A 144,179-nucleotide genomic window follows, 5' to 3' on the forward strand; every position below is an offset into this window, starting at 1 on the left:
CTCGGGGCCTCAGATTGTTCCTCTGTGAAATGGGACCATGAGAAGCAACCTAGTGTGCTGGATAAAGGCCCAGCCTCTCAGCCAGGAAAACTGAAGTTCTTAATTTGGGAACTTGTTTGTTTGGGGGGGTTTCCTCTCTCTCTCTCTCTCTCTCTCTCTCTCTCTCTCTCTCTCTCTCTTTCTCTGTAGAGAGAGAGATAGATAGATAGATGTGTGTATATGTATGTATGTATACACACACACATATAGATATAGATATACAGATATATACATTTTTTTTGCAGGGCAATGAGGGTTAAGTGACTTGCCCAGGGTCATATAGCTAGTAAGTGTCCAGTGTCTGAGGTTGGATTTGAACTCAGGTCCTCCTGAATCCAAGGCTGGTGCTTTATCCACTGTACCACCTAGCTGCACCCCCTCCCCATATATTTTCTTCTTTTTTTTTTTTTTTAGTGAGGCAATTAGGGTTAAGTGACTTGCCCAGGGTCACACAACTAGTAAGTGTTAAGTGTCTGAGGCCGGATTTGAACTCAGGTATTCCTGACTCCAGGGCCAGTGCTCTATCCACTGTGCCACCTAGCTGCCCCAACGTCACTTTCAAACACCTTGGGATGTCCCAGGTAGTAAGTAAGCTGCTCCATCTCCTCTTATCTCCTAATGCTTAGCTCTGGGTTCAATTTCTGGCTTACCAACAAATTGCTGTGTGACCTTAAGTGAGTGGCTTCCCTTCTCTGAGCCTCATTTTTCTCTTTTGTAAAAAGTGAAGGCATTGGTTTAGTTGATCATTAAGGCCCTCTCAGCTCTGATATTCCCTGTTCTAAAAACCATCCCAGTTCTGACATTCCCTGTTCTAAAAACCATCCCAGCTCTGACATTCCTTGTTCTAAGTTCCCTCCCTACTCTGACATTCTGCAGTCCATCAAGTGAGCTGTGAGGCAAGATCGCCCTCTGCTGGTATTAGTTGTGTACAATTATTCCCCACACACCTGAGAAGCTTCCAGCTTTCCTTGAAAAACCCATCACAGCTTTGAAGCCGTGTCCTCCCTTCTCCCCTTCTCCCTCCTTCCCTTTCTCTATCTCCTATCATATTTCTTTCTCTCTCTTGCTCCATCCCCAATTCCCCCTGCAACCAGGAAGTTAGTTTGAGTCATTTGACCATCTTCCCTTCCACCTGGACCACAGCCCTACCTTGTACAGGGCTGCCCCACATTGTGATCACCTGGTGTGTCCAGTATCTAGAGGGAGGGAAGGCCTGGCCTCAGGAAATAAGTCCACAATAAGTGCTCCAGGCACTGTAGCTGGACTAGACAGAAACCAGAAGCCCTAAGGTCTCAGCCCCAGTGCTCATGCACAAATGAGCAAGTTGGACTGAGTGATCTCTGATGGCTTTTTTCCCCTCTAAATCCTGTGATCTAGTGACCCAAGGGCAAATAATAGTGACCCTTCAGCTTGATGCCTCTGTGATTACAGCCTCACTGATTCTCTGATTATAGCATCACCAAATCTCAGAAGTGGAAAAGACCTCCGAGGTCATCTGTTACAAGAGCAGCAATTGCTTCTGAGACATTCCTGAAAGGCAGAAATCCAGCTTCTGCCAGAGACCTCCAGGGGGCGGGGGGGGGGGGGATTGCTTCTTCCTAAGGAAACATGTTCTAATATGGGACAGCTCTATCTTTTATTAAGCCAAACTCTAGCTCCCTGAATCTTGTACCCCTTGGTTTTCTCTCTGCCCTCTGGGGTCAAACAGAAAACCAGCTCTCTCTGCCACATTATAGACCTTAAAAATATCTGCAGAGAATATATTATGCTTCAGCTGAAGTAAAAAAATCAGGGATAGCAATCCTTATCCCGGACAAAGCAAAAGCAAAAATAGATCTAATTAAAAGAGAAAAGGAGGGGCAGCTAGGTGGCACAGTGGATAAAGCACTGGCCCTGGATTCAGGAGGATATGAGTTCAAATCCAACCTCAGACAATTGACACTTACTAGCTGTGTGACCCTGGGCAAGTCACTTAATCCTCATTGCCCTGAAAAAATAAATTTTTATAAAAGAAATAAAAGAGATAAGGAAGGAAACTACATCTTGCTAAAAAGTACCATAGACAATGAAGTAATATAAATACTTAACATTATGCACTAAGTGGTATAGCATCCAAATTCTTGGAGGAGAAGTTAAATGAATTACAAGAGAAAACAGGCAGCAAAACTATAGCAGTGGGGTATCTTAACCTTCTCCTCAGATCTAACCACAGATTAAATAAGAAAGAAGTTAAAGAGGTAAATGGAATTTTAGAAAAGTTAGATATGATAGAGCTCTGGAGAAAATTGAATGGGGATAGAAAGGAATATACCTTTTTCTCAGTGGTACATGGCACATACACAAAAACTGACCATGTATTAGGGCACAAAAACCTCACAGTCAAATGTAGAAAGGCAGAAATTGTAAATACATCCTTCTCAGATAATGATGCAATAAAAATTACATGTAGTAAAGAACCATGGAAAATAGACTGAAAATTAACTGGAAACTAAATAATCTCATCCTAAACAATGAGTGGGTCAAACAACAAATCACAGAAACAATCAATGACTTAAAAAATATCTGCAGATAGAGCAGTACAGTTAATAGAGCCCTAGAACAGAGCCAAGGGGAGGGGGTGATGTGGATGTCATAGGGTCCATGAACTCATATGGGGGAAAATTACACCTCTATTTAAATATAATTCATTTCCTTTGTAACATTATGAATTTTCTTTTATACATATAAAAACATGACTCTGAGAAGAGAGGTTGTACCAGATTGATCACCCAAAGGGTTCATGACATAAAATCTCAATCTTTCTATAGGTTCTATACTGGGCTTTCCATCAGCAGGTTCCTGGCTCTCCTGACATGACTGATCCACTTTCTACTCTGAGCTCAAATTTCTTGAATTCTGTCTCTTAAGCTGCTCCTTACAGAAAAGTTATGGTTAGAAACTAGTTGCTGTCGATTTAGCACCCATCCATCTCCAATCTTTCTATCCATTGCCTTTGCAGGGATTGAGCATGGCTTTGCCTCTTTAGAGATTATGCTAGTCCAAGGTTTGTAACACAAGACTATTAACAGGAGCACAGTGACATTAAATAAATGGGAATTTGTGTCAGAAAGCTGCTTGAGAGGGTTAAACACATACACATAACACAAACACTGTGTAATTCCTCAAACATAATCTAGACCACTCTTTTCCTCCTATTCTGGGTCCAACTAATCCATCTTTGATGCCTGTACCTTGCCATCTGATTCTATCACCCAATGAGGGGGATTTGTTTCATAGCATAAGACTTGAAGGAGGCTCAGACAGATAGTGCACTGGATAGAACAACGACCCTGGAGTCAGAAGGACCTGAGTTCAAATCTGACCTCAGACACTTACTAGCTGTATGACCCTGGGCAAGCTACTTAACTCTGATTGCCTCCAGAAAAAAAGACTTGAGAGGATCTCAGAGGCCATTTTACCAACACTTTCATCTTGCAAATGAGGAAACTGAGGCCCAAAGCAACATCCAAAGTTATGCAGCACTAAAGAGCAAAGCCATGCTTTGAACCCAGTTCCTCTAACTCTTATAAGGCTCCATATTATGATATAGATATATAGATATAGATATATATGTTATGACATAATGTATTGCATTTCCAACCATGATCAGTTTTATGATGGGGTCGATTTTATTATTTATTACATAAAATATTATTTATTTATTATTGTCTATACAGAGAAAACATCAGGATAGGGAAGGATAAGAGTCATGGTGGACAGATGGAAACGACATGGAAAGAAGGGGAAAAAATTGGGTTGTATTTCTTCACTTCAAATCTTTCTCCTTACTGCCCTAATCCCTAATGGTTAGCATTTTCATCTCCTCAGACATTCCTAGAACATTGTGTCTTATCTTCCCCTTACTCTCATCACTACCTAGCTTGTATCTGCAAGTTTCCTCACAATAGAATGGAAACTCCACCAGGGCAATCACTGTCTCATTTTGGTCTTTGTACTCTCGGTTCCGAGCATAGCACCTCACATGTAATGGCTGCTTTTGTAATATAACATTTATACTGCACTGGGCACTTTGCAATTATTATCTCCCTTGATCCTCACAACAATCCTAGGAGGTAGGTACAACTATGATGCCCATTTCACAGATAAGAAAACTGAGGCAAACTGAGGTTAAATGGCTTGTCCAGGGTGACACAGCTAGTAAGTTTCTGATGCTGGATTTGAACTCAGGTTTGCCTGACTCCAGGCTCAGTGCACTATCCATTGCTGCCTTAATAAACATTTGTTGAATTTTCCTCCACGGACCTGAGTTGAATGGAATCAGAGTTATACAGAGTGTCCTACAAGTTCTAGTGCTATTTAAGAATTTTTTGAACATCATGTACATAGAATTAACAAAATCTAGATTTAGAGCTGGGAGGAATCTCTGTTTGTTTGTTTGTTTTTAGTGAGGCAATTGGGGTTAAGTGACTTGCCCAGGGTCACACAGCTAGTAAGTGTTAAATGTCTGAGACCGGATTTGAACTCAGGTACTCTTGACTCCAGGGCCGGTGCTCCATCCACTGCGCCACCTAGCTGCCCCAACTGGGAGGAATCTTAAAGGCTGTCTTGTCCAGCTCCCTCATTTTATAAATGGGAGACTAGAGCTCAGGGGTTAAGTGATCTGAACAAGGTAGCCCAGCTCCTAACTGTCTGAGGTGAGACCTGAACACAGGTTTTGCTGATTCTCTAAGTTCAACACAGTATCCCCAGCTCCTGGTGCTTCTCTCTGTGAGCTGTGACCTGCATGAGATGGCGTGAGATCTTGCACCTTAAAGTAGAGAGAGAGAGAGAGAGAGAGAGAGAGAGAGAGAGAGAGAGAGAGAGAGAGAGAGAAGATGAAAGGAAAGAGTAGGTATATATGATATAGATATTGTATATCTATATCTGGGCAAGTCACCCCATTACTGAGAGAGAGAAAGAGAAAGGGAGGGAGGGAGGGAGAGAAAAGGAAAGAGAGAGTGTGTGAGAGATGGAGGAAGGGAGAGAGAGAGAAGGAGAGGAGAGAAAGAAGAGAGAGAGAAATCATATATTATGTTTATATACTATGCATATCATCTATAGTATGTATAATGTATGATATATCATGTATGATATATTCTGTAGTATGTATAATACATGATATCTTCTACATTGTAGATAATATATGATAGATTCTACATTATGTGTAATGTATGATATATTATGTATGATGTATTCTATATTATGTATAATGTATGATATTTTGTTGTTCAGTCATTTCCATCACATCTGACTCTCTGTGACCTCATTTGGAGTTTTCTTGGCAGACACTGGAGTGGTTTGCCATTTCCTTCTCCAGTTCATTTTACAGATGAAGAAACTGAGGCAAACAGGGTAAAGTGACTTGCCCAGGGTCACACAGGTAAGTAAGGGTCTGGGAACAAATTTGAACTTGGGGAAAAGAATCTTCCTGACTCCAGATCTGGCATCTATCCACTTCGTCATCTAGCTGCCCCATAATATATTCTACATTATGTATAATGTATGACATAAGCTACATTATGTATGATGTGTATTATGTTATATTTATATATTATGCATAACATATGATATATTGTGTGTAATATCGATATATTATGTATATTATAGATGTCTATTTCAACTTTTCTCTTTTTATAGAAGAGGAAAGTGAAGCCGAATAGACTTAAGTGGTTTGCCCAATCTAGCATCTAGTAAATCGGGGCCCTAGACAGCTGCATACCCTGCCTCTCGCTAAGGCCAGCAAGCCCTGTGTTCAGGGACAATGCCTTTAAGGTCACTCTGAGCTCCAAATATACCTTGATAGGACAGGATCCTACACTGTTATGATTCTGAGGCATCAACAGGAGGCATTTTTGTGGTTTGAGCATTCTTTCCAGTACTTCTCAAATTACATTCTGAAGGGAACCACCCAGTCTACCTATGGGTAAGGCCAACCCTGGTTCTTTTGTTTACCACTCACTCCCCACATTAGAGTGGCACAGGAATAGGGGTGGGATTGAGCAGCAAGGATAGGCTGCAATATGCATGTCAGGAGGGACTGTCCACATGGAGGAAATCACAGATCCCCTAGAATGTTATGAGTCCCTCATGTCAATCCTATGAGTGAACTCAGGCAAATTTTATTACCCCCATTTTACAGGTAAGAAAACCAAGGCTTAGAGAATGAACCAAATTGACAACACAGCATGCCTAGTGTCATGTAAAATGCAGAGCCAGGATTCATATCCGGGTCTTCTGGCTCCAATTCCAGGGCTCTCTCTTTCTGTTGGAGATGCCTACAAAGAAAGAACAGGATGGAAAACAAGAGGCCAGCAGGGAACAGAATCCAAGGGGTTACTGGGGGAGGAGGAAACACAGGGGAACAATGGCCAGTTCCAATCAGAGCAACATAATATGCCAAACATAACCCAAGCTTGAGCCAGGGATGGACAGCAGCTGAAGCTCCCAAGCCTTCAGTAGGGCCAGCTTGTCCCTGGGCACAGGGCCTGCTGGCCTTAGTTATAGGAAGAATATGCAGCTGCCTCACTAGATGCCAGGAAAGCCCCCTCCCCTGCCCAAACATATCTTCCCTCATTGTCAGGTTGGCCTCAAATTTCACCATTAGAGATTCGTTCCTTTAGCTCCCCAAAGACCTGTAGGTACTAATGATACATGGATGCCTAGTGTTACTTTGGGTAAGTGCTTGTTCTCTTCTATAAAATAAGACAGTTGGATCAAGGTTCTTTCTAACTCTAAATCTGACCCTAATCCCATACCTGCCTCCAGAGCTAGACAGTTTACAAAACACTCACTCTCCCTCTCTCATTTCATCCTCATAGCAGCTCTGAGAGAGCAGGGCTTATGGTCCCAATTTTCCAGCCGAGAAAACAAACTCCATCCTGAGACTCTCCAGTATTTATCAGGCTTCTTTATGCTCAAATCCCTCCAATCATGGGCCTGAAGTAGCCAAGGTCAAGAGCAGTTCCCGGACCTGCTTTTTTCACACTGTAAAACATCCAGACGTGGCCTCCTCAGGTGAGCTCGAGATTTCTTCAAGGCAGAAGTGGGGGAGCCTTTGGGATCCAGGGCTCTCATTCTGCCCCAACCCATTGACTTCATGGGCATTGATTCCCCACCCCCTTCCTGCCTGTCTTTGCAAACATCTCCCTCTCAGTCCCTCACTAGGTCCTAGAGTCACAACCATCTGGGCCATGAATTAATTGAGCCCTTTGTCTTTATTTTGTGCTGAAACAGGTTAGCTTCGTGTACAAAGGATGTTTAGTGTGAGTGTGAATGTGTGTGCTGTGTTTCTATTCAAATACCAGTACTTACAGTAGGAGCAGGTAGGGGGGATGCCATACGAAATAACATCCCATCAGACCCAGTAAATAAACTGAATTTCCATGTTGTTGGGTTCTCTTTTATTCTTTTCAAATCCTGAATAAGAAGATAGAGTAATAGAATTTAGAGTGAAGAGTGACATTAGAGATCATCAAAGATAGATTGTATAATAGTAACAATTTACATTTATATAGCACTTTAGGTATCTTCCCAAACCAGCAAGGTAGGTGCTATTATTATTATACCCATTTTATAGATAAGGAAAACAAGACCCACAGAGGTTACTTACTCAAGATCACACAGATTATAAATGATAAAGATTATAGAGGATTCAAACCCTGCCATCCTGGCTTTAAATCCAGCGATTACTATTCCTAGATTTGGGGCTCCAGACCCCAATTCCAGATACCAAAAAAATCTTGGTTGGCTTGAATCACTAACCTGTATCAAGGTTTCAAAATTCATGTCCCACGGAATATGACTGGCTAGTCCCATTTTTAAAAGAATATTAATCATACAGCTCTCTCCATATAGAGTCAATTACATGCTCCTCCGGGCTAATCTCACCCTTCCAAATACAGACCCCAAAGGTATTGCAGCCACGGCATAAAAGCATCAGACACAGAACCACAGAACATCCCATCAGAAGGACCTCAGAGGCCATCTGGCCCAAGCCAGACCGGAATAGGTATCTCCTCTTTCACATCCCCAACATGAGGTCCAGCTACAGTAATGGGCAACTTGCTACCTTCATTCTATTTTGAGACAGCTCTCATTGTTAAGAAAGGTTTTCATTCTATTGAGCCTAAATCTGCCTCTCCGAAATTAGAACTCTTAGATCTGCCCTGGGGGAGCAGACAAAACAAGTGTAATTTCACTCGCACATGACAGCCCCTTATTTACTTGTAGACAGCTATCTTGTCTCTTTTAAGGCTTCTCTTCACATATCCCCAATTCCTCCAGCCAACTTTCATGTGCTAGGGTTTCCTGCCCCCTAATGGGAGAAGGGGAATTTGGGGTTTCAATCGCGTCTTAGAAGTCTTAAGAAGTCTTAGCTAGAGAGTACAAGACCCCCAACTCCCTCCAAATAATGTTGACTCAGCCTATGAAGAAATGTCATTGTCCATGGTGCTGAATACACACACACCCTCCACATTCAAGTGCTGAGTCTCCATGCTATAACATCTATCATTCAATTTCTCCAGCATGAGGAGTGAGGTCTTGTTATCCCTAATTTGCAGAGGAGGAAACTGAGGATCCTCAGAAAGATGATGTGATTACCCAAGGGATCATACTCGGGCCTTGGAATTAAGTCTTCTCACTACAGAACCAATGCTCTTGGGGCAGCTAGGTGGCACAGTGGATAGAGCACCAGCCCTCGATTCAGGAGGACCTGGGTTCAAATCCAGCCTCAGGCACCTGACACTTACTAACTGTGTGACCCTGGGCAAGTCACTTAACCCCAATTGCCTCACCAAAAAAAAAAAAAAAAAAAAAAGAACCAATGCTCTTTCCACTATTCCATGGAGAGACCTGTGTTTCCCACTATGAAGAAAACAAAGAGGCTTCAAACATCCTATGAGTGCAAAAGAAATTGATGGGAGAGAGGATGCAAACTCAAAATCAGACAAGTGACCTAAAAGTTGTCTAATATAGTTTTTCCTTCTTTGCCCTTCCTCTCATTCTATTCCACCTTTGGGAGGAAAGGGAAACAATCATTTTTCTTGGAGGAGGAGACAGTTGAAGGTGTGTTTGCTGAAACAGATGCTTTTCTTCTTCAACCTGGGATTTGTTTGTGGGGGGAAGGAAAAGGGACCCAGATGAATATGAGGGAGAGAGTCTATGCAAATATTTCCAGGCAAATAGCAGTTCCACACCTTTAATGATGCCTGGGCACTGTGGAGGGAAAGAACGCCTTTCTTTCCTATCACAAAATGCCAAAGTCAAGAGGGAACTCACAAATCATCAAGTCCAGCCAATTTATTTTACAGATGAGGAAACTGAGGCCCAGAGAGGGGAGCCAAGGACACTTGGCAAGTTAGTAGTAAAGCCAGGCCTAGAACTTAGTCCCTCTGATCTGAAAAATCTGTGCCTCCCAGGCCTTTCTCTGTTGTCTCCTCCTCTTTCTCTTCCTCCTCCTCCCTTTTCTAGCCCCCACCCCAACTTTGTCCTCTCTGCCTCCCCTTCCCCCTCCACAATTCCTGGACAATGGAGCCAGATGGCAGGACTCTCAATTTCTCCATCCTTCTGGATTCTCAGCAACCTACTATCAGAGGCTATCAAATCTGCTGATGTTTCTAAAAACAGACACGAGAGTGACATCCACAGAATCCTAGAATCTCAGTATTCATGAGGTTGGGAGCCTGTTCGTGAAGATGGGAGACTCAAGAGCTGAAAAGAGGCTTAAAGAGTATCTCATGCAACTTATGCCTGAATAGGGATCCCCTGCCCAGCAGCTCCAACAAATGTTCTTCCAGCCACCTCCAGAAGACTTCCAGCGAGAGGACCCCACTCCCTCCTGGGGTAAATCATTCCTTTCGGGGATCACTTATTTTCAGGAATTTGTCTTACATCTAGCCTACATCTCTCTTTGTGACTGTCACCATTTGTTCCTACTTCTTCCCTCTGGGGCCAGACAGAACAAATTAAATCCCCCTTGCCCTGGCCACCCTTCAAATGCTTCAATATTCCCCACTCTTCTCCAGGCTTAGTTCCTGCTCCCCGTCCTCCTACCACATGACCTTTAGTCTCTTCACCAGACCGGATGCCCTCTCTGGCTGCATTTTAGCTCAGTGGTGTCAAAGGGGTACTCAGAGTGGAATACAATCTTAGACAAGTGATCTCACCAGGGTAGAACATGGCATCGCCCTGGTCCTGAGCACTAAGCTTCTCTTAATTCAGCTTTGGTCTCATTAGCTTTCTTGGTTACGGCATCACATCTTTGCCTCACATGGAGCTTAAAATCCACTAAGACCCCCATGTCTTTTTCATGCTATCTGGTTTTCATACTGTTTCCATTTTGGATTTAACCCATTGTTTTTACCCCAGTTCTAAAACTTGGCATTTATCTGTATTTAATTTCATCTTGTTTGCCTTGGCTCATTTTTTTCTAATCTGTCCATGATCTTTTTTTTTTGGCTCCTGACCCCACCAACCTACTGTGTGCAGAGCACTATGCTCAGCAATGAGGGAAAGAGAAAGTCTAAACCACGTGAAGCTTCCAGTCTAGGAACTGGCAAGCTGAATCGAATCTCCACACTGGAAGGGACCTCAAAGGTGACCTAAGCCAACCCCTACCCAACCAATATACCTGAGAAACATGTGATGGGACAGATATTACCAAGTTTAGATAATGTCTTTTGCCCTCACCCTAAATACTTTCCCTCCATAATCTCCCAGAAGAGAGGATCCTAACTTGGCTTTATCTTCATGATGGTCCCCAGCTCTGCCTCCCAACTGAGTACCCATTTGATGGATTTCTTCAACTTCATAGATACCTCTAGCCTTAAAATCTCATATCCTCCCCTGTTAAATCTCAGAGGCAACTGAGGGTTCATTGTTTAAATATTACTATCTAGAGCTTAGGGAAGGGACCCTTAGAGGGCTTCTAGTAAAATCCCTTCATTTTACAGGTGAAGAAACTGAAGCACAGGGGAAATTCCTTGACCAAGGTCACATAGAATCTCAGAGTTGGAAGAAACCATTTAGTCCAACCTGTTCTGAACAGGAATCCCCTCAACAGCCTACCTGACTTGGGCTGGTCATCCAGCCCAAGATCACACACAGTAAGTAATAGGAGTAACTAGCATTTATATAGTATGTCAAAGTTTACCCAGAAGCATTAAAACTTGAATTTTATCCACTGTACCTTGCTGCCATCCCCACACCTGTCTCAGGCCTAGCCCTATGTAAAGATATAGCAAAACCACTTGGAGAAAATGATGGTGATGATGCTTTTAGCTAGGATTTATGTAGCTCTTTAAGGTGTTCCAAGTGCCTTTATAAATATCATCTCATTTGATCCTCACAAGAACTCTGGGAGGTAGATGCTATTATTGTCCTAATTTTACAGATGAGGAAATTGAGGCACAGAGAAGTTACATGACCTGTCCAAGGTTACACAGCCAGTAAGTCTCCAGAACCAGATTTTAACACAAGTCATCATGACTACGAGTCCCAAATTCTATCCACTGAACCATCTAGCTACCAAGATCTCTTCCAGTCCTGGACATTATCGACCTTTAAATAAATATTGACTGAATTGAATGGAACTGAATGAGTTTCCTACCCCCAAAAGAAAACCAACGGTAAAGGGGTGGTACCAGTGGTTACTGTTTACCTGTTGGGGGTGAGTCAGAGGCAGAGTCTCTCTCTTCCTAACATTGGTGTTCACACCATTGGAATAGACCAATCCCCCTCCTCACACTGACAGCAAAATCTATTTCCCGCTCCCTCCCCCCCCCAATCTTTCTCCTCATACTGAGTGAAATATATTTCCCTCCTCTTGAGAGAGGTTAAAGACTACAGGTGAGGAATGATACCTACATAGTCAGACACTGCCAATGTAATGGTTTGTTATGTGAGAGGGTTAGAAATATCCACTGGAGAATAGTTGAATGTTATAGTAGATGGATATTATGGAATACCATTATGCCATAAGAAATGATGAAGGAATGATCTCAAAGAAACCTGAGAAGATGTATATGAAATTATATAAAATGAAGTGATCAGAACCAGCAGAACAATTTATATAATAACAATAATGTTGTAAAGATGAACAACTGTGAAAGACTTAGGAACTCTGATCAACACAACGCCCACCTAACCCCACCATCTCAATGAAGCAGGCTGCTTATCTCCTGTCAGAGAAGGGATGGACTTAAGATGCACAATAAGATGCAGATTTTTGGACATGAATAATATGAGTATTTGTTTGCTTTCTAGGCAGATTTGTTACAAGGTCTTATTCTCCTTTTCTTTTTCTTTCAAACTGCAGCAGGGTGAGGGGAGAGAAAATAAATGCTTATTAATGGCGGGGGGGGGCGGGACTTGAGAACTAGAGCTATAGGTTAGCAATGAGGCACTGTCAACATAATGGTTTGTTTTGCCTCAGAAGTCGGGAACTACAGGTGAAAAATGAAGCCTATGTCATCGGACAAGGACAATGTATTGATTTGTTTTGCTGAACTGTCCTTTTTTTGGATTGGAGAGGATGCTACAGAATTTCAGCGTGGGGGAAGAGAAAGTGTATTGGGAAATGTAAGCAATGTAAAAAACACAGCATCAATAAAAGAAGAATGTTTTAATCTCCCCTTCAACCCATCCAGCATCTCCCCAGACACCCATCAATCCATCAATTTATCCAATACCTACTATGTGCCTGGCACTGGATCCCTTTTCCTCAGGGACCTCCCTTACTACACTCTATTTCTGGTTACTTACTTCAGCTTTAACCATATAGCATGCTATTTCTCTCACATACCAACTCAAATCCATTTTTGTACCAAAGGGTCAAGTAAAACGTCCCTGACCTGATCCTCCCCTCTTCCCTTACCATCAGGCCACATGGCCTGTCACAATCATCACAACATGGCACAGCTAGGCAGGGGGGTGGAGTTCAGTGGTGAAAAGAGCATTGGATTTGGAGTCAGAAAATGTGGGTTCTAAGCCTAACTGCCACGCTCTACCTGTGGGACCTGGACAGGTATCCTTCTATAGCCTCTGCAAAATAAGAGAGTTCAGTCATATCATCTCTAAGGTCCCTTGCCTGCTCTCAATCCTACTACTGATCATTGGAGAAGGCTGCTGGGACAAGTAGAAAGGTTAAAACAGCAGGGATGGGACCTGTGTCTGCAGACTCAGCTACCCATTGGGCTCACCCGCTCTTTGGCCCTGTGCCAAGGTGCTTTGGGGAAGGGGACAACTTGTAATTTCATTGGTGTAAGGAACTCTCAAATGAGGAAACTCCCTTCACTAATGCAATGCCACTTAGTGGGGGATCAGTAGAAGTGTCCCAAGACAGGTCCCGGCATACATGGGCTTTTAGAGAAGACCCCAGTGTGTGACTAAACCCAGAGTCTCACATTATTCTGTTGAGGGATGTGCCCAGTTCCTAAGGATTTGTAGCCAACCTGAGGAAGACAAAGTCCTGGACACAGGTCTGGATCAGTAGAGAGGGAGTGACTGAATCTCCGAGTGTCAGTTACAGGATGTCAGAGCTAAGGGGGGGCCTCAAAATCTGGAATATCAGCACTGGGAGAGCCCTTAGAACACAGAAAGTGGGAAGGACCTGAAAATACAGTCAGAGCTAAGGGCCCTTGAAATATGGAATGACAGGACTGGGAGATACCTTAGAAATCAGCAAATCTGATCCCCTCATTTTTCAGATAAGGAAACTGAGGATAGCCCTGACCCAAGATCCAGCTGGGAGTTTTGATTTGCCCTTTGTAGACAGATAAGGACCTCTTACTCCAGGAAGGTAGAGAAACTTCCTGATCCCTTTTTCCCAAAGGACTGCCCCTCACCCTAACCCTAATCCTCTGCTTGCCTCCTCCTTCATAGACCTTCTTGGAGTTTAGCCCTTTCCACCTCCCAACTCAGTCTTCCCAGGTTTCTAAGCTCCCTAACACTTCACTAGGTCCTCTGGGAAAGATAGCATCCCATGAATGGGGGGTGGGGCGGGAATCAGTAGATGTGTTAGATCAGGGCTTCTTGAACTTTTTCCACACAAGATCCCTTTTCACCTGAGAAATTTTTACATTATCCTGGGTGTATAGGTATATAAAATAGGTAGACATAACCTTTTTTGCAACCGCCACATTCAGTTGTGAGACCCCATACAAAGTCTCAACCCACAGTTTAAGAAGCTAGGCTTTAGATGATAGCCACCAGGCAAACCCAGACCTCTTCTTATTTATTTTTTTTGGTTTTTGTTTGTTTTTGTGGGGCAATGGGGGTTAATTGACTTGCCCAGGGTCACACAGCTAGTAAGTGCCAAGTGTCTGAGGCTGGATTTGAACTCAGGTCCTCCTGAATCCAGGGCTGGTGCTTTATCCACTGCATCACCCAGCTGCCCCCCTCAGACCTCTTCTTGAAGAAGATCAGGAAACCAAGGCTTATTCCACCATTGGCAAAACTCTGGCTCTTCCCTGTGCACCTGAGAGTCCACTGCACAAGGAAAGGTCGGGCTGGAGGTGACCCTTGAACCCTCTATAAGTAACCAAAGGCCTCCCTTGGCCTTTGTCCCAAGAAGGAGGTGTCAGGAGTCACTGAGTAGCCTGTTGTGGGCACCAGGAAGTGTCAGGATAGAGGAGACAATGGAGGGACCGGAACCTGCCAAGAGAAACCAACAAAAGAAAAGAATGAGACTCCCTCCTATCCTTCAAATTCCTCCCTGAGTCACCGTCCAACTTCCTGAAGCCCAGGCCCTCCCTCCTCCCTCCACCAGAAGAATATGTAAGGCACTCCCTTGGATGGACTACACCAGGAGAACCACACTGCTTGGGGATCAGGAATGGCAAGGGGGTAAATTGCTATAGGTCAGGAGTGTCAGTCTAAGGGACTCTCATCTCCTGTTGAAATTGAGGAGAGGGAGAAGGCCAGAATGGTGTTCCCACCCAGCCTTGGAACAGGTGGAAATATAATCTTATATGCACCAAAATCAACACACACACCCTCATAGAAATTTCCTCCACATCATCTTCCATAAGGTCTTATATCACCCCAACAGGAAGAATAAGCACCACTGTGTATAAGGCAGAGGGAGGAAATAATCATCAGAGCTGTCCAACAATCAAGTGGTCTACCTGGATAGGCTCGGTAACAGACCAGAATCCACCAAAAGTCCAACAGTCCCAGCTCTGTCTGTACACAGCTCTCTCCTCTCTAACCACATCTACTCTCATCACTACCTCCAACCCCAATCTCACCCCCTCTGGGTTCATCAGACGAGGACATACCTGGAGGGGTCTTCTTGTGGAGAGAAGGGGCCCTCCAGGTCAATGGCATTGAGTTTCTTCTCAAAGATTCCATAACTGAGAGTGACCTATGTGGACAAAAGCCAAGAGAAAGTTTGGGGGAGGAAAGGGACATGGGAACAGGATCAATTATAAGAGGAAAGAATAATGACTTTAGATTCAAATGACATTAGTTCAAATCCTGCCTCTCTTGGTTACAACTTTGGGCAAATCACTTACTCTCTCTAGGGCTCACTAAAGGGCATCTCCCTCTGCCTTGCAAATGCCCCCTAAGGATCCTGGGACCTTTCCATCTGACTTGCAGCAGGAACCTACTATACATGTTGTCTCCCACTATGAGAGTGTGAACTCCTGGAGTGCAGCCACAGTCTTACCTGTCTGCTTGTAGGTGCAGCTACATGGTACAGTGAATAGAGCACTGGCCCTGAAGTTGAGAGGATCTGAGTTCAAATCTCACCTCAGACACTTACTAGCTGTGTGACCCTAGGCAAGTCACTTAGCCCCAATGGCCTTAAACATCCAGGGCCATCTCTAATATCTTACCTCCAGACCTAGATGGCTCTGGAGGAGAGAGGAAGGTTGGTGACCTTGCACAGCCCTCCCTCACTGAAATCCAATTCACTGCAAGTCATGACCTCATCCCAATGTCATGGTCCTCTTGGAGAATGAAGGACAAACAACAACAACAACCTTTCTGCTTGTATCCCAAGCATTCAGCACAGTGCCTGGCACATAGTCAGTGCTTTTTCATTTACTCATCCCATGATGAGTTTCAAACATAGGACAAATAAGGTCCTTGGGATGCTGGAACATGAACCATGAACGTGATCTTTGGAAAATTACAAAGACAAGTGACCCAAAGAACAACAGGGAGGTGTGTGGTGGGAGTAGTACCCTATCCTATTACCCATGATAACTCTCTAAAGACTTGCTTGAAAAAATGTACAATGGGCTTAAGATGGGCTGGTCTTACAGTGAAAATCAGAAGCAAAAGATGGAGAGTATCAATCCATCAGCCAACAGGCACATATTAAGACCCCACCATGTGCCAGAGACAAGAGATAAAAAGACTAAAAGAAGACAATCCCTTCCCTCAGGGAGCTTATGTTCTCTTGTACATATCAATCAAGAAATCCATAAGCATTTATTAAGTGCCTACTGTGTACCAGGATCTGCGGATACACAAAGAATAAAACAATCACTACCCTCGATATGCTTATATTCTGGAGTATTAAGACAGATTATTGAGCATTTTTTCTTTGGAGAATTATGGAGACATGTGGGCAGAAACTGCTCAGGATGGACAATGAAACACCCACACAAATGAAGCACCATCTTAGAACATGGAACATCAGAGCTGGGAAAGGCTAATGCATTAGAAAGAGAACATAGGGCCAAATCCCAACTCTTCCACTTACCCCCTTGTGACTCAGTAACTCAGTTTCCTCCTTTGTAAAATGAGGGTTGATATAAATGGCCTCTGAGATCCCTTCTGGCTCTACCTCTAAGATTCTAAGACCTCAGAACATAGAACATTAATGCTGGGAGGAGCCTTGGAGCGCTTCTCATCCAGAATGCTCTTTTTACAGGTTTGGAAACTGATGCTGAGAGAGAAGTGACTTACTCAAGGTTATACAGTGAGTTAGGAGAAGAGGCACCCCAAAGAGACAGAGGAATAGGTAGATTTGATACCCACACCTGACATTCCAACCAACTGCCAGTCCATTTCTCATTCCTCCCTTCCAGCCCAACTCACCTGACTGGGGAGCTGGGCAGCCCCAAGAACCTGCAGGTTCTCCAAGTGGGAGTGGAACAGAGGGCTGGGGAGCAGGCGACGCCCCAACTTGCACTCGACGATGTAGCCCACAGTGCAGTCATCAGGCAGTCGGATCCTAGTGGAGGTGCTCAGGAAATTGGGGCCACTGGGAGAAGAAGAAGCCTCTTGCTGAGCCTCTTGGGACAAGACCCAGAGCAGTCTTAGCCTGCCTTGGTTCATGACCATCCTTCAAAGCCCACCTCCTTCTTGACCTTCCAATCAGGCACACCTTATCTCATTTAATCTTCACAACATCAACAGACTTTGACCCAGGAAGGATATAACTCATCCAAGGTCACTCAGGTAGGAGGTATGGAATTTCCTGATCCCAAGTCCAGGACTCTCCAATGTACCATCCTACCTTTCTTTCCATGGTTCAATCTGACAAACCCCAGAATTCATTGGCAGGAAGTTTTATCATCATAGGCAGGGCATCATAGGCAGGCAATGAGCATTATCAAGTGCTTACTATGTGCTGAGCCATGTGCTAAACACTGGGGTTACCAAAAAAAATTTGAAAGAGCTTCTTGTCTTGCACCATTTTGCAGATGAGTAAACTGAGGCCCAGACAGAAAAAAACACAAGTTCATACAGGTAGGTTCATAGATCTAGACTCATAGATCTAGAGCTGGAAGGTAATTTAGAGGTCATCTAGTCCAATAACTTCATTTTACAGATGGGAAAACTAGAGAAAGAGAGCGACTTGCCCAAGGTCACACAGCCACAATGTATTAGAAATAGAAATTGAGCCCAGGTCCCATGAGAGTTCCCTCTCAAACACCTTCTGCTGCAGAAGAAACTTCCCCATAGCCCCAGTGCCAAAGATACCACCCAGCTGGGCACTCCCAGGCCTCCCTGCCAGCCATCCACTGCTCACCTGGCCCATGGCACCATCTTCCTGGCCAATCTTCGGTTGATACAGAAGCCAGCTCCACCTGTGGCAAACCAGAATCGTACTGGCCTCTATGAGAGAAAAGAGCAAAGACCGGGGTTAGCTGGGGACCCTCTGGACCCTAGGACGTAGCCAGATCCTTCAAATCCCCCACCCAGAGCAGGTGTGGCTCAAAAGGAGATGGTACAGTGGAAAGACCAGTGGATTTCCTACCTTGGGTTCAAATCTTAGCTCTGATACTAGCTATGTGACTTTGGGCAAATAGCACCCCCATGGGCCTCAGTTTCCTCACCTGTCCATGACAGGATTAGACTCACTGATCTCAAGGTTCCTTCCAACTCAGACACTCTATGAGCCTATGAAGAGAATCTTTTTCATCCTTTGTTTCTCTACCCAGGCAACTCCCATCAGTTAGCCACATCCACTGTCTCCATCCTGTCTTCCTACTCCAGATTAGCCAAATGAGGAGAGCCATCGAGTCCTGTATCCTCACCTCAAATGGGCCGTTATTGCTATATAACCACCCCTAACAAGCCCTTACCATACACTGGCCCCCTTCCCTCCTAATAGATGACCTCACCTACCTCTTTACTGAGAAAATTGTGGCCATCTTGTGGGAAACTGATTCAACTCCCCCCTTGGTGTCTCTAAAACTCTCAGTATTCTCACTAATTCTTTTCTCCTTTCCACAGATTCCAAGAAGATGAGGCGGCCATCCCCTTTGGCAGAATGAATGATTCAGCCTGTACCCTCCATCCTGTCATCTCCAATGCTGGTTCTGACACTTCCTACCTGGTGATTTTAGGCAAGTTACTTAACTTCTCTGGGCCTCAGTTTCCTCCTCTGTCAAATGAGAGGGTTAGCCTAGAAGACCTCTCAAGTCCCTTCCAGTCCTGACTCTCTCTAATCATATAGTCCAATTCTCCCCATTGTCCTTGCTCCATCCATCATCCCCTCCCTCTCAGATGTCTTTAATCTCTCCTTCTTGGCTCCTTTCCTCAGAATCTATAAATATATTCAGGGCTTCCCTAAACTAAAAAAAAAAAAAAGTTTCCTTAACCTTGACCATCTACTTAATAAATGCTTTGTCGTTCCTTCATTCTCTCCTCCCCTTTCTTGCCAAAATCCTAGAAAGAGCCGTCAACACGAACTGCTTCCATAGACTTCCTCACCACCCACTCATTCATCAAACCTCCAGTCTGGCTTCCATCCCCACCAATCAACTGCAACTGCTCCCTCCAAAACCACTAGTGACTTCCTTATTGACAAATCCAATGACCTTTTCCATCTGCTTTGACCTCACATGACTTGCCTAAAGCATCTGACACTCTTGATCTTGTCCCATCTCTTCTCTTGGTTTCTTGACCCTGGATTTCCCAAACTCTTCTTCTACTTCCATCTTCTTTGTCCTTGGGCTTGCCCCTTGGGCCTTAACTTGCTACTGTAAGACCTTGGGTAATAATAATAGCAAATACACTCACTCCCCCAAACTATCCTTGAGAATTCAAGTCATAAACGACACTAAACGCAAAGCATCATGACAGACAGAACTGTTGGCCCCTGTTGCCCAGATATAACATTGATGCATGACTTGAAGGACGATGACTTTAATAGATGTAGCATACCAAAGACTCAGAATCTCCAGCCCGCGTGGGAGGAGACATAGAAGAGGAAATCTTAAGCATATGGGAGCAGAATGAGATGACTCTGCTCCCAGAGCTGTCCCAAGGATGTCCCAGTGAGCTTTAATCCATTGATAAAAATCATCCTTTTAGGGGTGGCTAGGTGGCACAGTGGATAAAGCACCAGCCCTGGATTCAGGAGGACCTAAGTTCAAATCCGGCCTCAGACCCTTAACACTTACTAGCTATGTGACCCTGGGCAAGTCACTTAACCCCAATTGCCTCACCAAAAAAAAAAAAAAATCAATCTTTTTATCCACCACCATCCACAAAGCATTCAGTAGGGATAGAGACTGGACCTGGAATTTCATTGATATAGGGAACTCCTAGGTGAGGAAAATCCCTCTACCAATGCAGGTTGGCACCTTCTCTGACACTTAAAGTCTCAGAGAATTTGGTGATTAAGTGACTTGTGCAGGGTCACACAGCTAATAAGTATCTGAGGTCAGATTTGAACTCGGGACTTCCTGACTCCAGGCCCAGCATTCTATCCAGTGTGCCACCAGATGCCCCAGGAAAGTAATTCCCCAGGTTTATGAAACTAGTAAATGTTTGAGGCAAGATTCAAACCCCAGTTTCCCAGAATCCAAATCTATTGCTATTCATTGTGCCAAGATAGACAAATCATTTCCTCTCTCTAGATCTCATTTTCCTCATGTGTAAAATGAGCAATCGGAGCTCTGAAGCTAGAAAAGACCTCAGAGGACATCTAGCCAACCTCTTCGAATCATACATAAGAAGCTAAGGACCATAGAGGTTAAGTGACTTGCCCAAAGTCACGCAGGCAACATGGACCAGAAGTAACATTCGAACTCAGGTCCTCTGATCCTGGGGGCAGTGCTCATTCTACTGTATGATGCTTATGGATGCTAATTCCCCATTCCTCTTTCCATCCTCCAATCAAATGAGCCTTCCATCTTTGTCTCTCTCTTCTCTTCTCCCGTCCCCTGAGAACTCCCAGCCAGCACAATGAGTAGGGGCCAGCACTAACCGTCTGGTTGTTGGGCATTGGTTCTGAAGCCTTGATGGGTCTGTTCAGACTTGGTTTCCCAACATACACATCCCAGGTAGGCGAGAAGGAGGACAGGAGTGTGAGCAGGGCCTCTGGGTTGAGGTAATTGTCGTCATCCAAGTGGCAGAACCAACTGCAGGGAGAGACAGACACAGTAATCTCTCTCTCTGTTTTTTTTTTTCAGTGAGGCAGTTGGGGTTAAGTGACTTGCCCAGGGTCACACAGCTAGTAAGTGTTAATTGTCTGAGGCTGAATTTGAACTCAGGTACTCCTGATTCCAGGGTCGATACTCTATCCACTGTGCCACCTAGCTGCCCCCCACAGTAATCTCTCAAGCAGCCTTTTGGGGCAGAATCTTGAATGCCCCATCCCTCCAGCCTCACAGCAAACCAATAGGAAAAGCCAAGGAGGTAATGATAGAACCTCTTACATGAGGTGGAGGGAGTGATAACTGAGAATTGAGGGAAGGGGCTAACTGGCCAGACAGCTGTTTGTCCAAAAAAGAGCTGTGGTACTTAATGGACCACAAGCTTCACATGAGTCAGGAGGGTGACCATGGTAGGAAAAGAAAAAAGCTAATTTGATCTACACTAGGTGAGGCTTTGTGTGAAGAACCAGAGAGGTGCCAATCCTGCCAGCCTCTACCCGTAGCATGTGACAGTCACCAACATTCTGGGCAGGACATTGATAAACTGAAGACTCACAGAGAAGGCAACCAGAATGGTGAAGGGCCTCAAGATCATTACTAGCAAAGGAATAAAAAATCCTTTATTTAGCCCTTACTGTGTGCAGTGAGACAGTAAAGGCTTTCAAGTAGTTCACATTCTGATTGGAATAGATCACACACAGAAGAGGGTTCAGCCTCGTTGCAGGGTAAAATGACCTGAACGTCCTAAGAATAGCCTGCCTCTGGAGGCAGCGGGCTGCGCCTTCAAGAAGAGGTTTGATGTCACCTAGAGGACTTTCTTTCCAGAGGAGGGCTGGCCTAGCTAGCCTCTGAGGTCCCCTTCACTTCATGGGTGCCAGATTCCTGGGGGAGCATCTTCCCTTCTGATTTTCTCCACTCTGCATCAGTTTGCTAGTTGCTCCTCCCAGGGTAAGCTCCTCATCATCAAGAGTCTCCCCACTGAGGGTTGCAGGATGGAGTACCAAGTTCCTCCCAATGCCTTCCTTTATAGAGGGTAGAAACTGGACTTTGGGATTCCCCACTCTGCACCTACTGCTCTGCCTGATGACAAGATGTCACTATGCTGGGTACCCCCTGGTGTCTCCCCCTCCCAGCTTTCCTGCTTCCTTTTGTGTGTTGTCTTCCAGCATTAGATTGTAAGCTTCCTGAGGGCAGGGACTGACTTTCTTTTAACTAATTGTATCCCCAATAGGCTAGCACATAGTAGGAGCTTAATTAATGTTGATTGCATAGAACTGGATTGTCTTTGAGATCTACTATGATGTGATGAGGGAAATGACCTTAGGGCTTTTAACCAAGGAGACAGAGAAGGGATGGGAGGCAAGGGAGAATCCCAAAAGTCTCAGCACATAAGGCAAAGGGGATGGCGGACCCCAGGCAAAGTTCTAAAGCAGAAGAGGTTTGTCCTGCATGTCCCACTCCCGCTGAGAACCAATGCCCTCTCTCATTCTGCTCTCTAGCCACCTAGAAAATACATCATAGCCCCAACCAGTGCCCCAGATTCCCTGCTATCACATCCAAATCCTCCACCTTCAATTTTACAGACAAGGAGAAACTGAATGGGAGAGATTGAGGTGTCTTGGCCGGGACGACAACTGGACTTTGAGGCAGAATTGAACCCGGGTCTTCCTGAGCCCAAGCCCAGCACTCTACCCACTGCACCACCTTTATATGTGGTGGTGTTGGAAAGAGGAATCAGAGGATCTGGGTTTGAATTCTGATACCTTCTGGTTGTGAACTTAGGAGAGTCACTGAACTCTCTGCCTCAGTTTTCCCAGAGCCAAATGGAAATAATTGCATTAATATTACCCTGGAGCTGTTTTAAGGAAAGTACTATTTTTAAAAGTGAATGGGGGGGCGGGGCAGCTAGGTGGCGCAGTGGATAAAGCGCCGGCCCTGGATTCAGGAGGACCTGAGTCCCGAGTTCAAATTCGACCTTAGACACTTTACCCTTACTAGCTGTGTGATCCTGGGCAAGTCACTTGACTCCCATTGCCTCACCAAAAAAAAAAAAAAAGTGAATCAACAATATTCCCTTTCCCAAATTTCCTTTGGTCTCTCCCAATCAGATTGTAAACTCCCTGAGAGCAGGAACTGTCTCCCTTTCTTATTTGTATCCCCGTCACTTGGTACAGAGTAAGGGATTAATAAATAAATGCTTTTCCTTCCTGATTCGTTCCATTCCTTCAGCGGAGGCTCCCAGCCAACAGTTAAGAGGAAAGCCACCTAATGAAATGAATTCACACTGAGCTGTAAACGATCAATAACAGCCAAGACTTAGATACGGAAGAAGGAGTCTTCCCTCCCCAAGACTAGCTTTATTTTGAAAGCAATTCTATTCATCATTCATGAGCCAGCTTAGGAGCCTCTTCCTCGAGAAGCCCTGACCACTCCAGCCCTATGGATCGCTGAGGCGTGTACGGTCCGTGTTGCTTGTCAGACCAGAAGCACAGAATTCTGGAATGTCAGAGCTAAAAGGAATCATTCAGTCAACCTAGTCTAACCCCAATAGACAGAGAAGAGGTGACTTGCCTTGGTAAAGTTAGGTAGCATTAATCAAGCACCTACTATGTGTCAGGCACAATGCTAAGCGATTTTTATTACTCATATTATTTGATCTTCACAACAACCCTGGGAGGTAGATGCTATTACCCCCATTTTACAGTTAAGGAAACAGGCAAATGGCAATTAAACGCCTTGCTCAGGCTGCTAGTAAGTGTCTGAGGCAGAATTTGAACTCAGATCTTCTTGACTCAAAGCCCAAAATTCCATCCACTGTGCTACCTGGCTGCTTCCCTAGCAAGCCAGGGCTAAAAAATTCCTATTTTCCCCTTCAGCATCCAAGGATCTTTCTACTGGGCCACACAGCTTCCTAGTTCTCTCCTTCATTCATCATACATGTACAGAGAACTGAGTTAGGCACTGGTGAAGATATTAAGATCAATAATACTCTGTCTCTTGAGAAGCTTCTAATCAGTGGACAGAGTGCAAAGCTTAGAGTCAGGAAGACATGAGTTCAAGTCCTGCCTCATGAAGTTACCAGCTGTGTGACGCTAGGCAAGTAATTTATTTTCATCTGTAAAATGAGGGGGTTGGAACCACACTTTTTAAAAATTCTGTTTTATTTTATTTTTAATTTCAAATTATCCCCTTTCCTCCTCCTTCCTCACCATTGAGAAGGGAAGAAAAACAAACCCATAACAAATGTGTATAGTCATGCAAAATAAACTACTGAATTAGCTAAAGGAAGGAAGGAAGGAAGAAAGAAAGAAAGAAAGAAAGAAAGAAAGAAAGAAAGAAAGAAAGAAAGAAAGAAAGAAAGAAAGAAAGAAAGAAAGAAAGAAAGAAAGAAAAAGAATTACATGGTTCAGTGTACACTGAGTCTATCAGCTCTCTATCTGTAGGAGGGTACCATGTTTCATCATGAGTCCTTTGGAATAGTAGTTAGTCATTGCATTGATCAGAGGTGCTAAGTCTTTCAAAGTTGATTATCTTTATAATATTGCTGCTATTGGATAAATTATTCTCCTGGTTCTGCTCACTTCACTTTTCATCAGTTCCTACAAATCTTATTGTCAGGAGGAACAGCTCTGAAAGTCTTAAGAACTCTGATCAATACCATGACCAGCTATGATTCCTGAGGACGGATAATGAAGCCTGAGATATGTCTTCTGAAAGAAAGGTGATGGGCTCAAGACACACAATGAGATACACATTTGGGACATGAGCAGTGTGGGGCCAGGTAGATGGTGCAGTGGATGGAATACCAGGCCTAGAGTCAGGAAGACCTGAGTTCAAAACTGGCCTCAGACACTTACTTTGCTATGTGACTCTGGACAAGTCACTTCACCCTTTCTGCCTCAGTTTCCTCATCTCTAAAATGAGCTGGAGAAGGAAATGACAAGCCTCTGCCATTTCTCTGCCTAGAAAAGCCCTAATGGGGGTCACAGAGAGTTGGACATGACTGACAGGACTGAACAACAACAATAATGTAGGACTTTGTTTCACTTGGCTAGGAATATTTATTACAAGGGTTTTGTTTTTCTTTTTTCTTTTTTTTTCAGAAAAGGGGAGGTGGAGAGACAATAAATCTTTGTTCATTGAAAAAAAAATAAAATTTAACTTGAAAAAAGAGGGGGTTGGATCTGATGGCCTCTAATGTCCCTTCGGGCTCTAAATCTACAATCCAATTATCTAAGTGTCCACAAAGAAATATAACACCAAGAAAAAGGTGACCTGTGTCAAAAGGGGAGGGGTGATAAAAAGGCAGGTGAGGAAGGGCTTCCAGATGGAGAGGAGGGAGCATGAAAGATCAATTCACAGACTTCCCCATACTCTCATCTCACCTCCACTTCCCAGAAGGCCCCGTGTCCCTCAAAACTGGCCCAGGGACCTCTTCTTCTTCAAGGAAAATCCTTTCTTGACCTCTTTCCAATAGCTGGTGCCTTCACTCCCTGCCCCACACTCGAATGCACCGTGCACACATCTCACCCACACGTCTTATATGTTCATTGTCTCCAGTAATAAAATGTAAGGTTCTTGAGGGCTGGGCCAGCTTCATCCTTTGTCTTGGTAGCCCCAGTGCCTGGCACACAGTAGGGATCTACTAAATGCTTGCTGACTTACAGATGGTCGATAAGCTGCCTACTATGCCTCCAGCCATGTGCTCATACTAGGTAAGAGATAAGAATGGGGATATTAGGGTCCCTGCCCTCAGGAAGCTCCCTAAAACCACTCAGCTAAAATGGCTGTCTTCTAAGAATCCCCAGGGTCTCCAGCCCGGATCCATGACCATACCCAGCTCACTTGGTACAGGGCCCCACCTGACACCCCCCAAAACCACTGACCTCAGTCCGCTGGCCAGGAAGGCATCAAATTCTGCCGCCATCTTGCAGGACAAGGCTGGGTGGCTGTGCTCAGCAGAGCAGTTTGTGACCACTAGGTGGGGCCCTGGAGAGAAGACAGGAGAATCAGTGAGGTGGGGGCTCCCCATCCCTTTGTTCCATTTCCCCTTGCCAGACCTTGTTTCAACAGTCTAGGCTCCCCCAGAATTCAGGGCTCAGGCCCTAAGAGAATGGGACTCATTCCTCTGATCAGAGTGTGGAATAATATTCTGACTCATAGAAAGGCAGAATGTGGAGGGAGCTTGGTCTGGGCCTAGGATCCATGAATTCATCAGCCTGGGGAAACTCCTAGTGAGGAAAGTCCTTCCACCTGTGGAGTTCAACAATTTAGAATGCCCTGGGGTACCAAGAGGTGAAGTGACTTGTCTCTGGTCAGACAGTCTATGCCAGAAGAACTGGAACCTCGGTCTTTCTGACTCTAAGGCCAGTCCTTTAAGGAAGGAAGCTTAGAACAGGGAAGGTCAGAGCTGGGAGGAGGCTTAGAACAGGGAAGGTCAGAGCTGGGAGGGGCCTTAGAACAGGGGATGTCAGGGCTGGGAGGGGCCTTAGTACAGGGGATGTCAGGGCTGGGAGGGGCCTTAGAACAGGGGATGTCAGGGCTGGGAGGGACCTTAGAACAGAGGATGTCAGGGCCAGGAGGACCCTTAGAACAGGGGATGTCAGAGCTGGGAGAGACATTAGAATTTATCAGGTGCAATCCTCTCTTTTTACCAATCAGCAGGACTGAGGACTTAGAAAGCGACTTTGCCAAGATCCTCTCTCTTATTAGGTAACAGAGCTGAGACTCACTTCCAGATTTCCCGACTTATCTTTTCATCTTTACCCCCCTCCCCACTTTCCTTCTCCTCCCAAAGGCATCATCCCTCCCCCTCACAGCTGTCCCTCAGGGAGGTCAGGCCCCTCTGGAGTTGCCAAAGGACTCCTTCCCTCAGGGGATGTTCCCCTGTCTCAGGGCCTAAACTAATGATGCTAAGGTGGGGAGAAAATGAGATCAGGGACAGCTCCCCACTTAGTCACCAGTGTGTCCTCTACAGACACACCCTGACCTCTTTTCTACATAAATTCTTGTCCTTTCACACAGACACAGGGGACAAAGAAAAGGATAAGGATTTATATAGCACCTACTATGTGCTGGGACCTGGGCTCTCACTTCATTCTCACAACTACTAGGATCCCCATTTTACATTTGAGGAAACTGAGGCGAGGGAGGAAAGGAGACACTCCCGCCCCACCAGCCACCCTGCCCTGTTCTGTGTGTCAGATCAAGTCAAGGATCTCCATGTATCCACCTCAGGGACGCCGGGGCCAGGAGGCAGCAGAGCATGGAGTTCTCTCTGTTCTTCTGAACAGCCTGTGCATCTGCCATCAGAGGGCCTGGATTCAAATCTCAATGACTTGGGCAGAGTCACTTCAGCCCTGTAGGTCTCCCTCATCATTGGCCCCATTGCAGCTCTCAGTCCTGCGGTAGGGGTGCTCTAGCCCTGGAAGGAAAGGAGACACATTACCTAGTCTCTCCTGGAGGGCCTGGTCCTCTCCATCGCTGAAGATGTAGGTCTACAGGGGGAAACCAGAGAGGAACAAGGGGTTACTGGTCACAGAACCAGCATTAGGAGGACCAGTACAGACACATCATGGCCTCTCAAGCTAGATAATCTACTCCGTTTTCACTGAGACAGGGGAGGGAAAGGAGCTAAGCATTTATATAGTGCCTACTGTGTACCAAGCATTGCGCTAAGGGCTTTATGGATATTATCTTATGTGATCCTCTCGACAGCTTTGGGAGGTAGGGGCTGTGATGATCCTCATTTTCTTTTTACTTTCTACTTTGGGGGGGGGCAGGGCAATGAGGGTTAAGTGACTTGCCCGGGGTCACATAGTGTCTGAGGCCAGGTTTGAACTCAGGTCCTCCTGAATCCAGGGCCACTGCTTTATCCACTGTACCACCTAGCTGCCCCCTCATTTTCTTTTTTCGAAATAGTATTCAATTTTTTTCCAATTAGATGTAAAGACAAATTTTAATATTCATTTTTTGAAATTTCTCAGTTCCAAACTTTCTCCCTCCTTCCCCGCCCTCCCCCCTCCCTAAGACAGTGAGCAATTTGATAGAGGTTATATGTGTATAATCACATAAAACAGGTTTCCATATTGGTCATGTTGTGAAAGAAACAGACCAAAACAGGAAAAAAAACACAGGGAAAAAGGGAAGTGAAAAGAGTCAGCTTCAGGCTGCATTCAGACTCCATCATTTCTTTCTCTGAAGGTAGAGAGCACTTTTCATCATGAGTCCTTTGGAATTCTATAAACCCCATCTTCAGTTGAGGAAACTGAGGCAGAAAACAGGTAAGTGACTTGCCCAGTGTCACACGGCAGCTAAGCCTGGATTCAAACTCAGGCTTTCCTGACTCCAGGCCTAGCACCCTATCCCTTATCCCACCAGGCTGCCAATATGGGCGAATAGAGAGCTGGATCTGGAGTCAGGAAGCTCTGAGTTCAAATCCTACCTCAGTCACTTACTAGCAGTGTGACCCTGGGCAAGTCATTTAACCCTGTTTGCCTCAGTTTCCTTATCTGTAAAATGGGGATAATAGCAGCACATTTATCACAGGCTTGTTGTAAGGATCAAATGAGATCTTATTTATAGTGTTTTGAAAACCTTGTAGCATTTTTACAATGCTAACCTGAACCTAGGTGTTCCCAACTCCCTATCACCTAGAGCACCCTCAGAAGTCCCTCCCTCCCCCAACTCTCTGTCTCTTTCCCTCTTCTGTATCTGCATTTGTCCTTCTCCTCTCTCCCTGTCTCTCTCTCCCTCTGCCTCTCTGCTTCTGTCTCTCTCTGTTTCTCTCTCTGTGTCTCTCTCTCCCTGTCTGTCTGCCTCTATCTCTCCTGTCTATCTTTCTCCCTGTCTCTCTGTCTCTCTGCCTCTGTCTCTGTCTGTCTGTCTCTCTCTCTTTCTCTGTCTCTCCTGTCTATCTTTCTCCCTGTCTCTCTGTCTCTCTGCCTCTGTCTCTGTCTGTCTGTCTCTGTCTCTCTTTCTCTGTCTCTCTGCCTCTGTCTCTGTCTGTCTGTCTCTGTCTCTCTTTCTCTGTCTCTCTCTCCCTATCTCTTTTTCTCTCTGCCTCTGTCTCTCTGTTTCTCTCTGTCTCTCTCTCCCTGTCTCTGTCTCTCTACCTCAATTTTCTGTCTCTGTCTGTCTGTCTCACACACACACACACACACACACACACACGAACACACGCGCGCACACACTTTGTGTCCAGTCTCCCACACAGACACATCCTTTACAGCATCAGCTTTCTCACTGTCACACATGCCACCCCCCAACATGCACAGGCATAGACCCCTAAGCCCAGCTCCCCACACCCTCCAGGGCCACCTGGCTGGGCCTGGGGGTGGTAGTCAGCAGGCAGCTTTCCCAGTGGTTGCCTCCTGTCCCTTTCTTCTCATCCACAGCTTTGCATCTGACCCCCCCACCCCATTTCTCATCCTCCCTGCTGATTTCCTGGTTAATTCATTCTAAGTCTGGACCCCTGGGAAAAGGATTTGGCTCCAGTTTCATGCACACACACACACACACACACACACACACACACACACACCACTCTCCCTCAACCCCCCTCCCCGCTACCACACAAAGGAACCCATTACCCACGCCTTCTCCTTTGTTCTATCCTTTCTTGAGGGTCTCTGTAACCCTTAGCACAGCGATTCATCCTTGGTGTGCCTCGTTTCCCCCCCGGGGCACGGGATCATGGAATCATAGACTTAACCGTAAGAGCTTGCATTTATGAAAGACTTTAAGGCTTGCAAAGCATTTTACATATGTGATCTCATTCCGTGGAGAGGTAGATAGGGCGCTCAAGCACTTGAGGGTCTATCTTGTGGAAATGGGATTAGCCTTTTTTTCCTTCCAGATCTAACTCCCACCATCCCGAACCCTGGAACCGGCCTCATGCTCAGACGTGGGCACAGGACAGATTTTTAAGATGAGGTCCTTGGATTTACATAACCCCCAAGGCCCCTTCCCACTTTCAGTCTATAGACCAAGAGAGTTGGATATGAAATAGGAGAAACTGGAATCCTGGCTTGTCCATTTCCTGGCTCTGCGACCGAGAGCACGTCGCTTAATCCCTGTGGGCCTCAATTTCCCCATTTGTAAGTGAGAAAGGGGCTTCCAAAGACCCCTCCTGATGTAAATCTATAAGCAGTAGTGTGGAAGAGAGCTCGGATGTCAGCTCTAAAACTGACCCTGCTACTTAGTGACTGTGTGACGATTGGCAAGTCATTTACCCCGAGTTTCCATTTCTTTATCTACCAGTGGCCACAGTCCTTGCTCACAAGGGTTGCTGAGGGAAAGCATTCTGCAGGCTTTACTGAGAATGTCCTAGACTTGGGCTCTATGCCCTCTGAGGCCCCTTCAAGCCCTTGGCTTCTGTGATCTTTGTGAGTTCTCCTTGTCTCGGGGTGAGCAGAAGAAAGCAGAGAGGAGGGGCTGGGCCAGACAAGACTTTGTAAAAATGCCCAACGGCTGCCGGAACAGAGTGGAAAGCTGCCACCCAGGGTTCAATAGATTGAAAAGAGGCACGTCTGCTCCAAAGAAAGGGACCGAGGGGCTCCCCGCCCACCGGGGCTACCCCCGCCCAACTCCATCCACCAGTACATGGGAGAGGAAGGGGGAGGGGAGGGTTAGCAGAGCAGATAAACAGGGATGGGAGCCACCCCCTGCTCCCAGCCACAATGGAGAGGCCCACGCACCAGGCTGCCACACAATGGTCCCACCTGCCGCTCTGCCCACTTAACACACCAGACGAGGGTGGAGGAGGACCAGCCTGAAGCAGTTAACCACAGTGTCCCCCCCCCCTCCAACCATGCTGAGGGAAGGGCTCCTCCACTGGAAGGGGCCAGATGCTCCCACAGGCAGGGCTCAGGACACCGTGGGGACGACTTCTCCTGATCCCGAAGACCACAGGACTGATTAATTAATGAAGAAATTGTTGTGTGCCAGAGATCACAGAAATGCAGGGTTCCAGGGGACCTCAAAGGGCACGGAGCCCAATCATAACAGCTGACGTTTCTAATACTGGAGCTCAGCACTTGGCAGAGTGGAGAGGGGCCTCGCTCTGGAGCAGGAGGACCTGGGTTCCAATCTCACCTCGCACCCTCCTCTGTGGCCTCCTCTGTGAAATAGCCCCCTTGAGGAATCTTCCTGTTCTGTGATCTCTCTTGGGAAAGCCCCGTGAAGGATGTCCTTGTGAGCCCAAAGCCTCCTCCGGTTCTGATTCCCCAAACCTGTTATAACCCCACGATCCTTCCAGCTCCTCCCTTGGCAAGCCTCGTCCTCTGCCCCCTCATCCAGTGAGGCATGTGATCAGGATCAAAGGCTTTAGATTGAGGAGGGACCTGGGGGGGCATCTAGTCCAACCCTCTTTTTATAGGTCACCCAGGAAATGACAGAAGGCAAATTTGAACCCAGCTCCTCCAGCCCCTAGCCCATTATACACACACACACACACACACACTCACAAGCCAGGCACCTCCTGATCCCGCCCCTTTCAGCAAGACAGAGTGTCCACCCCACGGTCTCCCTGTGGGAACAGCCCCCACAGGAAGCTCGCACAGGAGGTGACAGCACGCCTCCCTCCGGTCCACCCTGGGCCACCCTCAGGAAATGCCAGGAGGGGCAGGGGGAAGGAATGGGGGAGGGGTTCCTCCGTACAGGCCCATTCTCCAGAGCTTCCCCCCCCCCAACACTCTCAGAGAGGGGGATAGGGGACAGGAGACTTGATGGTAAAGGGAGGGTTGGGGCCCCAGGTTAGCCGGATGGTTAGAGGGTAGGGAAGGACCCTGGATCCTTCCTACCCCTCTGCAGCTGTGAGCCAGTCTTAGCCTCTCCCCTGCCCGGAGCCCAGCCCCCAACCCTGTCCCTACAGGAAGCTGTCCGAGGCCCTGGGCTCAGCTGGATAGGCAAGCGGGGAACGCAGGGGTGGAAGGTCAGGGCTGGGGGTGGGGGGAGCCCGGCCCATTCTGGACCTCCGGAAGAGCTAAGGCCCTGAAGAACAGGAAGTAAGCAAGACCCTGCCAAGCAAAAGTGATGTGATGCAAACCCCAGCCCTTGAGAGTGGGCACCAGCAGGAAAGACAAATAAATACAGGGTCAGGGAGACAGACAGAATGGGCCAGAGAGTCAGGGATGATCAGAGATGGGGATGGAGACAGGGACCAGCAGAGAGCAATAGATGCAAAGAGGGAGACAGCCCCCAAAGCAGATCCAGTAAGACTGCATGCAGCAAAGCACCGTGGGAACTGTAGGTAACACTATCAGGCTTGTCTATAGCCATCAGCAGGGGACAACACAGGCATTATCTCCAGGCAGGAAGAGGAAACTGAGGCACATTCACACAACCCATTCTCCTGATTCCTGGCCCAGACCTCTTTCCCCTGCCCCCAGCTCCCTCTCAATCTACAAGTGAAGGTTAGTTATGACTAGTGTCAGAAAGCATTACCAAATAAATTATTCACAGGATTATTATGGTATAGGGTCAGAGAAATAGGGGGAAACAGAGATGATCAGAGAGCAAGAGACAGGTCAGCAAATGGAGAGAGAGGCTCAAGGAAAGAAAGGCAGATGCAGGGGAGAAGAGAGACACAGAGAGAGAGATAAAGAAGAGAGGAGAGGGGGAAGGGAAAGAGAAAGACGGAGGGAGGAAGGGAAGGAGAGAAAGAGAGGGGGGAGGGAAGAAGGGGGAGGGGAGAAAGGGAGGGAGGGAGAGAGAGGAAGGGAGGGGGAGAGACGGAAGGAGGAGGAGGAAGAGGGAGGGAGAGAGGGGGAGGAAGGGAAAGAGGGAGGGGGAGGGGGAGAGAGGGAGGGAGAGAGAGAGAGAGAGAGAGAGAGAGAGAGAGAGAGAGAGAGAGAGAGAGAGAGAGAAGGCTCAGAGGGGGAGAAGAGTCCAGGTGGGGGAAGATGCCTAGAAAAAAATAGCCCAAGCCCATGAGAGGTCAGCAACCATTCCCCTGCACCCCAATGTCTGCACGGCTGCCCTTGGGCCAGAGCCAGGGAGAGCCTTGATGAGAGAAGGATCCCAGCACAGAATGGGATCTCAGAGGGTGAGTAGTCCAACCCCCTGTTTTAATGGGTAAAATACTAGGCTTGTAGTCATGAAGACCTGAGTTCAAATCCTGCCCCAGACACTTACTAGCCAAGTGATCCTGAGCAAGTCACTTCACCTCCACTTGTCTCAGTTTCTTCAGTTGTGAAATGGGGATAAAAAACAGCACCTCCCTCCCAAGGTGGTTGTGAAAATCAAAAAGGCCAGCTCTAATTATTATCATGTTACTTACTCTATATCAGTCTTAGTTTCCTCGTGTGTCATACAGACATGCTATATACATACGTTATGTTGATTTAGTTTTTATTACCATTTTATTACACAGAATGAACTGACACCCAGAAAGAGGAAGTTACTTCATAGGATCACAGACTGAGACTGGAGGGAACTTTTGAAACCCTCTAGTCAAACTGCCTCATATAACAGAGGAGGCAGCAGAGGCCCAGATGGAATGTGACTTGCCCAAGGCCATACGGGTGGCAAGCATCAGAGGCCAAATTTGAACCCAGAATCTCTGGGGTCAGAGCCAGTGCTGCTGCCAGGATAAACATCTCCAGTTCTTCCAACTGATCCTCAGAAGAAATGAACTCAACACCCATCCTCACTTTGCTTGCCCACTTCAGACTGTGTGACCTTGAACAAATCACTGTGCCTCGATTTCCCCATCTGTAAAAATGAGTGTTGGTCTGGATGGCATTTAAGGTCCCTTTCAGCTCCAGAGCCATGAGTCTATGATTCTAAAGTGTAACTTCAGGTCACTGTGCCTCGGTTTCCCCATCTGAAATAAAAGGGGTTGGCCTGGCTAACTTCTGAAGTTCCTTCCAGCTCTAGACCCATGGAAGCTTTGCCTCAATTTGCCCCCCACCAGATTACCCCAGCCTGATGAGCCGTCATACCTGACTGTAGATAGCTGTCTCCCTGCCAACACCAAGTCATTGATTGACCTCTAGAGGACAAGGAGTAATTGGGTTCCTGTCATGGGTGCGACCAAGGTGATTATTGGCATCCAGGAGTGGGATGGCCGTCTCAGGAGGGCTGTGCACTCCCCCCATGGCCCAGCGCCTCCACACAGAGGCCGAAGGTCAGGGATGACATGAGATTCTGGCTGGGATTCTGTCCCTCCTCACCCCAACTCTACGACCTTGTGATAAATAAGACCCCCCAGGGGTAACAGGTCACTCAACTTCCCCCACAACCGCTGGATCACTCAGTGCCAGGCACGGTTAGAGGAGAACCTTTGCCTGGGGTGGGCCCTGGCAGAGACAGCTTTGCCCAGAAAATCACAGAAGCTCAGAGGACCACAGATCCAGAGCTCAGAGGGACGTAGGGGCCACCCCGTCCAACCCCTGGATGAGCAAAGTAAATTCTTGGGGAGGTGACATGTCCAAGGTCACACAGGAAGCATCAGAAGTGGAATTGTAACCCAGATCCTCTTATTCCAGAGCCCAACCACATAATCCAACATCCAGCAGGAATTCCTTCTCCGGCCTCTCATTGAAGACCCCCCAGGGAGAGGGAAGCCCCTCTTTGGAAGCACAGCCGATTTCACTTTGGGCGGCTCTAATTGCTGTCACGGGGTTCCTGTCTCTCTGCCGCCCCTGCCCTTCTCAGCCCCATGGGGCTGCCCTCACGCACAGAGATCCATCTCAGGCCTGCGTCCCTGGACAGACCTGACCCAAGCCCCTCCAGACCCCTCAGTCACCTGCTTCCTTGCCCTCGAGATCCAAGTGTCCAACAGCAGCCTCAGTCGGGACCTGTGGAAGCTCTGGGTGGTCTTGACGGCAATGTAGACCTCTGTGAGCGGCAGGGCCCCTGACCCGGTGCTGTTGTCTCCCGGACCTGTCCCCCAGAGCCTCGGAGTCCTGTGTCTCACCGAGAGGAACACCACGCAGAAGAGGGTGACAGAGACCCCAGAGAGTCCGTGCAGGAGACGAGGCCGCATCGGGGGCTAGGAGGACAGGTGGGGGCGTCCCTCTGGCTCTGCGCACCCCAAAGTCCCAAGGTCCCCCCCTCCTCCCAAAGCAATCAGACCCCCAGGTCTGGCAGGCATAAGGGCCGAGGTAGAAATGGGCTGGAGACAGAAGAGGGAAGAAAAAACTTGGGTGGGGGACAAGGAGGAACAGATGGGGGAGCCCTGAACCCCCCAAAGCCAGATGTGTCAGCCCCAAAGTGGAGAGGACGGGAGAAGACAGGACAGCAGAGCAGAGCACTAGGATCCAGGCTCCCACACCCACCCAGCAGCTCCTGTCCTCCACCTGCTCTGTCTGCAGCCCTTGGGCCCTCAGGGCTGCCAGGGACAGCCTGAGCCCCGCCCACTCCTTTTTTGTGCTGAGGCGGGGTTCCTTGGCCTTCCAGGGAGCCCTGGCAGCTGCTGCCCTTGGGCAGGGGGGCGGGGAAGCAGGGGGAGGGGGAGGAAGGGAAACCAGAGACAGCAGGGAGCTCTGCAGGCTTCCTGAGCTGCAGAGGGCTCCCAGTTCAACACTGTCGAATTGAAGAAGTCTTCCTCAAACCCACAGCCACCCCCCCCTCGCCCCCCCACCCTGCAACAAAAGGCCACATTCACAGAATGCTGGCCCAGGAAGGGACCTTAGAACAACATACAACGTTGGAACACGGGCTGTCAGTGCTGGGAGGGAACTTTCAAAACAGAAGGTCAGAGTGGGGAAAGAACCTAGAACGTGGAATGTCACAGCTAGAAGGCACCTTAGAACATGCAATGTCACAGCTGGGAGGCGTCTTAGAAATTACCCGGTCCTGAACATCATTTTATCTCCTTGGAGACTGAGGCCCAGAGAGGGCGGGAGACTTACTTGAGGTCACACAGAAAGGTAACCAGAGCCAGGACAAGAACCCAGATCTCCTAACTCCTCGTCCAGCTAGTGCCCTGTCCACCCCACCCAGGCAGGGCATAGCCTCCTGCCCTAACAGAGCAAGGAACCCTTCAGGATCAACCCAAGACGAGGACAAAACAAAACATTAAGACGAATATCCCATGGGTGAAACGCTGGGGCCAGAGGATATTGCGGGGGGGGGGGGGGAGGTGCTTCAATCGAGTCCCAGACCTTTGCATTCTCTCCCAGCAGATCAGCTCTCTGAAGAGATTCCATGAGACTCCTATCTTAGACCCTCCCTGAGATCGAATCCCTTAAAGCTCTGCCCTGTCCCCTAACCAAAGGACCCCAGCTCCCAATATCCGCTTCCCCTGAGATTCTCCGGGACCCAGACTACAAGATCTCAGGGACTTTCACACCCCAAGACCACATGGGGCTCCCCTCAGCGGACCAGCCCCTAACTTTGTAGAACCCCTTCCCTTTCCGCTAGGACAATCAGCTCTAGGAGGAAGAACTGCGCCTAGGATGTGCCGAGCACTGGGCTAAGGACTTTACAATTATTATCTCATTTGAACCTCAGAACAAACCCTGTGAGGCAGGTGCTATTCTTAAGTCCCATTTTACAAAGGAGGAAACAAAGGCAAACAAAGGTTAAATGAATTGCCCATCTGGGGCTGGACTTGAACTCGGGTCTTCCTGACTCTGGACCAAGTACTCTATCCACTTCACCCCTTCACTGCCGTTAAGACTTATTCCTTACTGTCAGGGTTCTGTCTACCAGGGGGTAAGCTGTCTGAGGACAGAGGTAGTTTGTGCTCTATGAGTCTTCATTCCTGTCCGTTATTGTGGCATAATCGCCTTAAAATCACCCCCACACCCCACTCCAGCTCAGGAAACTTCTGTAGATCCCTACTGCCTACAAGATGAAACAGACTCCTCTGCCTGGCATTCGATGCCCTCCGTAATCTGTCCCCAAAGTCCCTTCCAAGTATCACCTCCTCCCCCTCCTCTTCATTCACCCTCTTACACTCCCAAGTGATCTGGTCCCCATTTCCAAACAGCCCTTTCTATAGGATTCTTCCTTCTTCTGCCATTCTCTCCCTCATCCCACCCCTATTCCCAACTACAGAAATCTCCTTCATCCTCACAAGACCAGCTGAGATGGCTTTCCAAGGCCTCTCACCCAAAAGCTCTCTCTCCCCCTGCTCTGGACTCTGCTTTTCTGATCCTTATCATCTTCATCCTCAGATTCATGCCCATTAGCTGTGTGACCTTGGGCAAGTCCCTGAACTTTTCCTCCCAGGAAAATGGAGAGATTAATCCTTGCCCTTCAGACCTCACAGAGTTGTTGTTGTAAGAAAAAGTGTTTGGTAAACCTTAATAAGTATGAGTCATTATCAGTAACTGGATAAATGAAAGATAGAGGGCTGAAGAATTGAGCTTGTATGAGGCAGCTGGGTGGTGCAGTGGATAAAGCACCAGCCCTGAATTCAGGAGGACCTGAGTTCAAATCCAGCCTCAGGCACTTGACACTTACCAGCTGTGTGACCCTGGGTAAGTCACTTAGCCTTCATTGCCCTGCAAAAGGAGAGAAAAAAAGAATGTTTGCGTTCCCCAAACATCCCCCTCCTCCCTGACCCCATGGATTCCTTATGACGTCCATACTGATGGCCATCACCTGCCCACCTGGTCCCCCACCAGAAGCCTGTCACTAGACCAACCTTTCCCAGAACAGAAATTACATTCCTTTCAACAAGTGCTTCAGAAAGGTCAACCATGGGCAAGCCGCTGTGGTTGTTCATCCTCCAGGGATGGAGAACTCCTGACCTCCTAGGGCAGCTCCTTCTACTCTTGGACAGCTCAGTCTTAGGTAGGAAATTAGTGCTTTTTGGTATCATGGGCTATAGAGCCAGGAGGGACCTTAGAGCATAGAATGTCCAAGCTGGGAGAGACCTTAGGACAGAGAATGTCCCAGCTGGGAGGGGCCTTAGAGCAGAGACAGTATTACCTCTAAATGTCTCAACACGTGTTAACCTGGGTAATTGCCACCCCCTGAGGCTTACCACATTCCACCTGCTCCCCATTCCGTGTCCTTCCTTCTCCCCTGGAGATGAGGGGGGCTGGAGGTTGGACAGGCACGGCGCGTGCCAGGGCTCCTTCTTGCTGAACCCCCAGCCCTCAGGCAAGGAACATTCCTTGGTTAATGTTCACTGGGGGTCATGGGGCATAGGAGTAAGTGAGGGCTGGATCGAGATCCACCTCGCACACTGGACTGGGTCTGTTGCTATTCATAGGAACAAGAGCTGGAGGGACCTTAGCTGCCACCCAGCCCTGATTTTACAGATGAGGAAACTGAGACCTTGCCCACAGTTTCATAGGTAGTGACAAGGCTGAGATTCGAACCCAAAGCCAGAGAATCAGTCAACAGTTAATCAGCTCTTTCCATGGTACTGAATAGCATAGACTGCTATTTGTGATTTTAAAATGGAAAGGTTCTGGACCAGGATCAGGGAAGCTAAGAGGCAACAAAAAAGAATTTTCACTGTCCCTCAGACTGGGACTCTGATGATCTGGCATTCAGTATTAGCTCTGCAACTTACTGTGTGGCCTTGCTCAAGTCACTTCTTTCCATGCCTTAGTTTCCCCAACTGTGAAATAGGGATAATGTATTTGTCTAGTGAGAAGCACACTGGATTTGAGTTCAAATCCTGGCCCTGCTATATATTCCCTGTACCATCTAAGGGAAGTTATTGCCCCTCTCTGGTCTTCCATTGCTTCATATACAAAATGAGGAGGGGGCAAGTCCAGATGACGGCGAGGGTCCTTGCAGTTCTTACTCTTCTGTTAATCGAGGCCATTGGACTAGATCCCTCAGGAGCCTCGTGTAGGTGCAGAGCTCAGACCCTCTGAACTCTGGTGAAGGAAGAGGAGCTCACCGTGTATTACAGCAGACGTCTCCTTTCCACTATCCAACTGACCTAAATCTCCATGAGTTGCTCCTCCTCTCGAGCCAACTTCTGCACCTTGCACCCATCCCTTCCTCCCAGTTCCATCCTCAAGGGTCAAGCAGAACAAATGTAATTCTTCTCCTACATGACAGCCCTGGAAATGCTTGAAGGCAATCATCAGGCCCATCCCACTATAACCACCCCCCACCCCAATCTTCTCTTCTACAAGCTTCAATATCCCAAGTTCCTCCAACCAGTTATGATGGGAGACCCTAAGTCCATTTGTCCATCCTAAAATGACCCACCTCAAACTGAACAAAATACTATGGATGTCAAATGACTGAGGCAGAGCACAGTGGGACAATTTCTTCCCTCATTCTTAACCCTCTGTTTTTATCATTAATGAAGCCAGAGATCCTATTCAAATTTTTTCTTTGCCTGAGTCAAAATATGGTTGCATCCACTAAGACCCCCAGCTCTTTTTTCATTTAATTGATTACATTGTGCCTGAGCAGTCAATCTTGTTTTTTTGTTTTGTTTTGTTTATGGGGCAATGAGGGTTAGGTGACTTGCCCAGGGTCACACAGCTAGTTCAGTGTCAAGTGTCTGAGGCTGGATTTTAACTCAGGTCCTCCTGAATCCAGGGGCAGTGCTTTATCCACTGCGCCACCTAGTTGGCCCCAAGCAATCAATTTTTTGAATCTAAGTGTAGGACTTTAATTAGCCTGGCACAAGGGACTGAGTGGTAAACTTGGAATCAGGAAGAGCTCGGTTCAAATCCCAACTCTGACTCTTCCTCCTTGGGACACCAAACACTCAGGAGGGGGGAGGGAGCAAGAATCCATTAAATACTTACTTATGCACCAAGGACAGTGCTAAGTGAGTACATGGGAGGCGGGTGCTTTTATTATCACCATCTTCCAGCTGAGAAAACCAAGATAGGCAGAGTTTATTTAACTTGCCCAGGGTCACATAGCCAGTGTGTGAGGCAGGATGTGAACTCAGGTGTCCCTGACTCCAGGCCCAGCACTCTAACCACTGCACCGCCTGGCTAGCCACCCCAGACAACTCCCTTAAACCTCCCTCAGCCGGACTCCTCCTCTCTAAAATGGGATGATAATCCCTACCCCAAATGATCTTTGGGAGTCCCTAATGAGATGTATACAAAACATTTTGCAGACTTTAAAGCAGTGTTTAAATAAATAAATGTGGCATAATCCTAATTTCATCATGTTCAATTTACCCTCTTTCCCGGCTGTCAAGATGTCTTTGCCTGATCTAAGCTAGCTGCCCCTGGCTGCTTCCTGGCACGTGCAAATTTGATAAACTTATCCAGACATTGATAACAAATGTTCAGCCGCCCAGTCCAAGGACAACTCCCTGTGGCCCTGCTGTGATGCTTTCTCTCCAAGCCGACCTTGATCCAGCAAGGACTGCTCTGGGTCTCCTCATTTAATCCATTTTGAACCCTCCTAACAGCACTGATGTCTACCTACCACCAGTCTCTCCCACTTGGGCCCAAGTGCAGCAGGACAAATTTTGTCAAATGCTTTGCCAAAAGCTAAGTCAACTCTACCTTTCCCATCCCTTGATCTCCCCATCTAGGAAACTTGTCAAAAGAAATTAAGTTCATCTGATGTGGTCTGTTCAGGAAGAAGTCACAAGGGCGCTGCGCCTCCTGCTTCCTTTTCTAGATTCAGTAATTCACTAAAAGGGCCAAGTGTGGCAATTGATGCAGAAATTTTTTAAAATGATTTTTACTATAATTTTTATAACTTCTATCCATGAAAATACACTTTAAATGCAAATAATCACAAGCAGATGTTAGAATTTTACTTTGACATAAAAATTTTCATCCTACTATCTCTATTTTCTTTGCCTTAGAGGTTAAAAGAAAATGCAGTCAATTGATGCAGCTTGGACCCTTGAGGTATTCTTAAATTCTGGTCCTTCTATTAATAGAACCTCCTAGAATTTTGTCTGGAAGCAAAATTAAGCTCAAATAGCTTAGAGAAGTGGTGTTAACTCAAATAGAAATGGGGGCCACCGATTCACACAAAAGGATCCCTGCAGCTGCAAATTAACTTAGCTTTGAAATGTAATTATTCTCTGTTTTATTGTATTTTTATTCTTAAAATGTTTTCTAATTACATTTTACTCTGGATCAGACTGAACTTGCGAGCCACATAAGACCGGAAGACTGCTTTTTGACACCTCTAGCCTAGAGTTTCCAGACTCCAATCTCCTTTTAGAAAAACACAGGGGGAAGGTCCAGGGCACCTCTCCCACACCCTATGATCTTTCAAACAGCTTGGCACCCACATGACTAATTCTTTCAGTATCATAGGATAGAGTTTGTCTGAGCCTGGTGACTTGAATGAATTGAAAGGATCAAGGTGCTCTCTTGCTATTTCCCTAATTATCTTGAGTTTCAACTCCCTAATAGCCATTTGCCCATCCTGTCTAGTCCAAACATTGTTCTCCTTGGCAGAGAAAACAGAAGTTTTCTGTTGAGGAGTTAAGTAGTTCTACCTTCTCTCCGACATCAGTTATCATCACCCCATACACCCAAGCAGGGATCTTATCCCTTATTTGAGTCTCTTCTTTTCACCGAGATAGGGGCTTTTTTTAAAAGCCATTCCTCAGGACTCTCAGCTCATTCCAAGCTCCAACATTGCTAACACTCATAAATAGCACTGGACCAGGCTCTTGTATTCATTGGAAATATGCATAACATGATGGTACACATATAACCTATATCGGATTGCTTTCTGTCTTGGGGAGGTGGGAGGGAGAAGAATCTGGAACTAAAAATCTTATGAAAACAAATGTTGAAAACTATCTTTACATGTAACTGGAAAATAATAAAATACTTTTATGATTCTTTTTAAAAGTAACTTAAGGTTTGCAAAGCGTTGTGTATATTGTCCCATTGGATCTCTTGTCTCTTCCAGAAACTCCCCTCTTTCCTGATCAGAATTGTTTCTCTTTGTCTTCAGAATTTCATTTCTGAAAGCTCCCCATCGCACCTGGCCTATAGGATTTCAGTCCATGGAATCACCATATCCTAGACCTACAATTGTAAGAGACCTCAGAGATCATCTCATCTAACCCTCCCATTTGACAGATGATGAGACTAAGACCCAGGGAATGGGAAGTGACTTGTTAGAGGCAGCTAGGTGAGATCCAAAGGAAGACTTGAGTTCAAATCTACCAATTGGATGACCCTGGGCTAACCCAGTCCCTAGTTATATAGTAGGTACTACATCAATGCATGTTGTGAGGGAACCTCTTCTGATAGAGGATAGAGAATGCTTCATTTTTTTCTGTATAACCCTAGAGCTTAACGCAGTGCCTTGGCACAGAGTAGCTTAATAAATGCTTGTTAATTGATTGTGTCTGTCCCAAAAGAATGTAATCTCCGTGAGGGCAGAAAATATTTCATTTCGGCCATTGTATCGTCCACTCTAGATGCTTAATGAACACTGGTTGTTTGATCTGTATTGATATTGTATTGTAACCAAGGCAGCTGTCGTCTTCTCCCTTCTTTTTTCAGTTTGAAGGTCTTTAATTAGGTTTAGAAGGACCCCAGGCAAATATAGCTTTACCAGCCCTCTGTAAATACCCTCCATCCTTGGATAGAGAATATGCAAATGAGGGGCACCAGCCTTGGATTCAGAAGGACCTGAGTTCAAATTCAGCCCCAGACACTTGACACTTACTAGCTGTGTGACCCTGGGCAAGTCACTTAACCCCAATTGCCTCACAAAAAAAAAAAAAAAGAATATGCAAATGCAAGACTTTTGTTCTCACCACCTCTGCTTTCCCATTTGTCCCTTACAAATGCGGCCCCACCTCCAAGCCCCTTTACCCACTGTCCTTTGCAGTTCAGCCAAGGGAACACACCCAGACACATTGGCCCGGCCAGGTTGGAGGCCCTCTCCTCGGCCCAGTGTGAGATCAGTGGCTTTGTAAGGGGGCCTCCATCCTGGACGTGACGTCCTAGCTACATGACCTCCATAAGCCACCGAAGCTCGGGGCCCGATTCCTCATTTGATCTTCGGTGTCTCTTTCAGCCTAGCATCCTCTGAGCTTCTCTACGTGACTTTGGACAAATTTCTTCTGCTTTCTGGATCTGAGTTTCCTCACCTATAGTGAAAGGTTGAACTAGATAATGGAATACTTTCAGCTTTTAAATCCTGGGGTTTTCCTGGGGTGTCTCCTTTGCTCCAGGCGACAGAGCACCTTGACATCTCACCTGAGCCCCCAACAATCTGGGACAGAGATCCCCCTCTTTCCCTTTTGGGCAGATGATGGAATCAAGCCCCAAGGGTGGTGCTGATCTGCCCAGAGCCTGTTGTATCAGAAAGGTCAGGTCTCCGGGCACTGTAGGTCCATCTGGGCAGGAGCAAAGAGGACGAGGGTCCCCCAGGGTCAGGTAAGGTGATCTGGGCCCCGGCCAGGCCCTTTGTTCTCCCAATGACAGGGGCCCAGCTGGCAGATGGCAGCTCCGAGGCCGGGAGAGAAACCCGAGCTGCTGGGGGCGAGGAGGGGCTGGGCAGGCATTGAAAGGCTGCAGCAGCAGGAGCCCCCTGCCACGGGGGACAGGCAGGAGGAAGAAAGCCTAGCCAGCCAGGCCCCTCTGGGAGGGATGGGAAGCAGCAACCAGACGCTGGTTTCTGTTACAAACGGCATTTAATTTTCTTCTTTGTACACCGGCTTCCTAATGAAAAGGGGCTCTTAATAATTTATACACATTAACATCTCCAGTTCTAGCCAAGCCCGGAAGTTTCCGAGGCTTCCATTCAGTGTCTCACAGGGGAACCGAGGTATGTGCAGACGCACACGTGTGCAAAAGTTGGGGGGAAGTTGCATGTGAGAGCATGAAGATATGATCACACCGGAGAACGAGGAGATCCATGTGAATAGGGGCAAATTCTACATGTATGGGTGAGACCATGTACACGTATGTTTGCACACATGCATGCTATGTAAGAGCAGGAGCAGCAAGGAGAGCCCACAGGTGGTGTGCATACACGTGGGTGTTGAGCGCCAGCGAGAACATGTGGGTTCATGTGTGTGGGCATGTGTGGGCACAAATCAGTGCATTGCATTGTGGGACACATATAACATGGTAACAATGTAGATTTGGAGCCAGAAAGCCTGGGTTCAAATCCTGCCTCTGGCACTCACGACTTGTGTGACCTTCAGAAAGTCACCGCCCTTCCCTGGGTGGTTTCCTTGTCTGTAAAATAACGGCTTCCAGCTCCATGGCTGTGATACTGTGCTTGCACACGTGGGTGAGAATGTGTGTGTGGAAGCACACTGGGTGCACGTGTCCTTGTATGTGTGTGAACGTGGACAAGGTCACAACAATGGGACCACTACGTGTCTGTATGTACTGCTGTGTGTGCATACATGGATACACACGTGTGCACTTATGAGCCTGGGTGTATGAATAGGGAGAGCACATATGCATGAAGGGGAGAAAACCCATGTGCACGAGAAAAAACAAACATGCATACGTGGGGATGAAAGCATCCCCGGAGCCAGCACAACAGACCAAGGGGCAGATGGAAAGAGCCACAGCCAGACCTGCACCCTTTAAGTCAGTCATTCTCAACTTTCTTTATGTTCTGGACTCATTGGGCAAGAAATCCGGGGACGCCTATGGGCCCTTTCTCAGTATCACAGTTTGCTGACTACATTCACAAGTGAAAGGAATGCTAAGTTTAGAAGACTGAAAAGAAAGGCAGAATTTTTTCCAAGTTCAAGGACCCCCTGAAATCTCTCCATAGGTCCCTGGCAGGCCATCTATGTGTTTTCACGTGTGGTTGGGGGGCTGTGGACCCCAAGTTAAGAATCCCCATTTTAGAGATTTTGCTGAACAATCTAAGGCCAGGTTTCCCTCTGACTCCCATCCACAGGAGGGGAACCTGGAGATGAAAGACTGCTCAGGAGAAAGGGGAGGGAATGGAGATGAAGCACCCGCACTCCTTCAGATCCCAGCTGGGGCATTGAATGTCCCCAAAAGGAGCAGAGCAGGTGATCCATCTATCCTACCCACTTCCCAACAGCCACTGCAACCAGAGGTCAGTCATCCGAGATGGGCAGCTGGGGAGGCCTGCCCTGCCTTCAAAGTGCTTAGAGAAGGAAGGAGTCAAGGGAAAGGAGAGGCAGGTCTGGGGGTTGGGGTGGGGGACTGCCTGGCCCAAAGTAGGAGGCCCCAGACCAGCTGGGCTCCTGACTCCACCGGCAGGGCCTGTCAGATCTTGCCACATTCCACCCACACTGTCCGGGCCTGCTCCTGCAGGATACGACCCCGAACCACCTTGGTCAGTTCCTCTGCATGGGCCCAGGCGTGCGTGTCCACCCGTGTCCAGGAACACGGCAGGTCCCACAGCAAATGCTCCCCAGCTCGGCACTGCCTCAGGAGCTCCGAGTCTCGCCAGCCTGGTCGGCCCAGCAAACTCCTGTCAAAGGGGACAGGGAGATGAGAGCTGGGAATGGAGGTCAGCACAGAGCGGACAACAAAATGTGCCCCTGAACTTAGCATCCAGGGCCACAGCGCTCAGCTTCCCAGCTCAAATAGCACCTCCTCAGGAGCCGGTGCTGACTCCTGTCCTCTGGATAAGTCACAACTCTTCTCTGAAGCTCAGTTTCCCCATTTGTAACATAGGAGTCAGGAAGACCTGAGTATGGATTTCACCTCAGACCCTTACTAGCTGTGTGGCCTGTGGAAATTTTATTTTGATTTGGGGACCCTACCTTTAGGCTGAGATTAGAAAGCCTTAGGCCTTCAGGGTCTCCCCCCTCCTCCTCAGCTTCAGCTGAGCGAAAAAGCCCCGTGGGCTATACAAGACGCCAGGTCAGACAGCTGGGGGAAAAAAAAGCCCCCAGCTCCCTCCGACCTGAGGGGAGCTATCTGAAGGATCCCGGATGGCCTGTGCTGAGGCATAAGGCTCGAGAGCACACACACACACCCCCCAGCTGCAGCTCTGGCTGGCGGATTAGCTTGGTCTGTGGGGGCGAAGGAAGCCCCGAGATTTGAGTGGAGAGAAGAAAAGGTATATATAGACCTGGGAGTTAGATAGGAGAGAAGGGGGAAACGGAGGAAGGCTGACTAGAGCAAAGGAAGCTGACTAGGAGGACGGACTAGATAGAGAGACAAGAGGAAGGGAAGAACGGCTGACTAGAGCAAGGAAGACTAGAGGGAGACGGACTAGAAAAAGAAGGAGCGAGGACAGACTAGATAGAGAGACAAGATTAAGAGGAGTAAGGCTGACTAGAGCAAGGGAAGCTGACTAGGAGAGATGGACTAGAGGAAGGAGACTCGAGGAAGGACTAGGAGAGAGGCTGACTAGAGGGGAGCCCGGACAAGGACGGAGGAGAGTTCGGTTCAGAAAAGGAGAGCCGGGTCTGACAAGGTTACAGGCCTTAATACAAACCAGGGAAAGTGTAACGTGCCCTGAGGCCGGAGGCGGCTAAGGCCCTTATTGTATTCAAGAAGTTCGAAGCTCAGCAGGTGCGAAAGAGACGCAAGAGACACAGTGGAAAGAGACCGCAGGAAAGCAGTCAGGTTGTACACTTTATTTTCCTGTATTCCTAATTTGAAATAGTATCTCATAAATAAACTCTGCTTTGATTATTTGGTTAAGAGGCTTCTTAATCTTTAGTCTATCAGTTTGGGAGCAGTGTGGTGGAACTTGATAAACGGCCCACATTAAATTAACGAAGTCAGATAGCAAATAGTCACAAGTCCCAGATTAGTCCTCCAGTCAGCTTTAGCCCCCCAAATTAGTCCAAATCATCAAAAAATATTTTCACAGGCCCTAGGCAAGGCCTATGACCTCTCTGTGCTTCAGCTATGTCTTCCTCTGTAAAATGTGGGGGATCAACCTCCTCTGAGGGCTCTCTCAGCTCCAGACTTAGCAGCCTTTTACCCCATAGTCTAATCTATAAAACATTTGTCTTTACATCTGTCTCTCCTTGCTCTTCAAGAACATATCCAACCAACACTGGTTAAACACATCAAGACCAGTGCTGGGCAGTGGAGAAATACCAAATAGATAGGACACATTCCCTTTCCTCATAGGGCTAACAGCCTTACAGAAGTAAAAATAAATTACTAACTAATAATCCATTCCCATTTCCATAGTGTTTAGTCCTTACAAAGAACTGTTTTCACAACAATGCTGGGAGGAAGGGAACATCATTTCAAGTGTCCCATTTGACAGATAAAGACATGGAGGGTCAGAGAAGGAAGGAAAATGACTTTCCTAGGATCATACTGTGAATGTGTCTGCAGAATTCGAACTCCAAATGCAGCCCTCTATCTACTTACCACCTGACTATCAAGAACTGTACCCTTGCTTCTCTGTCCTTCAGGGCCTCCCCGGCCACTCTCCCCGAGCATCCCTGCCCTCAAGCTCCCTGATATCCTTCAGTCTCTCCCAGAATGGCTCAGGCCTGCTCTCACGGCCCTGTCCTCACTGAGCGCTGCTGGCTGCTTTCACGCACCCTCGCTCCTCCCCCCAGCAAAGACCCCTGCCATCCCCCACTCTCAGGTTTCTGTACCCCACCCCTGACATATACCCCCACAGCCCCAAGGGCGCAGCCTCACCTGATTTCCCGAACATTCTTTTCCGTCACATCCACATGGATGACGATTGGGTAGATCTCGCTGTGTACCAGCTCCCTCACACTCTGGGGGCTCAACTCTAGCAGGCAGTGTTTGTTCTAGATTTGGGAGCAGAGAAAAGAGTCCTTGTAGTCGTGTGTTCTGGCCTTGGGGCCACAGACCCAAACTGCCGGCCTCCAGGCCCTGTTGTGGTCCCGGATGTAAGCCAGGGGTATGAGAAGGCCACGGCTCGCCACCTTGCCGCCGCCTGGGAAAATAGTTCATCTGGACAAAATGAGGCAGGGCAAGAAAGCCCTGGTCCGAAATGCAGAGACCTGGGTCCTTGGGAACATGAGCTGGAAGGGGCCTCACCTAGCCCAACTCCTTCACCTTATAGATAAACCAACAGGGGCCCAGAGAGATTCCATGACCTGCCCGAGATCACTCAGGCAGTGAGCATCAGAGGATTTGAAACCAAGGCCCGAAAGCTCTCTTGTGTACCCTTGGGCAAGTCATTTCTTAGTCTGTTTCCTCATCTGATAAATAGGCAGCATGGTGTAGACAGCAGAAAGCGCTCTGAAGTCAGTGGAGCCCTCGGACAACTGACTCTTCTGCCGAGGTCTGCTTGTTCACTTGTCATGATGATGATGGCTAACATTGATAGAGCTTTACATACATGACCTCATTTGATCCTCACAAGAGCCCTATGAGGTACCTACTATCATTATCCCCATTTTAGGGATGAAGAAACTGAGGCTGAGAGACGGGAAACTCGCCCAGGCTCAAAGAGCTAGTAAGTATCTAAAGCAGGATGTGGGGCTCTTCTAGACTCCAGCTCCAGGACTTCATCTGCTCCATTCCTGTTCTAGACCCAAGATCCTATGATTCAATTCTGTTCAAGCACTAGGTAACTGACCTTTTAGAAAACTGCTTTTCTTGAAATGCAAGAACAAATTTAAAATAATAACAACAATAATACTAGCTAACATTTATATAGCACCTACTATGTGCCAGGCATTGTGCTAAGCACTTTATAATTATTATCTCATTGGATCCTCACAACAACCCTGATAGGTGGGTACTGTTACTATTCCCATTTTACGGATGAGGAAATTAAGAGAAAGAAGGGTTAAGTGACTTGCCCAAGGTCACACAGCTAACATCTGGGGCTGGATTTGAACTCAAGTCCCCCTGCCTCCAGGCCCAGAGCTTGCCTAGCTGAGTCAGTTCAAAAGGAAGCACTAGGAGGGAGGGAATCCGGAAAAGTTTCATGTAGGAAGTGTCACTGGAGCTTAGCTCTGAAGGAAGTTAGGGAGTCTAGAGAGAGCCCCACAGAGATGCCCACACTGGACTCCCTGACCCCAGGCTGAGCTAAGGATGGTCTGAGCTCCCCACGCACCTTCCCCACCTCCCTGCCCCCAAGGGTCACCGCCCACCCCAGCTCTCCCTCAGCCTTGTCCTTCCATACCTTTCCAATAGATTCCTGGATGGTGCGCACCCTCACGCCCAGGCCCTGAGGAACAGGCTGGGCCGAGGGGGCTCCCGGAGCCGCGGGGACCAGTGGTTCATCTCCGGTGAGGCTCTCTGAGGGGGCAGAGATGATACGTCATGCCAGCTGCCTCTCCCAGCATGGGCTGTCCCTCCCCCCCCCTTCCCCGGGCCCATCCTGACCTGCTGGGCACACGTGGAAATCCTGGCGTGATGTGGGCAGGTCCAAGAGGTTTCGGATCAAGCGGGGGGCCAGGCATTCGGGGGAAAGCACCACAGGACGGACCGAGGACACCAGCAGAGGCTGCACCAAGCTGTAAGGCTTGATGCTCCGATCAGGCTCTGGCAGAGACAGAGAGGACAGCCTGAAGCCCAGAGGCCGGTGAGGACTGGAGACACCCGCACTAGCCTCCCCAGGAACCCTCATCAAAATCTTCTTAAAGAGGGCAGCTAGGTGGTGCAGTGGATAAAGCACCTGCCCTGGATTCAGGAGGACCTGAGTTCAAATCCAGCCTCAGACACTTGACACTTACTAGCTGTGTGACCCTGTGCAAGTCACTTAACCCTCATTGCCCCACAAAAAAAAAAAAAATCTTCTCATTGCCCATACACCACTAGGGTGCACCCTCATCCCAAACTACCACCTCTGTGACCATGGGCCAAGGGACCTTGGTCCCTTCTCTGAGCCCCAGCGGAGTACAGATCCACAAGCTATGGGGAGCCCCCGGGGACATCTAGTCTGACCCCTTTGTCTTACAGATGAGGAAACTGAGACCTAGAAGTGAACTGATTTTAATAGAACCATAGAAGCCTAGCACCAGGTCAGGACCTCAGAGATCCCTGATGCCACTCCCGTCTCAGAGAGAATAAGTGAACTACCCAAGGTCACATAGGTCACAAATGACAGACAGGATTAGAACTCAGATCCTCTGACTCCAGTGCTCTTTCCCCCATAGTCTGTGGTCTGTCTGTCTGTCTGTCTGTCTGTCTGTCTCTCTCTCTCTCTTTCTTTGGCGGGGCAACGAGGGTTCAGTGACTTGCCCAGGGTCACACAGCTAGTAAGTGTCAAGTGCCTGAGGCTGGACTTGAACTCAGGTCCTCCTGAATCCAGAGCCGGTGCTTTATCCACTGCACCACCTAGCTGCCCCTAGCCCATGGTCTCAAAGGATTATGGGATCATCAATTTAGAGCCAGGAAATGGCCTTGGAAATCCAAACCTCTCATGCCGCAGAGAAGGAAGTCAAGCCTCACACATTTTACCCAAATAGTGGGGGTGGGATTAGATCCGGGGCTCTCCTCCACCCCAAACTCAGGGTGATTTCCACTGTGTTACAACCATCTCCCCGCCTCTGAGGAGCTGGGCTCAGGACGCCCCATGGCTGAGGGGTGGCAGCTGTGGGGGGCTCACCTGGGCAAGGGTCTAGCAGCAGCTGCTCCTGGGGATCCCCCAGGCCCGCTGAGAGCCTGGGCTTCACCAGCCGGAGCTGATCTAAGGCACGCTTCTTTAGCTGGGGGGTGGAAAGAGGAAAATATAATAAAAGAGGCAACCAGGGCCCAGCCCTTGCCATCCATCAGGACGGGTGGGTGAGGCAGGACAGACAGATGGACCTTTAGACAGATGGTTAAAACGGGAAGAAAGACAGCCTGATTGAGCATTTATTGAGTGTCTACTGTATACCGGGCACTGGGATAAGAGCTGGGGATACCAGCACAAGCAAGACAGTCTTCACCCTGCAGCTCACATTCTGATGGGAAATGAGGGGTCAGGGGCAGTATAGGCTGGGACCCCATGGGGTCAAGGACAAGCAGGGCCTAGGATACCATGCCAGAGCTTCCCTGCCCACCTTTGCAGCTCCACCACACCTGAGAGGAAAGTCGAGGCAGAGAGAGAAGCCCCCGGGATCCCCTTCCAGCCATCAGTCCTACTCACATTACTCCGGTGACTCCTGGAGCGACTGTAGTGTGGACACTTGTCCTGGGCTTCTAGGAGCTGCTGGGCCCTGAGGGGGAGGAGGGTCTCATCAGGGAGGGAGCAAGAGCATGGTCCCCCCTTCCATACCCAGGGCCCTCTCCCACACCTTGCCAAGAGAGGCCGCCCCCGCCCCCGTGTACCCCTCAGTCCTTGGTCACCTCTGGAAGTTGGGCACTGTGCCCCTGTCCAGGTCTCGAAGGGTAAGGGGGTCAACTCGAGCACAGTACCACTCGGGCCGGCCCTTGTAGGCCGGATCCACCACACGCAGGATGTCTTGACCTTTTACGCACAGAGCCCGGGCGTCGGCCTGCTCAGGCAAGGGATGGTTGGCTCGGACATAGAAGGAGTTGGGCCCTGACGTTCCCTTCTTGCCGGTGGTGTCGAAGTCCTCCCTGGAGGTTGGGCAGACTGAGCCCAAAGAGAAGACATTTCTGTGTCATTCCTTCCCCTGTGCACTGCCCAGCCATGTTCCCATCTGTCCCCCACAGCCTGGTGAGGCAGGAGGGACCAGAAATCACAGGATTGGGGCAGCTAGGTGGTGCAGTGGATAGAGCACCGGCCCTGGATTCAGGAGTACCTGAGTTCAAATCCGGCCTCAGACACTTAACGCTTACTAGCTGTGTGACCCTGGGCAAGTCACTTAACCCCAATTGCCTCACTTAAAAAAAAAAAAAAAAGAAATCACAGGATCTTAGGCCAGCAAGTGGTCATCCAGCCTCCACGCTACAACTATCATCCCCAATCTACGGATGAGGAAACTGAGCCCCACAGAGGTAATAGGATTTGCCTAAGTCACAGCATTGGTAAATAACAAAGCCAGAATCAGAACTCAAGTCTTTGGACAAGGGGAAGAAATGGCTACCACAACATGTTTCTCAAAGCACTGTCACTACCACAAGCCTTTGGATGCAAGTGCCCTTGCGTCCCATTTTATAGATAGGGAAACTGAGGCATAGAGCTATTAGGCGACACGCTCAGGGTCAGCATTTGGTCCCCACCTTTCATATCCTGGAGGAAGGTTAAGGTGGTAGCCTTATTCCAACACAAGGTGCTCAGCTGGGCCTGGGCGTCGTCCCGGCTTGAATCATCTCTTCTCGGCTGGTGAAGCAGAGAAAAAGAAGTGAAGTCATCACCCAGGGATATTCAGGGAGTTTGGGTTTGGTTTGGGGGCAAGGGGGCAAGCTTTCTGGAACACTCCAGGATGGACTTTAGGGATTGACGGAGCATCCCCTCGTCTGGCACCCTATCCTGTGCCCCTCTCCCAGGCGGGATTCACCCCCAATCACAGACACCCCACTTTTCTCCCGGTCTCTGGGAGACGAGTGAAGGTAACATAGGGAAAGGCCTTTATCCATGACATGGCAGCCTGGGGTTTGGGTCTGACTGTGATCCTCTAGGTTTTAACTGGTGCCTGTGAACTTTTAATATTGATCATTGTATGGCTGCGTGTTGAGCTGCCTTTGGAATCTTCTGGTTTTGATCTGATGCCTTTAAAAACATCATTGTGAGAAGGGGCCACAGGCTACACCAGATGCCAAGGAGTCCAGGGCACAAAAAGCATCCCTGCTGGGAAGCTAGGTGGCACAGTGGATAAAGCACTGGCTTTGGATTCAGGAGGGCCTGAGTTCAAATCCAGCCTCAGACACTTGACACTAGCTGTGTGACCTTGGGCAAGTCACTTAACCCTCATTGCCCCACAAAAAAAAAAAAAAAAGCATCCCTGCTCTACTTCCCTCCCCTTCAGTTTGCATTTAAATTTGAGACACAGCCTCCTCCAGGTCAAATACCAGGTGGTTCTCAGTTTGATGCCAGCCAGTCTGCATTCTCCATGCCAACCTCCCTTCAACACCTTTACCACCCCTATCTGGACAGTCTGTGTTACTTTGTCCCCCATGAAGACAATAAGCACCCTGTGAAATTGGATGAAGTCAGGAAGCCTCATCTTCCTGAGTTCAAATCTGGCCTCAGACCCTTGCTAGCTGTGTGACCCTGGGCAAGTCGCTTCACCCTGGTTGACTCAGTTTCCTCATGTGTCAAATGAGCTGGAGAAGGAAATGACAAACCATTCCAGTATATTTGCCAAGAAACCCCCAAATTAGGTCACCAAGTCAAACATGACTGAAAAATGACTGAACAACAGAACTGGACACTCCAAAAAGACATAGAATGTTTTCCCAATCCCTTCTGGGACATATGCTTCTCTGTGTTGACAGTCTGTGTTTTAAGATTAGCTCTGACATTCCATGTTCTAAGGGCCCTACCAGCTCAGACATTCCCTGTCCTAAGGCTGCCACCCAGCTCTAACATTCCCTGTTCTAAGGGCCCTCCCAGCTCAGACATTTCATGTTCTAAGGGTTCTCTCAGTGTTAGCAAACCATTTTCTCAGATCCTGTCCAGTTCCCACAGTTGGATCTAAAGTCCCTTCCCTGAAATCACGGTAGAGTCAGTAAAGCTGCCACTCACTCAGGCCAACCGCTGTGCTGGCCTTTACCCAGAGGCCCTGCCCAGTGATTCAGAATCTGGGATTTTCAGCCCACCTGGGTTGTCCAACCCAATCCAGGTCCAGGGCTCAATTGGCCCATAGGTCTTACCTCTAAAAACTGGTGGCCATCCTGCACCTCCACTGTGGTGTCCGTTCCTGGGCCCGACAGTGCTCGGCGGAGCACTACCCCAGAGCGGTTCTTCCCAAGGAAAGACGTGCTCTCCGCTCCCTTCTCCTGGGGCTCCGGACCCCCTGGAGGACTGTGCCTTGAGGACCCCCGTGTAGCTAGAGACCTGAGGGGAAAGAAGGAAAGAGGAATGTTAGAGGCTGAGAATCTGATAGCTAACAATCACTCTGTAAGCACTTTGAGGATCTCCTAGGTCATCCCTGGTTCTTAACCCAGGATCCACAGATTTCCAAGAGTCTGTGGACTTGGATTTAAAAAAGTCACATTTTAATTCCCACTGACATCTAACTGAAATTCAGCATTTTATTTAATTATGAATATAGGCAAGAGAGCATGGTTCTAAGGAGCCCATGGGCCTGACTGCCCAAGGGATCCCGAATGCAAACAAGAATAAAATCTGCTATGTATGTCCAGCCCTGTGCTGGCTACAAGGCATCATCCCTGACCTAAAGGAGGAGACAGTACAGAAAAGCGGAAAGATTGAGGAGCTGGAGTCTAGGGGGCCTTAATCTGCAAATCATCAGCTGTGTGACCTTGGACAAGACTCTTATCTTCCCTAAGTCTCAACATATCCATCAATAAAATGGGCTTTAGAGGATTCTCCCTATCTACTCCATGGGGTAGCTGGGAGGCTCGGATGAGAAAATGGAGGAAAAGGGCTTGGGAAACCTTCCAGCTACTGAGATATTGGCTACTATAATGAGGTTAATAATAATAATAATAATATAGCATTCCTATCTAGCCCTTTAAGGTTTGCAAAGTGCTATGTGTGTATGGGATCTCATCTAATAATATACAAGCCTTGCAAACCTTAATTTTTTCAGTTATTCTCTAATTTATATACTTTGAAAATCTTGAATTGCTATGGAATTGGGAAGTGTTATTATCATTACCGTGTAAGCTAGAAATTTGAATGTCAAAGATGACAAAGAAAGGCCATGCCAGGAGCATGCATGGTGAAGCCCGCTCGCAGTCCCTGGGACCAGAGAGGGTGCAGCTGGTGGATCGCTTGAGCTCGGGAGTTCTGAGATGAAATTGGGTGTCCCTACTAAGATGGCAAGCCCCTAGGAGAAGGAAGGGTATGGCCGGCACAGGGCATAGAAAGGAAAAGAGGCAGGAATGCACCAGACAGGTGAGGAGTTGGCTTGCTCCGGGTGCAGCTCCTGCCTGGGTTAGCCTCTTGACCCTTGTTAAAGGCCAGTACAACATCTGAACCCCTTCTCCCACCTCCCGATCCTAAGGGGGTGGGGTGCTTCGGATCACAATAGGGCTGCTACTGCTCTCTCCTCCCAGCTTGTAACACCTTACATACACCCACGGCTCTGAGAAAAGTGAACAGCTCTCTGTCCTGCAGCCTTTCACCCAACATCCTCTGCGCTGACCAGCTTCTCGCCTTTGCTTCCTAAGAAATGAATGCCCCAACTATCCCCTACCTTGCTCATCAAATCCCTTCCTGCATCTTAAAGCCCGACAATCCAAATGTCACCTCTCCAGGAAGTCTACCCTCATCCCTCAGAGGGTAATACATTACCTTCCCCCTTCAGACCTTGCATGGCACAATTATCATATCCTAGCATATATTTCAGGGTGGGGGTCTTCTCCCCTGACTCTGCTTGGACCAGATCTTATCTAAACTTTGTATCTTCCCCCAGGGCTCTGCATATAACAGTCATATAATAAATGTTTGTATTTACTGATGTGTACATTTTGTTTTCCCATGAAAATATAAGCTCTGGAAAATTGGGACTGTTTCATTTTTGTGGTTATATAAAATCCTACTGGACCATGGGATCACAGATTTAGGGCAGGAGAGGACACCAGAGGTCATATCATGAAGAAGAGGAGGAGGAGGAAGGGGAGGAGGAAGAAGAGGAGAAGGAAGAAGGAATAGGAAGAGGAGGAGGAAGAAAAGGAGGAAGAGAAGGAGGAAGAGGGGAAGAAAAGAAGGAGGAGCAGAAGGAGGAGAAGAACAAGAAGCATTTTATATAGCACCTACTATGTGCCAGGTCTAAGCACTTTACAGTTCTTAGCTCCTAGAAGGCAGGGACTATCTTTTGTCTTTCTTCATATCTAGCATATACTAGGTGCTTAATAAATGCTTGTTAACCATTGACTGACTAACTTTCCTGCTGCCAGCTTGAAGGCAAGCTTTTCTTGTAAGAGAGGTATCCGAGGCTTTTCATCCCATACAGTGGAAAGTCAGAGACCCCGGGGCTTCTGCTCTGAGTGTACCTGGGTCATCCTGTTGCCTGAGATCCCCAGATATTTACATCTCTAGCTCTCAGAGAAGGTGGGGAGGAGGTGATACACACAGAGGAGAAAGAAGTCAGGGCCGCTGACCAGTTCCCTTCTCTGAACGCCCCAGGAGCCTAGGATCTTGGTTCTGGAGCTGGTCACCGAATCCAAACCCTAACATTTGCAGATTTTTACATTTTATAGGAAACTCCATTAAATCTCTCCTCCCATACTCATCAAAGACGTTACCAGGAAACTACATGCTCTAGCAGGTCCTAGCCCTCCATGGAGATGGCTCTGGGGTCAGGGCTGGTCCCAAGAGCACAGATTTTAAACTGGAAGAGATCTTGAAGGCTGTTGAGTCCAACCTATGCAGAGGTGAATTGCCTTGCTCCAGATCACACAAGTAGTAAGCAGCCGAGCTGAGATTCAAACACAGGAACTCTCTCACCTTAAGGAGCAAGGTGGCATGGTGGAGGGAAGGGTAGACATGGAATCAGGGAGACCTGAATTCAAATCGTGCCTTAGACATGTACTAGCTGTGCAAAGACCAGCTAAAGTAATGAAAAGTAAGGAATCTGCCTTGGTGGACAGAGGCCCTGCTTCATGGGTGTGGACAGAATACTTGGTACAATTTGTTTTATTATTAATCATTATTATTTTCAGTGTTACTTACTACTATTACCCTTGATGCTCTGACTTTGGACTGGACCTGTGATCTCATTGGCATAGAAATCCATCCACCAGGGAGCAGCTAGGTGGCGCAGTGGATAAAGCACTAGCCCTGGATTCAGGAGGATCTGAGTTCAGATCTGAACTCAGACACTTGACATTTACTAGCTGTGTGACCCTGGGCAAGTCACTTAACCCTCATTGCCCCACCCAAAAAGAAAAAAAAAAGAAAAAGAAATCCATCCACCAATGTATATATAGGCAGGTTAATCAGTCAATCAAGAAATTTTTATTAATCACCTACTATGTGCCAGATCCTGTGCACAGGAAGGCAAGAAACAGTCTCTGTTCTCAAAGAGATCACAATCTAACAGACTGTGGAGGTGCATAACAGAGTACTGGTCTTGAAAGACCCAGAGAGAGAATCCAGCCTCAGACACTTACTAACTAGCTGGGTGACCCTGGGCAAGTCACTTAACTGCTGACTGCCTCAGTTTCCCCATATGTAAAAATAGGGATAATAATAACACCTACTTCTCAGAATTGTGAAGATCAAATGAGATAATACTGGTAAAGTGCTTTGCAAACCTTACAGCATTATAGAAATTTGAATTACCATTATTGTTGTTATTGTTATTTTGATTACTGCCTTTAAGAATACCAGGGACTCTGAAAGGTTAAATGGCTTGTGTCTGAAGGGGGATCTGGACGTGGGTCTTTCTGACTCCAAGGCCAAATCACCATTCACTCTACCATGCTGCCCCTCACTCCAGCGCTATTAATTTAGTTAGGGAACAGGGAGGATCTTGCCCTGTGATTTCACTGGTATAGGGAACTCCCAGTGAGAAAACTCCCCCCACCAATGCAGAGTGCCCGCTCTGCAATTTACAGTCTCAGAGAGATGTTCCAGAGCGCTGAAAAGCTGACTTGTCCAAGGTCACACAGCCAACGTGTCAGAGGCTGCCCTTGAACCCAAAGGTTCCGGTGTATTGCAACACGCTGCCCTTCCAGGCTACAAAGTATCGTTTAGAGGATAATAATAATGATAATTACAGGCATAATAACCATAATTCTCGTCATTATTATTATATCTCCAGTAAAGTTCTCCTCCCAGGATCTCAGCCAAGCCTGGAGGGGGTTCTCAAAAGCTGTGACAATGTAGCTTTAAGCTCTGGTAGGTCCCACCTGGTGAGGATTTCTGCTCAGTATCAGGGAAGGACTGTCTCAAATTCAAAGATGTAGTCATAGCATCTGGCCACCAGGGGGAGAAAGCCTCAGCCGATCCCCTGACTTCCAGTGCTTGCTTGCCTTAGGCTCCCCTGAATTCTAGTGCTCCTTTTTTAACTCGGCATATATCTCACAGAATTGTCTGCGTGTTGTCTCACCTGTTAGACTGCGGGCTCCTCGAGCACAAGAATTGTCTTTTTTCTAACCTTACCATTTGTAATAACTCTACAAAAATTAACATGTAACAAGTCCTCCTTTTATTGCAAACAGCTGCTTTACAAGAGTAGCGTTTGCAAGATTTGTCCCCACGTTCTTTAATTTAATCATAAAACCAAACTTTCATCACATCGGATATTAAGTGAATCTTGAATGAACAATCCATTCTGCCAAGGCAGGGACTGTCTTTTGCCTTTCTTTGTATACCCAGTGTGGAGACAGTTCCTGGCACATAGTAGGGTGCTTAATAAATGTTTGTTGATGGAGGGAAGGGAGGAAGGAAGGAGGGAAGTAGGGAGTCAGGGAAGAAGGAAGGGAGGAAAGAGGGAGGGAGGAGGAAGGAAAGAGGGAGGGAAGGAAGGAGAGAGGGAGGAAAGAGGGAAGGAGGGAGGGAAGGAGGGAAGAAGGAAGGAGGGAGGGAAGGAGGGAGGAAAGGAGGGAGGGAAGGAGGAAGGGAAGGAGAAAGAGAGAAAGGAAGGAAAGAATGAGAGAGGGAGGGAAGGGAGAAAAAGGAAGTCAGATATTTACTTGTTAGGCAATCCATTCAAACCAATGACCTGCTCCCATTCTGGCCTGGGCAGTCAAAACTGGGGGCTTCTTTGTCACCCACATGCTGGGTAACTCTACTGTCCTTCTTCCACTTTCTGAGGTCTGTGCAGTCACAGAAGCCATACCCCAGACCTGACACACTGTCCCTTTTCATCTTTACCTTGCAGAATCTGCCTTTGAGACTCAGATCAGATGCTACCTCTCCTTAAGGTAACCTTCCCTGATCCCCACCACCACCAACTCCCCATTGTAATGTTCTCTCCTCCTTCAAATGACCATGTGCGTGTGTGTGTGTGTGTGTGTGTGTGTGTGTGACACAGACAGAGACAGAGACAGAGAAATCCTCCAGCAAAATGCAAACTCCTTTGGGGACAGGCACATTTCATCTTTGTATCTCTAGAGCCTCACACACATTGCTGGTATCTAATAAATGCTTGTTGAAGCCTCTAATTCTTACAGGATCTGAGAGCCACTGAAACATCCAGTAAGCATGCATTAAGCACCTAAAATGTGCCAGGCACTGAGCTCAGAGGAGACAAAGATGAAGAAGCAGCTGCCCCTGCCCTCAGAGAGCTTATACTCAAATGGGGGAGAGAGCATGTCAACTACTCGGTAAGCACAGGATCCACAGAGAGTAGTGGAAAGAGAATCTCAGAGGAGAAGGCTCTAGCTTTTGAAGGGAGGATCTGAACAGACCTGAAAGAGGCCAGCAAAGCCAGGAAGGAGAGGTGAGGAAAGGACAGCATTCCAAGTATGGGGAATAGCCAGTGCAACAGTGTGGAGATGGGAAATGGAGTGCCAAGTATAAGGAACAGCAAATAGAGCAATAGAGCTGAACTAGAGAGAATAAAGTATAAGAAAACTGTAAAGATAGAAAGAGGCCAGGTTATAAAGGACTTGATCCTAGAACTGGAAGAGACCTCTGAAGTCTGCTTCATTTTATAGATGGGGAAACTGAGGCCCAGCAATGTTAAGTGACTTTCCCAAGCCAAAAAGTAAGTCTCAGGGGCAGGATTTGAACCCATACCCTGACATCAGAGTCTGGCTTTCTGCTCCTGGAACCCAGTGTTTTTGTTCATTTCTCACCTCCTCCATGTCCACTCCATTCACTGCCTCCACTTTACTCCATCCCTGCCTATTCCCCCTCTCTCTACCTTTTTTCATCTTCTCTTCTATCTCTCTACAGGGCTCTCTGTAGATCTACTCATCCCCACCCTACCCCCCCAGATCTGTCCCTCCAACTGTGTCTATTTCCCCCTCCCCAACTCCCTGCCTGCCTGTGTGCCTGTCTGTCCATTGTCCCCCCCACCAGCACCAGGGGCCTGCCTGCCAAGGCGGCTCCCCCTCCTACGGCCTCCAGGCGGGGGCAGGAAGGGCCTGTGAATGAATTGCTCAGGCTAGGCCCACATTCCTGAGCCCTGGGCTGGACAGCAGCCATGGCCCCCACTGCGGTGCGGAGCTCCAGCTCCCAAAGGAAGGGGCTGCTGGGGGGCCCAGGAGGGGGGCCGGAAAGGAGCAGGAAAGAGAGGGAAGGGTGGTGCCTTCTACCCCTTCCCCAGAAACACTCTGCAAGAACAAAACAATACAGAGGTTTTGGAGTGAGTGAGTGTGTGTGTGTGTGTGTGTGTGTGTGTGTGTACGCGTGCGCGCGCTTGCTCACGCTCACAGCTGGGGAAAGGGATCCTTGCTCAGATATTCACACCAGCCTTGGCATGGAGACCACAGCCTGGACACAGGCAGAAAGTGTCCTGTTGTGGGCAGAGAGCCCCTCAAAAGGGCACAAACCCGTCTTCCCCCAGGCTGCTCAAACAAATGAAAGGATGGATGTAAAATCTCTCTAAAAGTACAATTTAAAGACCCCGAGATTTGAAGCCAGAGACCTTGGATTCAAATCTTAAGAGCTATGCTCAAAAGAATCTGTGTGACCTTAGACAAGTCCCTTAACTTAGAGTATAGAAAATGAAGAGGGTTAAATGAGGTAATGACTCGAGCTAAATGCAGGATCTGATAAGCCACAGACAGCTTACTGAAAGGAGAATGAAGAGAGGAGAGAACCGGGCCAGGGACTGAGCCCCCAGGAACATCTATGGGTACAAGTCATGATAAAAACGAAGGATCATCCAAAGAGACCAAGAAGGAGTGGTCAGACAGGAGGAGAACCAGGAGAGGCCAACGTCAAAAAGACCCAGAGAAGAGAGAATCACTGAGAGGCGGCCACGGAACAAGAGTCTGAGAATCTAAGTTCAAATCCCAGGCCGGTCCCTGGCTCTCATGCTTTCACCCCCAAAATGAGGGGGATGGATACAGAGGTCCTTGAGTAGACCCCTATGAGTACGAGGGTCAAGAGTGCCAAACAGCAAGCAATGGGTGCTTAAGAAATTCTGATGGGACTGAAAAAGTGTCTGTGGTTATCAGGACACCCCCTTCTGTCTCCCTTGTCCACAATCCTGTGAAAGAATACCTTTTCTCCTCTCTCTCTCTCTCTCTCTCTCTCTCTCTCTGATTCTGTCTCTCTCCCTCCCTCTCTGTCTCTCATACACACAGACACACAGGAGTGTGAACCCTTCAAAGAAACAAGAAATCCAAGTCTCTCTCCCTCTCTAAACCTCAGTTCCTCATCTATAAAATGGGTTATAACGGTCTTGGCACTGCCTGGTTCCTAATGGACACATGTCAGCTATCATTCCCTCTCACTTCTTGGCCCAATCACCACCCACGGTTAGCACCCCTACCCCTCACACACCCCCCCAATAAGAAAGGAGGGAGTAGAGGTTGGCTACCATACCTATTCAGCATCTCTGAGGCGCAGGCTCGGGCAATAATGGTATCTGACTTCCCTATGGGCCACAGGACATCAGAGGACGAGGAAGATGAAAGCCCAGGAGACCACGGCTTGAGAGTGACGCTCCCTTGAGGGGGGGAAGAACAGGCACCCAGGTCGGTTCTGGCCCTTAGACCAGGACCAGAAGGCTCAAGAGGTGGGCAGGAAGAATGGACCCCTGGGATCTGGTCCCTCACCTCCCACACACCAGAGCGCAGAGGCCCACAGTCCTAAGGTCCAAGGTCATTGTTTCGTGGGTTCCAAGGCTTAGGTCGAGGTCTTGTTCCTTCCAGATATCCTCAGGGACCCCCGCCCTGAACCCCTCAGTGCTGATCTGGCCTCCCCGAGCACCTTTGCAATCAAACCTGGTACTAACAAGAGCTCTTTTCCGTGTGAGGTGGTACCTCGGAGTTGTTTTAATTTGCATTTCTCTGATCAGGAGTGATTTAGAGCATTTTTTCATATGACAATAGATAGCTTTAACAAGATCCCAAAGGCTTATAAACCAAAGCTGGATTAAATACATTCAGCTCACTCCTCTATTTTGGGTCCCTGGGACCCCCATTCCTGCTCTGCACGAGGATCCAACTGGGGGTTCCCCAAGTGAGGGATCTAAGCTGAGTTGGCATCAGTGAAGAGAAAGATCAAAACAGAAGCCAGAAAAAGGAGTTGGGGGAAGCTCCCATCATACTCCAGAGGGTGCCCAAAGGGATCCAAAGCACTTCCTGATCTCCCACCCTCTTCACCCTCCTATTCTGAGGAGGGCCTGTTGGGACCGTGGCTAGGCTGACCCATCTCTGCCTCTGGCCCACATGTGGCCCCTGCCCACCCAGAGCCCGGGGGCTGGGCTACCTGGTATGTCAGACGTGCTGCTGAAGGACCTGTAAGAGAAGCAAGAAAGAGGATGAGGAGGATGAAGGAGAAAAGGGCTCGCCATCCCCAAGGGGTTAGGCAGGGCACAGGCTGGGCACTGGGCTCACAGGTCTTTTCTTGGCCATAGGGTCATCCCCTGGGCTCCCCAGCCCTCCCAATGGTTTGGGTCTTATCATGCTTCCTACCTCTTTGGGGGTGCAGGGTCCTCCTCTCGCTGCCGCCGGAGGATGGAGCCGGCGCTGGGGGGGAAGGGGAGGATGGAGAGGCGGTTGATCTCCTTCTCACTATCCACCGACTCCTCCTGGGAAGGGAAGATTCAACCAGGAGTCTGGGGACCATTCCCTGGGCCCTCCCCCTATCCCCCAAAGAGCTCCCAATTTAACTCTGTACCAGCTGTGTGACCTTGAGCCAGTCACTTAACCTCTGGTCCCCAATGTCTTCATCTGTCAAATGAAAACTCTTGGACAGCCCCATTGAGGCCTAAATCCTCTGGGCCTCTTAGCTGTTCTAAACTGGGGAGCCCAAACCTGTCAGCCTCAGAGCCAGGCTCTATGCTAGCCTGCATGGTCTTCCAGGTTTTTCACCTATTCCCCCTTCAGAGACAAGGGACCCAAGAAATCCAGACCCCATATAAACTACTCTCCTTTCTATAGGACTTTGGGGTTTACAGAGGAATTCCCTCTCAACAATTATCTGCGAGCTAGAATTCAAGGTCCAATTTTGTTTTGCTTTGCAGTAACTGCTTCCCTTCCCCCACGGCCATCCCCAAATCCTCAGAGTGAGGCCTCTTACCAAGGTGTGGGGCTCAGATCCCCCGGAAGTGGTCTCCCCAGCCACGTCTGGACTCCCCAGCAGAGAGGGGCACTCACTCAGACTCCACGTGCTGCTGAGGTTGGAACACAGCGAGTGGGAAGAGTTGCAGGCCTGAGGAAAGGGCAATGATGGAGCCACCAATCAAAAGGTACCAAGTACATGGTAGCAACAAGACAAGAGCAGCCAGCTCTGCCCTCAAGGAGTGTACACTCTAGAGATTCCAACCCCTACACATGGTAATAGGGGGCTCAGGAGAGAAGCAAAAGACCCAGAGAATGGGTGCCCATCCCCATCCCATCCTTCCAAATCTTGAAGGTTCCTGACTCATTCTGGGCTCATCCCAAAGTTGGCGCCACGTTCTAGAAGAGACACTGACAGCTCAAGCATGTCCAAGAGTCTGGCAAGATGGCGGGAGGCCCAGAGGCCTAAGAGGATCAGCTGACAGAGCTGAAGATACCCCGTCCAGAGAAAAGACTCAGAGGGGAAGATGAGAGCTGCCTTCAAATAGATGAAGGCCTGTTTTTCATGTGGAAGACGGTTAGATAGGATAGGCTTGGCACTGAGGTGGGGGCAAGAGGCTGGGAGAGGGGGAAGTTGCCAAGAATTAAATTCCATCCATTTTGATTCAAGATTCAGGGCTGGGAAAAACCTTAGAGGTCATTGAATCCACATCCTTGCTTTGATCAATGAGGAAACTGAGGCCAAGCAATAAAAGTACTTGCCCAAGATTACATAATAAGTAGCAAAGTCAGGATTTGAACCCAGGTCCCCGTCTCCAGTTACAGCTCTCCTTTGTCTCTACTGAAGCAAGCCTGTAATTTATAGTCTTAGAGAACCACCTACAGGTCCTGAGGGAAAGTGAGTTGCCCAGCTAGTGGGTATGTCAGACATGGGAACCAAGTCTTCCTAATCCTGAGGCCAGCCCCCATCCATAAAACATCACTGCTTCTCCCCTTAGGATCAGGGCTGTCCAAAACTAGGCCAAGTTACCCTGTTAAGTAGTGAGCTTCCCATCTCTGAAGGTCTTCAATCAGAAGCTTTTTAGGGGTATTATAGAGAGGATGCCCAGTTCAGATAGGGATTGGACCAGAAGGATTTGGAACCCCAACCCTTTAATCTGATGATTTTATGCATGTAAAAACCCAGCTCCAAGTAAAAGTGAGGCCACTGCCCACTCACACCCAGAGGGACAAATGGACCGAGGCTCTTGGAGTCCAAGCCACTGCCTTAGCCCAAACCCTGCCCAGATCTCCCCTTCCCCACAGCCTTTCTCCCAACGCCCTCTTTCAGCCTTCCCTCTCTTGGCTGCATGACCCTCAATCCTCAATCCCAGGATGCCTGAAGGGTGAACTCCGTTCTGGCTTTCTTGGCCCCTCTGCCTTATCCAAAGGTCAAGGGCCTGGGTCCCTCTACCCCCTCGGGCTTCAGAGTAGACAAGGTCATTCACACTGCTTTGATGAGCAAGGAGTCACCCATTGTAATCCTTCCGATAATGTAGTGAACCACTAGGCCTTACCATCTGTTTCTGCACCCTCCAGAGCCCCAGACCTTGCCATCTGCCCTATGGCTGAATCCTCCTATGCATGTTCTCACACACACGTAAACTCCTTGAGAGTATGGATTGTCTGGACTTTCCAACTGTATCCTCGGCACTTGGCAAAGTGAATGCTTAATAAATGTTTTTCATTCATTCGTTCGTTCATTTGTTCATTCATTCATTTATTTGTTCACTCATTCATTCATTCATTCATTTGTTCATTCATTCCTTCCTTTAGGTAGCTATCTCCCAAAAATTTAAAACAGGCCTGATTTATACCCAGTATCTCAGGAGCACATGCCTTGAGACCCCATTGCATGGGACTTCTGGGGCGGAGCCAAGATGGTGGAGGAAAGGCAGTGAGCTCCTGAACTCATGACACAATCACTCAAAAAAACTTCCAAATAACGCCATAGGAAAATGCCCAGAGCAGCAAAACTCACAGAAGAATGTGCTGAAATCATCTTCTAACCAAGAATGGCTTGGCAGGTCAGAAGGAGGGAGCTGCTGTGCTGAGACAGGAGTCAGGCCCAACCCCACAGTCACCCTGACACAGATCTAGTCCCAGGAAGGCCTCAGCAGAGAAGCAGACCCCCCCAGAGCCTCTGAATCAGCTGAAGTGCCAGTGTTGTCTGGAACTAAGCTCACAGTCTTGTGAGTGGGCTGAGCCCTGGGCAGAGGAGAGACAACAGGGGTCTATGCTGGTGCTGAGGCAGAATTTGGGTTTTTCACCCCTCCTGAGAAACAGGAGGTAGGCTCAAGTAGCAGTGGTCCAGGTGGGGGAGGGGCACAGGCTCATCAGAGCTAACGACCACAACACACAAAGCTGGTTGATTAGCAAGTTGATCTGGGGTCATCTAAGGACCAGGAAACAGGCCCGGAGAGGGAAGAACCTGATTCTCCTTAAATCATACCACCTGGGACGTCTTAAGCTTGGGATACTGCAGCCTGGAAACAGTGCCCCACTTTAAGGAGCTAAAAGTCTAGTTAAAGAAAGGCAAGATGAGCTGACAGAGAAAGTTGAGGACCACAGAAAGTTTCTTCAGTAACAAGGAAGAACAAGGGGCACCCTCAGAGGAAGATGTCAACATCAGGGCCCCTATATCTAAAGCTTCCAAGAAAAATACAAATTGGTCTCAGGCCATAGAGGTGCTCAAAAAGGACTTTGAAGATAAAGTTAGAGAGGTAAAGGAAAAAATGGAGACCACATTGCAGCCCCATCCCCAGTAACAGCCTATGCCCAGCCTGGTCCCATCCATCCCACTGGGGTCATTCGCCTCACCTTCATGCCGGCACCACCCTGGGCTCGCTGGAGCTGGGCTTCCAGTAAGCCTTTAGCCCCCTCCAGCCGGGTGACTGTGGTCAGCAGCTCATCCCGCTCAGCTTCCAGACCTCGCACCTGCTTCCGGTACTGGTCCTTCTCAATCAGACTTTTGGAATACTGGAGTTGAATATGGTCTCGGCTCTGGATGGCCTGCAGGGAAAGTCAGATAATGTCAGGAAGTCAGAGTCCCATTCTGGGTCCCAAAGTTAAGGAGGAATCACAGGGTGGCACCTCTAGAAGAAGACAGAGCTCATTCTACAGAAAAGGAAATTGAGGTCCACAGAAGAGAAGTGACCTATCCAAGGGCACCATGGTAGCAGATGGCCAAGCTAATATTTGAACCCAGCTCCTCTGCATCTAAATCCAAGACTCTTTCCACTGTCCTGGATGCCCACTGCCTACTGGCATCGAAAGCCATGTCCTCAAAGAGGTTGGTAGAAAGGGATCTTTGAGAGTCACTAGCTTTTAATGGGATAAGGAATCTGGAAGTGGGTTTAACTAATGTTTTTCTCCTCCCTCCCTCCTTCCTTCCTTCCTTCCTTCCTTCCTTCCTTCCTTCCTTCCTTCCTCTTTCTTCCTTTCTTTCTTTCATTCTTTCTTTCTTTGGAGGCACTAGGGTCACACAGCTAATAAGTGTCTGAGGCTGGATTTGAACTCAGATCCTCCTGATTCTAGGACCAGTGCTCTATCCACTACACTACCTAACCACCCCACTAATGTTTCTTCTTAAAGAATGAGAGCTGGAGGGGACCTCAGGGACCATCTATTCCAACCCCCATGTCTAGAAGGTCCCTCTAGACTATCCCTAACCAGGGACCATCCAACCAAAGCCAGAGGACTCTCCTGAGGACCCACTCCCTCCCCTGGCCGCTGACCTGCACTGGAAAGGAGAGCTCCCCATATCGGGTTTGTCAGAGGGAGCTCTAGTCCCCATCTCCAACCCTCTTCGTGAAGTAGGAACAAAGGATTAAGGGACTTAAAGAAGGCCTGAAGGCCAAGGAAGTCTACACCCCCATTTTGCGAATGAGGAAACTAGGCTTGGAGGGGGTTGAATGCCTTGTCCAAGGTCACAGGGAGGCAGAGGCAGGATTATAACTCAGGTCCTCGACTCCAAACCCAGCCCTCTGCTGCCTGCACTGCCCTTCCTTTCCCCTTAGCTGGGGTTTATTTTCATTTTTCTTTTATTTCTATTTCCAGTTACACATTCTCCCCCTCCCCAACTCATTGGAAAAGCAAGAACTATGATATTCATGAGACTTAGACAGTCATGCAAAACATTTTTCTCCATTAACCATGTTGGGGTAGGGGGAGCAAAAAAAAGAGGGGATCTACATCAGTCTGCACTCTGAGCACATCTTTTCTGTGGGGAGCACTTATTTCAACAATCCTCCCACCTTTGGGGGGGGGGCAATGAGGGTTAAGTGACTTGCCCAGGGTCACACAGCTAGTAAGTGTCAAGTGTCGGAGGCTGAATTTGAACTCCCTCCTGAATCCAGGGCCGATGCTTTATCCACTGCATCACCTAACTGGCCCCTCTCCCACTTTTAAGTAGGCAGAATTCCCAAATGCTTCCCCATGTCAAAGAACCCTCAGGGAGGGTCTTCCCCCGTGTCACTCCCAGGGTGATCTGGTGGTGACCAAATGGTCCAGCCAGGCCCACACTGAAGGGAGACGGGAACCGGGCCAGTGGCTTTGGCCTGATTGCCTCCTCGTACCCCACGGGGCTGCTCAGTCAGCAGCTTTTCTCTACCCCTTCTTCTCTTCAGCCCCTAGAAAAAGATTTATCCTCCCAGGGTGAACTCAGGGGAAGAAAGGGAACATCCCAACACCTCCCATCCCTCTGCCTTGGCTAAGCAGGACAGGGATTGAAGTCCACTCTGGGGGAGGAAAGAGCCGGAAAAGGCCACACCCCCCCCAATAGCTGGGGGATGGTCAGGAAAGAACCAGCAAGGCAGAGATAAGAAGAAAAAACATCGTAGCTGGCTGAGTAGGGCTGTGCAGAGTGTGGAGGGCTGGCCCCTTTCCTGCCTCAAGTCCTGTTTCCTCAATCAATCACATTTATTTAAGAACCTACCAAGTACCAAGCCCTGGGGATACAGAGAAAAAGCAAAATCAGTCTATTTGTTACAAGAGTTTTGCTTCTGCCTTTTCCAATGAGAAAGAAGAGAGAAAATAGATTTTTATCCATTTAAAAAATTAAATTAAATTAAATAATATTCTAAGGGATGAGGCAACCTATATAGAGACTGGTACATCCAAAATACACGGAGAACAAAAAGCAGGTAACTTTAGAAGAGTAAGCAAGCACCAGCAGAGAGGGCAGAGGAGATAGATGCTCCCTGCACAAGGGGAATCTTGAAGGAAGAAAGGATTCCGAGTCAGGGGTGAGAAGAGAGAGCGTTCCTGGCAGAGGGCACTGTCAATGCAAAGGCTTGGCATTGCTGAGCTGAACAAGACGCCCCTCTGTTAAATCCCCCCAACGAGGGGTCACTCAGTGAAGAGGAGCTCACTAGCTCCCTAGGTTGTCCATACACTTTATGAGACAGCACTGACTGTTAGGAAGTTGTTTCTGACTCTGGGGGAAGGCCTCATCTGAACTTCCCCACATTCCACTGCCCACAGGGGCTAGGTGAAAGGCAAAGAAATGCCTGCCCCCCCACCCCACATTAGCACATTTGTGTCTTGGCCAGTCTTGGGGCCAGGGCACTAGAAACTAAGGCCTGGAAAGTAAGTGACCCCAGACAGAAGGAGCAGACTTGGCACCAAGGCCACAGTGGAATATCTGCCCACCTCAAATTCCTCGCAGGTCTCTGGCAGACTTGCCTTTGCCCGCTTTTATCATTCCTGACCTTTCAGCATTAATCAATCAATCAATCAATAAGCATTTATTAACTGTGTGAGCAGTGCTGATGACTCCATTCTCCCTGGGTGGCCTCAGTTTGATGATCTTTAAAATCAGGGAGATGGACTTGAGTTCTAGAGTCCCTTCCAGGTCTACAGCTGATGAACTCATATTATCACCCACAACATATCAGGCTGTGACAGGAATACGATATAACAAACACATTGGGACAGGGGAGAGAAGAACAGTAAGAAAGCTAGTCTGGTGAGATCACCAAGTGTATGACGATGGGCAATGGAGAATCCAGCTGGAAAGGTAGGAAGGGGTCAGGCGTGAAGAGTTTAGACCCAGGATCTGATCCGAGACATACAAGGGAGCCACCAGAATTTACTGAATGGGGGAGTAAATTGGTGAGACCTATGCTTTAGGAAGGTCCCTGTGGAGGCTGGGAGGGAGTGAGGAGAGATGCAAGGTGGGAAGACCAAGTAGGAAGCTGTTACCATCATCCAGACAAGAAAGGACAGACTTCTCTGGGCACACATCTCCCTCCTTGGAAGCTTGCTGGTAAGCTCCCTGAGAGCAGTGTCTATGTCATTTTTCATCTTCCCCCATGCCAAGAACAGGGCATTATCCACAGAAGGAGCTTAATTGATATTGGCTAATTAATCAATGTTTGCTAATTAATCAATATTTTCTAATTAATCAATGTTTGCTAATTAATCTATGTTTGCTAATTAATTGATGTTCGATAATTAATTGATATTCGCTAAGTAATCGATGTTTGCTAAACTAGATCCCAGGACTTGAGAGACAGGCCAGCCCTACTCAGCTATATGCAAAAGCCCTTTCAACTCAAGATCTGGGTTCCCTATGTCTGGTGTGACCTTGGGCAATTCACTCTCCTTCTCTGGGTCTCTGTTTCCTCATCTGTAAAATGAGGGTATGGGCTCAGTAACCTTTGGGCCCTTCTAAATCCCACAATCCCAGGCTTTTTTTTTTTTTTTTGTGGGGCAATGAGGGTTAAGTAACTTGCCTAGGGTCACACAGCTAGTGAGTGTCAAGTGTCTGAGGTTGGATTTGAACTCAGGTCCTCCTGAATCCAGGGCTGGAGCTTTATCCACTGCGCCACCTCGCTGTCTCCACATCTCAGGCTTTCTGACCCCAAACTCATCCCACCACTATTCAGCTCATGACATTTCCTAGCTGGGCCTTCTATATCAACCTACTAATGCCACCAGCCCCCCTTAACCTCCAGGAGCCTCCAAGTCCATGCTCCTTCTCCCCCTGCCCTCCTACCCTCAAGGGACCTTCCCCCTCTTCCTTCCCTTTAGTTAGCCAAGACCACCAAAGTTGGCTTTTCCCCCCAGCAACAAAGGACAGATAGGGAAAGGCAAGAAAAATCACAGCATCACAAAGTGTTGAGTTACAGATTCCAGGAAATTTCTCTTAAAATGGCCCTAATCTGGCCACTGAGGCCAGCAGCGGCTTCCTGGCCTAACTGGCCCCATTCCCATCTCCCTCACATCGGGAGCCAATGCGGTCACACGGCCAATCACCCGCCCAGCGCCTGAGATGGACTGGACAGCCCCTTCATGTCCTCAATCTGGTCTCACCAACAGCGAGCTCCTTTATGCTCCTAAAATAGAGGTCTCTCTCTGGCCCCTTTCACTACTCTTTAGTTTTTTGTGGGTTTTTTTGGGTTGGGACATGAGGGTTAAGTGACTTGCCCAAGGTCACACAGCTAGTAAGTGTTAAGTGTCTGAGGCCGAATTTGAACTCAGGTCCTCCTGACTCCAGGGCCGGTGCTCCATCCATTGTGCCACCTAGCTGCCCCCTGGCCCCTTTCAGTTGCTCCCTGTTGATAACACTCCAGAGAGGAATGAGAATGATTGCCCAAGGGCACTCACTCCTTCCAAAGGAGATGAAAAGTCATCATATAAAAATAATCATCATAAAGTAAAAAGAATAGCTTCAATACAATGATCCAGGACAGTGCTTAAGGACTTATGATAAAATACGTCATCTAGCCCCAGAGAAAGAACTAATGCTGTCTGAATACAGATTTGAAGCATTTTCTGTCATTTTTTTGTCTTGAGTTTTTTTGTTCTGCTTTCTTTTACAGCATGACGAATATGGAAATGGTTTGCATGACTACAAAGGTATAACCTATAGGGAACTGCTTGCCTTCTCAATGTGTGGGGAGGGAGGAAAGGAGATAATTTGAAACTCAAAAGTTTTTTAAATGAATATTAAAAATTGTTTTCCTATATCAGATTGCTTGCTGTCTTGGGGAGGGGGGAGGGGGGGAGGGAGGGGAGGGAGGGAGAAAAGTTTGAAACTAGAAATCTTATAAAAACAAATGTTGAGGGGGCAGCTAGGTGGTGCAGTGGATAAAACACTGGCCTTGGATTCAGGAGGACCCGAGTTCAAATCCAGTCTCAGACACTTGACACTTAACTAGCTATGTGACCCTGGGCAAGTCACTTAACCCTCATAGCCCTGCAAAAAAAAAATCATCCAAAAAAACAAATGTTGAAAACTATCTCTAAATGTAACTGGAAAATAATAAAATATTTATATGGAAAAAATTGTTTTCATATGTAATTGGGGAAAAATAAAATACTAAATGAGAATGCAAAAATAAATAAATAAATAATTTCCAGGAAGTGGGAGCTGCTTGATTAAGCCAGCGTTTGTACTTGGGTAGTTAAGGGACTAAGAGAGAAGAAAGGCCTTCCAAGAGTGCCCAAACTGACCCTTGCCTGGTAGAGAGAAGGTGCAACCAGAGATTGGGTTACTGAATATGGAAACCCTGTTTGCTGAGACTCAGTAGGTGGGTGTATATGCTGGGGAGAAGCCAGCAGGGATCACAAGACCACCCATCTAAAACAGAGAGGGACCTTGGAGGTCATCCAGGCTTTTTTTTTTTTTTTAGCAACACCCACAAAAAGGAAAGGGCCATCTCTTCCCCGGGCCAGGAGACAAGCTCCTACCCAGGGGTGCAGGGAACAAGTCGGGTGTTCGTGGAAGGCCCAGCCGGGGCAGAAGGGCTGCTCACCTGGTCCCTCTCCTTCTCGATCTCCTCCAGCTGCACCAGGACAGTTGCCATTCGGTGCTTGTAGAGGCCACAGTCTTTCTGCAAGGTCCGATGCTTGAGCTGTAGGTCTTCCATCTCCTGTAGGTACTGGGGGTGAGGGAGAGGTGGGCATCAGGAAACTGGGCAGTCAGACATTTATAAGCGGAGTTCCCATTTCCATGGCACTTAACAGTTTACAAAGCGCTTCCTTTGATTTGATTTGAGCCCAGGCCTTGATCAGCCAAATTCAAGGGCTCTTTTGCCCCCACCCCTATCACCAGCCTCGCAGTGAGCCAGGGTGTGTATGTGGCCATCAGGTTACTTGGGGACAGAGGTTTTATTTTTGTCTCCATAACTCCTGACCCCAGCACATAGTAGGTGCTTAAGAGATGCCTACTGAATGAATTTTTATTCCTCACCATGGAACAGAGTAAGGTCGGTGGATCTGGTGGGAGAGGACTCCATGACTGTGGCCCAGCTAAAGGCATGATTCCATGAACCAGGTCAGCCGAGAACAGGCCCCTCTAGGGGAGTGGCTAACCCCACTGATGGTTTAAGATGGAATGGGGCAGCTAGGTGATGCAGTGGATAAAGCACCGGCCCTGGATTCAGAAGGACCTGAGTTCAAATCTGGCCTTAGACACTTGACACTTACTAGCTATGTGACCCTGGGCAAGTCACTTAACCCTCATTGCCCCACCAAAAAAAAAAACAAAAGAAAAGAATATAATGAAATATTACTGAGCCCCTGATAAACAAACATAAGGAATTTGGAGAACTGGCTGAAGACTAAGATGCAGGAAGTAGTGTTTCTTAGTGAACAGAGCATTGGACTTGGAGGCTGAAGGCCTGGGTTCAAATCCTGCTTCTGTTACCAGCTATGTGACCCTAAGCCTCAGTTTCTGCATCTGCAAAATGGACAGACTCTGAGGTCCCACCCAATTCTAAATCTATGATTCTCTGATTCACCTTTCTATGTATCCCTGGTGCTTCGCACAATGCCTGACTCTTTTTTTTTTTCTTTTTCTTTTTGGTAAGGCAATTGGGGTTAAGTGACTTGCCCAGGGTCACACAGCTAGTAAGTGTTAAGTGTCTGAGGTCAAATTTGAACTCAGGTCCTCCTGAATCCAGGGTCAGTGCTCTACCCACTGTGCCACCTAGTTGCCCCTATGCCTGACCCTTTTTTTTTTTTTTTGCAGGGCAATGGGGGTTAAGTGACTTGCCCAGAGTCACACAGCTAGTAAGTGTCAAGTGTCTGAAGCCGGATTTGAACTCAGGTCCTCCTGAATCCAGGGCCAGTGCTTTATCCACTGCACCACCTAGCTGGCCCCTATTCCTGACTCTTAATAAATGTTCATTGATTAACTGACAGATATCAAATGAAGCAAACAGAAGGAGGAGGACAAACAGCCCCTGATGAGCTTGTCAACAGGGCAAAGACCAATATTGGTTCAGGTGAGAAGCCAACACACGGCCCTTCCCTCATCCTTCCCTCATCTCCCTAGAGAGGCCTGGGAACAACACCGCAGATGCGGTCAATGGGGCTTAACTGTTGTTCTGGCTGACAAGGAAGGCTGCTGTGGGAGGGGACGGATAGCAGGAAATGACTGTTCCACAGAAACAAAAGGGATCAGCGAGACTTGTTTTTACTGGAACAGACGGGACCCTGGGGAAAGGCAATTCATCAGAAGCTGCCCCAAAGAAGAGTCACAAAGGCCCAGGGTTCCTGGTGAGGCCACTTATCGGCTATCTGATCCTGCCAGTTCCCTTCTCTAAGCCTTGGTGTTCTCATCTGCAGAATGGGCATGATCGGGCTCATCCCCTCCTCACAGGGCAGTGATAGGGAACGCTGTGGTCAAAGGTTAAGCCCTTGGGGCAGCTAGGTGGTGAAGTGAATAAAGCACTGGCCCTGGATTCAGGAGGACCTGAGTTCAAATCCGGCCTCAGACACTTGACACTGACTAGCTGTGTGACCCTGGGCAAGTCACTTAACCCCCATAGCCCCGCAAAAAACAAACAAACAAACAAACAAACAAAAAACACAAAGATTAAGCCCTGGAAATAGGAGACATTTTTAGGAAGTAGTGGATGATGCCATCACCTTAATCCTCCTCAGAAGACAACCGAGGCAACCAGGGGCAGAGGAGGGGGTGGGAGAAAGGGTGGTTGGCCAGATGGGTGTGAAAAAGGAGGTTTCAAGGATCCCAGTTCCGGGTAGGGCTGGAAGGGACCTGGCAGGCCACCTACTCCACTATGTTACAGATGAAGAAACTGAGCCCCAGAGAGGCCGAGAGATCTGCCCAAGGTGAGAAAGGTATCGAATGGCAGACGGGCAGGATTCAAACACAAGGCCTTGGACTCCAGAGTCTGGGTTCTCTCCACTCCATCATGGCTCCCATTTCTGTGGGCACTTTGTAAAGTTTACAAAGCATTCTCCCAGACACAACCTCAGAAGGTAGGGAATGCAGGTACTGTTGTACCCATTTCGCAGATGAGGAAACTGAGAGGAAGTCATTTTTATAAAGCTGGCAGGCAGCTGCGAGGTTGGGGGCAGTTGGGGGGTAGGAGGGGAAGGATGGGGGGAGGGTGGAAGGTCACCTTGTCCCGAAGCTGCTCCGCCCACTGGAGCTCCCCCTGCACGTCATGGAGCTTCTGACAGAGCTCCTGCCGATCGTCCTGAGCTTCCTTCCAGTCGTGTTCTAAGATGTCCAAGAGGATCTGCTCGGAGCCAGGGTCCTGGGGAGCCACAAAGCACAGACATGACTCAAACCCTCACTGCACAGCAGGAGGAGCCCCCCAAGGGGCTGGGGGCTGGACCGGAGCCAAGCCACTCAAGAACAGTAGGAACACCTGGGCAGACCAGCAGGACCCACACAGAGGGGAGTGAGCAGAACCAGAAGAGCAGCTTCTAGAAGAACCACAACTTGGAAAGCCCTAAAGTCTCCCATCTATGCAATGACCAGCCAGGATTCCAGAGGACCCAGGAGGAAGTCTGCAAGCCACCCTCCAGCTTGGACTCGGGGTGCAGGACAAGACACATATTTTGGACACGGCCAACATGAGGATTTCTTTTCCTTGACTGTTTGTTACAAGGGCTCCCTTTTTTCTTTTTCCTTTTGTAAATTAGGGCAGAGGAGGGAAGCAGAGAAATAAATGCTTGTTAATTGGAAAAATAAAGCAATAGTAATAAATGTCCTGGAAAGAACACACAGGGTTAATGTGGAAATTGGTTTTGCATGACTTCATACATGTAATGGGTATTGTATTTCTTGCCTTCTCAATGGGTGAGGAAGGGAAAGAATTTGGAACAGATAATAAAATTGATTGGGGGGGGAGAAAAGAAGGAAAGAGAGAAGGAGGGAAGAAGGAAGGGAGGAAATGAGGAAGGGAGGAAAAGAGGAAAGGAGGAAGGGAAGGAGGGAGGGAAGGAAGAAAGAAGGAAGGAAGGAAGAAAGGAAGGGAAAAAGGAAAGAAACTGAGGAAGAGAGGAAGAAAGAAAGGAAGGGAGGAAGGAAATAAGGAAGGGAGGAAAAGAGGGAAGAAGGAAGGAAAGAAAGAAGGGAAGGAGGGAGGGAAAGAAGGAAGGGAGGAAAAGAGGAGAGAAGGAAGGAAAGAAAGAAGGGAAGGGGGGCAGCTAGGTGGCGCAGTGGATAAAGCACTAGCTCTGGATTCAGGAGGACCCGAGTTCAAAGCCAGCCTCAGACACTTGACACTTACTAGCTGTGTGACCCTGGGCAAGTCACTTAACCCTCATTGCCTCGCAAAAAAAAAAAAAAAAAGGAAGGGAACAGAGGAAAGGAAAAAGGAAAGAAGGGAGGGAGGAAGAAAGGGGCATTGGATTCAAAATCAGAGGACCTCAGTATAAACCCTCTGGTTCTAATGGCCTCGATTTCCTCATCTGTAAAATAAAAGAAATGGACTGACCGGCCTCTAGTGTCTCTTCCAACTCCAGATCTACTCTCCTGGACTCTAAGGGCCTCCGTTTCCTCTTGTGTAACAAGAACTACATCATCCCTGCTAATTCCATGAGCCAAAGAATTAAAGATTTTCTCCGATGTATGTGGCAGCCCCAGTCCTAGGCGGGGGACATCTCTCTGCCTTCCCTCTTGTAATCTCAAAGTTTCTAAGCTGAAAACTTTTCTGATAGTTCTTGACGGGAATAGAGGGTGAGTGTATAGATTATCCTGTGGCCCACAGACAAGATCAGATATCAAAGTTGCACAACTAATTGGTGGCCAAGTAGGGTCCCAAGCCCAAGAGTCTACACTCAATGCCCAACGTCCTTTCCCCCACTCTGGGGAAGGAGAAGAGAGGTGAGAACAGAACACTGTCCCTGGATGCTCATCTCCCCCACCACCAGGAGACTTCATGGGGCCAGAAAAGGAGGCGTGTGAGGGGGTCCTGGCCCACCCAACCCTCCAGGGCTCAGCACCTGCTTTAGGCCTTCTTGAAGCTCTCGAAGGGAAGTTGTCAGTCTCTGGTTCTCAGCCTGCAGCTCAGAGATGAGGTCAGGTGTCTCGGGCTCCTTCTCCTCCATCTCCAGGGCTGAGGGGGTGGGGCTCCTGGCTCTCCGGAGCATGGAGCACTCTTCCTCCAGCCGGCTCACCTTGCATCGAAGCTGATCTACCTGGGAGGAGGAGCAGGGAGGGCGAGATGGTCAGGTGGAGCCCTAAGCCAGGATGCAGGAGTAGCTGTGGCTCCCACAGGTGCCTCAGCCCTTTGCCTTTTAATAACAATCAATCCATCAATAAGCATTATCAGCAACTACTGTGTGTCAGGCACAGGAGACCCAAAGACAGAAGTGAGAAGGCCCCTGCCCTCCACTAGCATACTTGCTATCCACAGTTATAGTAATGATAGTTAGCATTTTGTTGTTGTTGTTGTTGTGGGGCAATGAGGGTTGAGTGACTTGCCCAGGGTCACACAGCTAGTAAGTGTCAAGTATCTGAGGCTGGATTTGAACTCAGGTCCTCCTGAATCCAGGGCCAGTGCTTTATCCACTGTGCCACCTAGCTGCCCCAGCTTACCTGCTATCTGAGGGAACAACGCAATGACAGATAATAAAGATAAAATATATGTAAAGTGGGGGAGGAGCTAGGTGGCGCAGTAGATAGAGCATGAGCCCTGGATTCAGGAGTACCAGAGTTCAAATCCAGCCTCAGACACTTGACACTTACTAACTGTGTGACCCTGGGCAAGTCACTTAACCCCCATTGCCCTACAAAAAGAAAAAAAATATGCAAAGTGAATACAAAGTAATCACAGCTCACATTTCTCCGGTACTTATCGGCTATTTTGAATGTCAGTGCATCAGTGTAACTGGCCTCAGAGTCAGGAAGACCTCGGTTCAAATCTCATCTCAGACCCTAGACAAATCACTACCTGAGCCTCAGTTTCCTCATCTTTAAAATGGGAGGTTTGATCCCTCCCAGCTCTTAACTGATAATCCTTTGATCTACAAAACACTTTCCCTCCCAAGAATCATGGGAAATAGGTGACCCAGAGACTATCATTCCCAATTACAGTGGAAGAAACCAAGGCTTTTGCACAGGTGATCGACCCCCTTTGCCTGACATCTGTAGCTTCCTAGAAGACACAGCAGATGAGCCCCCTCTAATGGGAAACCCTTCTGGATTCCCCAAATTGAGAACACCCTCTCTCTCGACCTCTTTGACTCATCTTGTATCTCCTTATCTTTATATGTCGTGGCTCCTACCCTGCACAGGAGACAGTGATCTCCTTGAGGGCAGAGACAGTTTTGTTTGTGTCTTCATATGTCTAGTGGCTTGACTATGCCTGACGCACAGTAGGAATGTTTGATGGATTGAATCAATGGTGTAAGGGAGAGAGAGGAACAGTCACCAAACTGTTCTAAGGGGGCAGAACACATGGGACCCTACGTGCCAGATGTGGAGTCAAGAAGACCCAAGTTTGAATCCTGCCTCAGACGACAGGGTACAGGGCCTGGAATCAGGAAGCCCCGAATTCACACCCCACCTCAGACACTTAACAAGCCAAGTGGCCCTGGCCAAGTCATTTCACCTCTGCCTGGCTCAGTTTCTTCATCTGTAAACATTTCACCATAAAAATACAACTCTCTCCTAGGGTTGTTGTGAAGGTCAGAAGAGGTGACACTTGTGAAATGCTCTGCAAATCTTAAAACACGATCTCTCTAAATGCCAGCTGTTTACTGCCCGTGTGCCCCCTGGCACATCCCCAACCCTGCCATTAACACTGTAAAGTAGACCAAAAAAACACTAGAAAGTCCAGAATTTAAGAATACCTCAAAGAAAATATCTTTAAATTCAGTGCATTTTTTTCACCCATGAGGCAAATAAAATAGAGACAGTGGGGGGAAATTTCAGAGTAAAATTACATCAAAATATCATAACATAATAAATATGTTATACTAATAACATTATATTACTATAATATCAGAGCAATAAAAGTGTACATTATATTAATGAAATTATATTAATATATCAATATGCTATGTTAATAGATTGATAAATTTTGTTCTTTCAGAGTAAAATTCTAATATTTTGCATTAATTGATACGCCTGGTCCTTCTAGTGTTAACCCCACCCTGCACAATCTTGGGCATCACTTTCTCATCTGGGCCTCAGTCTCCTCATTTGTAAAATGAAGGGGTTGTGATCAGTGATTTTTAAGGCTCCTCTCCAGCTTTGACATTCTATGTTCTAAGGACCCTCCCAGCTCTGAAATCCTTCTACCTTGTCAGCTTCCTCCCAGCTCAAGAACATTCTGTGCGCTAAGGTCCTTCCCAGTTATGAGAGACTATGTTCTCCCATTAGATATGCTAAGGCACGTGGATAAAGCACCGGCCCTAGATTCAGAAGGAGCTGAGTTCTAAAACCAGCCTCAGACACTTGACACTTACTAGCTGTGTGACCCTGGGCAAGTCACTTAACCCTCACTGCCCCACCAAAAAAAAAAAAGATATGCTAAAGCGGCTGTGACTGTCTCTACCTCCGTGATCCTACTCGCTTGAACAGTCCCAATAAATATCTGTCAAACGGAAACTCAACTGAACCTTATCAGTGACTTGAAGGAATTCCCAGCAAAGCCTACACACCAAACCACCCAGTTAACAGTTAGGTAGAGCTACTGTATGTCCTTGAAAGTCAGACAGCCACATGCTGAAAAGACTTCCCAGAATTCCCGGCTGCCACCAGAGTTGGCTGGGACTCCCATGAATAGCGCAAACCAAAAGGGGCATAACCGTGAAGTCCTTAGAAAAATGTCAGGTCAGGAACAGGGGCAGACAGAAGAATGCAGTCATTGTTGGCCAAAGGTCTCCATGAACTCATGCCACAGCATCCCCTCCCACCCACACGCCTGTCCTTACCCGGCATCCAGCCAGTGCGTGCCAGAGTCTGGGGCCCTGAGGGTGCCCGAGGTGGAGAAATCACCTTGGAAAAGAACACGCCCCATGGTGCAGGCCCTGAACCTCTCAGAGGAGATACACACACACACACACACACACACATACACATATTCTCATACTCACACACAGCCAGCTAATTCTTTTAGACCTAAAAGGGCCCGTAGTGCTGGATATTATGTTAGCAAGACCAGGGTTTGAATTGTGTCTCAGACACTTAATAGACATGCAATCTTGTTAAGTCACTTAACTTGTCTCAGCCTCATCTATAAAATGGGCCTGATCCTACGACTTACTGTATGACCCTGGGCAAGTCATTAGACCCCCTTATTTCCTCCCCTCTAAAGTGAGGCTAATGGCACCTACCTCCTTGGAGAGCTGTAAGAAACAAATCAAAGGAGATCACATTTCTAAAGTGCTTTGCAAGCCTTAAAGGGCTCCAGTTCTAACCCTAAATGTTAGCTATTATGAACATGATTATAGATGAGGAAACTGAGAGGTTCAGAGATCGGAACATGAAGATGATGGAAGGCAATAGAGGCAGTCAGCACTAAAATCCAGGTTTCCCACTTCCCAGTCTGGTACCCAAGAGCAGAGGGACCAAGGGCTAGCCCCCACCTCAAAGGAGGTTCAGAAAGAAATCTTCATTTTTACTTCCAGCTCAGGAAATATGAAAGATGGGCTGTCAGGACCTGATGTCTGTCCAAGTCTAGTCACACACACACACACACACCCCACAAACATGACACATACACACACCACACACACACCAGGCGGTCTCCTACCCAAGCTATAGCCTAGCACCAATACATCCCTATAGAGGCACACATTGATAAACAGAGAGCACAGAATCACAGCATCTCAGAGCAGGACCCAAGGCTGGAGGTGGGGCGGGGAAGGGAAGGGAGTTGGAGCATGGTTAATAAGCAGAGCTGGCTACTTAGGTGTCAGAAAGAACATAAACTCATTGAGAGCAGAGACTGTTTTTCTTTTGTCTCAGTATCTGCAGGGCTTGGCACACAGCACGTACTTAATAAATGCTTTTAGTTTGATTCATTCACTGATTCTGAGTCTCCTACAGCTTGGAGACCACCAAGTCGACATGGTACCTGATGGACAATCACTTCTACTTCATTTGTGATGGTCACAACCCATCTACGTTCTCACGTACAGCCAACAGCACAGACACACAAACCAAATTTTATGCAAGCTGCCTAGAGCCACACCCAATCATGAGAGTCAGCCTGAAGTCCCACAACAACCTCATAAACAACCACGGGGTGGACCCATCAAGTCCATTAGTGCACACCAAGTACCAAAACCTAACCTTGGGCCATGCTAAAGCACAGACAGGCCCCTGGAATCCCTTTTGTGTGTGACGGATGGCACAGAGTCAAAGAAAGCACACTGAGCTCCGCCTTCAGGAGAGAGGTTTGGTTTAAGTCAACTACACTCTCTCACCCTATCTGCCATATGACTCACATAATAAAAAAGTGGGGAGTAAAGGATAGGAGGAGGGAGGATGGGAAGGTCAATGGGACTGAGACTCAAGACCTTAGCCTGAACCACACGATGCTTTGACCAAAGGAGTCAGCTATAGTGATGTGACAATTATGATGAAAATAACAACAACAACACAAATAAATCAAAAGAAGGAAAAAAAGAAAATAATAACAACAATGGAGAGGCAGCGTGACAAAGAAACAGAAGGCTGTCTTAGAGTCAGAAAGACCTGGGTTCAGATCAGCTACCTCTGATGTGATTCTGGGCAAATCATTTCTCCTCTCTGGGCCTCAGTTTCATTACCCGTAAAGTGAAGGGGGTGAGACTCAATGGCATCTGAGGTCCCTTTCAGATCAAGATCTGGGATTTTTAAGTTCTTTATGACTCATAATGACATAGATGTCAGCAGAGAACAGGTCCCAGACTCTCAGTGCCCTAGACTACCCTCTAATATAATTTACAATGAATAAAAGGAGTTTTCACACCAAGAATTCCCTATGCCAATGAAATCATGAGCCTGGACCAAAAAAACTATCAAAAATTTCATGATCACCATTCCCATTTCTTTAGGTCTTTAAAATTTCCAGAGTACTTTATATACAGGATCTCACTTGATCTTCACAACTACCCTATGTGCTGTTGTTATCCAAATTTTACAGATGAGGAAACTGGAAGGTTAAGTGACTTGTCCAAGATCCCTCATGGGACATGCCAAGAGGCAGGATTAGAACCCAGGTGTTCCTGATGCCAAGTCCAGCCCTCTGGTCACTAAACCCCACTCAATCACATGAATTTATGTCATATTCAATTATTTTCCCTGATGTCCTGACCTCCCTCACTGGGCTATTGTGAAGCTCAAATGAGATAATTTTTGTAAAGCCCCATGCCAACCTTAAATCAATATGCACATGTTACCTGCTATTAATAACAAGAATAGGGGGCAGCTAGGTGGCACAGTGGATAAAGCACCGGCTCTGGATTCAGGAGGACCTGAGTTCAAATCCGGCCTCAGACACTTGACACTTATGAGCTGTGTGACCCTGGGCAAGTCACTTAACCCCCGTTGCTCACACACACACACACACACACACACACACACAAGAATAGCTAGCATTGATATAGCGCTTTAATGTTTGTGAAGGACTTTATAAATTACCTCCTTTGATCTCCTTTGATTATTATCGCCATTTTATAGTTTGGAAGACTGAGGCATCTAGGGGTTAATCAACTTGCCCAGGGTTACAACGGTAATAAGTGTCTGGGGCTCTAAGGACTTCACAACTCCAGGCCCAGTGCTCTAGCCACTTCCCTTCCTCGCTGTTTCTACTGCCCATAGACTATAATCATTGATATAATAATGATAGGTCTGTCTATCTATGGGATATTAAGGCTTAAAAAAAAAAAAAGCTAACGGACATTGTCACATCTGATCCATACAATAACCTGGGAAGGGAGGTGATGCCAATAAAATTCTTCCCCTCTTGTAGATGAAGAAACTGAGACCCAGAACAGTAAAGTATCTAACCCGAGGTCACACAGCTAGTAAATGGTAGAGTAAGAATTCATACTCAGATTCTCTAACATCAAAGCCAATGCTCTCTCCACCAAAGTAGGCTGAATATCCCAGAAGAGAATTTGAAGGTGGGTTCTTAAGGAAGGATAGCACATGCCCTGATATCGCCCCCAATCTCTGCTGACTCCCAGGGATCCCTGGCCCATACCACCAGCTGCAGGTCTCGGCTGCGCAAGACAGCGGTGTTCTTTTCTTCGCTCAGCTGTGCCAGGCGCATGGCTATCATATAGTTCTCCTCCTTGAGCCTCAGGAGCTCCAGGCTGCCCGACTCCCAGTCCTCCCGAAGTCGCTGACACCGTTCTTGGGCCTGCAGTTGCTCCCCAAGCTTGCGTTCCAGTGTGGCCCGCTCCTCCTCCAGAGCCCGGTTCTGGGCCTGCAGATGCTGCTCCCTCTGTAACTGGGCCTTGCGTTGCTCTCGCAGCCGCCTCACCTCTGTCATCAGGAACTGGGTCAGGCCCTCGGGACCCTCCTCATCTGCAATGGGCGGGGATTGGTAAGTGAGCATCCCAGGCCTTGCTCAGCTACCACTCAACTCCCCAAAATGATACCACTTCTGCCCAGGTTCCAATCCTGGATTAGCCACTTAACTAACTGGACAAATCGCTCTCCTTTGCCAAGTCTTGATTTCCTCTTCTGTTAAATGGGGAATAAAGGCATATCAAGACAAGTACTTTTTAAACGAGAAATCTATATCTATCTATCCTATTCAGTCATGTCCAACTCTTTGTCAACCCATTTGTGGTTTTCTCAGCAGAGATATTGGAATGTTTTGCCATTTCCTTCTGCAGCTCATTTTACAGATCAGGAAACTGAGGCAAAGAGAATGAAGTGACTTTCCCAGGATCATGTAGCTAACATAGCTAGTGAGCATCTGAGGCTAAATTTGAACTCCATCCACCGAGCTGCCCCATCTATCTAGCTATTTAGATAGAGCTATCTAGATATAGATGTATAAATATAGAGTGAATTATTATTTGTGGTCTGTAGAGGATACACAGCTGGCCTCAGAGCCATTCTGGGTTCAAGTCCCACCTCTGACACACACTGGCTTCGTGACCTTGGACAAGTAGGTCATTTATCCTCTCAATACTCTCTAAGGTGAGTTGCAGGGCAGGTGTTCACCTGCATTGGTGAAGGGTATTTCCTCATGATAGAGTGCCTTGTATCAATGAAATCACAGATCCAGTCCCTATCTCTAATCTCTTATCATCTGAATCAGTCTTCTCCATTCAAACAGGATAGCATCTGAACACTATCAAATCTATTCTTAAGTCTCTCCAGGAAAAACGAACTGCCTTCCCTCCTTGGAAGTGAGGGGGGGACTATGAGGTGTGGAGGAATACATATACTGGCAGATATGGCAAAGGTCTGGGGTACTTAAGCTGAACCCATTTTTTTCCTTCCTTTTCTGTTATTCTTTGTTATAAGGAAGGCTCTCTGGAGAGAGGTAGAGGAGGTATACTTGGAAATGAAGGTGATATAGAAAACAAATGATATCACTTAAAATATATTAATATAATCTCTCAAAAGATAGAAAGGCTAGGTACTCCCCTATTCCAGTATTGAGCCTGCCACCATCTCACACACACACACACACACACACACACATACAGACACGCATACACTCACATATACACACACACACACACACCCCACTCTCACTCAGGAAGTCCTTTCTCCTATCTGCCTTGCATTCTTTCTGTTGCTGAATTCAGGCTTACTACTCTTCCAGAAGAAGAGTAATAACAACCGCTCATATTTTTCTGCTGTTTTCAGGTTTACAAAGGGCTTTCCTCAAAATCATGCAGAGAGGCAAATGATGCAAATGTTATTATGCCTATCTTACAGGTGAGGAGAAGCCTAGAGAAATTATGGAAAATGCCTCAAGGTCACATAGCAGAGTCTGGATTCGAACCCAAGTCCTTCAGCTAAAAATCCAATATTCTTTCCATTACACCAAGCTTTGTTATCATCTACATGGTACAGAAGAAGAAACAGGTTAGGGGAAGAAAGGGCCTATCCAAAGCCTAACAGCCACCTGGTTACCTGATGTCCCCTCCCTCTCTTCCTATCCCCTGATAATCCATGGGACAGACACAGAAGGCCCTCTAGGCCTCATTTGGAACCCCTGGGGTCCCCAACTGTATATCTCTTCTCTAAAATTCAAAGCAGTTGTTTCCAAGAACACTCTCCTGCAGAGGAGGAAAAAAGAAGGCTTACTCACCCAGGATCATGGAACAGCGCTGGGCAGGCTCCCTCCCTGTCAATAGGGTGAAGTGTTCTGGGTAGTAGAATTCCAGGGACTCCAGAAAAGCCTCATAGCCTCGCCTGCCTCGACATCTCAGGATATCCATCAATCGCCCTGGGACGGGGAGGGATAAAATGAGGGGTTGTAGCAAAGAATGGATGATGGACTTCGAGATAGAAGAGATCTTAGAGAGTATTGATCCCAACCCCTTTATTTTACATATGGGGAAACTGAAGCTAAAAGAGGGAAATGGCCCGACCTACGATCATACAGACAGTAAATATTAGGTTAGGATTGGACCAGCTCAGGTATTATGCCAAATATTCATACTTTCGACCCAGGAGAGACCCTCACAGAATCCAGTTCATAGTAATTTATGCCTAGAAGAGACCATAACTTGAGGTCTTTTGGCATAGTGAAAATAGTTCTAAATTTTATCATCCTTCGATTTCATTTTATAGAAGAAGGGAAGAGAAATGGAAGGGACCTTATATATTAGCTAGGTGGTACCGGACCTCTAGTCGGAAAAACCTGAATTCAATCCCGCCTCGGACACTAGTTCTGTGATCTTGAGAAGGTCATTTAATCTGTCTGCCTCAGTTTTGTCATCTGTAATATGGGAATGTTAATAGCAGCTACCTCGTAGAGCTGTGAGGATCAAATGAGTTAACATATGTAAGTCACACTGCAAATTATTATTATCATATAACCTATTATATAGTATTATTATTACATCCTTTTGGTCCACGTCTCTCATTTTAAGATGGGGAAACGGGCCCGGAGAAAGAAGTCACTTGTCCAAGAGCACACAGCAGAGCTGCAACTGCTAACCCAAGTATTATAACTCTCAGGTTTCCACTGTTTGACAAAGCCCACCCCCAGAAGAAAGCAAGCCCCGCACAGTACCCCACCACCACTCCCAGCAAGTCCCCCTCCCTGTTCTCTCCCTCCGGCCAAAGCATCCAGTCCCTCACCAGTTCGGTTTACCCTGCATGGGAAACCGTAGGTGCTCAGCACCTCCTCTTCATCCTGCTCATCAATCACTCGACACTGGCGTAGATATGGGGTCAGCTTGGCAGGGTTGAGGGCTCGAGTCAGCTTGTGCCGAATACCCTCGATCTTCTCCCACAGCTCTTCTTCCTCAGACCCCACCTCCTCCTCCACTTCAGCTGCCAATGTGGGCCGCATGGCTGCATCCTCCGAGTCTACAGTCATGTAGAAGGAATATACAGGTGCCCTGTGAGAGATACGACCCTACACGGCTGAGTCAACCCATAAAGCCAAAAGGAGAAAGCAATGCATTACTTCCCAAAAATCCTAGAATATAAGAGCTAGAAAGTTACCTTAAAACACAGAATGTGAGAATTAGCAGGAACCTGAAAACAAGGAATGTCAGTAAGGCAGGGACCTTAGAACATCTGAACTGGAAAAGACTTACGATTATAGAATGTTTCAGGTGGAAGAGATCAAACAATGTCACATTTAGTAAAAACCTTAGAACACAGAACATCAGAACAGCAAAGAACCTTTAAACACAAAACATCAAAACTGGAAGAGATTTAAGATGAAAGAATGTTACTGGTAGAAGAGATCAAAGAATGTCAGATCTAGGAAGAATTATAGAACACAGAACATCAGAACTGGGATGAACCTTGAAACACAGACTGTCAGAGCTGGGAGAGACTTAAGATTATAGAATGTTACAGGTAAAAGAGATCAAAGAATGTCAGATCTAGGAGGAATTATAGAACACTGAATGTCAAAGTTGGGAGAGACTAGAACACCGAACAACAGAACTAGGAAGAACCTTAGCACACAGATTGTCAGAACTAGAAGAGACATTAGAGTATAGAATTTTATCAGCAGAAAGTATCTTAGAATGTCAGATCTAGGAGGAACCCGTTACGACACGTCAAAAATGTTGGGACCTTAGAACACAGGTGTCAAACTCCCCATCCTGATTAAAATGTAATTGGAAGGGGGGCAGCTAGGTGGCACAGTGGATGAAGCACCGGCCCTGGATTCAGGAGGACCTGAGTTCAAATCCAGCCTCAGACACTTGACACTTACTAGCTGTGTGACCCTGGGCAAGTCACTTAACCGTCATTGCCCTGCAAATAAATAAATACGCTTAATTTTAAAAAATGTAATTGGGAAATGTTTACCAAAATAAATAAGCATACTGTTCTGTTTCTTTTTAAAGCATATACAGAATGTAGAAGGAACTTTGGGACACAGAACATAAAAGTGCCAGAACCGACAGGGACTTTGGAATAAAAATGTTACAGGTGGAAGAGGTCTCACGGCCCAGAACTGGCGCCAAGGTGAGCTGGGAGGGATTTTAAACCATTAAGAATAGGCTTGCCCAGCTCCATCACGGTCTGCTCTAAGAAGCAGAGGGGGAAGAGCCAAACTATTCCCCCTCCACTCTCCCGCAGAATTTCTGAAATACTATCGGCCCACACCCACCCTCCACAGGGGGTCCGTGCTCCCAAACTCCTAATGCCTGGGGGGAGGAAGGAGGGGAAGAGAAGGGAGGAGACGAGCCCAGTCCTGGACTTTTTCATTCCGGGGTGATCTAAGTCAGCTCCCTCTCCTCCTTCCTACCAGGGGTAGAAGGAGTTTGGGGGACGCCGGAAGCCCCCAGCCCAGGCCCCAGCCCAGGGCACCACCAGTTCCCACTGAAGTCTCTCTCTCTCTCCTTCCCCTGCACTCCACAAGCGGTTTCCTGACTCTCCCCCGGGGCAGCATCCTGTCGGTCGGGACACAGGAGTGCTGGGGAAGTGGGGCAGGGGCCCGCTGGGGAAGGAGCCAGGCCCGTATGCCCACCCCAAACAGGAGACTCAGCCTGGATCCCTAAGCACGCTCAATCGCTCAGCCGTTCCCGCTGAGGGAGGCAGCCCGCGGGTCCAGAGCCTACCCCGCACAGTCCGGCCCAACGCCCATCGCAGCCTGGCCGGAGCCCCCCACTCCGACGAGCTCCGGGGCGTTCTCCCCGCCCCGCCCTTACCCCGCATGCTGCTCGCCGGTCCCCGCCTGCTCCCACCACCTTGGACTCCAGGGTCCTACAGCTGGGGCGGAGGCTGCAGCCGATCCAGGCCCGCAGCCGTGCATCGAGGGGGCGGGGCCCTGAGCTCCTCCCCTCCCCGGACCCCTGCCCTTCGGTCCCTCCCCTTTTCTCCTCCTCCCCCTCCTCTGCTTTCTCCTCCCACCCAGACTCCTAAGGTCCCATCCGACCCGAAAACTACCAGTCAACCACCCGTCCTTTTCTCTGTCTCTCTCTCTTTCTGTGTGTCTCCTCTTTTCCTTTCTTCCCCTCCCTCCCTCCCTCCCTTTCTCCTCCTCTCCTTCTTTTCTGCCTCTCTCCTTCTCTCTCCTCACCCTCCTTTCCTCCCTCCCTTCCCACCTCTCCTCCCCTGGCCCCTCCTCAGTCCCTCCCTCTTCCCCTCCCCCCCATCTCCTCTTTCCTCCCCATCCACTGGACTTCTGACCCCTCCCCACCCTCCCGGGGAACACACTCCTCCCCCAGCTTCCTGTTTCCCTCGCTTTTTCCGAGTTCTACTCGCCCACACCTGCCCGGGCCCTCCGGCGCTCGCCGGGGCGGGCCGGCCTCCCCACCTTGAAGCTCCCGGTCTCCCGGAATGCACCGACCGCCCGTGGCCTCCCTACTTCTCTTCCCGCCCCTCTCCCTACTCCCTCAGCCTCACTCGCAAACCACAGTGCCCAACTCGGCCGGATCTTCCCCGCCCGTACCTCTCTGGGACGGGGCCGCTCCCTTGCTTCTTCAAGCCTCGGACCCTTCATCTGTGCTCCGAGCGAGAAGCCAGTGACCTCCTCCTCGTACACTGTACACAGTGTCAATAAACCCTTCTGAGCTGTCTCACATCTGGCTGCCCCTTTATGTGCCTCAGTTTCCTCATCTGGTTAAAAACGAAGGGTGTGGACAAAATGATTTCTTAGCTCTCTTCTGGTTCTCATTTAGGATTGTGTGAGTAAGGCTTACATCACGCGCGCTCACACACGCGCGCGAGACAGTCTTAAAGTCCTCTAGGACCCAGGAGTCCGAGCACCTTAACGCCTAGACCTTGAGTCACTAGGCTGCGCTGATGCTGATTCCTCTGCTCCTCGAGTCGTGGGGGGCGGGGAGGGGGCGGTAAATTAGGCTACCGAGTTCCGGAAATGAACATCCTGGGGTAGCCTTGTACAGCCGGGAGAAAGGAGAGTATTACACTTCTCAAACCACCCCACATCCATTATCTGATGGCAAGCCAGTTAGGCGGCTTCCTCAGCCGTAATGAGACTGCCCTAGGGTTCTTCACTTGCGGTCGGTGAACTTAAGAAAAAAAGACAATTTATAATTGTTTCAGTATAGGATTGGTTTCCTTTGTGATCTTGTGTATTTTGTAGAATTTTAAAATACAGCTGGGGGGGAGGGGAGGGTGGCATAAGCTTCACCAGACTGGCCGCCACAGGTATGCAGGACACAAAAGAGGTGAGCTCGTAGACTAACTGATCTCAGATCTCCTCCCCGGCTCAGGCCTTGATCACTCGCTACGCAGTCGTTTTACATTCCAGCGAGGGGATCCTCCCGGCTACAACATTCTTTGTTCTAAGAGCCCTCCTAAGCTATTAACCCGTGTTTTAAGGTCCTTTCAGTTCAATAACTCAATGAACATTTATTAAGCACCTACTATGTACCGACCGTCATTCTAAGCTTTTCTTTGCTTGTTTTTTGCGGGGCAATGAAGGTTAAGTGACTTGCCCAGGGTCATACAGCTACTGTCAAGTGTCTGAGGTCGCATTTGAACTCAGGTCCTTCTGAACCCAGGGCCGGTGCTTTATCCACTGCGACACCTAGCTGCTCCCATTCTAAACTCTTCAAGGTCTGACCTTGAGCGTTAATGATATCTGACATTTAGCCCTCGTGAGGGAGGGTTTTGCAAAGAGCACTGTCCTTGCTGCCGCTTCTGGTGTCACTGGCCCTATTTAATTGTTCTTTCCGTTTTCCAAATGAGCTGATAGGTAGATTCACACACAGAGGTAGGTGTCTGAATGGGGATTTGAACTGTGTTCTCCCTCACTCCAAACTGTCACATTATATGGCATGTTCCAAGGCCCCTCCTAGCCTGAGTTCAAATCCAACCTCAGACTCTGGCCAGTTGGGCAAGTCATTTCAACTCTGTCTGCCTCAGTTTCCTCAAGTACCTCCCAGGATCGATGTGAAGATTAAATGAAATAATATTTATAAAGTGCTTAGCTGGGCTATAAGGGCCTTCCCACCTCTGATGGTTCGTGTTCTCAGGTTTTACCCTCCCCTCCAATCTCGTATATTTTAGGTTGGAAAGCCCCTCCCCACTGGATATTCCTTGTTCTAAGGCCCCTCCCAGCTCTGACATCCCCTGTTCTAAGGCCCCTCCCAGCTCTGATATTCTCTGTTCTAAGGCCCCTCCCAGCCCTGATCTCCTTTGCTTTCATAATCCCAACAACCCAGTGAGGTGGTCAGGACAAAGGTCATCATCTCTATTTGGCAAATGAGGAAACTGAGGTCTGGAGAAGTGAAGTCATTTGCCTGGGAAGACCCCCCCCCTCCACTCCCCCCACTTCCTTAATCTACCCTGCTCCATTCATTGTAAGTATCCATTTAATCAAGAGGTTGAGTCTTTCATTGTCTTTCTCCTCCAGAAGTCTAACAAGGGCCCTATGGGGTCAGATAAAACCTAGGAAGTTAGCCAGCAGAAAGGACTGGGAGGAGATGGAGAGGGGGAGTGGAGGTCTCTGTGCTGCTCTGGCCAACCCAAGTAACACTTCTAGCTAGCAAAGCCACATACCCCCCACATCCCCTAATCTCCCCTTCCTGGAACTGCAAGGGCCTGGTTACTCAAGACCTCTTACCAAAGTGAATAAGACACACAAAAAAGCTGGTGCTGTTTACCACAAAGAAAGAAAGGGCATTTTCAGGGCATTGTTTTAAATGGTGTATCCAGGAGGCACCCGCATGAACCTCCCCCATTTCTGAACTTGTAATAAAGGACAACCAGGATAGGTTGGGAAACTGAGGAAGAATTCAATCAATACACAATTAATAAGTACCTACTATGTGCCAGGCACTGTGCTAAGTGCCCTCAAGAAGCTCACAGTCTAATGGAGACAATGCATAAGCAAAAATAAAGAAAGAAAGCTATGTACAAGATAAATAGGAAATAATTAACAGAAGGAAGGCACTAGAATTAAGAAGGGATAAGGGAAGGTTTCCAAAGAAAGGATTTTAGTTGGGACTTTTTAAAGGAAGCTAGAGTTCCTATCAAGTAGAGCTATCCCCCAAAATAGAATAGATTATCTTGTGAGGTAGTGAGCTCTCTGTCCTTGAAAGCTTTCAAGGGCTAGGTGACCATCTATCAGATATGTTGTAGAAGGACTATCCTACATGGGTAGGGAAGTTGAATTGGACAACATCTAAGAGAGAAGCAATCATACCGGTACAATCTTCAACAACCACTAGACAGTAGGGAACTATACTCTTCAAATCACTCCACATCTATTAGCTGACAGAAGGTCCCTTGCAACTCAGAATTCTATCATTCCAAGATTCTTATTTGTTGTTGTTCAATCATTTTTCCGACATTTCTGACTCTTCATGACCCTATTTGGGGTTTTCTAAGGCAAAGATACTGGAGTGGTTTGCCATTCTCTTCTCCAGGTTATTTGACAGATGAGGAAACTAAGGCAAACAGGGTGAAGTGAGTTGTCCAGGGTCATGCAGCTAGTAAATGTGTGAGGTCAGATTGAACTCATGACTCCAGGACTGGTTCTCTGTGCACTAGTCGCCCATTCCAAGATTCTAGGAACCTATAATTCTCTGTAATTGTTTGATTCTAAGATTCTGGGCTACTACTTCCTTTAATGCTTCAATAACTCTGATGTGGGTAACATCTGCATCTTCTTTTTCTTCTTTTTTTTTTTGGTGAGGCAATTGGGCTTAAGTGACTTTCCTAGGGTCACACAGCTAGTAAGTGTTAAGTGTCTGAGGTCGGATTTGAACTCAGGTCCTCCTGACTCCAGGGCCGGTGCCCTATCCACCTAGCTGCCCCCATCTGCATCTTCTAATAGTGTTATCACTTTTGGAAATGCCTTTCTGTAACTCTTCCACAGAAAATCTACCCAATTTTTTTTAATGTTTTATGAGGACTGGTGGCTCCCCATCTATTATCTCTTGCTCTTGATAAATGATTAACTACTTTCCCTTCTTTTTCTCATTGTGGTGCCTGGAGGAGAGGGCTGACCCTGCAACTCCCAGGAGAGTTCCCCCAGAAGATCCCTACGCCTAAGATGCTTGGTAGAGCCATACCACTAAAGCTAAAATAGCTGACGAGCCCCCATTGATATATGTACTTTCTTTACCCAGCCCTAGGAAACATTTGTTGTTGTTTTTTGTCTTTCATTCTTGAAGAGGACCATGACATCAGGGTGATGTCCTGACTCCAGGGCCAATGCTCTATCCACTGTGCTGCCCCCCAGGGAACATTTAGGTCAAAACAAGGCATTTCCCAAGATGTCATGGTAAGACATCTATTTCCTCCATAAATACAAATACATTCATAAACAGGGAGAGGCAATATACGGAGATATCACAATTAGAAAAGCTCAGCTATACAATCTACCTCATTTACATGTGTTTTATTGATGCCTTCCTTTTGTATGCTACAGTGGTTTCCAGATATACTCCCCGGATCCCATAGAACACTACTGTATAATACAGAAACAGTTAAATCCAACCAACAGAGAGTGCCCATACAATAGCTTATGAAGCATTTGGAATTTGCAGTTGCCCTACGTTGACTGTGTCAGCGTGTGGGGGGTATTCAGGAATAACTGGCACCTCTGTGTGAGGGCTGCTCATCCACCTTTGGTTCCTGCCTTCACTCAGTTCTTTCCATGGCTCCAAGAAGTGATAGCACGCCTCTCTGCATATGGGCTGTGCCAGGATGAGAGTGACCAACAGACCTCAAACCCATTAGGGGGATGTCTACCCCAAGCACAGCACGTGAAGGCTTCGCCAAGAAGAATGGGCCAATGAGAATGATGAAGGAGGCTGAAGCAGGCACAGTGGAATGCTTAGAGCTCGGTCAGCCATCAGAGACACCAACGTCATCCATTGCATCCGGCTCCATCACAAGTCATCCTCCCTGGACTTCAATGACTCAGGAAGAGAGAGTAAAGCTGAGGACTTTGTGAAGCTGCCTCTTTAAACCCAATTCCCACTTGAGTGGAGACATCACCCAGTGATGTCATTGTTCCTCTGCTCAAGGAAGGACAAACGACAACTCTGACCATGTCAAACCCCAATTCAGTCAACCCCAGGGACTCTCTTTTGCCCCCAGGATCAAATATAAAATCCTTTGTTTGACTTTCAAAGACCTTTATATCCTGACCCCTTCCTACCTTTCCAGTCGTTCTATACCTTACACCCAGCTCTTCCATGTACTTTGTTTTTTGTTTTGCTTTGGTTTGGTTTGGTTTGTTTTTTTTGGTGAGGCAATGAGGGTTAAGTGACTTGTCCAAGGTCACACAGCTAGTGTCAAGTGTCTGAGGCCAGATTTTAACTCAGGTCCTCCTGAATCCAGGGCCGGTACTTTATCCACTGCGCCACCTAGCTGCCCCCCTTTCCGTGTACTCTGCAATCCAGTGACATTACCCTCCATCTCCCACTGGCCTTCCCGAATACCCAGAGCTCTGTGCCTCTTCACCTCTCCCTCCTGGCTACCCTGGCTTCCTTTATTTCTCAGCTCAACCATCCCCTGTAAGAAGCCCTTCCCCATACCCCTGAATGCTGGTGCCTTCCTTGTGTTGATTAGCTCCAATTATCATTTATGTATATGTACATGTACATGTACGTGTGTGTATACACACATGTACATGCATGTGGACATACACACATGTAATATTTTTACATAGTTATTCTCTCCCCCATTAGACTATAAGTTCCTCGGGAAAGGGACCGTTTTTTTACCTTCTTTTTATCTCCAGACCTGGCACATAGTAGGTGCTTTCTGACTAATGTTCTCAATGGAAAGGAGGGAAATCTATTTCACCATCTATTTCCTAGAACTCATATTGGTGATTACCTTCAGTGTGAGGTTGGCTGACTTCAGGCGTTCTTTTCAAGCAAGGTCAGTCATTTCACGTGTGATGGATAAAGACTGGCCCGAGTCCAAGTGCCTTCTCTACACATGAGGATGAGATACTCAGTTCTCCAGCGCTCTAAACCAGAGGTGTCAGACTCAAGACCCACAAGACTCCAGAAGATAAGATGGCCCAGATTAAAATTTAATTGGGAAATATTTAGCAAAATAAATAAAAATACAATACATCACAGGTATTGTTGATATTGTGGTTTCCTGAGTCAATATGCTCCAGTGGGGATCCTTGTGTATGATTTGATGACCCCCATTTCTATTTCACTTGGACACTACTGCTCTAAGGCAGTTCTTGGAGATTCTAAATAGCAGAGAAAGTGTTGGAAAGGTATATATTTCCCTCCACCCATGAAATTTCTCTCCCTGAAATCCATCCCTCTCCCAATTTCCATTTCCATTACAGTGGTTTGGCTGACTTCACTCTACATCAGTTCATTCCTAGGTTTCTCTGAATCCTTCCCATGCATTAAAAATGAATTTTTAAATTAGTTCATCAGTTTAGGAAGATCCTAGTGAGGAATTTCCTTTCTAGATGCAAATGAGTGCCTTCTCTTTGACTTAGAGTCTTCAGGAATCTCTCTGGGGGCACTGAAAGGTTTTCCATGATTTACCTACATGTACAGCCTTATATGTTAGAGGGAGGACTCGAACCCATGCCTTCCTGGCTCAGAGGCCAACTCTCTACTATCATGTTTTTTATCCTGTGGTCTCACGGCCCAGTGACACTCCACTATGCTAACATGCTACAGTTTATGGAAACATTCTTGTAAGGATTCCCACTTTGCTTCCAGCTCTAAATGTACTATTACAGATAGCCTGCAACAGGGACTTTCTTTCTGTCTTTGGACTCCTTGGGATGAATGCCCAGCGGTGTAGGTGCCAAAAGCATGTGAACAATTTGGTAACTTTTCTTAAATAACTCCGAATCATTTTCCAGAGCACTCAGTCAGTTCAGGCCTCCACAAATAGTGCATTCGTGTGCCTGATTTCCCACAGCCCCACCAACATTATTGCTTTCACTTATCACCTTGGGTAGGAAATGAAACATCAGAGTTGTTATAATCTACCTTCATTTCTCTTCTCAGTGATTTGGAGCATTTTTCCCTCTATGGTTGTTGATCATTTCCAACTCTTATTTTGAAAACTATTAATGTCCTTTACCTATTTTTCTTTTGGGAAATAGTGCTTAATCTTTGAGATGGTTTAACTATACATATGCCTTGGGTCTCAGGCTTTTAACTAAGACATCAAATGTAAAGGCTTTTCCCCATCCAACAGTTTCTCATCTCCTTCGGTGCCACTCTGAGCTACACCCCGAAATGTTTACTTTCAGGTGGGCCCTCTGGAGGAAAACCACTCCAGTTCAGGGTACCCTGTAGGACTCCACTCCTAAAAGTGTCAGAAGCCCCCATTGGTATACTTACTTTATCTGTCTGGCCAGGCAGAGGACACACCTCAAAGCAAAGGCATTTACTGAAACACACAGAAGCAACAAAACCTGGGTCACACCCTCCAAAACATCAGGAGGAGGAGGAGAGATCTCCAGTGGAGATAAATAAAACAAATTACACTCCCAGTACCATAGCTCCCCCCTCTTCCCCCATGTCTTCTTCCCTCTCTCCTCTCACTCAAATTTGACATTCTGGGCTCCAGGCACAGGCACATGGCCGTGAGACTAGACTTTGGTTTCTATCGCATCCAGTTTCTATTGCTCAGCCAACATTCTGGCACAGAGCTCCTCCATCTCAGAAAAGAAAAGAAAACCACCAAGTTTGTATTGAGGTCCAGATTTGAACTCGAGCCTTCTGGCTCCAGGGTCTGGGCTTCTTCCCGCTATATAATTCTGCCTCTATTTACTCAAAAATCGGGCATCCCTGACTAACAGGAGGAAGAAGGAATCAATTGCCTGCCTCTGATCAAAGAGCTCCCCTGAGAATGGAGGGATGATTGCCAATTCCCCGGCTGGTACCTCCAAGGTCTTCTTCCACTCTGGGATTCTGGGAAGCACTCCTTAAGCCAGTGAGTCATGGCCAACTTCTGGAGTTTCTCAACAAATCTCTCCCTGAGGGGCCATGAGATACGTGTCTCATCCTTTTACTGGAAAGGGTCCAAGGAGTCATTTCACCCTAAGAATCGCACCAACATAGTTTAGTGAAGGGAATCATGGGTTGGCAAGTAGGGGATCCGGGTTCAAATTCTGGTTTCACTACTTACAATCTGTATGAGCTGGGGCAAGTAATTTAATTTCTCTAAACCTTACTTTCCTCACCTATCATAGAGGAATTAATGTATTATATCCCCTCTCAACTCTAAAGTTAATAATCCCCCCAAAATTTTTAAAAATAAAGTTAACATGCTTCTCATTGTTTAGAATAAGCTCTATTTTTGATTGCTCTTATTTCGTATACCTGGAAAGAGAGATTTTCAGATCAGACCAGTGTTCCTATGCATTTAATCAAAATCTGACCACATAGCATATATATATATATATATGTCTGGTATATATATATATATATATATATATATATATATATATATAGCTATGTCTGGTTTAACCTCTATATTACAAAACAGAATTTAATTAATATCTCTCTGTTTTAGGGGGCAGCTAGGTGGGGCAGTGAATAAAGCACCAGCTCTGGAGTCAGGAAGACCTGAGTTCAAATCCAGCCTCAGACACTTGACACTTACTAGCTGTGTGACCCTGGGTAAGTCACTTAAACTTCATTGCCCCACCAAAAAAAAAAATCTCTTTTTGTGTTAACAAGACAGAGCACCTAGGTGACCCAATGGATAAAGCACTGGGTCTGGAGAAAAGGAAGACGTGAGTTCAAATCTGATGCCACATATGTACTAGCAGTGCGATCCTGGGCAAGTCACTTTACTGTTGTTGTTTGCCTCAGTTTCCTTATCTGTAAAATGAGAATTATAATAGTACCACCTAGGGGTGTTGTGAGGATCAAACAAGATAATAATTGTAAAGCACTTAGCACAGACAGAGTGAGTGTTATACAAATGTCCAATAATCTTCTGGAACCCCTAAGTGCGACCTTAACATTTGCAAATTTCTAAACAGCCTTAATTCTTGTTTCTACATTTTCAGAGTCAAGTTTTAGGTTTGTTTGTGTGTTTGTTTGTTTTTTCTAACCCCCCCCCTTCTCTGCCTGCTAACACTACACAATGAAGGTGAACTTCACCATTTCAAATGATTCCATAATCTCACTCCCTTCATGGCCTCAAAATTCCTTCTTTTTTTCTTTCTCCATTTCTCCCTTTTCAACGATTTAAGTATATACATTATACAGGCCTTTCCTTTGTTCTGGGCTAAGACCCTTTGACACTTCTTAATATGAATTAAGCAGCACTGGGCAATTGTTAGGAATGGGCAAATAAGGAGGCACCCAAAATAGAAATAAAGGGAGACTCTCATCCCACTGGCAATTTTTGGGGAGCTTGTCTCCCGGCTGAGGTCTTCCATGTCATGGATATTTTCAGATTCATCAGGGATGCAGGGATACCCCTTTTTCCAATAAGTGCATTCAGAACTTCTTCATCAGTTAGCTCAACAGCCATGATCACTGCCCCAGTAGTTAGCGGGGTTGTAGCGAGAGTCTTTAGGGAGCCCATCGCCACTCACACACTCAAGGAGTCAGCTTGGAGCTGAGAAAGATATCTTCTAGTCCTACTGGTTGGTAATCATGGGTAGACATGGTTGTCGGAAGGAAGGAGGGAGGGAGGGAAAGAAGGAAGGAAGGAAGGAAGGAAGGAAGGAAGGAAGGAAGGAAGGAAGGAAGGAAGGAAGGAAGGAAGGAAGGAAGGAAGGAAGGAAGGAAAGAAAGAAAGAAGCATGTATTAAGTACCTACTGGGTGCTAGGCACAGGGCTAAGCACTTAAAAAATATGATCTCATGTTTATCTTAACAAAAACCCTGGGTTTGTTGTTTAGTTGTTTCAGTCATGTCCAACTCTTCATGACCCCATTTGGGGTTTTCTTGGCAAAGATACTAGAGTGGTTTGTCATTTCCTTCTCCAGTGCATTTTACAGATGAAGAAACTGAGGCAAAGAGCATTAAGTGACTTGCCCAGTGTTACACAGCTAGTAACTGTCTGAGGCAGAATTTGAACTCAGGAAAGAATCAAACCATTGAGGATCAGAGAGACCTTGTTTGAAGCAGGTGAATTAAGGAAAGAGTCACATAAAAGATGCAAATCTCTGATGCTAATGGATTGAGGACAAATTAGAGTATGACTATAGATTCTCTGGCACCTTGGGACTGAATTGTATGAGCATTGCATAATGTACCACAGTCTATCAGGGCAAACATGTAAAGGACACTTTGGCAATGGCTGTTAATAATGATGCTCTGTAATGCCAGTCATTGACATTTCCATCCTCCCATTCAGAGGAATTTTATGCATGCGATCACATTCTTAGCTAATTTTCAATTCCTGTTTCCATATAGAAATCTAGAAGGGTTCTAAGTATGGGTAACCCGGGAACGCCTCTCTCCAAGGGAAGAGGAACATGTGACCACACCCAAAGTTTAGAGATATTCAAGGCTTTCCCATATTGGCTCTAGAGTCACAGGAAATAGGTTCAAATGTCAGCTCTGACATTTCTTACCTGTGTGACCCTTTCTGGGCAAGTCCCTCCCCTCTCTGGACCTCAGTTTTCTTCTATGTAAGATACCATAGTGGGACTAGATGGTCCCTGAGGCCCCTTTCAGCTCCAAATCCATGATCTCATCACTTCCTTGGGCCTCAGTTTCCTCACCCATAAAATGAAGGGATTGGCACAGATGACCTCTGAGGTCCCTTATAGCTTCAGTTATACAATTCTCTCATATGATGGCCTGAAACACTGTTGGTATAGTGCTAATCATTCTACAATCTATGCTGCCAGTGTAGATAGTCCAAGGATGTCTTGTGGGTTACACTCAAAACACAACAAGCCACATCCACATCAGGATGTAGGAGCGAGGCAGAAACCTTCTTCTTCCTCATCTTGCAGGAGAGTCAAGAGGCCACTGGATAGTGGGGCCCCCAGTAGAGCTGATGTCTCCTGGAAGTAAGAAGCATAAATCCAAGATGGAAGACATTAACACTTGAGGGAAAATCAGCTTGGATATTTCCAGTGAGGATCGCCATTGTTGTACTTCAGCTTGGTGACTTGGTAGCTTGGATTAGGTGGGTCAGTGAATAAAGAGCTGAGTCTAGAGTCAGGAAGACCTGAGTTCAAATCTGCTTCCAGGTGACTCTGGGCAAGTTAACCACTGCCTGACTCGGTTTCCTTAACTGTAAAATGAAGATAATAATAGCATGTACCTCCCAGGGTTGTTGGAGGACCTCAAATGAGATAATAATTATAAAGTACAGTGTTTGACACATAGTAGGTGCTTAATAAATTCTTGTTTCTTTCCTTCCTTTGATGAAATGACAGGACCTTTGTCCTGTCAATGGTGCTATACCCCATGCTTAAAATGTTTTGTCTTCTCATCTCTGCCCCCTAGCTTCTGAGATTTCCTTCAAAACTCAGCTAAAATCCTGCATATTACAGGAGACCTTTCCCAGAGCCCCTGGCAGCTACTGCATTCCCCGACATTACTTTCTAACTATTCTGTATGTACGTATCTTGTATGTCCGTAGCGTGTTGTCTCCCTCATTAGAAAAGAAGCTTGCTGAAGGCAGGGGGTATTTTTTGCCTTTCTTTGTAACCCCAAAGGCTTAGCACCATGCCTGCCACAGAGCAATCAACAAATAAATGCCTCTTGAATGACCAAGTCCAGGTTTTTGGTTTTGTTTTTTGTTTTGTTTTGTTTTTCATTTTGGAAGCACAGAACCTTAGATTTACAGGGGAAAGAAGCTCGCACAGAGGTCACTGAATCCAACTCTCTCATTTTACAGGTGAGAAAACTAAGGCGGTGTCTTGTTTTCAAGGTCATACACCTAGTATCTGAGGCTGGGATCTGAACCCGGGTCTTCCTGCTAGGTCCGATGCCTTGTCTGCTCTCCAGTTTCAACACAAACTTCGGTTATTTTAAGAATTTTAGTTTGTCATCTTCCTAACCCCCGAAGAGTCAGAGAGATAGGGAAGTGAAAGTGTTGTTGAATCTTCAATGCTTTTAGAGATTCGAGGAAGGAAGACAAATAGAAATGCTCCTTATTAACAATAGTCCCAGGGAAAGATGATGAAAATATAAACTCCTCAAGGGCAGAGACTTTAACTTTTGTCTTTGCATCCCAGAGTTCACCCAATAGGGAGTTAAATGCTTGTTGACATATAGAAGGCACATAGCAAATGCTCATTGATCAGCTGACTGATTAATAATATGTGCATGCATAGGTGCTGTCTCCCCTGGACACAATGTAAGCTTCTGGAGGGCAACTGTTTCCTTCTATACACAGTCCCCAGCTAGGTGGTGCAGCCGATAGACTGCTAGCTCTGAACTCAAGAAGTATAGCCTCAGACCCTTGGCTAGATGAGTGATCCTGGCCAAGACATTTGACTTCTCTAGCTTCAATTCCCCCATCTGATGATAATGACATTTATCTCACACTGCTGGTGTGAGGATCAAGGAAGGGACTCTCCCCATTGCTCTTCACCAATAAGGAGAGAGTCGCATCCCAATGGGCTTTTGGACTGGGGTTACAGATATTTATATAAATGCTTGCTGATTGATTGGGGTAACAAAAGGGAGCAGTCTGCTAAGACTTTCCCTTGGCCAAGATCATCTTAGAGTTTCTGGGTATCAGTATATTTAATGATAAATTTATTACCATTAACAATCATTACTAATAATGATGATGATTAATGATCCTATTAATGATGATTATTATTAAATGATAATCTTAGTATCAATTGCTGAATAGGGCCATAAGGAGAATCTTGTACATATAGCATATAGATGCTTAAAAAAAATTATGTTGAATTGAATTGGATTGCTGTGTCTCCTGAGTGGTGTCCCAGTCATCAGTCTCTCCTCTCTCCAGTTTGTCCTTCTCACTGTTGACTGACTAATCTTCTAAATGCCCAGGTCTGATCTTATCACTTCTTTGTTGAAAAATTTTCACTGGCTCCATATTGTCTATGGAACAGAGTATCCATTGCTGATTCTGTCATTCAAGGCCCTTCTAATACTGTCATTCAAGGCTCTAACCTACTCCAACAGCTTTCCATCTCACTGTTCGTTACTTGAATTCTGTGTATCAGCCAAACTGGGTTGCTCCCATTACTGTTCTTGTCCTGCCCTCTTCCATCTCTTATTCATGGCATCCTCCGTGCCTAAAGTGAGCTTCCCCAGCCCCATGTCTACCTGGTTCTGATGAGAAAATCCTTTCTAGTCATATGACTCTTCCTATATCACTTCCCAACTCTATAAACTTGTTTCCTTTTCTGCAAAATGAGAAGAATAAGGCCTGCCCCACAGCTTGTTTGGTAGTCCAAATGAGATAATGTATGTAGACAACTTTACCACCTCTAAAATTCCATATAAATGCCACTTCTCATTAGTAGAAAAGAGAATATCCCATGATCCCATGAGACACAGGCAGGCATAGTGGTTAAAGAGCAACTACAGGAACCAGAAAGTCTTGGATTCAAGTCCTGCCACATCCCATTTGGTTGACTGGGCAAGTCACGTCAACGCTAGGTGGCCCAGAAACTCTAGGCTGCAAGTTGTCATTGTTCTTGTTGGGAGTTTTCTTACCAAAAATTCTGCTACTGATGAAATAGCAGGTCAGGTTAGGTCAAAGCAGTCATGGGGAAGCTGGGGCTTAAAGGGTGTCAGGGATTTGCTCATGGCTGTGGGGGTGGTGGGGCACTCCTACAACTAACTCATCAAATTGAACTGAGATCTTTAGGCTGAGTTCAGTGCTGTTTCCAGGTTTGCCCTCCCCTAAACCTCACACTGATCCACCTCCCTCTTAAGGAATGGGGCAGAACCTGGTATATTATACCCATATTACAGATAAGAAAAAAAAATCAGAGGGCTTTGGACTTGCCTAAAGGCTTCACTGCAAAGTAGCAGGAAAACAGGAAGTAGGACACAGGTCTCTGATCCCCAGATAACTAAATACAGTGTTTAAATGACCACAATTGTTAATATGGACTGACTCTAAGGGCTATTGGATTTGGGGAGAGTCAAGACCAGTTTCCATCTGAGTGACTTTTTTTTTTGGCAGGCAATGGGGGTTAAGTGACTTGCCCAGGGTCACACAGCTAGTAAGTGTCAAGTATCTGGGGTCGGATTTGAACTCAGGTGCTCCTGAATCCAGGGCGAGTGCTTTATCCACTGTGCCACCTAGCTGCCCCCATCTGAGTGACTTCTAAGAAAGGTGAGGTAGACTTAAGTGGACTGATGCTGAGTGAAGTGAGCAGAACCAGGAGAACATTGTACACAGTCACAACAACGTTGCATGATGATCCACTGTGATAGACTTGGCTCTTCTCAACAGTGCAATGATCTAAGACAATGCCAAAGGACTCATGATGGAAAATGTTCTCCACATCCAGGAAAAAGAACTGTGGCTTCTGAATGCAGATTGAACCAGACTGTCTCTACTTGTTTTTGTTTTTTCTTTTTTGAGGTTTTTCCTTTTTGTTCTGATTCTTCTTTCACAACACAACTAATGCAGAAATATGTTTAATGTGATTGTACATAGATAATCTATATCAGATTGCTTTCTGTCAGGGGGAGGGAAGGGAGGGAGGGAGAAAAATTTGAAACTCAAATTTTATAAAAACAAATGTTGAAAACTATCTTTACATGTAATTGGAAAAAATGCAATACTATTAAGATTGGGGCAAAAGAAAGACAAAAAATATTTTTAAAATTAGAATTCAATAAATAAATAACCAATAGGAAAAAAAAGAGGTGAGGTAGGTGTGGTCTCATAGCATAGTAACCTAAATATGGTGCTTTGAGCTTCCAAAGTTCCCAGCTCCCCTCCCTGCTCGGCCCTGTTGGGGCTGGTAGGCTGCCTACAGAACTGCTGGAGCAGAAAGGGAGGGGTGTCTGCAGGCACAGACATCAACATAGTGTGAGCTGTCTTCCTGCTCTGGGGGCGATTAGATCTCCCAGACTGGGTCTGGTCTCTGGTTCAACTGGAGAAAAAACTGGCCTAGGGAAGAGAGCCCCTCCACCCCAGGCTGCTGAGTAAATCCCAGCCTTCTGGCCTCCCCGTAGGCTTGAGGTAAATCGCTTCCCTCTGAGATCAGGGCATTTTGGAAGGCCTCCATAGGGAAAGTGCCGCCCACACCCCCATTTGGCCCCGGCCCAGAGCTAGACAAACTCAGGCAAGCCATCGGACTTGGTAGATCAAAACTGAATTTACAGGCATATAGTGTATAGTGTGTACAGAGCCAGCCGTGCCCTGGCAAGACCACAGCAGGAGGATTGTCTTTGGTTAGTCCTGGATGCCACCTGTTGGGAGGACCAGGAGAAGCTGTGAGGAAGGCTACCAGCGAAGAAGAAACTGGGCATCCTTCTCCTTTCAGATTGGCTATTAGAACTGCTAGAAAAAAGAAGCCTTGAGAAGGTGGAAATGAGAGGGAGGCCAGTTTGGGGTCTTCCTTATGATTGAAAGTTGTCCCAGATCAGAGGGAACTGCCTTGGGGATAGTGAACTCCTCAACACTGCAGCTCTTCAAGCAGGGATAGGGTGACCACTTGTAATGGGCAGAGGTTAAACTGCTTGGGGCAACTAGGTAGCACAGTGGATAGAGCGCCGGGCCAGAGTCAGAAGACCTGAGTTCAAATCTGGTCTCAGACATTTATAAGCTATATGGCCCATGGCAAGTCACTTAACCCTTTTTGCCTCAGTTTCCTCATCTGGAGAAGGAAATTGCAAACCACTCTAGCATCACTGCCAAGAAAACCCCAAATGGGGTCATGAAGAGTCAGGCATGACTGAAAATGAAGACAACAATAGCACCTACTTCCCAAGGTTGTTGGAAGGATCCAATGAGATAATGCTCAAGCCATAGTACACACAAAGTGGGTATTTGATAAACATTTGCCTCCTTCCCTTTAAGGGTCACCTCCAATCTTAGCCTCCTCATGGGTCCTCCTGCCATGCTTGCCCTCCCCTTTAAGCGGCCTTTCATCCCTCACACAGATGCCAGAAGGCATTTGAATCGTTGTCATTTTTTCTGTTTAATATTCATCCCTGGTTCTGGACTGCCCCAAATTCCAGCTCTGCCTGATATTCAAGGCCTTCCACAATCTCACAATCTGATGCCTTTGGGGCCTTATCTCTTGGTATTTTTTCCCCTGCACTAGCAGGATGCTCCAGTCATTCTGGACTCACTCCTCCTCCCACTCTTGTCTCTCCTGCCTCAGTGCTTTTCTAGGTGCTATTGCTTTAAAAAGGAATTTTATATGCAAAAGCATGGAGAAAATTAGGGGAAATTCTCCCTCCCTCCTTCTCTTCACCTGGTGAGTTCCTTGCCATACATCTAAGATCAAATCAAATGGCACCTCCTCCAGGAAGCTTTCCTTAATCCCTCTTTCCCTTAGACCTCATATAACACTTTGTTTTGCCCCATCTCCCATGTGGTGCGGTGTGTTATTGACAGCTGTGTTTGTGCATAGTGGATGGAGTTCTGGATCCAGAGGCAGGGACACATCGGTTTAACACCCCCCTTGGATACTTCCTAGTTGTATGACCATGGAAAAGCCTCCTCTTTTTTTTTACAATCTTGACATTTACAGCCTTCTATAAAATGGGCCCAACAGGGACAGCTAGGTGGCTCAGCGGATAGAACACTGGCCCTGGAGTCAGGGGAAACCTGAGTTCAAATTCAGCCTCAGACACTTACTGTAAAGCTATATGACTCCGGACAAGTCACTTAATTCCAATTGCCTCCAAAACCAAAAGAAGAAAAAAAAAAGAAAAGAAAATAGGCCTAATAATATCTGCAGGACTTGTCTCACAGGGTGGTTCACAGAATAATCGTTTTTGAGTTGGAAGGGACCTTAGAGCTACTTGAGTCCAGTGGCCTCTTTATTTTACAGATAAGAAAACTGAGGCTCAGAAAGATTAGGTGATTTGCCCAGAGTCACCCAACTACTAAATGTCTAAGGCACGATTTGAACTCAGGTCTTTCTGATTCCAAGTCCAGCACTCTGCTATACCACACTGCCTCATTAACTCATGTCTGAGGGTCAAATGAGATAATACATATCTGTAAAGCCTTTGGTCTGCTTATTAATCCTCCAAGAAGCAATGTGGCAGAGCAGATAGAGAGATGAGACAGCAACAACCAAGTCCAAGATACTATAAGGTACCGGCCTTGTGAGTCTGGGCAAATCATTTAACACCCAAGTACCCTCAGCAGTGCTCTAAGACTATAGCTATCCCTTCCAAATCTCAACTTTCCCCATTGAGGTTTTGATATATGGTGGGTCATTATAAAAAATTAAATGGGAATTTGGGGGGAGTTTTGCAGAAGCCACAGTCAAAGGACAACAGATGATACAAAGAGTTTAGAAACTCAGAAATGCATAATATATAGATATAGATATAGATATAGATATAGATATATAGATATAGATATATATAGATATATATATAGTATCGATGTAGGAGGCAAAAAAGGGATTAACAAAAAAACCTAAGACCCAAGCTCTAATTTAGATCTGAGCTCTAAGAGGGATTCAGACCCCAATTAATGGATAACTTAAGACTTGAGTCTTCATTAATACAAGTCAGGGCCTAGGTTCTCCTTTCCCACATTAATCAGCACTCAGAACAAGAACATAAAGAGGCAGGTCATAGGGCCCGAACTATAACAATGATACACAGACAGGACATAGAAATTCTGCTGATAAATGAAAATATTTTGAAACTAAGCATGAGAAGCAAAAGATGACATGCACAGAAAAGCCAAATTTGTCCCCAGATTCACCTTATGACATGTAAACCTCCAAAACACACCTCCACAGAGAAAGGTACCTGCCTCGGGGTTTGGTTCACTCACAGTATTGTGATAAAACTTGGGAAACTGAGTCATTGACTCTTGTAATTCTTTTGGAATGACTCACAATCAATTTGACCCTAAATCCATCCTACATCAGTATGTTGTGGGAAAATAGGGAAGGGGGTTTGGGATAGGAGTTTGGGGTCCTTAGGAATTCCTCTTTAAAGAATTGCACCCTCTTGCACACAAAACCAATTGAATAAGATAGTAGTTAATTTAGGGGCTGGGGAAGGGAAGCCAAGAGAGAGAAATCCTTGGACTTCTTCTCACGGGGAGAAGGCATGGCACAGAGCATGGCTCTGAGATACCAATCTCCTTGAGCAGGAGACAGGCAGATACTTTTGGGGGTTTTTTGATTGTTTGTTGTTGTTGTTGTTGTTGTTTTAGTGAGGCAATGGGGGTTAAGTGACTTGCCCAGGGTCACTCAGCTAGTAAGTGTTAAGTGTCTGAGGCCGGATTTGAACTCGGGTACTCCTGAATCCAGGGCCGGTGCTCTATCCACTGCGCCACCTAGCCGCCCCAGGCAGATACTTTTATAGAGGCCCTATGAGGTGATCGTCTGACTGTGGAAAGTTCCCCTATTGAGGGAGGATTATCCCTGACTGGTGGGGGCTAGAGGAGTTGGGTGAGGGGTGGCTGTGGATCTCTTATAACAAGTATTATGTAATATCAGCGTGTTTTATCTTTTAACACAACAATTCAGACTTCTTCTCTAGAACAAAGGAAAGACCAAAAAGTTTTACTCAGATTTGTTAGATCACGGGGGCGAGGGGGCGCATCCTAACCCCCAGAATGTGGAAGGGACGACTATTTAAGTTATAGATGAGGTGCTGATCTGCATGGGCAAAGGCTGTTTACTCCTCCAGGAATTCCCCATATCAATTAAATCACAGACTGGGTCCCTTTCCCTTATTATTCCCATATACTACATGACAAGCTCTAGGAGGGCACTGGGACCAAGTGCTGAAGATTTATATAGAGTGCATGGAAGAGAAGTTGGGGCAGACATGTGGAGGAAGGCATTCGGTGAAACTGAGGAATGAGAGAGAAAGCTGGGGGGAGGGGAGGGGAAGCCCTAGGTAGATCTGCCATCCTTTCCTAGGCTGAGTCAGGGCAGAGGGGAGGAAGGGGAGGGAAAAGTCTGCTAGGCAATTGAACTCCATAGTAAAGGACTTGGGAACAATGGGGCGGGATAATCTCTGCTCTGAGTCACTCCTCAGAATTCTCAGCCCTCTGGTGCTGGAGCTTCCGGACTTCCACTCTCATTTAGCAGACTCTGCCTTGGTTTAGAACCATTTTGTGTCTCTCATCCCCGTCTCCTGGGCCATGAGCAGAGCCCGGGTCTTAGAATGGGAGAGCTGGGAGAGATTTGCAATGAGAGAGCTCAACACAATGTGGGAACACAGAATGTTTTTTCCTCATCTGTAAAATGAGTGGGCTAAATGAAATGACTTTCTAAGTTCCCTCCCAGCTCTGAAGTTATGATCCTATTTTCTGGCTGAATGACCCTAGTCACTTAAGCTCTTGGAGCCCATAGCAACTTTCCAAGATAATTCATTGCAGGGGGAATTTAACAGGTCTGAAATAAAAAATAAAAACTGGGTAAGGCCAGAAAGGTAGGCTGGTGCCAGACTTTGGTGGGCTTTGAAAGCCAAGCAAGGGAATTGGAATTTTGCTTAGCCCACAATTGGGAGCCACTGAAAATTTTTGAGCAGAGGAAGCATGTAGATTTATGGATTCGGGATCTATGCATGAAGGATAGAGTGGAATGAGGAGAGGTCCGGAGAGACTGTGGCAATAGGTAAGGAGAGCCTGACTGGGAGTGGCAAGCAGTCCGAGAGGAGAAAATGGATGAAGGAATTACCACAAAACTAGAACAAAATTGGTAATAGCTTAGATGGGAGAAGAGAGGAAGGGGAAAGAGGTAAAACAACTTCAGGGTTTCAAATATGCTGGGGCGGGGGGAAGTGAAGTACGGAGGGGGGGGGCATATATAGAGGGAAAAGAATCAGTGCCGTTTTTGGGGGTTGGTTTGGTTTTTGGTTTGGTTTGGTTTTTTGTGGGGCAATGAGAGTTGAGTGACTTGCCCAGGGTCACAGAGCTAGTGTCAAGTGTCTGAGTTCAGATATGAACTCAGGTCCTCCTGAATCCAGGGCTGGTCCTTTATCCACTGGGCCACCTAGCTGCCCCCTAATCAGTCCAGTTTTAACCATGTTGAGCTTGAGATCTTGTGGGTGGGATTACCAGGTAGGTGTACATGTCCTGTAGGAAGATGTAGATAGGGGTCTAAAGATCAGAAATGAGATCGAGTGAGGTACCATAGGTAAAGCACCAGGCAAATGTGGGGTGTTTTCCATATCTCCTTATATAAACTATAAATATTTGTGCAGTGAGTAGTGATGACTTTCCTGCCCCAGGCTACAGAAAGAAGTCTCCAACAGGCTAAAGGACAGACAAAAGGTATTCCTGGCCCCACGTTTCATTTAGAGAGCTAGTAATGAGGAAAAGCAGCCTGAAAGTAGAAGAAAAAGCACTGGACTAGAAGTCCAGAGACCTGCCTGCTGCTCTTAGCCCAGCCATGAAGGTGCTGTGTAACTTTGGGCAAATCCCTCAACCTCTCTGGGCCTCCAAGATGACTCCAAGCTCTAACAAAGTTTGATTCTAAAATGTGTGTGAGGGACAGCTAGGTGGCATAGTGGATAAAGCACCAGCCCTGGATTCAGGAGAACCTGAGTTCAAATCTGACCTCAGACACTTGACACTTATTAACTGTGTGACCCTGGGGAAGTCACTTAACCCTCATTGCCCTACCCCTCCCCCCAAAAAAAGACTTGGGCTCTAGCACTAGTTCAATTACTAGTGATTTTGAGATCTAGGGTGGTAGGACTCAAACCCCACCTCTGATGTTCCCTGCTTCTATGAGATTGAATAAGTTCCTTCATCTCTCTAGCCCTCTGTTACAATAATAATCATGTTTATTTTTATATAACTATGTTATAATTGCAGGTATCCCTTTATATTATTATATTATAATCTTATATTGTAATTTTATATAATGTCTCTTTATAATACATTTTATAAATTTTCCATATAACATTATAACTTCTTTAATATAAGCACTCCACATATGTCATCTTCTTTGATCTTCACAATCACCCTGAGAGGTAGCTGCCTTATTTATTATCTCCATTTTACAGATGAGGAAATTGAGATTGAGGCAGGATTAAGTGACAGAAGGACTCAAACTTGGGTCTTCCTGACTCCAGACTCAATGCCTCTGCACAGAGACAGCCTAATGCTACGTGGCTGAGATTGGGCAAGCCTACTTCTGAGCTGCCTTCTCGTTTGCTATGATCGCACATCTCTCCAAATGGATGAGAGAAACTGCTGGATTCAAGGTAAACTCTGTCTGTGACTTTCCTCTGATCCACCCATCCAGTAACCATCTCAGAAAAGGAAATGAGGTTGGGCTAGTATGACCGGTTCTTACAGGTCACCACTTCCCTTTCTAACTGCTCACAAACTTTAGTGAATTGTTGGATTTGGCCAAGAATTGAGATCAAGCTCATCAGACTCTTAACTTGAAGAACACTGTCTCTTCTCATTTTGTAAAACCCCGGTCACTTACCTTCTCTGTACCTCAGTTTCTTCATCTGTAAAAAAAGAGGGAGATTGGACTAGATGACCTCTGAGCTTTTTTCCAGATCTCTATCTATGAATGGATGGTTCTGCTTTGATATTTACTAACAGTGCGACCTTGGGGGAAATCCCTTTATTTCTCTGGGTCTTGGTTTCCTCTTCTGTGAAATGAAGGGGTTAGACTAGATGCCTTCAGAGGGCCCTCAGGGCTCTCAATCTATGTTCTTTTAATCCTTCTGTCTCTGAGATCCTTGCCTCTACCTTGAGCTCATGTCTTTCAAAGCTCTAGCTCTTCGCACAGTGCCCCCTTTTCTTCCTCCACTACTTAATTTTTTTTTTGCCAAATCTAAGGTTTGTATGTTTCAAACCAGCTCTCCCCTCTATCTCTCAAGAAATCGAAGGTAGCTTGGTCATTTCCTCCCCAGGTTCCCATTACTCCTCCTTCGGCCCCCAGTTCCTCCTCCTCCCCAGTCAAAAGCAGGTCCAGTTCCCATTGTCAATTCCTCAATCTCTTGAAGAACAAAATGTTTGGGAAGGCCAGTCAGGAATTGTGTGACTATTCTGTTTCTTTAGAACAGAGACAATTCTAGCAGATATTCAGACACTGGAAGTCTCCCCTCACTGCTATATCTTACCTCCTTGCCAAGTTTGGGATCTACTTCCTAATGCATCATCCATTTCTTCCCTCTGATTTAGCGTCCCAACCCAAGCTCAGGATCAGGAGGAATGATGCAGGGCCAAGGCTCAAACCGAAGTCTTGGGGTCTACTTTCAGGGCTGATTCTCCAGCAGAGGAAGCTTCCACTTAACTATTCTACCCCCACCAAGTGAATATGCTGTGTACTGTGACCCCTAAATCACTTCAGTGTCTAAGGCTATCATTCTTCCTCATGCAAATACTCTCCCCTGTACTTTCCCCCTTTAGTTCATGGACTGTTTCACATGAGGTTTTGCTTTGTTTTTGTCCAGATTCGTGTTTTGATTTGTGCAAGGAACTGCAGGGGCAAAAATTCTCTCCACAAATACAGATCTGTAATTGGGCTATAATAGTCTTGGAAGTGTTATGTTATGAGATCCTCACAACCACCCCATTTTACATATGAGGAAACTTGGGCTGAGGGAGGCTAAATGATCTTCCCAGAGTTGCACAGCTAATAAGTATCTAAGGCAAGATTGGAATTCAGGTCTTCCTGCCTCCAAATCCTGCTCTCCATGAGCCACCATGCCCCTATGTTCTTGGTTTTGTTTTGGGGTTTTTTTTGGTGAGGCAATTGGGATTAAGTGACTTGCCCAGGGTCACACAGCTAGTAAGTGTCAAGTGTCTGAGGCCAGATTTGAACTCAGGTCCTCCTGAATCCAGGGCTGGTGCTTTATCCACTGTGCCACCTAGCTGCCCCTCTATGTTCTTAATAGCTAGTCTTGTTACTTCCGTTAACCCTGTGCCTTTGCCCTGACCCCATCATACATTAGGAAACTCTTTTATTCATTCTAGGGCCAAAAGTCCACAGCTTAAACCTTGACAGGAAATATGTCATGTATGAAGGCATCGTAATGAAACTGTGTGTGTGCATTCATGACACACATATACACACCACACAGAGATGCTCATGCATCTGTATTTCCGGGTGCAATTAAAGAAGGAAAAAAGTAGACTGGCAAGCCGAAAGGCTAGACACAATGGGACTCACTGCCCCTTTTTTCAAATGTGTTCCCTTTGCGTGAGGCATTCCCTTTCTTAGCCATATTCTAGCCCTGAGTCACATCCCCCTAAGCCTCAGTGATGCCTATCAAGGTGAGTCTTCCTCCCTGTGTTTGCTCTCTGGTTTACCTTTCTGACTACTAGTCATCTGTGTATTTGTGTATAGACAACCATGCCCCTTCTTGGATATTATCCCTAAGGAATGATGTCTTCCCATAGATAACTGTGATATTCTGACCAAGGGTATTCTTCTTCCTCTGTGATGCCCGAGAGGTCAAAACGGCATCAGTTTAGAGCTTGAAAGGATTTCAGAGGTCATGATGACCTCTGAGCCTTTCACCTTTCAGAAGGGGAAGTTGAGATCCAAAGGGAGGGGACTTGTCCAAGAGAGTAAGAAGCAGAGCCATAGTTGGAACCCACGTCTTCCAGCTCCAGATGCAGGATTCTTTCCATGATAGCATGCTGCTCTGTGCTTTGGTAGATTTCCATGAGCAGTTTTTAAAAGCTTCCTTGGTCACGGCTCTGGGTAAAATTTGTGTAAGTATACAGATGTAGATCTTCCATTTGTCCCAAAAGTCTTTGTGCAGTTTTGAATGATTAAAGCTTAGCAGCTTTAATAATAATTTAATAATAGCTTAAATATTATTAAAGCTTACAACTATTCTAAGACTTTTGGGATACCAAACACACACACACACACACACACACACACACACACACACACACACACATCACTGGTCATTTCTATATTAAGCTGTAGCCCATAAATGCAAATTTCATCCTCTCCCACAATCCTCTTAACCAGCTGTTAGCTCTCCAAATCTGCCTTTCTCTTCAGAAGTCCAAGTCCTTTATTCAGGAATACTGGAAAAAATCTGTCCCCTTCAGAGCTCTATTTCTTATCCAAAGCTATATAACCCCTCGCAATGCTTTCTAGGTTCCTGATAGTTGTTTTCCCATTCCATGAGTCACCAAGAGTGAATAGAGGTCATCTGGTTTGACTAGTCTTAGGTGGCTCTTGGTCACACCCCAGGAAGATAGTATAACTGCCTATTGTGTACTAGGTCAACATGGGGTAGCATCAACGGGGAGTCAACAGACAGTATAACTCACCTCTTTTTCCTTTGTAACTGTTACTTACCAGTCCCTTAGAGATAGCTTCGATGGAGCCTCATTGGCCATTTAGTTAATTTCCATTGTCTCCGCCTTGAGGTCTCTCAAATATGCCTCAGAAGTAACCAGTCCAACAAAAGCCCTGAACTGGTGATCTCTCTCCATTTTCCCATCTCTGTGGTTGGTAACACCATCCTTCCAGGTACCCAAGTATAAAACCATGTAGTCATCCTCCACTCTTCCCTCTTCTCACCTCTCCACCATATCTAGTCAGTTGCCAAGAATAATTCCTTGGTTTCTTGAATCTTTCCATTTCTCTTCCCCCCACATGATTGCTACCTTCATCCAGGCTCTTACCTCTTCTCTCCTGGACTACTGCAAGCCTCCTAATTAGTCTCCCTGCCTCCATCTTCCCCCCACCGTTTTTCATGGGGGTCTTGAGACACTACTCCTGACACAGCAGAGTCTTAGCCAAAAGAGCACAGGCCTAACACACTTTTCTTTTAACAGACCCAGCACTGCTACTATCAGTAGGCAGAGGGATGACAAAGGGATCATTTAGGATTGACCCTGGGAATGAATGAATGAATGAATGAATGAATGAATGAATGAATGAATGAATGAATGAATGAATGAATGAAAGAAAAGGTAATTATTAAGTACCTACTATGGGCAAAGTTCTGGATTTTGTTTACAATGTTCCTGAGAGTTTTCATTTGGGGTTTTCTTTCAAAAGGTGATCAACACTTTCACTTTGCCATCTGGTTCCAAGAGATATGGGCATTTTCTTTCATGATTTCTTTAAATATGATGTCTAGGTGAGTCTTTTCTTAATTAATTTTGGTCATGAGTTTCAGGTAATTCTTTTTTTTTTTTTTTTGCAGGGCAATGAGGGTTAAGTGACTTTCCCAGGCTCACACAGCTAGTGTCAAGTGTCTGAGGCTGGATTTGAACTCAGATCCTCCTGAATCCAAGGCCAGTGCTTTATCCACCGCGCCACCTAGCTGCCCCAATTCATTAATTCTTAAATGAACTTCCCATCTGTTTTAACAAGTTGGATGTATCTGACCTCATCTTTTCTTCTATTTTTTTCAGTCATTTGACTTTGTTTTAACATTTCTTGTTGTCTCATTTGGTACATTCCAATTTTGAAGGAGTCTACTGCTTGAGTTTGGTTTTGTGGCATGTAAAACTATATGTGTTTGCCTTATTTCTGTCCCAAGTTTAGGGAAAATTAGCTGGGGTTCCTAATATAGTTGTTACTTATAAATTAGAAGCTTTAGCACCAGTTTTGGGCATTCAGCATTTATTAAAGTATATTAAATATTAGTAAAGAGAGTGCACATGTCTCTGAAAGTTCAGAAGGCCTATCTAGCCTAGAGGAGAGAATAGAGCTCAGCCTGGCCTTCTTCTTGGCAGTTGTCTGCCACCAAGAGCACCTCCAAGAGAATCTAACTGTGAGTAACTGCCTGTGGAAGCTTTTTCTGGGTCAGGAGGAGAGGCAGTCCTTACATACTGCTTCAAGCTCATTGGCTAGCATCAACAAAATCCATTGGTTGACCGACTTGAGAGTGGTCCCCTGTTGAGGTCCAAGTTCACACCTCCTGAGAACACACCCTCTTGAGGGCCAGGCAGGTGTGGTTTTAATTGAATTAACTTAAAAAAAAAAAGAATTAACTTTAAGTGAGTTAATCAGTGAAGTCTGTCAATCCACTCAATCTTAATCCAATCAACCCCCTGGGGGGGCAGGGTCTTTGGGCATTTCCCAAACCCTATGATTTTCTCACAGTTTTATACCTCTTATGCTAAGTTGTCCATCCTCTTTCCAAGTCTTTCCTTTGTAACACTTATTTTGTCTCTATTTTTTTCTTCTCTTTTCATCTGCAAAATCATTTTTAAACTCCTGCTTCACTTCTTATAGAAATTCTAGCTGAATTTGTACCAAGCTGTGTCAGATATTTTGTTTGTAGATGTTTAAGTTTTTCTCTTCATGGTTTGTGTCTTGGGCATCCTTTTCACCATAACATCTCCTTATTATGGGGAGAGGGGAAGAAAGGAGGGAGGGAAAGAAGAAGGAAGGAAGGAAGGAAAGAAGGAAGGAAGGAGGGAGGGAGGGAAGGGAAAAAACAAAGGAATGGATGGAAGGAATGAAATGATAAAAAGAAGAATGGAAGGAGTGAAATGATAAAAGGAAGAATGGAAGGAAGAAAGTTTAGTGATTTATCCAAGGTCACACAAGCATTACTTAGCAGGTCCCCAGACTCCAGATCCATCTCTTTCCACTGCCCCTTTCTGCCAACTTCTTTCACTCCTCTGTCACAATCTTCCATCCTCTAACCTACTGACGTGAGTCTGACTTTTCTTTAGCCTTTCCAGAGGCTTAATTGGTTTTTTTGTTTCTCTTGAAGCCTTCTTTCTTTCCGGGATTCCAAGCCCAGGAACACTTCATTCTTTCTGATAATCAGAGCAGGTTCTGTCTGTCCCTGGGTTGTCTAATGGTCTTGAGGAGGGAATGGGTGGAACATAGAGGTAACCCAGTTGGAGACATCAGTGAGTGAGACAGTGGTTAAGTAGGGAGGTCCCAACACCCACCATCAATGGGGATCCCAAGACCTTCGGATTGGCTGAGAGAGAGCAGGAGATTGCCTAGCTGACAAAAACAAGCCACCCCATCTGGCTCGCCAAGGTAGGTCAGTCTTATACTTCAGAGCACCCTGACAGGGAGGGATGGCATTCTGCTACAGGCAGGAGTAAAACAGGAAAGGGACAGAATGTCACAGTGGCTTAAGGACCAAACCACATCTGGGGGTAGGTTGGCCACCAGCCAGTTGGTCTCATTCTTTGTTCCTCTGTTTCTTCATCTATTGCATGGAGCTCCTAGCAAAGGCTTCCTGTTTGCTCTTCATAAACCTCAACGGGCTACAGAAAGGTGAGCCATGCTAACAAGGGGGCATCATGGGAGGGGAAGGACTCGTCAGACAGGATGGCTTAAAAAGTGCTCAGACCATCCAGTGAGCCCTAAGCAAAACATCAGCCCTTAGAGGGAAGGCGTTGTTCTCATGTTTATCTTTGGCTCACCAGCACCCACACAAGTGGCTGGCACAGGATTGGTCTGGACTCGATAGAATTCTCTCGGGGACCTTCTTGGTTCAATGAGCCTTGCTCCTGTAGTTTCCATTTGTTCTCTTTTGCCTTGTGAATAAATCCCTTGGACTAGGTATGCTAGTGGCCTGGGATGTGCGGAAGGGGGCAAAAGAAGTGAAGAGGAGAAGGGAGTCAGAAGATACAGAGATGGCAGCAGTAGGATAATGGTGGGATGGCAGCAGAATGAGAGCAAGATGGAAAGTGGGGGGCATCTAGGTGGCGCAGTGGATAGAGCACCGGCCCTGGAGTCAGGAGGACCTGAGTTCAAATCCGGCCTCAGACACTTAACACTAGCTGTGTGACCCTGGGCAAGTCACTTAACCCCAATTGCCTCATTTAAAAAAAAAAAAAAGATGGAAAGTGGGTGGTAACTGGATGGCAGCAGAACCATGACAAGGTGGGAATGAGATGGTAACTGGATGGAAGTGGAATGGCAGCAAGATGTAGCAGGGTGGTAGAACAGGGACATTTGGGTCCAAGACAACTGTCACAGTGGAGCAGAATACTGAGTTTTGTGGCTGGTTCAGCCACAGAGGACCCAAGGCAGTGGTTTCAGACTGGAGCCCAGCAAGGAGAGAAGGAAGTCCTGGCTTAGGGATAACAGTTTCCCAAGTCACTTCTCCAGAAAAAAGAATACACCCTCTCCTGTCCACGTGTTCCTGTCTGGTCCATCTTCCACACTCTGCCCAAGTAATCTTCCTAATGCACCAGTATAGTTTGTCACTCATGTACCCACCAGTTCAAAAAAAATTGGAGCCTATGTGTGTGTGTATGTATATGTATATGTGTATATCTACATATATATGTATGTATAAATATATGTGTACATAAGTACATACATATATATATATATATATATGACAGGTCTTGATTAGTTTAAATACCAAACCTCCCAAATGTCCCATATATTTGACTTTGCACTATTCAAAGTTATAACTAAGCAAACTGTGCTCATTAGTTCCAGCCCAGTGGAAATATGCAGCCCGAATTCAAACAATGGAGCTACTTCAGGGGGATTCACTCATCAGGAACTAGCTGCATGTGTATTTATAAATTACATCCATGCCACACAGTGTGTACACTATAGAAACATAGACAAAATGAGTTTAAAGAAAGGAAACAATGATTAAACAATATTTGAAACTCTCTTGCTTTATCTTATATAACAGCAAAAATCCTTTTTGCTCTCAGTAAAAAGATTAGCATAGCAATAATATTGTTAATGAGAGAAATGAGATTGAATGTGTTTGATTATTTTGGAAAAGTTTGGCTTAATACTTTGTGGAATAGCAATTTGAAGGCTCAGTTTTTGCGGGGGAGGATTGCTAGTTGGTCTTACTGGTTGTCATGGCTAACTCCCAAAGCTACCTAAATCCAAATGAAAGGAGTACATCATTGGCTATGCTTATTAAATAACGATGTTCATTTTCTAATCCAATCCACCAAACATGCAAAGGTTTTGTGCAGGGAGAGGGAGGATTGGGAAGAGATGGCCCCTGGAGGTCGGGTCCCAGGTCTAGAGGGCAGCTATTCCAGAGAGAAGAGAAGAAGGCACTGCAGCAGGGGGGATGGCAAGATGCCCTGATTTCCAGGTGATGGAAAGCCCAACTTCTTTTTTTTTTTTTTTTGCAGGACAATGAAGGTTAAGTGACTTGCCCAGGGTCACACAGCTAGTAAGTGTCAAATGTCTGAGACTGGATTTGAACTCAGGTCCTCCTGAATCCAGGGCCGGTGCTCTGTACCACCTAGCTGCCCCTAAACCCTTCATTTTAATGGGCATTATTGCCATTTTCTCCATTATTTTCTTAAGTCTAGATAATAACCAAAATAATAAAGTTAGTCTTGGCTTGTAGCATTTGCTGATTCCCAAGGTGTTGATGCTCTCACTAGTCATAGGGGTGTCACGCTGGCTCTCCACCCCCCTGGTCCAATCCAGCCTTCTACATCCCTATTCCTCCTTCACATACCTTTTGCTGAAGCTGGACATTAAGTTCTTTGGAATCAGAGTGGGGGGGGGTGTCACTTTTTCCTTTGGTAGACCATCCCTCAGTCCTGGGCACTAAATTATGGCTTATTGCCCAGCCTACTCTCATGTCCCACTGTCATCCTACCTCCTTGCCTTTCTTCAAACAGTGCGCAATACCTGGAAGCAAACTCCTTTTGTGTTTCCAATTACACGGATCCTTTCCTTCTTCCAACTGCCAGCTCCTGCAGGAAGCCTTCCCTGATAGCATCTGCAGCTGAAATCAACAGCCGAATGAGTTCTCTCCCTCCCTCAATTTCCTTAGGGCATTTTGTTTTGTTTTAACTTCATTTCTTTTCATTTAACAAAAATCTACCTTCTCCACTTCTCACCTCCCTTGTCAGTGGGAGGAAATAAAGAAAATGAACCCTTCTGATGAATATGTACGCATAAGCCAAGTCCAAAAATGTATTTGTCTCATTCTCCTTCTATCTTGATGGGAGCTCCTGAGTCTTTCAGCCTTGTAGGCATGGTCCTGGTCCTGCCTGTTTCCTTCTTCATCAGTTCATACAAGTCTTTCCAAGCTTCTCAGAAGTTGTCCCCTTGGACATTCCGCACTCCTTGCTCCCACCAGGGCAGCCATCACTGGCTGTGCTCATTAAATCATGGCACTCATTTCTCAATCCCATCCACCTGTTATGCAAATGATCCTAAGGACAATCACTGAGCATTCTCTTCCTGTTTCCAAACCCAAGCTCTTACGGAAGTGCTCCATAAATGTCTGTCCAGCGGAAGCTCTTTGAGGGTAGAAACAGTTTCACATTTGCCTTTGCATCTCCAGCTCCTAGAACAAGGGACAGTGAGAGGCAGGGTGGTCTCAAAGTCCTGAGTTCAAATCCTGCCTATGACACATACTGAGTCTGTGACCCCCTTTAAGTGTCCTAGGCAACTTTCCTTTTCTCTCTCTCTCTCTCTCTTTTTTTTTTTTTTTGGCCAGGCAACGGGGGTTAAGTGACTTGCCCAGGGTCACACAGCTAGTAATCGTCAAGTCTCTGAGGCCGGATTTGAACTCAGGTCCTCCTGAATCCAAGGCCAGTGTTTTATACACTGAGCCATCTAACTGCCTCCCCCCCCCACCTCCGCCCCGCAACTTTCTAAGACCATAAGGGTCAGAGAAGACAAGGGACTTTCCTCACCTGAGTTTTCTACATCAATAAAAGCAAAGATCGAGTCCTTAGGCTGAGAACCTGGCATATAGTAAGGTACTTAAGAAAGGCTGATTCATTGATTGAGTTGAATCAGAATGTTAAGATTTGGCTCATTCCACTAAGGGGAGTGGTCCATTCTCAGGAGAATGAAAATAAAGCTTTTTTGACACATCTCCAAAAAAAAAAAAAGTTAAGATTCTCTGTACATCCCATGGCCAAGGCTAACAGTGATTGTTTTTAAATCAGGTTAATATGAGTCATTAAGCTCTAGACCCAGCCCCACTTCTCTGGCCATCTCCCCCACTGCCCACTCTACACCTCTTTCTTTGCTCTTTCTTTTACCTGGTGTTGTTTTCCCTCCATCCCCTTAGAGAAAAACAGGCACTTAAGAGATCGCTGAAAATCATTTCTGGTCTAGACAGGAAGAGCAGAATCACACTGAGAGAGTAATTTTGAATTAGTCCTTGCCTCCCCTCTCTATGCCTCGATTTCCTTGTTTGAGAGTAGAAATGGTCCATGGCGGGCATTTCATGAAACTTTCTCCTTTTACAGAGACTGACACTGAGGCCCACAGAAGGGAAGGGACTTGACCAACAGACCATAGTGAATTGGTAGCAAAAGGGAAATTAAAACCCAAGTCTTCGGCTCCCAGGACAACACTTTCCCCACTATGCCACAATCCCTCCTTAAAGGAAAGAAAGGAGTTAACAAGAACCAACTTCAAATCCAGCCTCAGGCACTTACAAACTCTGAGGCCCAGGACAAATCACTTAATCTCTGGCAGCCTCAGTTTCCTCCACCATAAAATGGGAATAATAACACCTACCTCCCTCATAGTTGTTTGGATTAGATGAGATAGTATTTGTGATGTGCTTAGCACACTGTAGGTGCTTAATTAATGCTTGTTCCCCTCCCAGATAAGGTCCCTCCATTTCTAATGGTCTCTATTTTTAAGGAATAATGGAAAGAGACAGAGCTGGAGACAGGAGAGCTAGGTCCCAGTCCCGGTTTGGCCCTAGATTTTTTGCGTGACCTTGGGTGACTTGGGTGCCCAGAGGGGAGCTAGTGGCCAAGGGCATGGGACTGTGGGCACCAGGAAGAGAAACTTCCACTCTTTAACTATGGAAGCTGGCCTGGCCCCACCTCTCCAGGAGGGAGGGATTCCCAGGCACCCAACCTAGTCCTGCTGTGCCCTCTCCTGGCTATGGGGAAAGGAGGTGCTCACATCTTCTGTACCCTCCTGCAGCCGCCATCCAGGCAAGAGCCCAATCCATGGTACAGACCCTGGCTGACTGCTAAACTATAAAGTGTGGGGAGGAGAGGGGAGCCTAAATAACTTCTAAGATCTCCTTCCTAGCTCTGACATTCCCTGTTCTAAGGAGCTTCCCAGTGTTGACATCCTCTTTAAGCTCCTTCTGACATTCTCTGTTCTCAGGCCCCTCCCAGCTCTGCCATTCCCTGTTCTAAGGAGCCTCCCAGTTCTGACATTCCACGTTCTAAGGACCATTCTAGTTCAGGATCTTGTGAGCCTAGGATTCCAAGAAACGATCTGTGCTTGGCGCTGTGGGGGATGAAAAGAAGGGAAGACGGGGCAGCTAGGTGGTGCAGTGGGTAGAGCACCGGCCCTGGATTTAGGAGGACCTGAGTTCAAATCCAGCTTCAAACACTACACACTTACTAGCTGTGTGACCCTGGGCAAGTCACTTAACCCCAATTGCCTCACCAAAAAAAAAAAAGAAGAAGAAGAAGGGAAGGGAAGGAGATTTTAGCTTTCCATGTCCCACCAAAGCGTACAGTTGAACAGGGACTGGATTGAGAGGCAGAGAACCGGGGGAAGTTCTGAGTTCAAATCCAGCCTCAGACACTTGATACCCACTAGCTGTGTGACCCTGGGCAAGTCACTTAACCCTCATTGCCACAGATAGATAGATAGATAGATAGATAGATAGATAGATAGATAGATAGATAGATAGATAGATTAGATAAATGAAATTATAATACCCAGCATTTCTATAGCACTGTAAGGTTACAAAGACTTTACATAGGTCCACTCATTGCCTCACCCACAACCCCATGAGAGAAACGCTACTATTATTCACATTTTGCAGCGGTAGAGTCTGAGGGCAGGAGAGGCAATGGGACTTCCCCAGGGTCACATGCCTAAGAAAGGAATCAAGACAGGATTTGAATTCAGGCCTTCCTAACCCTCAGTCCATTGTCCTCTCTTCCATGATATGTAACTATAGGCAAGTGAAAGTATCTAACTAACTGGGTGGGTGGATGGATGGATGGATGGATGGATGGATGGATGGATGGATGGATGGATGGATGGATGGATGGATGGATGGACGGATGGAGAGAGGGATGGATGGATAAATGAATGAATAAATGAACAAACGAATGAACAAATGAATGAACAAGTGAGTAAGTGAATGAATGAACAAATGAACGAATAAGTGAGTGAATGAATGAATGAATGCGCTGTTTGGGGGAATGAATTATACTCACTAAGGGGTCTTCAGTGCCCTTTTTCCAGCTCTGTCACTAATTGTATGTTCTAAACTGTTACTTTTATTCTCTGGGGGTCCTTCTGCTGGAAGGGTTGGATAGTAAGGATATCACAGGATTTAGAGCTGGGAGAAGTCATTTAGCACAAACCCCTCATTTTATTTCTGAGGAAAGCAAAGCCCAGAGAGGGAGGGATTTGCCCAGGGTCACATGGCAAAGTCTTAGGTTCTCTAAGACCATAGAAGTAGGTTGGAGTCGATTTGTAGAGGAGCCTTGAATGCCAGAGTGAAAGGTTAGAACTTTGTCCTATAGGCACTGGGGAGCCATCAGAGGTTTCTCAGAAAGGGAGTGGCTTGCCCAAGCTCTGGTTGAGGAAGAGTGCTTAGTTCACATGAGCAGGATGGCCAGGAGATCAGTGAGGATGGAAGCTGGCTGGTAGCTGGCACTATCGTGGTATCAAGGGCCTTCCTGTCAGGTTGGAGCTCCCTTCGGCGGCCCCACCTTTCCTCTCCCCTATTTGGCTGTTTCATGTTTCATGTGACATTTCCTAAAATAGAAGAAAAAACAAAACCCAAGACTGAAATTGATGAGAAGTCATGGAGCAGCCAATGGGGGCTCAGGTCAGACCCAGGTAAGGGTCCTTATCATCATGGAGTCTATACCTCAAAGGCCACCTAAGCCAGTGCCTTCACTTTACAAAGGAGGAAGCCGAGGCCTAGGAAGGAGACTCACCCAAGGTCTCACAGAGAGCAACCGCCAAAGCTGCCTCCTGTGTCTCCAGACTCTTCCCTAGATATTTTTGGGGAGGCCCAATGAGAAGAGCATGGTATCTCAGGCCTAGAGGGAAGCAGCACAGCACAAATTGAAACTGTTCTGGCTTTGCTGTCAGAGGACCCGGGTTCAAATCCTGTCTCTGACACATCTGTACAATCTGACATATATATACAATGAAAGGGTTGTACTAAGGTACCCTCCGGCTCTAAATGAAGGATCTGTGTAGCTCCTCAGAGGTGATCAATCCTAACCCAAGTGTGAGCAAGAGTCCCTGACACAACCCTCTTGAAAAGTCATCATTCAGCCTCCACTTGAACACCACTAGTGATGGGGAACTCACTCCCTCACAAAGTAGGTCATTTTAATCCTAATATACTGAATCACTAGGAAGCTTCACAGAATCTCAGAGCTGACAAGGACCCCAAGAGTTCCCTGCATCTCTCTTCCAATTAAAGAGTTCTAATGATAAAGTACCAGGGGCAGCCCATTGCACGTGGGGCAGCTCTGTGGACACACAAGTTTGTCCCAACTTCCAGTTGGGGCTCTAAACCCATGACTTTCCTTTAAGGAATTCACAGACTTCGTTGGAAACGGAAAATCCCCAGCCATGACAGAGGACAGTACCAGACAATAGAGAATCCTATCCATGATTATGCCCCAGGAAACCTCCCAAAATGAGCCAGTAAGAAATAAGTGATTACAAGAGAGGAACAGTCTTCAGAACAATTGCAAACTCTAAATGAACATAGGGAAACATGTTCTGAATCACCAATAATAAGAAAGATACCAATTAAAACAATCATCGAGTTTCTCATCACTCCACATGAAACAGCAAATATGATCAAATACAAAAGGGAACTTGTTCATCTTGGAAGGGCACTCAAGACAGGCGTGCTAATACATTGTTGGTGGAGCGACAAAGTAGTCTAACCATTGTGGATATCAATTTGCAATGAAGCACTAATTTTTCCCTAATTTTTAATCTAGTGATCCTGCTATGTGGGCATAGGACACTTCAAGATTTGACAATCTATCCACTTCACTACTTAGATTAATTTGAACACATGCAGAGCAAAAATATCAGTCAGTCAGTCAATAAACATTTATTAAGCCTCTGCGTGCCAGGCACTGTGCTAAGAAGGGTCCAAGTGGATAGGGCACCAGTGGATAGAGCGCTGGGCCTGGGGTCAGAAAGCCGAGTTCAAATCTGGCCTCAGACACTTATTAGTCATGTGACCCTGGGCAGGTCATTTCACCTCTGTCTGCCTCAGCTTCTTCATTGGTAAAATGGAGGTGATAATAATAGGGCCAGGGTTGTTGTGAAGATCAAATGAGAGAATATTTGTGAGGCACTCATCACAGTGCATGGCACTTAAGAAACACTTAAATGCTCATTCCCTCCCTCATTCCCTCCCACCCTCCCAATAGACACAGGGAGGACAACATTCCAAGCTGACAGATCACTCAAAAAAAGTCTAACCCCCAAGGAGGTTAGCAGCAGAAGTTTGGGAGAGCTGATAAGGAAACAAACCTTTTTCCTCGAAGCTGGGGAGGTTGACAACCCTGTCACGCACTGATACTAGCTGTTGTTGCCGAATTGTCACTCATTATCAGAAGGAAGTTTTCACTGTGGGGTGGTAAGTTCCCAGAAATGACTGTGATATAGAGACAAAAGGCATCAATAGAAGTGTATTTCTTTTGAAGATGCAAGCACAGCCTGGGCAGGGTGATAGCCACTCCTGATAACAATGGCATACGCACCTCCCTCCCCCACTGAAGAATCCCAGCAGAGACCTCACCATCCATAAAGACATTCTACTTTTTGGTTAACAGGAGCCCAGGTCTCCCACTTAGTGGGATTTCAGAAGCATCTTATCCAACAAGACTGGGAAACTCCCTCCCTCATGAAGTGGGTCGTTCTAACTCCTTGGGGAGCTGAGATTATTTGGAAGGTCTTCACAGAATCTCAGAGCAAAAAAGGAACCCCCCCCCAGGTGATCTCATCCAAATGCCCTTCACATTACAGATGGGAAAACTGAGGCTCAGAGAAGTCAAAGGGTTTTACCCCGGGTCAAACTAGTGGGAATTGGCAGAGCCAGGATTCGAACCCAATTTGACTCACAAGTTCTACACTCTTTCCTCTATGCTGTGTAGATTCTGTCCTTCTTACTCTTCCACATGTGGGAAATCTCATTTCCAATCTCTGTGCCCTTGCATTGGCAGTCCCCCAAGCCTAGAATGATCTCCCTCCTTACCTCTATGTCTTGTGTTCAGTAGTTTTGGTGGTGTCCAGCTCTTCGTGACCCCATTTGGGGTTGTCTTTTTAAATTTTTTTTTTATTTTGGCAAAGATACTGGGGTGGTTTGCCATTTCCTTCCCCAGTTCATTTTACAGATGAGGAAACTGAGGCAAACAGGGTTAAGTGACCTGTCCAGGTCACTTACATACAGCTAGGAAGTGTCTGAAGCCAGATTTGAACTCAGGAACATGAGTCTTCCTGATTCTATGCACCGCACACCGACTTGTCCTGATTTTGTCCTATTATACCCTCTCTCTTAGAATCACTATTTCCTTCAAGATTCAGCTCCAGCACTATTCTCTACAAAGTTCTACAGTTCATTGTATCAAACCAAATCAATGTTTGGAAGAAACGTGGTGCAGTGGAGAAGGGCATTGGACTTGAAGTCTGGAAGACCTGCATTCAAATCCTGCCTCATACTCTCACAAAAAAAGCTTTGGTTCTGGAAAGACTTACATGAATTGATGCTGAGTGAAATGAGCAGAACCAAGAGAACATTGTACACAGTATCAACAGCATTGTGTGATGATCAGCTGTGTTAGACTTAACTCTTCTCAGCAATACAAAGATCCAAGACAATGCCAAAAGATTTAGGGTGGAAAATGTTCTCCACATGCAGAAAAAGAACTGAATGCAGATTGAAGCAGACTATTTTCACTTTTGTTGTTGCATTGTTGTTGTTTTTGCTTTATTGATGTTTATTCTTTCTTGAATTTTTGTTTTCCTTTTGTTCTGATTCTTCTCTTACAACATGACTAATGTAGAAATATGTTTCACATGATTTTAATGCATAACTTGTATCAGATTGTTTGCTGACTTTGGGAGGGAGGAGAAAATTTGGAACTCAAAAAAATCTTTACATGTAATTGAAAAAAATTTTACTTAAATTATTATTATTATTATTATTATTATTTTAAAGAAAGGCTTGGGGCAGCTAAATGGTGTAGTGGATAAAGCACCGGCCCTGGAGTCAGGAGTACCTGAGTTCAAATCCGACTTCAGACACTTGATTCTTACTAGCTGTGTGACCCTGGGCAAGTCACTTAACCCTCATTGCCCCGCAAAAAAAGAAAGAAAGAAAGAAAGAAATCCTTGGTCCCGCCAGCTGCTAGTGCTGACACCCCGCCCCCCCCCATCACTTTGTTCCTATTTTGCAGGCATCTATTGATCAATGGATCAGTCTATTGATCTATCTACCTATCTACTCCAACTCTCTGTACAGAGAGAACCAGGTCTCAGAGCCAGGAAGTTAATTGTCCAAGGTCACACAGCATAGTGACAGAGATGAGACTTAGCCCCAGGTCTCCAGACTCCCCATCCAAAGTGACAGGTCCACCAGGGCGAGCAAGAGAAACCGGTTTAACAAAACGCTGTATTTGTCAGATCTGTCTTCGACTCAGGGCAAACAAACATATATAAGCTAACATGGATGTACCAGGTACGGGCAACACAAGAACAAAAAAAAAAAATGAAACCGTTGTCTTGGGGGTTGGGACACGTGTACAGGTCAATAACACCAGGTCCTTTAAGGGGAGACACACACGGGGGAGGGGGGAGAGAAAGAGAGAGAGAGAGAGAGAGAGAGAGAGAGAGAGAGAGAGAGAGAGAGAGAGAGAGAGAGAGAGAGAGAGAGAGAGAGAATATGGCTGAGAAGAGTCCCTTCCAGGAAAGGATACCTTATGCTCTTCTGCAAATGCCTGGAGGCTGGAGATGGAATGTTGAGTTCTGAGACTAATAAGCAAGCCAGTTTGTCTGGAATTTAAATTGCCTAAGGGGGAGAAAGTGTGAGATAAGATTGGAAAGTGGGTTCCAGTCGAGCAGGGAAGGGCTTTTACTGTGGAATCTGTGTACATCTTGCCACTGGACCCAGATGGCTCTGGAGGAGAGAGTAAAGTGGGTGACCCTGCACAGCCCTCCCTCACGTACATCCAATTCAGCGCAAGTGATTATATCACCCCAAGGGAGCCACTGAACATTTCTAGGGGGCAGGTAGGTGGTGTTGCAGTGGATGGATAGAGTTTCTGACCTGGAGTAAGGAAGACTCACCTTCCTGAGTTCAAATCTGAGCTCAAACACTTACAAGCTGTGTGACCCTGGGCAAGTCACTTAACCCTGTTTGTCTCGGTTTCCTCATAAGAAATGAGCTGGAGAAGGAAATGGCAAACCGCTCCACCATCTTTGCCAAGAAAACCCCAAATGGGGTCACAGAGAGTCAGACACTGCTGAATGATACTTTTAAGAAGGGTGTTTACACGGTCAGGTTGCTTTGGTAGTTATGCTGAGAATAAATTGGAAAGACAGAGGCTGGAAGCAGGCAGACTAATTGAGAGGTTAAGATGGGAGGGAAAGTGTTTTTTCTCAATGGAAATTTTGTTGTTGTTAGCAAGTGAAAATACATTTGCCTTTTGAAAGCATGTGTTTCATAATTTAGGCATTTTTGTGGCAGGGAACTAGACTGAACAATTCATTGTATCAAATCAAATCAATGTTTGGAAGCAGCATGGTGCAGTGGAGAAAGGTACTGGACTTGAAGTCTGGAAGACCTGGGTTCAAATCCTGACTCATATTCTCACAAACTATGAGGCTGGGCAAGTCACTTCACCTTGCCATGCCTCAGTTTCCTCATCTGTAAAACAAGGAGATTGGATTTGATGGCCTCCATGACTTAGAGACCATTGTAAGAGTCAGGGCTTAGAGGTGATGAAGATAGAAGCCCTACCTTAGAAGAGATGAGAGGGAACTCAAGAGATAGTGTGGAGATACACAGGACAACACTTGGCAGCTGATTGGCTGTGAAAAGTAGGGGAAGGAAGAGGTGAGGATGTCTGTGAGGTTACAAACCAGGGTCACTGGAAGGACTGGGGGATCCTCAGTAGACAGAGGGGAATCTGAAGGAGGGAAGACTTAGGAGAGGAGCTTTGGACTCTTTGAGTTTGAGATACCGACAGGATGCCCAAGGGAGCTGGTCCAGCAGGCAGCCAGTGGCTCAGGTCTGACGCTAAGGAGAAAGATTGGCGCTAGATACCTAGATGTGGTTATAGGTGGCTGAGCAGAGCTGCAAGAAATCATAATCACGCAATCGTGCTGACTGAGTCTACGCTGGTCCTCACAACCACAAAGCAGCCCTCGGACTTGTCCCTAAGTAATTCTCTAGCACAGCCCCCACTCTCCTCATATCTCCCCCTCCTCCCCTTTTTTCCACTTTCGCAGCCGAGCCCTGACTCAGACTTAAAGGAGATGGAGGCCATTCCCCTTGAGACCCCTCTTCTTCTTCTCTCTCCATCACAATCCCCCCCACATCCTCTACTCAGGAAAGAAGCAAAACAGGAGAGGCATCCCAAAACCCACATTCTGTCTTGCTTGATAGCACATATGTCTTAACCCCCATGGATTCACACCAGTCCCCTGCCCTCATCCCTCCAAGGAGATCCTGACTCAGTCAGCAATGGGGAAGAAAGAGAGGGTGAAACCACCCATCCGTCTTTAGGGGTCCACTGAGTCAGTTGTTTTTACTGCTCATTATTCCATCATTTCTAATACCCAAGACCTTTGAGTGCTGAGACATACATGTTCTTGGGAGTCCCCAGGCAACCCTTAAAAAGGCCCTGTGAAAAGCGACTCTTGCTATATTTATAATGTAACAAACTCCTCATTAGAAGGTAAGCGGCTTGAGGGCAGGGTCAGTGTTGTTGCCTCTTCTTCAATCCCCAGCACCTATCACAGTGCCTGGCACATAGTAGGTACTTAATAAATCCTGGTTGAGGTGATCATTGAACTCATAAGAGTGGATGACATCGGGGCAGCTAGGTGGCACAGTGGATAGAGCACTGGCCCTGGATTCAGGAGGACCAGAGTTCAAATCCAGCCTCAGACACTTGACACTTATTAGCTGTGTGACCCTGGGCAAGTCACATAACCTCATCAAAAAAAAAAAAAGAGTAGATGACATCACCAAAGGAAAGATTATAGTGGGAGAAGAGGGCCCAAGGCAGAGCCAAATGCGGTGATAAATGACAAATAATTTTAAAATGATTTAAAAAATTATAAAGGAGCAGGCAGGCAGGTAGGATGAGACCCAGGAGTAATAATCGGATCACAAAACCCCAGGTAGGAGAGAGTATCTGGAGAAGAGTGGTCAGCCATGTCCAAAACTCCAAAAAAAAGGTGGGATAGAACGGACAAAGGGTGACAGGATGGAGGCCTTAGATGAACATTTACGACCTAGAGAGAGGTATTAGTGGAGTTGAGTGGTGTGGTCCGAGAGGTCAAAAGGCAAGGGAGGAAGTGAAGAGAACAAGTTGGAGGGTGGAGATGTCTAGGGTTGTGACTGTGAAAGAAAGGACAGGACAATCACATGAGGGAACTGCCGGGCCAAGCGAGGGGAGTTTTGTTTGTTTGTTCATTCAGACTGGTGGAGAGTAGGGCATGTTTGTGACAGCTGGGAAGGAGCAGTGGATAAGCGGAGATCAAAGATGAGAAGGGAGAGGACAAACTTCAGGAGGAAGCAGAAAGAAATGGGATCAAGGGCACAAAGAGAGGAAGTGGCCTTGGCAAGGAGAAGGGTCAGCTCTTTGTCAGAGACAGCCGGGGACTGTGAAGACGGTTTTCAGTTGTGAGGTCGAGGGGAGGACGAGGGCCTCACAAAGGATGAGCTCGATAGAATCAATGCAGTTGGAGGTGAGATGCTCTGCTGAGGGTGACATCAAGGCTTGAGCAAAGAGGATGAGGGTTGGAACAATTGCTCCCAGGTGTGAGATAGAGTCTCTCAGACAAGACTTAAAGGATGACCCCAAAGCAGGGGCCCAGTGGCTCTGAGATAGCATACGTTCACACAGACTGGACAGGGTTGGATGATGTATTTGGCCGTATAAGAAGAGGAGCAGGGGCAGCTAGGTGGCGCAGTGGATAAAGCACTGGCCTTGGATTCAGGAGGACCTGAGTTCAAATCCAGCCTCAGACACTTGACACTTACTAGCTGTGTGACCCTGGGCAAGTCACTTAACCTTCATTGCCCTGCAAAAAAAAAAAAAGAAAAAAAAAGAAAAAGAAGAGGAGCAAAAGTGGGGGTAAAGCACTAGGTGGGTGAGTTCTAACAGAGATGCTTTTCACATAGGGATTGGGCCTCCAAGGCCCCTCACGCCTCACCTCTCCAGTCCTGTGATTCTGCGTTCTGATTTAGTTAAAGGCGGGAGGACAAGGAAGAAGCCATTCAAGGATGAGTATGGTTGAACTCATCAAATGTTGCCTAGTGACATCGGGAGGCCAGAGCAGGGTCTGTAACTGGCTAAACAACAAAGAAACAAACATTGGGTGGGGGTTGGGAGCGTAGAAAGGCTGAAAGTTGCAGTAAAGGGGAAGAATAAGTTTAAGAGGAGTAAAGAAGAGGGAGAGAGGGAAGGACAGATTATTATCAGACAGGACCTTCCAAGATCAGCATTATGGCCATAGGGTAATTACAGGTGGGAAGTGACATCTCAGGTTGACTGCTGAGATGACCATCCTGGTGAAAGGATGGCAGATGTCTCTTCTAAGACCCCTCCCAGCCCTGACATCCCCTGTTCTCAGGCCCTCCCAGCCCTGACATCCCCTGTTCTAAGCTCTCTCCCAATTCTGACTTTTTTTAGGGGTGGCGGTAATTTTATTTTCAGCGGACAAATTTTATTTTTTCTCCTTCTTACTTCTTCCCCTGTACGACTAAAAAAAAAAGAAAAGAAAAGAAGAAGAAAGAAAAACCAAACCTTTATAACAAACAGGCAAAGTCAAGCAAGACAAATTCCCCCATCGGTCCCACCCAAAAGCCTAGGCATGCCCCATTCCATGCTTGGAGTGCATCCCCTCTGTCAGGAAGCAGAAGCAAGCTTCATCATTAGTCAGTAGGTCACTAATTAGTCAGTTCTTCTGTCTGATTGACAAGGAACTTAGGATGATTGGATAACAACAGACATATGGAGGAATTAAGGGACTATTAAAGTTTAAACTGGCCAACTAGATATCAGGACCGACATACCTCTTAAGAAGTAAGCGGAGGGGCAGCTAGGTGGCGCAGTGGATAGAGCACGGGCCCTGGAGTCAGGATTACCTGAGTTCAAATCCGGCCTCAGACACTTAACACTTACTAGCTGTGTGACCCTGGGCAGGTCATTTAACCCCAATTGCCTCACTAAAAAATTTAAAAAAATTAAAAAAAAAAAGAAGTAAGCGGGGAAGGGCAGCTAGGTGGCAAAATGGATAAAGCACCAGCCCTGGATTCAGGAGGACCTGAGTTCAAATCTGGCTCAGACACTTGACACTTACTAGCTGTGTGACCCTGGGCAAGTCACTTAATTCCCATTGCCGAAGAAGAAGAAGAAGAAGAAGAAGAAGAAGAAGAAGAAGAAGAAGAAGAAGAAGAAGAAGAAGAAGAAGAAGAAGAAGAAGAAGAAAGGGGAGGGGGTGGCTAGGTGGTGAAGTGGATAAAGTACTGGTCTTGGATTCAGCAGGACCTGAGTTCAAATCCAGCCTCAGACACTTGACACTAGTTGTGTGACCCTAGGCAAGTCACCTAACCCTCATTGCCCCGTTAAAAAAAAAAAAAGTAAGGGGAGATAAAATTCTATAGCAAGATAGTCAGTTAGGCGTGGCTACTACCTGAGCTAGGAAACAGAGAGAACTCCAGAGGTCAGGACTATCATTCCAAAAGAAAAATCCCCCTTAACTCTCAGGAATCTTTTCCCACCCCACCCCCAAAAGGGACTTTCCATTTTCAGGTGGTCACCCCCTCTATCCTTTATAAAAGCTTTGACCTTTCTTCTTTTCTGAGAGGAAGATGTCTCTAAGCCATCTCTTCCCCTTGAAGCTACGTCTTCAACTTTCCCTCTCCATCACTTTCTCTAGCCCAGTAAAGGACCATTTTAATTCTAATTGGACTGTGTGGGATCGTCATTCTTTACAGAGGAATACCTAAGGACCACCACACCTTTTCCCCATGACAGGATCATCTGTTCTAAGGTGTCTCCCCCCAGCTCTGTCACCTGGTTCTAAGGTACGCCCCACGCCGACATTTAACCTGTGTTTTCAGGTGCTCCCTGGAGAAGCAGCGTGACTTAGGGAACTGAATACTGGACTTAGAGTCTGGAAGACCTGGGTGTAAATCCAACCCCAGACTTTTAGCAGCTGTCTTACCCTGGGCCTGAACTGGATGGATTCCATGGAGAATTAATAGAGAGACATGGGAAAGATTCATCCTAGGTAAACACAGACGGGTTACAGTGTACATCACTGGAGCAAATATCCCAATTGATGACATCATGGATGCATTCGAATGGCTCCGGGCAACTCCAGAATACCTCTGAGCCTCCATTTCCTCATCTGTAAAACGGGAATAATGCTAACACCTACCTCCCAGGATTGTTGTAAAGATCCAATAAGCGTAGGGCTTTGCAAATTGTAAAGTGTTTTATCAATATGAGGTAGTAGTAGTAGTAGTATTTACTATTATTATTTAGGAGTAATAGCTAGAAAGTAAGCCTTGGCGTCAGAAAGACGGGTTCAAGTCCTCCTTCTGACTTCTACAAGCCATTGGACGTCGGCAAATCACCGAAATTCTCTGAACCCATCCTGCACTTCCCCCACACACCCCCATCAGACAACTATCTGAAAATGGAGAGTTATCAGTGGGTGATCCTCTGTATTGCTCAAGTGACCTTCTTGTATCAGTGAAACCACAGGTCCTAACTTAAACCAAACCCAAAAAGGGGCCTCCCTGCTCTGACACGATATGCTTGTGAGAACTGAGATAAGCTTAGGGAAGGTAGACCATAAAACATTGTCCAAGACACAAGGTGTTTGTAAGGAAAATGTGTAGTGAGGTTATCACCGTGTAATCATTAACATATTATCATCATATATCATCTTATTATCGATAGTTTTATTTCCACTGAATGAGCACGATTTTTTAAAATGATCACATCTCTGGACAGCAAACCTCGAAAAGCTTTCTCCAATTCATCTTTTCCTAGAAGTTCTGGAAAGCTGAGATGGATAAGAAAAAAAAAAAAAGATCAACCCTAAAGGAAAATGATAAGATTTTAGCCAGGAGGGAATGTTATCAAGTAGAAAGAAAACTGGATTTGGAATTAGAATATGTGAATTCAACAAAAGAATGTTGTACACAGACAGCAGTTCTGTTTGATGAAGAACTGTGAATGACAACTATTCTCAACAATACAATGATCCAAGAAAATCCCAAAGGACTATTGATGAAGCATACTATCCACCTCCAAAGAGAGAACTGATATTGATGGAACAGACTGAAGCAGGCTGTTTTTTCTCATGTTTTTCTTTTATTCAAGTTTTCTGATACAAAATGACTAATATGGTAATGTTTTACATAATCATACATGGATGACCTATATCTGATTGCTTACCACCTCAGGGAGGGGAGGGAAGGAAGGAGGGATAAAAATTGGAACCCAAAAGTATAAATTAAAATGTTTATTATTTAAAAAATAATAATATGTGGGTTCAAGTGCCAGCACTGTTATTTACTGCTTTTGTGACTTTGGGCGAGTCATTTCCCTCAGATTGCTTCTCTGTAAAAGGAGGGGGCGGGACTCCCCCTAAAATTTAAATCTGCCTTCCTATGAAAGAGCTGAGGACTTGGAAACAGTAGAGCTGGTGCCAATTCAACTTGGTTGTTAATTACACTCTCCCGACTTTGGGATCCTCAGCTCTAAAATGAGTGTGTGTGTGTGTGTGTGTGTGTGTGTGTGTGTGTGTGTGTGTGTGCGCCTGTGTGTTGGAGGTGACGTTCCCCAAAGATGAGATCCTCAGGGTTTTTCCCGGCTCTGTGGTCCTATGGAAGACGTCCCCATCTGAAGGCCCAGGCTAGGCCTGCACTTACCCAAGTCAGCCACAAGGTGACACAATCTCCTAGCAAGGACCATACTGGTTCCTGAAAGCATTTGGATCTTGGGGGAGGCACTGGGGGGTGGGGGGACGTGCAGACATTGGAGGATGAGCAATGACCATATTGGGATGAGGAAAGAGGGTAGGAACTTTTTTTGATGGGAAGAAGTTCTATCAGTAAGCCTCTGGATTGCCGGGGAAGAGTCACGTTCTGCAAGGTGTGGGCAGCCGCCAACCAGCAGATTGGGTTGATTCCCAAATGGCCAGGACACCAAATAGTTCCCAGGGGGCTCTGGGCAGGGGAGACCTGGGTTCTAATCTGGCCTGGCCACCTGAAGTCGCCATGTGCCCTGGGCAAGTCACTCCCTCTGTCTGAACCCTAGTTCCCTCATCCCCATCTGAAAACAAACAAAGAGAGTTAGGAATCCCAGAATATCAAAGCCAAGGGAAACCTAAACAGAAATCCTGGGACCCGGGGACCGTAGTTTTGGATCTGAAGGGATGTCACCGGACCTCTAGTCCCAAACCTCTCATTTCACAGTTGGGGAAACTGAGGACCAGACAAGGGAAACCCCTTGCCAGAGGTCACACAGGTCACCATCCAAAGCAGCAGGATTTGGGTCCTGGTCCTCAGACTACAAGCCCAGCGTTCTCTTCTGTCCGACACTTCCCCCTTGGTTTACAGATGAGGAATTTTGCCTGAAGAAGTTCCTTTTTTCTCTTTGGTCACAACCCCAATAATGCTTTTCTACTCCATCCCTGCTCCTCTGTCTCCAGAGTGGCAGGACAACATCTTTCTTCACAAATAACTCGTGTAGGCCTATGAAGAGCCCTGACCTCATGACACCATAGAAATAGTACAAGGATTATTATCCCCATCTCACAGATGGAAAAACAGGTCCTAACAGGTAGGGGATGATGTGATGGTGAGTGTCTTCAGGCACAAAGGTGAAATTCCCCCTTCTTCTTCTTCTTTTTTTTTTTTTGCTGGGCAATTGGGGTTAAGTGACTTGCCCAGGGTCACACAGCTAGTAAGTGTTAAGTGTCTGAGGCCAGATTTGAACTCAGGTCCTCATGAATCCAGGACCAGTGCTCTATCCACTGCACCACCTAGCTGCCCCTGAATTCCCCCTTCTATAAATTGGCTGAGTGAACAAAGGAAGACAGCCATGAGGAGGAAGAGGAGGAGTCAGGGATCAAAACAAAGAAGGAACACCTGAGAGCATCAGCTCTGGAGTCAGGGGACCTGGATTCAAATGGAATTCTGACAGCTGCTGCCTATGTAACCATGGGCAAGTCACTTGACTTTGTGAGCCTCAATGTCTCCATCTGTAAAATGAGGAGACTACATGGCCTCTGAAGTTCCTTCCAACTCTGGCTCTGTGATCCTATAAGTAAAGTCAGTCTAAAAATGGGATGGGCTGCCTTGTGAGGTAGTGAGATCCCTGTCTCCTGGAGGAGTTCAAGAAGAGACCAGCAAGGTACCGTCTGCCAGAGATTACTACATGGGGTTGGAAGCTGGACTAGATGACCTGTAAGACCCCTCCCAACCCTATGCTGGCCCTAAAACACTTCTGGCTCCTTCAGGGTTTGGGTCAACATGTATCCACTTCTCCCCTTCCCTAGGGCTAGTCCACCAAGCTCAAGTTCCTGCCCTCCCCAATGCCCTTTCCCCTACATTGGCATCACCCAACCAGATACTCTCCTGAGTCCATACAGATCCCAATTCAGACAGTTTCATTCTACAGTTTCCTGGAACTAAAGCTCTCCTAGCCCCCCAAATACAAGTTGCCCCCTGGGTTAGTCTTAAGGCACTACCCTGGAGCTAAGTAAGTCCTGGTTTTCCTTCTTTCTTGGCGACCTCCTTTCCTCCCTCCCTCCTTGTATCTCTTTCTCCTTCCTTCCCTCCCTCCTATTCCCTCTCTCCCTCTCCCTCTCTGCCTCCCTCCTTCCCTCCCTTCCTCTTCCTCCCCCTTCCCCTCCTCCTCTTCCTCCTCTTCCTCCTCCTCCTCCTTCTTCCCCCCCCCCTCTCTCTCTCTCTTTCCCCTCCCTGGGGGATAGGCTCCAGGTGGGAACCACCCTGGGGGGAAAAGGGGGGAGACCTCTAGGTGTGTCACTTGTTCTCAGGGATTGTAAACTAAACTCCAGCAAGATTAAAAACTTGGAACTGGGGTGAATCAGAGCCCAGGACGCCACCAGCACCAGGCATGTCGAGGGAGGTGAGCAAGCCTTCTCTCCCTCCACCCCCACCCTGATGCCTTAGGCACTGTTCGTCCCAGATGCTCACAGCTGTTCTGTTCTAAGGGCTGTTGCATCTGCAGACTCTGGGGAGGGCGTCTGTCTGTCTGAAGCAATTAGAGGAGAAAGGCTATCACACACACCCCCACCCCCTGCCACTGTGGGTAAGGACCTTGGCTCGGAGTTAAGAAGCAGAGGTCTTAGAAAGCCGGAGAGTTAGACCCAAATCCGAATCAACCAGAAGTAGGGCCTTGAATTTCAGTGTGATCACAGGCACTGGAAGGGATCTCCCTGGTCATCCCATCTTTTTACAGATGGGGAAACTGAGGCCTGGGGAATCGTGACTTCCCCAACAACTAATACATGGACAAGAGCTAGAATTGGAACCTGACTCCATAGCCAGTGTCCTTTTCTCTATATCAGGCTCCATCAGCCCCAACACCCCATCTCTCATCCCCACAGGTCAGGAACCTCTGCCCCTTGGAAGCCCTGCTTTCCTACAAAATTTAGGTTCAGCACCAATAGCTACCAGAAGTCCCCTACAGACCAATCAGGATCACCCAATGTAAGGCACTTGGCAGAGCTTATGCAAATACTGGCTTTTGTCATTGTCATCACCATCATTGTTCAGAGGCTAGTGGCCTCCCTCCTAAACCACCATGTTTTGTATGTATTCTGTGTATATTTGGTAAAGCATATCCTCCACTAGAATGGAAGTCTCTTGAGGTCAGGGCCATCCATTGTTATCTTTTCTATCCCAATGTCTAGTGCTGGGCCTGCCACACAGGAGGAACATGATAAGGGGCACATCCTGGTCTCTGCCTTCGGGGCTTCCAAGAGTCAGGCAAAAGGTAGAGTTTAGTCAGAGCTGGGAACGTTGGGAGAGATGCACACAGGAAGAAAATCATGGGGTAGGGAGAGCAGGACCCCTCACCTGTTGTCTGCCTGTCCAAAAACTCCAGCCCTGTAACTCCTCTATGTGGGGAAGGAGGAGCTCGACAAAGCTGGGAAGGAGGGAGAGCCCTCCTCTGGTGTTCCTCCATCCCTCTTGGGCTCCCTAGTTCTGTCTTTGCAACACTAAAAAAAAAAAAAACACCTGCTTTCAGGACAGGATCTGATACCATCATTTGCACTCTAGTATAAACGATGAGGATACTCTATGTGCTAGCCCTACATGGGGAGGATTGAGTTAAAAGGTAGGCATTCTGAGTAAATTCTGCCTTAAGGCAAAGGAATGGCTGGGTATAGACCACAGGGTGAGCTCAAACCCACAAACAGTTCAGTTCTGGGTTCTGGGGGAGAAGTGAAGATGAAACAAGACTCACTAGCCATCAGGTGGAATGAGGACTGTACTTACACGCTGTTTAACCTTGGACAAGTAGTAGTGGTGGTGAATAATAGCAGCAGTCATAGCTAACATTTATATAGTGTTTACTATATGCCAGGCACTATGCCAAGAGCTCTACAGATGTTTTCTCATTTGATCCTGACAACCTTTGGAGGGAGGTGCTATTATTATCCCCATTTTACAGTTGAGGAAACTAGAGGCCGGAAAAGGTTAAATGACTTGCACAGGGTCATACAACTATAGAGTGTCTGAGGCTGTATTTGAACGTGGGCCTTCCTGACACCAGACCCAGTCCTCTGCATACTATGGCACCCCCTAGCTGCCACCACTCTGAGCCTGTTTCCTCATCTATAAAAAATAGGTGGATAAATACTTGCACCATTTACCTCACCAAGAGTTATGATGATGAAATTAAGAATGAGAACTATATTAATTTAATATTTGCTCTGCAAACCTTAAAACACTGTGCAAATGTTAGCTATTGTCAGGAATAAGACAAATATTTAGATAAAATGTGAGTTAGAGTAGCATAGGTACTTGTTTATATACAGTAGGTGCCAAATAAATGTTGAATGAATGAACGGGTGAATGGATGGATGAATGAATGAGTGAGTGAATGGATAGATGAATGGATGAATGAATGAATGAATGAATGAACGAACGAATGAATGAACGAACGAACGAATGAATGAATGAATGAATGAATGAATGATGTAGTGGCTGGAGTGCTGCACTGGGAGTCAGGAATCCTACCTCAGACATTTAGCTGCATGTCCCAGGGCAAGTCACTTAACTTTTGCCTGTCTCAGTTTCCTCATCTGTAAAGTGGGGATAACAATAACACGAACTTCGCTGGGTCGTATGAATCAAATGAAACAACATAGGAAGGAAAGTGTTTGGCAAACCTTCAAGCACCATATAAATTCTAGCTATTATATTCTTCTTTTCATTTTTATTACTATTAATGAATGCTCTAGCAGAAGGTTTGCTAACCGGCTTCCTCTCCAGGCTCCAGCCCCCAGGGTTGGAATAGATGAAGGTGACATAGAGCAAGCCATTCCCCTCACTGGCCTCAGTTTCCTTCTCTGTAAAATAAGGGAATCGGACCAGATGGCCTCTGAGGACTTCTGATAATGGGATGGGATGGGGATGAGAGGTTCAGGAAGGACAGATCACATATCTGGGAGCAAGGAAGGCTTCCCAAGTGAGAAGGGATCTATCTGGTCTGGTGCTTCCAAGCAAGGGAAGGATTCCAACAACCCAGGAGAGTGATTCCAAGTATAAAGGAGGAACAACATGAGCAAAGACAGGACGTGGGAGGGGGCAGGAGGAGAACAGAGAGAAGGAGGAGAACCGTGATTGGTCTAATTTGGCTGGAGCACGGAGTATGACTCAAAGGGGAATGATGGGAGATAAGATGGGTTGGAATCCGATCAGGGAGGACCTTGAATGCCAAACTCAGGCGGCAGCATGGGGTGACGGAAAGAACGCTGGACTTGGCATCAGAGCCCCCACACCTGGTTTCCAGTCTGGGCTGCGATCCTTGGGAAGGATGCCCCGGGCGAGCTTGCGTCACCTCTCTCCGAAATGGGGATAATGAATCACGTGTACGTACACTACCTCCCTCCCAAGGTTTTTGCCAATCACTTAATCAATCAGTAATAATTTACAGAGTGGGCCACTAAATGTCAGGCATTAGACAAGGCTCTGGGGACACCGAGACAAAGGTGAAATCAATCCCTCCCCTGCAGGAGTTTACATTCTATCGGGGTCCAAATAGGAGGAGAGACACAATCGCTTGGAATGGAGGGCGGGGTTTCTTAGGGAGCGTCAGACGTGTTGCTTGAGCCGAGTTTTGAGGGGTTCTAGGAGGCAGAAGTGAGGAAGGAGTGCATTCCCAGCATGGGGACGTACCAAGTCTAAGGCGACTCGGGGAGGTCTTAACTGAACCAAAGTGTGCTCGGAGAGAAGGGAAGTTCAATGAGAAGGGGAAAGAGGCGGGGGACGGGTGGCTGTGGGGAGAGGCTTTTAAACTCCAAAGAGAGGCATTGATGTTGTGGGATGGGCGCTCTGTAAACCCGAGAGAACAGAAGAAGCGTGAGCTGGCAGCATTACTGTAATTCCACAAGTAATTAACTGGGCAACAGCAAGACTCCTAATGGGCAAGTGAGGGGGCTTTCAGCATCTTACCAGCCCGCACCGAAGTAGGGCGTTCTCATAATGGACCAGCGAAGGAAGCGGGTGTATCCCACAGCAAGTGCAACCACCCAAAGACTTTAAAAGAAGCCTCGGAGGGGAGTCCTTACAGGCTCGGTACCCGTGCCTCCTCTTCTAGGAAGCCTTCCAGGATTCCCTCCTTGGATAATCCTCCATACATTGCTCAGTGAGAGAGAGAGGATACAGGGCCAGCCTAGGATTCAATCCCTTCCTTTATCACATGCTGTGTGACCCTGGGTGGATGAATTAACCTCTCAGGGAACTGGGAGAAAACATCGATTAGAGATGAGGTGCCACTCTGCGTCTGTGGATATATATTCCATGCTGGGAGTTCTTAACATTGATGAAATCACATAGTCCTCCCTTCACACACACACACACACACACACACACACACACACACACACTCTCTCTCTCTCTCTCTCTCTCTCTCTCTCTCTCTCTCTCTCTCTCTCTCTCTCTCTCTCTCTCTCTCTCTCCATCACCTGCGTAAGTATTGTAGTCATCCCAGGAAAATATCCTGACCTCCCTGGGGTCAGGGACTTTTGTCAGAATGAGTTCAATTCCATCCTCAGACACTTAACTAGTTGTGTGACACCGGGCAAGTCACTTCACCCTGTATGCCTGTTTCCTCATCTGTAAAATGAGCTGGAGGAGGAAACGGCAAACCTCTCCAGTATCTTTGCCAAGAAAACCCCAAATGGGGTCACAAAGAGTTGGCCATGACTGAAAAAATGACTGAACAATAAGACCGTTCTGAAGCAGCTAGTGGGTGTCTGACGCCAGGTTTGAACTCATCCATATAGGTCTTCCTGACTCCAGGCCTGGCTCCATTCACTTCACCATCTAGCTGCCCCCCTGCAACCCTTAACATGTTTCTTGTCACTGCTGCTGCTGCTGCTATTGCCCTTTGCCCAAAGTCGTACTATAAGTAAATTTACTATAAGTAAAATAGGATTTTAATCTAGGCTCAAAAAGGTGAAGCTGCCTGCCCAAGATCACACAGTAACAGCAGGGAATTGAACCCAGGTCCTCTGTCTCTAACCCAAGCGCTATGTGCACCCCCAGTATGCTGTCCTGCCTCTGTGTCCCACTGTCTTATTCTGGACCAAGTCCTGCCAGGCTGAGAACCCAACCCAAGCTGTGGGATCACAGAATGTCAGCACAGAATAGGACCATCCAGTCCATCATCTCCATTTAAAAACAAAGGGGGGGGAGCAGCTAGGTGGTGCAGTGGATGGAGCACTGACTCTGGATTCAGGAGGACCTGAGTTCAAATCCAGACTCAGACACTTGGCACTTACTAGCTGTGTGACCCTGGGCAAGTCATTTAACCCCAATTGCCTCACCCCCCCAAAAAAAGAAGAGTCACAAAAACAAAGGAGGAAACTGAGGTGGGGAGATGATTTGCTAAGGAAAGAGAAGTGGGCTTGGAGTCAGAGGACCTGAGCAAATCACTGAGCCTCAGTTTCCTCCTCTGTATAGTGGGGATAAAAATCCTTGCCCTCCCTATCTCACAATGTCCTTGTGAGAAAAGATGGTTCAAAATGTACAAATGAAGAGTGAATGAAGTGTGAATGCCAGGCTTGAGCCCCAGGTTACAGTAAACATAAAGTGCTGTATAGGTTCTGATCAGTGTTATTATTATTCAAGGGCCCCCAGTCAATAAGCAACAAAAGCAAAATTTGAACCCAGGACTTCTAAGCCCAGCTTTCTTTCCTTCTCATTACTGCCTCTCTGTCTCTCTCTGTCCTTTGCCTCCCAACCACCCCCAAACCAGACTAAAACAAGGCTCTGGGGACTGAGAGGGAGGCTGGAGAGATGGCGCAGGAAGGCCTGCTTGTCTCCAGACCCGGTGGGAGGGCTAAGCCTCCGAGAGCGGGGAGTCTGGGGGACCGCTTCCTCCAGACATTTGACTCCCACATTCCTGACCATTCCCAAGGCGTCTCCTCATTCCTGGATTCCCAGCCAACATATTCGTCCATCCCTCCTCCTCCCCACCCCTCCACCATCCTGCCCACAGAGAGAAACTCGGGCCAAGGACAGAGACAGAGAGGCCCAGTGGGAGAGGGAGAAGGGTCCCAGTCTCTCCAGTGAGGAGGTGCAGACACCCCACCCCACAAACACACCATGGGGAAAAGCAGCAGCAGAGCCTGGGGCAGTGTTTGGGATGAGGGGCCGAGGTTGGGAAGGAACCCATCCCCCAGGCTTCGCCCTCCCCTCCCCTCCCCTCCTCTCTAGGGGGTCTGTGAGTCTGATAAACAGGAAGAGGCCACCCTCTCCTTCTCCTCCTCCCCCCACCCCCAATCTTTCACTGCTGGCAGATGAAGTCCTTGGGTTTTGCAGACGCCCCGGGGGAAGGCACTGCTGCTGTCCAGCCCCTGACCTCGCTGGCTGCATTTCCTGTCCCTTTGGAATATGAGAGAAAGAGAGAGAAATGGGAATAAGAGCGATGGGGAGAGAGTAGGTTTGGAATCCATGTTGGAGCACTGGTGGGGGGGGGTGTAAGAAAATTGACCCACTGTGGGGCAGCTAGCTTCAAGCCCCAGCTGGAGAGAAGACAAGATGGAGACAGAGAGACAGACAGAGAATATGCATTTACAAAGCACCTACTATGTGCCACGCACTGCATGAAGTGCTTTTTACCAATATTGCCTCATTTGAATCTCACAACAACCCTAGGAGGTAGGTGCTATTGTGAGGGCTCCTCTTTTATAGCTAAGGAAACTGAGGCAGAGGTTGTGATTTCAAGCTGGATTCAAACTCAGGTCTTCCTGACTCCAGGTCCACCACTTTGTTCACTGCCCTACTGGTTGCCTCAGAGAGAGAGAGAGAGAGAGATTTGTTGATGGGGTCTGGGATGAAGAAGCAGAAGGGGGAAAAGAGAAGGGGAAGAGAGAGATGGAGAGGAAAGAGGAATAATGGAGAGAAATAGGAGGAAAGGAAATAGAGAACTGGAGAAAGAAGGATGTGGAGAAAAAGGTGAGAGAGAGGGATAAAGTGAGATGGAAATAGAAAGAAATGTGGGAAAAGATAGGATGAGAAATAGTAGGTAGAATGATCACTCAAGAAGGAGATCAGAATGAGGACAAATGAAGAGAGAAATAGAAACAAAAGTGGAAAGAAAGAGAAGGGGGGAAAGAGAAGAGAGGAAAGCATCTGTGTCTGTGGAGAGAGAGTCCGTGCGGGGAGCCCCCCCACCCCACCCCTACCTTCAAAGCAATGCCTACAGCCCATCTCCCTTCCTGGTTCACCATTGTTGGTGCTAATAAATGAACAAACAAATGAATTAATGAATCAATAAATAAGTGCCAAGGTTTACTTTGCATACATTTTGATTCTCCTTAGTTGTGGATGTGTGGTTTCCCCAAGCAGAACAAAAGCCTTCTGAGGAAAGGAATGTTCCACTTTAGTCTTTGGGTGCCCAGCTCTACCACCAGTGCCACACTCATATTATTCACCCACTATATGCTTGTTGGATTGAATCAACCATTAGGAAGAGATAGACCAGCAGCCTCAGAAACACCCAACCCCCTTATTTTATAGATGAGGAAACTGAGGCACCAGTAGGCACAAAGAGATGGGAGCTGTCAGAGACCCCTGAAAAGCAGTTAGGGATCACTCTGCATTGAAGATGTCAGCCCTACTGCCCTCTCTGGTGGGCACCCAAGTGTATTCTCTTGCTCCCAAGTGAGGCTGCAGAAGGGGGTGGAGGGTGAGCTCAGGGCAAGCTGGAGTATCAGATTCTCCTCCCCCACCCTGCCTCAGACCCACCACCTATAAGACCTTGTGGTCTGGGCTCTGCCTCAAGGCCCTTTATTTTTAAAATCCCTGTGGGTTCCCTCCCCAAACCCAAGACCACTATGGTAACCCTGGCCTGGGGCCCGGGAGACTGGGGTGGGGCATCCGGCCACACCACCCCCTCCCTGGGGATGGCCCTGGGCCAGTGGAAGGGCAGGGAGGCGCCTGGTCCCAGCCTCAGGCCGCTTAGTGGAGAGGCCTGGCATGGCCCTCCATGGCACAGGAAGGAAGGTATTAACCCTCCCCTGTCAAAAGAATCCTTCTCATCATAATGCCAGCTAGCACTTACAGAGTTCTGAATCGGCAAAGCAGTTTGCCTACGTCATCTCATTTGATCAGAACGACCCCTGGAGATATGTGCTAATATTGTACCCTTTATGCAGATGAGGAAAGTGAGGTGACAGAATTTAAGTGACTTGCCCAGGGTCATGCAGTACCTGAGGCTGGATTTGAACTCAGGTCTGCCTGACTCCAGACTCATGGGAGTACAACATTCCTAGACTTTGTACCCAGCTCCCTCTCTTGTCTAGCTTGTATCCCTTGCTTTATGTATTAGTATGTGCTTGGTCAGAATCACAGAATGTTATAGAACAAAGGATCCTTAGAAAATAAATATTAGAAAATGGAATGTCAGCACTGGGAAGGAGCCAGAATCTAGAATATCAGAATGTGGAATGTAATGGAAGGGAGGGACTTGGGACAGAGAGTGTCAGAGCTGGGAGGTGCCTCAGAACAGGGGATGTCACAGCTGGGAGGGGCCTCAGAACAGGGAATGTCAGGGCTGAGAGGGGGTATGTTACATGTCTGGAGAGGAGGGAGAGGGACCTTGGTGATCATGTAATCCATTCCCTTCATTTTACAGGTGAGGAAACTGAGTTATGACTAAACCAAATGTTTGTAAGTTGAGTCGGGTCGTATGTGCTAAGGCCAAGGCATGGAGTACAAAGATGAAAATCCCCAGAGCCTCCACCTTCCAGGCTCACTGTGAGTTACAGATCCAGAGCCAGCTTTGAAGCTGGGAAGGCCTGGGGCCAAATCCTGCCTTTGACACATAATGTGTCAATACCTGGACAAGTCACTAACCCTAACGGTTCCTAACCTGGGATTCCTGAACTTGTCCATCCAAAATATCGTGGAAACACTGTTAATGAGTATGATCAGTTTCCTTTGTAATCTTCTGTCCATCATGCCCAGGACCTGGGCTGTCTGTAACCTTTCTTTGCATCTCCAGTACTTACCAAAGTGCCAAGAACATTGTTGTTCAGTCATTTCAGTTTTATTTGAGTCTCTATGACCCAATCTGGGGTTTTCTTGGCAGACACTGGAGTGGTTTGCTATTTCCTTCTCCTGCTCATTGTACAGATGAGGAAACTAAGGCAAACAGGGTGAAGTGACTTGCCCAGGGTCACACAGCTGGTAAGTATCTGAGGGCAGGTTTGAACTCGGGAAGAGGAGTCTTCCTGACTCCAGGCCGGGTGTTCTACCCACTGAACCACCTAACTGCATCTTGACACATAGTAAATGCTTAATAAATATTATTGCTAGACAAACTACCATCACTCAATGGATAAAGTATTTTGTTTTATGTATTAAAAAGAATTTTACTGTGAGAAAGGACGTAAGAGCCTCTGACTACACTTCGAAGGTCCCTCAGGCAACTCTTTAAAACATAAGTTACAAAGAAGGTGCTAACCTGCCTCGGTGGAGCAAGCTTCCTCTCTTGGAATTTCCCTCACCCAGTGAAATCCCCAGTGCGG

At 46.9% G+C, this 144,179-nt stretch overlaps 2 protein-coding genes across 2 annotated transcripts; both read right to left on the reverse strand.

Annotated features, from left to right (window-relative positions):
* Nucleotides 1-12,685: 12,685 nt before the first annotated feature.
* MFNG (MFNG O-fucosylpeptide 3-beta-N-acetylglucosaminyltransferase) lies at nt 12,686-35,231 on the reverse strand. The gene is made up of 9 exons (XM_043965154.1): nt 35,207-35,231; nt 34,675-34,920; nt 27,373-27,421; nt 25,811-25,913; nt 20,756-20,909; nt 18,068-18,153; nt 17,131-17,296; nt 15,357-15,442; nt 12,686-14,730 (listed from the first exon to the last, which is right to left on the reverse strand). Exons 2-9 carry the CDS (start codon nt 34,912-34,914, stop codon nt 14,664-14,666), a joined length of 951 nt encoding a protein of 316 aa, XP_043821089.1. The 5' UTR covers nt 34,915-34,920; nt 35,207-35,231; the 3' UTR covers nt 12,686-14,663.
* Nucleotides 35,232-43,446: 8,215 nt separating this feature from the next.
* CARD10 (caspase recruitment domain family member 10) lies at nt 43,447-87,546 on the reverse strand. The gene is made up of 21 exons (XM_043965163.1): nt 87,425-87,546; nt 85,389-85,619; nt 84,391-84,528; nt 82,315-82,640; nt 76,118-76,312; nt 74,284-74,421; nt 71,668-71,793; nt 65,726-65,917; nt 62,886-63,017; nt 62,279-62,394; nt 62,073-62,101; nt 61,185-61,308; nt 53,423-53,606; nt 51,830-51,929; nt 50,990-51,239; nt 50,790-50,859; nt 50,268-50,367; nt 49,043-49,201; nt 48,840-48,955; nt 47,375-47,490; nt 43,447-45,224 (listed from the first exon to the last, which is right to left on the reverse strand). Exons 1-21 carry the CDS (start codon nt 87,429-87,431, stop codon nt 45,017-45,019), a joined length of 3,057 nt encoding a protein of 1,018 aa, XP_043821098.1. The 5' UTR covers nt 87,432-87,546; the 3' UTR covers nt 43,447-45,016.
* Nucleotides 87,547-144,179: the final 56,633 nt, after the last annotated feature.

Source organism: Dromiciops gliroides, chromosome 5, assembly GCF_019393635.1.
Source record: "Dromiciops gliroides isolate mDroGli1 chromosome 5, mDroGli1.pri, whole genome shotgun sequence".
NCBI classification, from domain to species: Eukaryota; Metazoa; Chordata; class Mammalia; order Microbiotheria; family Microbiotheriidae; genus Dromiciops; species Dromiciops gliroides.

Excerpts from the sequence above, each read along its gene's own strand:
- CARD10 (XM_043965163.1), bottom strand. Across the intron at positions 50,368-50,789 it reads CCAGGAGTCACCGGAGTAAT|CTAAAGAAGCGTGCCTTAGA; the intron begins GTGAGTAGGACT and ends TCCACCCCCCAG. Across the intron at positions 47,491-48,839 it reads TCCAGGAATCTATTGGAAAG|AACAAACACTGCCTGCTAGA; the intron begins GTATGGAAGGAC and ends TCCCAAATCTAG.
- MFNG (XM_043965154.1), bottom strand. The coding sequence starts at position 34,914 with ATGCGGCCTCGTCTCCTGCACGGACTCTCTGGGGTCTCTGTCACCCTC. Across the intron at positions 18,154-20,755 it reads CAATGCCCAACAACCAGACG|AGGCCAGTACGATTCTGGTT; the intron begins GTTAGTGCTGGC and ends TTTCTCTCATAG. Across the intron at positions 15,443-17,130 it reads CTGCCCAGCTCCCCAGTCAG|GTCACTCTCAGTTATGGAAT; the intron begins GTGAGTTGGGCT and ends TTGTCCACATAG.